We start from the raw sequence: 140,258 nt of genomic DNA on the forward strand, positions 1-140,258 counted from the left end.
TGTGACAAAGTAGGCCCTCAGTTAATACCTTTGGAAAGAATATTGGTAAATATGTCAATTTTCCCAAAATTAATGTACATATCTAATGCAATTCTAATTAGATAACAAGAAAGTTTTGATTTGGAGGGGAAATTGAATAAAATAATCTTAAAGTTAGATAGAAGAATAAATGCTTTAGAATGGCAAATTAAAATGTGAAAAGGAAAAACAAAGCGACCTGTCTTACTAGATATCAGAATGTACTATAAAACTACTGCAATTAAATCAATTTGGTATTGGCATGGGAATAGATAAATGTATCAGTAGAATAAAATAGAGAACTCAGAAATAGACCAAGTGTCTGTATGAGAATTTACTATATGATACAGTTATTTCAATTCCATGAAAAAGGATGGATTATTTAATAAATGATGCCAAGACAACTTCCATCTGGAAGAAAATAAAACTGAACTTCTAGTTTATACCACATACAAATATAAACTCCATGTAGATTAAGGACATGTGTAAAATATAAGACAATAACAATCTTGAAATTTTAGGAGACTATATGTTCAATATAGGAGCAGGCAGGTACAGGGGAGGGGGAATTTGGTAAAACAAGACTAGAATCCAGAAGCTATAAAAGAAAATATAGACATATTTCACCTTGTAACAATTTAAAAAAAAAACTTTTGTATGACAATAGATAAAATAAGTCAACAGACAAACAAGAGATTGGGGGGAAATTCATAATGTACAGGATAAATGGATAATTAAAAACAACAATAAACAAAAAGTTTTATGAGTAGATGAGAGGGAAACAAATAACCCAATAGAAAAATGGGCAAAAGTTATTAGAAGGCATTTCACAAAATAGCATATTTAAATGGTCAGCATGCATAGGAAAAGAAGCTCAAAATTATTAGTATTCAAAGAGATGCAAATTTAAGTACAGTGAGACATTATTTTATACCTTTCAAACTAGCAAAAATTAAATGGGCAATTTCCATTGCTGGCATCGAGGCATGTAAAATAGTTTTTACAATGCTGGTAGAATTATAAATTTCTACAGCCCTTTATATTCTGGCAACATCGTTTGAAATTGAAAATATGTGTTCCCTTTGACCCATCAATCCCTTTGTTATATCCCATAGAAATGAAAACACCAGTACTTAAGGAAATAGATTTAGATATATATACACTGTGGAGGGGTTATCAGTAGGAGGAGCGGTGGTATCAGAATTGTTTTTTTGTACTGGTTATTCTATTCCCACATCCCTACCCCAGAAAAAAAGCTAGAAACTGAAACCCATTAATAGAGATCAGTGGTGTACTAGTTGAAACCAGTACTGTATTTAAAAATTTCCAGCTCTGGATGGAAAACCCCTGGTTTACAGCTTTTGAAGATTCCTGTCATATAAATATCCCCACCATGCCCAACTTCAATCTACCAGATTGCTGTCAGTGAATGCTAGGCTGGGAAGGGATGTGAACAATCTGCTCTAGAAATCTAGGAGCTCCAGCACAACCACACCTTGAATAAGTTATAGCACAGCCATACTTTGGACTATTACACAGCCATCAAAAAGAGTAAGATGGTTCTTTAAAAGTTCACTTGGCAGATTTCCATGAGGTATTGTTGAGGAAGAAAAGCAAAAGGTACAAAAGTATATGATGGGGGCAATCTAGTAACCACAATGTTGCTCATGTGATTGTATATCAATGATACTTTAACAACAATGACAATGAAATATATATACATATATATATATATTTATATATAAATATATATTTGAACCAGTAAACTTAAAAAAGTATATCAGGTGACATAATTATATTTTTATAAAACATATTGATAAAAAAGCTATCAGATGTTTATGCATGCATTCTATTTGTATATAGTTATATGAATAGGAGAAGAAGGGGAGAGGAGAGTCAAGGAAACATAATAAGCAAAAAGGGCACTTTTATACAATATTTCTGTGTGTATAAAAGTAAAATTCTTTTTAATTAAAAAAAATAGATATCTAAAGCCTCTGATACATGCCTAGTTCTGTACCAGGTGCTTGGGAATATAGGAATATGTGAGACATGGTTTCATTCCAACATCTAGTTGAAAATAAAAAATCAAATAGTCACAGGGCAATTTATTATCTCCTGTTAGGTATGAGATAAGTGCCACAAAGGAGGTATAGCTGAGACAAGGGTGGGTGAGAAAAATCCCACAGGAGAGAGAGCTTTTTTTCTTTAAGCCCCCAAGACCCTCCTTGGCCCCAGTTTGCTGCCATCTCTGGATCTCCTTCACCTTCTCACAGTGGGCCCTGGCGACCAGCCTGCTTTTGTCTCCCTGGGGAGGTGCCTTTGCCAGACTCCCAATTTCCTCTTTCTCACTGCTCCCAAAGACAAATACATTTTATTTCAAAGCTTTTGCTGCTTTACTGCTACTGACTGCCTGCTAGTCGCTATGGAAACAGACATGGAAAACCATAACCACGCCAACTGGGGAAGCTACGCAGTTAAGAATCATACAGATGTCATCAGGTTGGGTTCCCCTGCCCGGCTCCTTTCTATAGTGAGAACTGGAAGCACTTTTATTCTCTCTCCCAGTCTCTCCCAGAGCCTCTCTCACCATGGGTGGCCAACTATTCATCAATCAAGACCTTCTGTGAGTTGCCATCAGCTTTACGTTGGGAAGGGTTCTTCCACCTCAGAGTTCTGCTCTCCCAAGCCTCTGTTTTACTGGGTTTTGGCCTCTGTATAACACATCAACAAATTGGCCAGAAAGGTAATCTTCAAATCTCCAACCCAAGGATCAGCTAAATCCAGTAATTCCCAGTTGGCCCCAATACCCTTTGTCTTCAGGAAGCTCTGGCCCCTGATGAATTCTCTACCCAGAGAAGTCTCTGAACCAGTCAAAGACCCTCATCACCACCGATACTGCCACCTCCCCAGACACCGCACTCTCCTGCTGCCAACTGGCCCCCTTTTGTCCTGCTCCTCTGTTCTAGTGGTATAGTCTTAGAAAAACATGGTCAGGACACTGGTGAGCACCCTCCACCTGAGAGAGGCTGGCTTTTGCTGATATCATTGTCATCTCTTATTCAAACGTAGCTTTAAGAACTTACTATGCTTAATATCTTTGATTGCACCCACATTTTACATTCATCCAGCTTGTCAGAGAATTTACATAAAGTTCTGAATCACACAAGAAAATGGCCAGGCCTATTTACACAGGAAAAAGAGGTTGGGTTTTATTATAATGTCTGCCTAATGTCAACTCCAGCGGAGTCAAGCCAAGCTGGAAAACAGAAAAACAGAGTTAGGAATCATAACAGTCAGGTGAATGTCCACTGAGGCCAACTGAACAAGAAGACAGGTAGAGTGTGACCAGAGACGGCAGCAGCAGGACACAAAGAAATCCTAGGAAACTGTGGTGAGTCAAGGGTGAGCCTTCAGCCTGGGCTTGTCCTGAGTTTGGCTGCCAAGTTTCAGTAGCTGAAAACAGGTGCAAGACCACACAGTTGTTGGGTGATATTCCCAGACAAACCCCAACTGCTGCTGCCTAGAGTAAGTATGAGTTATTTCATTTTAACCTTCATTGTTTTCCTGATTACAAAAGTAACACATACTCATTGTAAGAAATCAAAAGTTACAGAAATATATAAGGCAGAAATTAAAATCCTATCCTTCAGAGATAACCACTTTTAAGTTAAGGTATATTTAATCAGATTGCATTCTCTGCATTTATGAACATTTAATATATATGTCCATATAAGTAAAGTTTTTACAAAATTAGTGTCATAAAATCATGGCCAGATTTAGAACTTAATCAATCCTAAGCCTGGAAATGGTTATGGAGTCACCCTCCCTAATCAAGTTTCATTCAAAATAAAAATATGGAAATACTGAACAGTAAAATAAGCATATGCAAGTCAAAGCTCTGATTTTTTTCCTTTAATTACTATTTCAGTACTGTAAAAAATATATTTATTCTTTCAGAGCCAATTTTGTTTGTTGGCTTTTGGGGCATCCCAAGCATATGGCTGGTTTGCAAATTAAGTTATCTATACTATGTATAATACACAATGTCTTGCAAAAAAAATGTTTTCACATAAGATATATCTTGGGCATCTGTCCATGTCACTCTCTAAACATTATTGTGACTGGCAGGTGTGGGCTCCTCTCCAGAGAAAAACAGAAATCCTTCTAATGCTGGTGCCTGTAGCCCAGGGTTAGGATCTTAGAGGAATTTCATGGCTTTAATACATTTAAGACAGGAGTGTTACAACCACTGACAAGGAAATTACCTCCAGATTCAGAATTAAGTTCACAGGCAACTGAACTGTCTTCAAACCTTTATAGAAAGAGATCAGATATAAATAAGCAAATTGACTCATTCATTTATTTACAGCTAATTCAACTTAAGAGCAGTGAATATCCTTATCACAATTAAGGGTGAAGGTAAAAAACAGAGAAAATTGCGTTAATACAAGTTTTTCCTTTATGTTATCAGTGACAGAGAATTTAGAGATGGACATGTCTTAAGTTGGTTATTTATTACTTAAATATGATACTTTTGTTACTGATTTCTAATTTTGATTGCATTGTGGACAGAGCATGTCATTTATATGCTATCAGTTCTTCAGCATCTTATTGGATCCTGCTGTGGCTTAGAATGTGGTCATTGTAAATATTCCACATGCATGTGAAAAAAACATATATTAATACTGCAATTTTGTCCATCATCCTGGATGAAAGAAGAAATCATAAAACTAAAGCCCATATTCCTATTTGAAATTAGCACTGAGAGACAGGACTCTAAAAATAAAAAATCCTGAAATCTGCCTGGTTGAAACCCTCAAAAAAAAATTTTTTTTAATTATAAATGGTTTTTAAGACTTTCAAGTAGAATAAAGATACCAAAGTTGAAAGTAGTAATTCCCTGATACCTCCTCTAAGTCTTAATCCCAGAGGGTGGAAGTGGGGCATTATTAACAGTTTTATGTATTTCCTTCCAGACTTTGCCTATGTATATATAAGAATATGTAAATACATATTATATGGCCAACCTTAAAAGGAAATGCCATCTAGAAATGGAATTTTACTCTATGCACACTGTTATGCACTTTGTTTTTCTCACTTAACAAATTCAGTTATCTTTTTGTATTAGCACATTTATAACCTCTCCATTCTTTTTCACAGCTGTGCAGTATCCCATAGTAAAGCTGTTTCATAATTTATTTAACAAGCCCCTATTGATGGACACGTGGGTTATTTCCCATTTCTATTATAGACAACGCTACTATGTGCAACCTCATTCACACATAATATTGCTGCTGCTCAGCCCAGTGCTTTCTCAAGACCAACTGCTCCTCTGTCTGTGTACCTCTCCAAAAGTTCTCTTCATCCTTCTTTGCTGCAGACTTGAGGATTCAACCTCCTTCCCTTTCCTTGGAGACTGCCACACCACCACCATGCTGGCTCAGGAGAGGAATGTAGTCTCACCAGCAGCATGTAGCCCTGGTTTGCCTAGTGCTCCTGATAACCAGCATACAGGCCTTTTGGGCTTCAAGTGTTTTCTGCCACCACTCCAAGAAGCAAATGGAATAACAAGTAAAGCAAATATAGGGTGGCACAAAGCTTACAAAGTTTTTACTTTAATAGTCCCTGACTCTGGTTTCTATGCATGGGGTGCCTTTCTATCCAAAGTTTGCCAAACCTATTTCTGATCCCCTAGTTAGGGAAAATCCTATTGATTCTTTTTTCCGTAGTATTCCTTCCCATGCCTGAAAATGCCTCCTTATTTCAAGAGAGCACTTTATGGCTCTGAGGACCATAGACTGGGTTTCCAATTCAACAGGTCACTGTCTTGTCAGTGTGGTCACCCCTGAGCCTTTGCTTCAATCATAGTTTATGATTTCTATGCAACATCAGTAGATGAGCTGCAATGTTCCATGACTAATAAGCAGCCTGAAAATGTCAGAACTTTGAGTACTAAACCCAGCTAATCCTGAGTCACATATAACCTCCTGGTACCAAAAATGTAAGGCCAGCAGAATGCATAATTTCCCAAACCCTGCAGAGATTGGGTGACAGGGGCCACACAAAGAAGGGGCAGATTTCATGAGAGAATTCAATCCTGATGTGAATTTGGGGTATCAGTGCCTCATGGGTCGGTACATCTGTGGACATCTGCTGTTTTGTCATTTGTTCTGCTGAACTGGAGACACCCAGAATTCCCCAGGCTGATCCCTTGACTTTCACACCTGTCTACATCTGAATTTTTCATTTGTGATCTAAGCCAGCAGCACTCTAAGGACCTCTAGAAAATCAGGCAAGGCATTTCTAGGCTGTGCTCTCCAAAATAAAAACAAAGCATATTTTCTTGCTCCAAACTACCCAGGAAAGGTTTGTTTCTGCTCTGGTCACAAGAATACAAAGTGAGAATTTTGTGGAAGAGTTTAGAAAGAGAATACTTCGGTAAAGACCATCTGAGACTCCAACATGAAAAACTGGATTCTGAGGGAATCTTGGAATGGATGGCTTGCATTTGCCCCATATTAAGACCTCAGACTGAAGCCTGCTTCAAGGGTGAAAAGAAGAGGGAAAAGGCAGATTTGGTAAGTGGTTTGGAGAGGGCAGGGGTGGACGCTGCACAGAATGGCTAGCTGAGATTTTTAAAATGCAAAGAATGTTCTCAGATTCATTTAATGTAATGCATTTTTTTTTAATGCTGGCACTTATTTTTGCTTTGGTAGCTAAGTGCTTGGGATGGAGGAGCTGGGGGAAGAAATGATGAAGAGTGGGGCACTGCTGACGAAGGCCCAAGCCAAGACTAGGTGAACAGTAGGGACAACTCCTGAAATTTTAGAAGGATATGTCCAACTATCACCTAAACTAGCACTGCTACCACATCAGGTACATCTTTTTGCCCTAGGAATGGCCTTGTATCGGGAAATTAGAGGCAGTCAGTATTGGGCAGGAGATGGCCCGGGGGAACTGACCCCGCCGTAGGAGCTGGCCTTCACGGAGGATGTAACACCACAAGGACAGTGGGCAGGTGTTTCAACACTCAGTACTAATTCTGAAAATAGCATTAAGACAACCAGGGCAGGAGGAGAAGACATTCATGCAGATATATTTAGATAAACCAAGTGCCTACCATGAATAAATAATAATTATTAATAATGGGTTAATAAATAGGGGTAATCAGAATTAATTGAATTGTTGAGTATCTATTAGATGCTGGACACAATTATAAGCATTTTATATTAACTGATTTAACACAAACCAATGAGATAGGTACTATTATTATCCCCACTTCACAAACAAGAAATCTGAGGTATGGAGAAACTAAGCAACTTCCCTAACAGTAATAGAGTTAGATTCAAACCCAGGCAGTCTTGCTTCAGAGCCCACACTCCTAACCACTCTACTCTACTGCCTCTTGAGATGAACAGAGCTCTGGTCAAATGAAGCTTTCCATCCATAGAGAAGACATACATACATTAAGTCATTTCAGTGCAAGGTCATAAACATTACAGTGGAGTCACAGTGTATATATGGGTTGAGCAAGGAGCGTCCAAGTATCTTTAGGGATGTTGGGGAAATGTTAACTAGGACAAGGCAGCAGTACAAATGGGGTGCACAAAAGCCCAGATGTATGAGAGAGGCTGATGTGTTCAAGGAATGGCCAGTACCATTGTTCTGAATGGCACGATTTAAGATGCTCGGGGAAGAACAGTGTGATGCCCTCACACAGGTATAAGGGGATCAGATCCACGGTGTACCTGGTATTGCAAGCCATAGTTTAGTTGTAAATTTAGGGCTTTAGAATGTATTTGTCTCGAATTTTGTTGTTGTTGATAGTTTGGTTTCCCTGTCAACAATGAATTTGGAAGTGGCATGCTCAGATTTGCGAGTTGGCAAGATAGCTCAGGCTCAGTGTGAAAGATGGATTGAAGAAGGACAAACTAAAGGCAGAGATCAGTTTGGAAGCTGTTTCAAGAGACTTTGCAAGGGGTGATTAGAGCCTGTGCTGGGGTACAGCAAGAGGGATGGAAAGGATTTTTTAGCATACAAATATGTATTTTTCAGTTGTGTAAACCAGCGAGGAAAACACAGCTTAGAAAATGGGCTAAATATAGAAATAGGCAGTTAACAAAAGAAGAATCCAAATGGTCCCCCCAAAAATGTATGAAGATATTCAACATAAAAAATAATGGAATGCAAACTAAACTAATGAGAAACCATTTTCACCCTTCAGATTAACAAAAACAAAAAAGGATGACAATATCAAATATTGGAGCAGACACAAGGAAAACAGTGCTCTCATACATTGCTAGTGGGAATGTAAATTACTTCAGCCATTTATGGAAAGCAATTTGGCAGCATACAATAAACTTGGCAATACAAATAGCCCATGACCCAATAATTTCCCTTCTGATTATATAACCCATAGAAATTCTTGCACATGGACACAAAGAAACATGTACAGAAATGTTTGTGACAGCATTGTTTGGTAAATAAATAGGCAAATAAAATGTGGCATATGAACTGCACATGTAAATAAAATATATGTGCATGCATATCTTTAAAAAACATACACGAAATAATCCTATATACTCTGTGTGACTAAATATATGTGTATGTAAAAAATAAGGAATCTGAATTACAGAGAAGTTGTGGACTTGAAAACCACAATAGTGGGGAGGTGGGGAATTAAATTAGGGGTGTCAATTAAAAAGGACTCAGCCACTGATGCAACGTTTTATTATAAAAACAAAAAGACCAGAAAAGAGAAGAAGTAACTGGACAAAATGTTAACAGTTGTGAGTTCAGAGGGAGGAATATGTGTTTGTAATATTATTCTTTGTATTCATCTATATCTTTTATAGTTCTAAAAAGAATTGTGTGTGTGCATGTGTACATGCAGACACACACTTGTATTTTAGAAAGAGAAGAAAGGATACACCTGATATTTAGGGTACAAAAGTCACTGCAGGTGAGGGCTGAGAATGACATAGGGGAAGGGTTAGTAGGACTCTCAGGCTCCTGGCTAGGGTGGCAGGTGAAGACAGATGATGACACCATTTACTGAGATATGAAATATAGGAGGACAGAGCATCATATGTGAGGTTTGGGAAGGAAGATAATGGGTTATGTTTAAGACATGCAGCATTTGAGAACCCGGCAACAAATGTTTGTGCTACAAAATCCCCCATAACATAACTTAATGGCTTCCACATTGCCCAAAACAAGTAGGTAGGAGCAGGAGTGTCAGTGTCAAGGTCCTAAGTTAGAGAAATGAAGGCAAAATGAGCAGTTAGAAGCTAACGGAAATAATGGCAGATATCTGTCAAGGTCTTCATTGAAAGCAATTCATGTAACACTTAGCATAACTTTTCATCTAAAAATCACTGGTCCTTTTCTGAAGTTATAGACAGACAGACAGAGATGTGTTTTTTTGTAAAAGTAATATATGTACCGGTAACATGTAAATTCTACAAATAGGGGAATATCTCGCTCGAGAGGTAACCACTGTTACGAGCTTTTTACATGATCAAGTTGGACGCTTAAAAGAACCAACAGCCAATGTCTAGCAAAAATATAAAATGCACACAACCTTTGATCCAGCAATTCCCCTTCCAATGTATCTTAGAGATATATTTCTTTGCTCACAAAATTGGATGTATAAAAGTACTCATTGAGGCATTATCAGTAGTATAAGGCTGAAAGGGAACTAACTAGTACAGCAACTGGGGACTAGTTAAGTGAGTTATAGTGCAGCCATATAGCAGAATACTATGCTGCAGTTAGGATGTCACTTAGAAAGTATGGCAGCCTTCCAGAGGTAGTCTTGGTCTATACATGCAAATAACCTTTTTTATTTATACAAGCAATAACATATCAGATGTATATACTGTAGCATACACTGTTTTAACTTTTTCACTTAATATATCCTAACAATTATTTCATACCAATTTACATTGTTTACAAGTGTTGAGAGTTCAGCTAAAGTACCCCATAATATTGCTGCCTCACCATCCACTTTGTGTGTATAAGCAGACTGCAGGGGTCTTGAACTGACACTAGCCCTCCCGAGCACATACCTAGATGCAGTCAAAAGTAAATGTAAGTTCCTGACATGACTACAAAAGCCCCTGTGTAAAAAGTCTCCCCTGCCTCCCAGGGCTTTCCCCTTGTGTGCCTCTTAATAACACCCCCATGGAGCTTGCCAAAAACCAGATCTTTTTGGTTTGAATTGACCAATCAGGTCTTAGCCAGGGAACCCCAAAAGCACTCCACCACGGACCCAAATAAAGGCCTGTGCCCCAGGTCCTGCTGCTCTCTCTGCCTGCAGCTCTCTCTACCTGCAGCTTGCCTTGACCTCTCCATTTGGCCCCTCAAGGTGTGTGTGCCTTGTACTTTTTTCAGGACCTGTGGTCTTTCGTTGATGGTGAGCTCACCACCAGACACCCCAGTTTTACTTAACAAGTGTTAATTTAACAAAGTCATAACAACAAGTAACAATAGCAATAGCTAAACCTCATACTTATTATATGCCAGGCACTGTTTTAAGTGTTTTACTTGTATTAACTTATTTAAAACTCACAAATATTTACAAGTCAGGTACTGGCATCAATCTCTTTTACAGATGAGGACAGTAGCACAGAGCTGTTAGGCAACTTGCTCAAGGTCACAGATCTGTTTGGTGGCAGAGCTGGGATTTGAACCCAAACAGTAGGACCCTAGGGCCTGCACATTTAACCACAACATGTCCTGTATATCTAACTCAGACTTCTCAACTGCAGCATAGTATTCTACTGTGCGAATGTTCCATAATTTAACTAGACCCCTATTGCTGGACTAGTTAGTTCTCTTTCAGTCTATTGCTACTAGCAGTGCTGCAGTGATACCTTTATACATTCATCTTGGTGAACATAGAAGCACAAGTGACCCTTGATCAACATGGGTTTGAACTGTGTGGGTCCACTTATAGTCACATTTTTTTGAATAAATGTACTGGGAAATTTTTTGGAGATTTGTGACAATTTAAAAAAACACTTTCTTTTCTCTACCTTACTTTACTGTAAGGATACAGTACAGAATAGGTACAGCATATAAAGTATGTGTTAGTCAATTGTTCATGTTATCAATAAGGCTTCCAGTCAACAGTAAGCTATTAGGAATTAGCTATGCTTTGGGGGAGTCAAAAGTTACATGCTGATTTTCAACCCCTGGCTGTTCAAGGATCAACTGTATATTTCTAAGATGCAGTAAAGAAGAACTGCTGGATCAAAGGACATGTGCATTTTATATTTTGATAAATATCAGACAGTAATCCTTTTAATGCCCAGAGGTATTGATCATAGATAAAGTAGGACAGTTTCTTTAAATAAGAACCCCTGAGTGAGAACCCTACTAATTCCTTGTACACTCCTCTAGGCACCAAAATTACTCCATACTTCCTCCTCTTTTGGCTCCAAGAAATATTTGCTTTAAAAGAGCACAGTCTCATAGACCTGTAGAAAGAAACAAATGTTGGGGTATATATATCAAGGCATTTAGGTATTTGTGACATATGACTGGGCAAAAGTGATTTCAATTTGGTAAGTACATGTTATGCCATTTTTGTTCATTTTGTAAAAATAACATATTTACATGTATAATAATAATAATAATAAAAGACATCTAGAGCAACTCAAATAGGGGCTGCAGGCTTTTACTGCATGTCTACATCCTGTCTAAATCCTGCATGTCTAAATCCCACCACTCCCGGGATTTGGTGCTGAGAAGAGGAGGAAATTCTGGGCCTACATTCCCACATGGGAATTGTGACCTGGAGAGACATTTAGTAGGGAATGTGCCCTCTGGTTCTCCTGCAGTCCCACCTCTCTGGTACTAAGGTTGAATTCCAGGTGCCATTTACCATAATGCTTGTGCAAATACCACTATTTCCTAATTTGTAGGAATGTGGTGAAGATTAAATGGATCAGTAGTCATCAAGTGCTTAGAACAGTGCCTGACCCATAGTAAGGCCCAACAAGTGTTTGCCATCATTGTCATTGTTATTATTAAGAAATAAGTCTCTGAATCTTCTGCATACGTGGATGTTTTATTGCCCTTGTCTAGCTTGGATTAACACATAGTCTACAGGCACACACCTGATCATCTACATTTGCTCTCTTACAACACTAAACTATGTTTTCTACCTTTATCTTGTATCTACCTACCACTTCAGCATTTTATTAAAAATAATAATAATAAAGAGAGAAATGTGGTATCCACATATAAATCAAGTATAAAAACCAAATGAGTATTCATATTTGAACTGACTGTTTAGAGTTCATAATGCATGAGCAAAACCGAAAGTTTCTGTGATGACTGCCCTTGTACTGTTCACCATGTAACTTATTCATTGTGTAAGAATTTGTTCTACATGTAAGAACTTGTTTGTTATGCCTCAGAAGATTGGAGACTGACGAAAATTAGGCTTGGGGTGGATTAATGATTGTGCATTGAGCATTGACTCCCCTATACAGAATTTTATTGTCGTTAACAACCATTTGATCAATAAATATGAGAGATGCCCTCACAAAAAAAAAAAAAAAAAAAAAAAACGGGACAGACTTCCAATGGTAAAATAAATAAGTAACCGGGATGTAATGTATAGCATAAGGAATATAGTCAAGATATTGTAACAGCTTGGTAAGGTGATAGCTGGAACCTAGAATTATGTATATAAATGTTTTATCACTGTGTTGTACACTTGAAACTAATGTAATGTAATACTGTGCATCAACTACCCTTCAATAAAAAATAATTATTTAAAAAAAAAAAAAAAAAGAAATAAGTCTCTGATCCCAACTCAGTAAGTTAGGAAAATGGACCTGAGTCATGTATTTATATCACTTACCTTGCCCCTGTCAGCTTAAGTATAAGACCCGTCCCTCTTTGTACCTCTTGAAGTCAGACATCTAGAATTTTGTGTGAAATCTTTTGACTTTGAAATGTTGCCCCACATCTTTAAAAGACTCTTTAGAAGCTAAAAGAAGTACATCTTCTGGGAGCCATCTTATCATGCCTGGCATAGAGGGTTCAGTATTTTGGTGTTGTGGAAGCTTATAGCTTAAGGATAATGGTGGTCAGGGATGACACTGAAAGAGGCAGGTCAGGGCTGCATAAAGGCGTAGGGTCATGACAGGTGTGTTAAATACTGGGAAGAGCACTGCAAAGTTGTGAGATCAAATGTATTATTCACAACAGACTCTCTTCAGTTCCAGGGTGGTGGGGTTTTGTGCGATGGGTAGGCAGGACAAGTGATACAAGATCTTTCTACCTCTTTTACATCATTCTCCCTTCTCTTACCTAAGTCCCTAGATTACTGAGGACAAGGCAGAACCTGACAAGGCCACCTCAGCCACTCCTCCCCATCTTGAAGCTATTATAGCACAGGAGGGGCAAAGGCACTGGAGAGATAGTCTGCCTTCTACAAGTCTCCCCAACTCTTGGAGGGTGTGACCTTTAAAGGGCATAAGGAGAGCTCAAGTTCTGTGTCCTCACCCTCACCACCAGCAGAAATGACCAAAGGAAGCCCACTTTTTTCCCTCCAAGCAGTTTCTGCTGTTCAGCACCATTGATACACACAAACATAAAATATGAATACAGATTACAGCAATGACTTTCAAATATTTCCAACACTGCCCACAGTAAGAGGCCACAGAAATACCTTTTGTATCAGTGCCATATAAAAGATATATATATATATATATATATATACAACAAAAGAAGTAGAAGTTTTGCAAAACAACCCATAACCATATACTATGTGCAGGGCACCAATATTCTCTATTCCATTCTCTCTCTTTTTTTCGGTGTGGTCTATGACCCATGACATCAATTTCAAAACCTTCTAATGGGTCACTAACCAAGTGCTAAAAACACCCGATTACAGGCTAGAATCCCTAAAACCAGTATTTCCCAAACAGTCTCTTGTATTTCAGATGTACAAGTAATATCTAGTAAACAAGATGACTCTAGAAGAAACATGGGGATGTTTTTTTCTAGCTATTATTTAGTTATTTATTAGTTTTTACAGTCAGCTCCTATTTGGAAAGTTGTCATTTTCCAATCAAAACTGGTTTTTCCACTTACAGAAATTAAAGTTTTCCTCTAAGTAAATGTATTTAAGTTTAAAAAGTGATTTAAAGAAAGATATTACATAATAATCATGTAAGAAATATTCAGGTGTGTCAGAAATCACAAAAATGTTACTCACATTCTAAAGTGTGGGAAATACTAGCATGCACCCTTCCAAAAGAAACTTATTTTCCTTAATATTAAAACTGCTTTTGCAGTCTTTTACTAATTACTCCCAGGAAGTTTAAGTTACATTACATTTGGCTTTTCTCCAGCAGCCCCTTAAAACCAAGTCAGTGCTTTTTCCAAGCACTAATTGGGCATTTCTGAGATCAGCATCCATTTACAGTGTGATTTATCTAGAGATGCTGGAGCTCACCCAGTCGTCCCCGGCTTCAGATCATCACGTGGTCTTTCCTTCTCTTTCAGACTTCCAAGTTAATTATTATTTCCTGTTTCTCTGAGTCTGTTCCTTATCTCCATTCCCAGGTCACCTTCCTCCCTCCCCTCCACATACATTCTGTAGGTTGACAGGCAGGCAGTTCAGCAGCAAACCCATCTTTGTCTCTTGGCCTGCCCGAGTGCCCTCCAACAACAGTCTTGGATTCATTCCAGAATGTAGCCATCTTAGAGCAAAAGTATATAATCAGAGTTACTTTTAGAGGTCTCTGCTCTTTAGTTACCTTCTTCTTCATTACTTACTGACCTTTTGTTCTCTTAATCTCTGCCCAAGGTACTGTGTGAGCCAATCTGCCCAAATTGTTTTCTTTCTCACTGCTTGGGATCTCTGGCTTCAGTTACATCATCACTCCTCTCTGGATTCCCACTGGTTGAGCTTGATGCTTTCAGCAAATCTGATCTGTTGTTCAAGTAAACATTGTTTCTGCTACTGCCCCATCCCTTCCCATCAAGGCCAGAGTCAGTGCTCCTATTGTCTTTAACAGCTCAGGGTGCTAAAAACTGGGCTGAGCTGTACCTCATAGAAGTTTCACGCACAGAAGCCACTCTACTCCTGTGGTCTTGCTTCCTCATCCCCGTGCCCAGAAATCTCAACGTAGCCTTTTATGGTCATCCAGCCTTCATTTTTCCAAATTCTTTTTTCAATCCTGGCTGAAGCTTTATCTGAAGTCTAATTAAGACTTGTCTACTTTATTCATCATCCTCTCCCCCCAGGCCCACCCCAGTTTTTCTCTTCCCCTTGTCTCCTCACATGCACACATGTGAGCTCTTTAACATCTTCCACCTAGGATATAGCTTCCTGGCCATCTATTTCTGGCCCACTACACATTAACAGTTGACATGCACATTTGGTGTATATATACACATTCAAAGTGGGAGAAGGGGTATAAACACAAAATAGACTGTCCAACACTATTGGGGGGCGGAGAAGAGCTTTAGAGGATCCCAGCAGTTCTAGTTAGTATGTTGAGCATATTTCACCTTGCAACCCAAATCTCTATCATTTTCAACACATCTTAAACAAACAAGAACCTTGGTGCTTATTGAGGATTTAGATAACTACTTCCCTCTTAAGAAGAGATTTTTTAAATTGTGTTTTCATTATGATTCCATCTCCATTTATTGATCAAGGGATTTCTTGCCTCACTTAACTCCATAATCTGTTGTTCAGATTAAGAAAATGTGAAAACTATTGTTTGGTAGCATGAGTATAGACTTTTAAAGTGATACCTTGGAGGCTGGATGATTCAAATACTACAATCCAAGAAAAGCAACTAATTGGTCATGCAGAACGTGTTTTTATGCATCACTCTTTTATGGACTGAGCATGCAATGAAACGAATCAGATTGTTTTGTAGATGTGCTGTTTAGAAGCAGGAATTCAGTAGTATAGAAACATCCAACAGAATGCACTAATACAAGAGGCAAGAAATAATACATGTAAAAAGCCCTCAATAAACAAACATATAACTCACTATTCATTCAACACATTTTGAGCATCTATTATGTGCTTTTTTATATAAGAAAACAATGCTAGGCATAGAAACTTCTCAGTTATTAGGAGCAAATAAGTACACTTATTTTAGAATTTCCTTTCTTGCATCACTACTACTTAGTGTGCAGTATATATATGCTTTTTGGGTGAATGATAGACCTATATGCTCACTATTTACCTTCTACCCTCCACTTTGCCACCTTCTTGGCCACTTATTCTTCATTCTTTCTCTTGGGAGCTAATTGGGAAAGAAAGGAGGTGAACTTGAGGTCAATCAGACATGCTTAGCTACCAAAGCAGTTAAGTCTCAGTCCAGTAAGCATTAAAGAGCTGTCTAAATTCTTTTGTGTCATTCAAGATTTTGTTCCATCCAACTGATTGAACAGGCCTGCCAATTAAAGCTTGGACATTCATGAGACTGATACTTTGGTTAATAGGTATAACAGTATCTGACCTGTCTGGATTTTGTAGTAAGTGTGAGTCTGTCCAAAAGAACCAAGGAAAGGGAACACTCATTTGCACAGTACTTATTACACTGCTTATCTCTTTTATGGTTTACAATTACCCAGAAAAGTAGAATACCCAGTTTATAGATGTGGAAACTGAGGCTCAGAGATACTCTCTCTGACCAGTCTCTCAGTTTGTAAGACTCCCGAAGGAATGGTGACAACATTTGGGCACTTTAGCCTAAGACGTTTAAAAAAAAGCCGTAAATTAACAGCTGGGGATTTCAGAGGCACAATTGTGACACAGGAAGCCCAACTGTTGACCATCCTCACTCAAGGCAGAGCTGCTGGGCTCGGGTTAGCTTTTGCAAATCTTGCTCCTCGCCCTTCACTAGGAGGGTGTCGGCAGCTGCCGCAGCCCCTGCGGCGACCAGCACTTTCTTGCCCCCGCGCGCGGACGGAGGCCGAGGCTGCGAGGACAACGCTGCCACCCTCTAACAACCACCCCGCGCACGTGACGGGGAGGTGTGCAGTTTTCCTTCCCCTCCCCCTTCCCGAAACCCTGCTTTCTCCTGAAAGGCAGAGGCTTTCTATTGCGCCGCTACTGGAATGACTGCAGTGTTAGCCAATCAACGCGACCCTTCAAGTAATTCCCGCCCCCTGCTGGTCCTCAGGTTCCTTCCCGCTCACACAGGAGTCACTTCCGAAGAGAGAACCGCCATGAAGAGGGAAGGGGGTGCCGCCCAACTGTGCTCCGACAGCCTTCCTGAGTCCCAGCAGCAAGACGGCAACCACGCATCCAACTTCTCCAGCCACAGCTCATGCCGCCGTCGCCAGCGGCGCCGACATGACAAGGCGCTGCATGCCCGCTAGGCCAGGTTTCCCCTCATCCCCAGCCCCGGGGTCGTCGCCCCCGCGCTGCCATCTGAGACCCGGTAGTACCGCCCCTGCTGCAGCGGGAAAAAGAACAAAGAGTCCTGGGGACAGGTACCGTGCAGAGGGCTTGAGAAGGGGCCGGGTCGTGGGGGCAAGGGTATGAGGGAAGACTGCGGACGCCCGCTCTTCTACTTCCCGCCATCCTCAGCGAGCTGAGGCCTCTGTTCCGGGGCTTGGCAAACCCCCGCCCCGCATCCGCGCTGGGGCTTCTGGGAGGTCGAGTTTCCTTTTCTGTAGTTGGGACGCAGCTCGCACTCTAGTGACCAGAGCTTGGATGGCTAGGGAGAACCCGCGGTAGGAAGAACGTGCATTTTGTCCTTTACGATAGCCAGACCCGGGGCCCTAACTACATAATGCATATGTAGGTGGTTTTCTATACATGGTCAGTTCTACAGATCCTAATGGTTTAATGCTATAAACCTTTTCTAAATAGTAGGTGAAATTATGTCTAAAAGTGATGAGGAAAACCCTTCCACGAGTTTATAGTCCGGCACACATAAGTAAATGAAAATGCAGATTTGAAACGTGGTATGTTTCCTCCTTCAGTGACTTTACACCTCTCCAAGAGGCCGGTTTTTTGTAAAGATTTTGTGGGAACTATGTAATGAGATGGGGAGTTTCACCAAATGACATCCTCTGACAATAAAACACGTTTAAATTCTCTACGCACTTGGTACTGTCTTTTTTATTTTAGGTTTAAAAGTTTGTAACATAAGTTTAACAGTACATTTATGTCCTCATATTGTGGTACAGGCTCACAATCCCTTATCTTACATTCTGAAAACCAGAAATATATGAAAACCAAAGGTTTTCAATAAGTTTGGCAGCACATCTTACTTGGCAGCCAAACCTGACTAGAACTAACAGAAGGTTATAATATGGTTTTTATCCCATTAAGTGTGAGTATTCTTAAGTCTTGCCGGAGAAATACTGTGTTTGCTTACAGGGTGCAGTTTCAGACTCCACTGGAGGCTTTATATAATGCATCCAAGTTACCCCCTTTTCCAAATCCAGTAACTTCAGAATTCTAAAACACATTTGGCCCAAAAGTTTCAGATAAGGTTTTGTGAGCTGTTGTAATTTTTTATATAGTTATAAATAAGTTAATGGACATTTCTGTGCATATGTACATAGGAAACTATTCCTTCTTGAAAGTTACATTCATGGTTATTTTACAGACTTGTATGTTTTACTCAAAATCATTTTTCTCTCATGTATTAATCAGAAGGCCTGGGTTCTGTTATTTTAGGAGAAGCAGTAATAATGTTAGTAATTACCTTCTCTCTCCTCAACCAATAACTGAAGGGCTTCATCCTTCTCCCCCTGGCAGATTCTCTAGCATTTCTTTCTTTACTTTCTCGTGAAGTTAATTTGCCTGATATAATTTATTTTATGAAAGCAAATGCATAGATTGTTCCTTAACCTGTTACTCATTTGTTTCATAACCACTTAGCTTTTCTACCAGTATGTCAACATTGTGGACTCTGTAAACATTAAAGGTGGGCTTTAGCTTTCTAATGTGACTAGTAAAGAGTACAAGATACAGAAGAAGCTTGAACTTCAAAGGAATTGGATTGTTCAGGTTTTCTCTGAGCATTCCAACTTCATAGTGGAGAAATAAGTGTTTAGGAAGTAGTGGTTTATTGCTTCTCTTGCAGTAAAATGAATAATTTTAGCAAAATTTTCCATAAAGTTAACTTTGTGCTCTACATATAACAATATCCTCCTTGGTACAGCTGACAATTTTAAATACATGAACAAGTCAGAGAACAAATTCTGGTAATACAGTCCTGTTCTACTTTGTGTCCACCATAGGATACACAAATCCTTAAAAATTAAAACAATTTGGTTTTTGTTACTCTTGTTAACTTTATTCCTTTTGTCTGTTTTGTTTGTGTTTTTCCCAGGCAATGCATTACTTTTGTAAATATCTTAGATAAAAATTAAGCTTTTGAAACAACTACTTATTTTCTTGTGAAGACTCATTCCAATTTCTGATGTTACTTAGATTAACATCTTACTGTAGTGTATAAAGAGGATAGTGTTAACTTAGTACTTGATCCTTTCTACTTTTTCCCTAGCACACTCTTTAACTGCCTCCCCAGATTAGCTAAATCAGCCGTATTACCATTATACCATGCCATTATGCTTGTTATGAGTCTGTGCAAGTTTGACTCCGTTTTTAAGATCTTTGTGCATTCAGCAAATATTTGTTGAGCATTATTTTGTACCAGTCAATCACTGGAGATACAAAGGAATAGAATCCCCTCAAGATCTTTTATTCTACCATGTAGCAGTGAGCTCTTCAGTCCTAGGAAACACTCTACCAGTTACCTGGGTTCACACTCCAATCTTACCATTTTAGCACTATAGATGATGTAAATCTCAGTTGTGCTTTTATAAATATACAGGAAGTGGTGAATTATATTTGTAATTTTTTATTACCAGCTTAGCAAAGCATTTATTGCCATTAACAGAACTTGATTAAACCAGATAGTGAAGTCCAGCCTATGTTCTGTAAATCTACTAGTATTCTCCATTTAAACTGAACTATTGAGATTTTAACTTTTGCTTATGTGATACCATATTAGTATGCTTTTATTTTCAGGAAGCAGTCAATTATAGATTTCTTCAAACCAGCTTCAAAACAAGGTATGTATTAATGTATTTTTTGCAGGATCTTTCAGGGAGGGAGATAGATACAATTTTAAAAATCTAAACTCTTAGTAATTAGATTAAACAGTGTTGAGGTTGAAAATGTAAAGATGTGTATTTTACAAAGAAAAATAAGTTCTAAACATCGTTAAATATTTTGCTGATATGCTTTCTTACATTTAAAATATTCCAGTCAATAATGTTCATAATGCATACTATTTTGATTATCTAATACAGTAACATTTCATAAATACAGCCATATGGAGCTTACTTGATAAAGTAAAAGGGAGCTTTATGAAAGTAAGGCTTTTAACAAAACGTCTTAATTTCTCACCCTCCAGTAAAATGTGTATTATCTATTGATTTAGAAATTTTTGTGGTGGCTTAGTATTTTAAATACTAATTTAAATAAGTATACAAAATGTAATAATTGTCTTATTTTAATAACTTGCAATATGTGTGTGTTTTAATTGGCCGTTTAGACAGACTTATGTTGGATTCTCCACAAAAATCAAACATCAAATATGGAGGAAGTGGATTGTCCATCACTGGGACAGAGCACTTTGAAAGGAAACCATCCTCACAAAAAAAATCTAAACCCAAAAGGGTGCCATCAGAAAAGAACACTATTCTAGAGGCTTTCATGAAAGGTGTCAAAGAGCATCATAAAGATTGTGGTGTACATGAATCACGTCGGCCTTGTGTGTCGCTAGCCACCAAATATCCAAAGGCTGTTGCAAAAGTCTGTGATTCTCCTTCATATTGTTTGTCAAAACCAATGAAGGCACTAAAGAAGAATCATCAATCTCCAGAAAGAAGGAAATCATTTTTCACCCATGAAAATAGCAAGGAGAAGAATGATAGAGATCAAGGCAAGATCAGTGCAGATTCCAAAAAGCAGGCCACAGTGACAGAGACTGACATCTTCAAGAACAGCTCCAGAAGTCTTAGCAGCAGGAGCAGCCTATCCAGGCACCATCCAGGAGAAAGTCCACTGGGAGCTAAGTTCCGGTCGTCCCTAGCTTCTTACCGCAGAGAAAGAGAACTAAAGAAGTTAAGAAGGGAGCAAATGGAGCAGAGGATCAACTCAGAAAATTCTTTATCAGAAGCAAGCAATCTTCCCTTAAAATCCTCTAGTATAGAAAGACAATATAAACCAAGGCAGGAACAAAGTAAACAAAATGATGTTACACCTGGGAAGAGTAATCTTTCAAACCTGGTATGAGCAATAATTACTGAATTAGCTTGGCTATTGCTTTATCATATTTAGAGTATTAAATATAAAAATATTAATTGTTAACATTGGTATCATTTGTTAAGGAAATACTGATACATAGTTTGAGTAGAAGCTTGTTTCAGGAGGTTTCCTCCAACTCTGGAACTTGGTTAACAGTGTTTCTTGCCCTTAATTTTTTCAGATGAGGAACAAACATCTTTCTTAATCAGGAAAGTAGACATTTTTTTAAAGCAAATAGAGACATTTAAAAATTAGCCTGTGCTGAAGGGAGATACTTGAGGAATGGAGAGAGTCACTAGTTTAGATGATATGTAAATCTTATGATTGAGTATTGGGGAGGGGGGGTTCTTAGAAACTTAGAAAATGACAATGACTTAGAAATTGTCCAAATGCATCTCACCCTCATCAGATTTCTCTTAATAGACCGAAATCAGATTAGCATGAAAGCTGTCCCTCTCCCCTGGAAGGTGAAGTTGTTAAGTACATCTGTTTCAAAGAGCTTCTGTACATAGCGAATAAAGGAAGATCAGCTATAAGAAAGTTCTATGTTGATAGGTGTTAAGAGATTTTAAAATGAGGTAAACCAAAAATAAACCAAACTATGCCATTCTGGGAGTGAATAGAGATTTTCGCCTTGTTTATTGCCAGAAAATATATTTACAAACTCTAGCATTCCTTTGCAAGTTGAGTTTGGTGCCTTTACAGTGAGATTTGCTAATGATCAATAGAGGTTGGTAGCATTTGGTCCATTTTTATAGGATTTCAGTGTTTGGTGATGCATCAGTACTTAAACAGAAGTATTGAAGTAAGTTGTATTCATCTGATTGGAAAATATTAGGCTTACTGTTTTTCTTTTCAAAATAGTACAGTGCCCTAATATCTCTTAAGTTTGTATTATGAAAGCTGACTTATGACATTTCTACATTTTTATGATACAAATGGCCATTTTTATAAAACTTAAAATTTAAAATAATTGAAATATAGGTGACTGCTTTATTCAGTCTAGAAATCTATTTAAATGTTATGAAGAAAAGTTCACGTTCTTTACTGCTCACAACTCCTAATTAATTTTTTCTCATTTTGCTAATAGGAAAATGGACATCTCTCAAGAAAAAGATCCTGTTCTGATTCGTGGGAACCTGCTTCAGGTAAAATCAAAATAAATGAATTTTTAAGTAAATTTGCATCTTAATAGCACTTACTTTAAGCAAATTTGTTTAAGTATGCACTTTCCTTCTTCAAGGTAAATTAAGTATCTCAGATTAGTTAAGAATTTGGTAAAATTATATTCAAAAGGAATAGTCCTTGGATTGTCTTGACTCTTCTGCATTCTTCAAGAGTTCTTAACAATTGAAGTGTTGTATTGGTGTCCCGTGTTCTTCTGAATCTTGGCTACATTAAGAACCTATATCTTGCAATTGTAGACTCTCTGAGGTCTTGGTATTATAGATGCTTTGTTGTAAGATTGAAACTGTTCTGATCCAAAGACAGTGTTCCTAATATTTCAAATACAAAGATCCCTTTTTAATACCAAATTTCAAGGGCACATACATGATACTAGTTTGTACTTTCAGTATCTATTTGTTGAGATAATACATAACAGCTGCTGTTAACTCAGTAATTCTTAATGTATCTTTATCTTTTTTTTTTAACCAGAAAATAGAACAGTATAAAATTCAAACAGTGTAGAAATTTATAACACCAAAAATGAAAAGAAGTCCCCCAGAAATAACTGCTAATTGTCAGGTGTATCAGATTTTGTTTTTTTTCTGCTGTGGACTTTGCAAATTTCCACACTCAGTAAGATACAGTGGACTTAGTGATACTAGCCAATATTTATTCAGCATTTACTATATGCAATGCTCTGTTCTATGTGTTTATGTAATTCATTTGATCCACACATACTTATAAGGTGGTTACTTTCGGAGACAAGAAAACAATAAGAGACAGATAGTTCTAATTCTTCTTCAGGTTTCATGTAAAACTATTTTTTATATATTCTAGAAGTGCATTGCGTTTTGACCAAGTGATTTCAAGTGTTAAAATCAGTCTTCAACCACAGCTGAAACTATAGTTTACCATCATAGAAGGAACTCATGAAGTATCATAGAAGGATACAGGAGTACATTTGAAGTTTCATGTGTGTTCTAAACTTATTTTTAAAAATTAATGTACTTTGTACAAAAATTTGTATGTGTTCTATAAATTTATTTAATTTGTACTGTATTTTTTATTTTAGTGGTAAAATTTTAGTGAATTTTGACATTACAGTAAAAGAACAGTAATTACTCAGCCATGAGATTGCTTCTACACTCGCTGTATTAGACATTTGTAATACTAAATAAATGATCACTTTATGCTGCAGTGAATAGAACAAAATATTTTTAGGCTAGCTCTGGCAGTGTAGGAGGCTGCTGGTTGTGGTGTTGCCAGCAGGCTCTTCAGCTTTTTCTCTGATAATTACTAAGAAAAAAATTTTACTTAGTTCATGGGTTTGTGTATTTCATCAGTGGTGAATGAAGTAGTTTCATTTATACAGTCCCACATACTGAAGTGTCTGAACATTGCTTGAAAAAGATCCTTTCTACGTATTTTCAGAAACAGACTAAAGATGGTTGCCCTCACTTTTTTATTGCTAATATTTTTGCATGTTATTTCATAATCCTCACTAATAATTACAGTATTGTATTTTTAATAAACATACACTTAAACTTCAGTTGACTGTTACCAGAATTTAAAGGACCTAAGGGAATTTTTCACCCTAGGTAACATGAAGAATGCTTATCTTTAATAGTGAATAAATGTTAATAATCCAAATGTTATATCTTGTTCATATTACTGCTATCACACTTATCAATTGTGATGTTGATGTACATAATCACATATTCATTAATTACATGTAAGTTTGGGGATTTTAGAAAGATTGGTAGACTAGGCATTTGGCTCTTTGGTTTTCAGAGCCCTGGCCTTTGGCTGAATCCGAGGTCCAACTTAATATTTCCCTGGTTTATTCCATAATTTATTAGTGACCAATCCCCTATCAGTAAACATTTAGGTTCTTCCTTTTTTCTTTTTACAAACTCAATCCCTGTCCTGAGTATTTTATGTACTATATATATATATACTGCATGTATTTATTTTATAAAATATACTTCTATATTTTATATACATTAATAGATGCTTGAAATGCCATAAGACAGTCTACAGGTAGTACAAAGGTTTCAAAAAGAATCATGAAAGTTTTTTTTTTTTTTGGTGTTTTTATATTATTTATGGCATATGTATATACTTTACATAAAACATGAATACAGTCAAGTATCAGTGATTAAGTGAAACTCAAGGAATCATGAAAGTTTTGCAGTTAATCTACTGCCCTATAGAGATTGCAAAAGGGGAAGCTATCTGCAGTACCTCACCCTCTAATTCTTAATGTTAAAAGCTCTTAATCCGATTTTTCCTGAATTTTGTCTACAGTTTTTCTGTCCTCCTAGGTAAGTCTAATTTCTGAACAAAGCAGGAAATTTTCCTCATTATTAGGTATATATAAATTGTCTAACATCTCTAGGAAAATGGAACAATACTCAAACTGGCAGCTCTGTGGCTATCTTTTCTGTAACCCCCAAACCTAATATAGTCTGCATAAGTCTCCAAATCTTCTCTTTTTCTTAGTTATTTGATATCTCATCTTGTACTATATAAGGGACCCCTGTCCTTTCCCCAGACAAACATTTAACCCTAGAATGATTTCTTCAAGTAATAGGAGATAACTGTAGAATAGAGATAGAGGCATTTATTTATTGATTGTTCACTTTTATAAATTGAATTTCCCAGCTTATGTATTGATCAAGCTATCCAAATAATTGCTTAAATCTTTAGAGATTTTGTTTTTGTTTTTTAAATTAAAATGTTGAGTATTTTGGGATATCCATTTGCAGAAAGAAACTTGATTTACGGAAGTTTGAGGAAACTGATTATATAAATAACTGATGATAAAAATTTTTGATGAGTAATGAATTTTAAGAGTGAATTAATGAAACACATTATTAAACAGAAAATTTCAAAAACTGGTTAACTCAAATATACATTATTCAAGTGCTTCCGGTTGGAGCTCCTAACACACAGACAACTTGTATTAGTTTCCCAGGCCAGCCATAACAAAGCACCAAAACCTAGGTGGCTTAAAAACAACAGCAATTTACTAGCTCTTGGTTCTGGAAGCTAGAAATCCAAAATTAAGGTTATCAGCAAGGCCATGTTCTCTCTAATAGCTTGAGGGGAGAATCCTTACTTGCCTCTTCTAGTTTCTGGTGTTTGCCTACAATCCTTGTCAGCCCTTGACTTGTAGATACATCACTCCCGTCATGTAGCATTTCCTCCCTTTGTGTCTTCACACCATCTTCCCTCTACATGTTCATCTGCTTGTCCAAATTTCACTTTCTTATAAGGACACCAGTTATATTGGATTAGGATCCACCCTGATGACCTCATTTTAACTTGATTACCCTGTAAAAACACTATTTCTAACTAAGGTCACATTCTGAGGTTCTGGGAGTTAGGACGTCACCATATCATTTTGGGAGCCACAGTACAACTGTTAGCACAGCTGAAGACTAGAGGGATACATGGTAAAGAATGAACAAATACTAGGCAGAAAGATGGGTGAATTTTTTATAACAGAAATTGAAATCTATCTGCCTTCAATTATCATATACATGTTTTAGACATGTAAATTAAGATGTAGAAGTATTACATTTCTGGAACCGGGTAGTTTTTGGTTTAAGAAAGAGTGTGTGCACTCTGAGGGAAAGTGCCTTCGGAATCTTCCTTGATATAAATATGCACTTTTCATGTTTTGGAGAGTGACACCTTTAATTCTGTTTATGTAGTAAACTTTAAAGAGCTTTGGAATGAAAATGAGCATTTGTCATTGGCTTTAAATTTGGATACCAGTATTTATCAGTGTTATGTAGTATTGGTAGTATTAACTCTTTTTCCTCATTCCATTATGTGCTGAATAATCTCAGCCTAACATTGTAGAATTTAAGCATTTTGTTATGGTGTTCTAAATTCTTGTTGAATAAACTTTATTTACTAAGGTGGAAAAGTATACTTTTTACTAATCTGGAAAATTAAATTTTAGCAGGGTCTAAGCAGAGTAAATTCCCTGACAAAAGAAAAAGGAATTCCGTGGATTCAGATCTGAAAAGCACAAGAGAATCTATAATACCAAAAGCAAAAGAGTCCTCCCTTGAGAAGCATTCTGACGTACCACATCAGAGAGAGAAATTTATAAAACATATTGCACTGAAGACACCTGGCGGTGTATTGCGCTTGGAAGACATATCCAAGGAACCGAATGAAGAAGCTGATTGCTCCTCTGCAGGCTTGGCACCTTCAAATTCTGGCCACCATTCTTCCAGGAATAGTGACCAAATCCATGTGGCAAGTACCAAAGAGACTAAGATGCAGAAACCCCATTTATCTTTCCCTCAGGAAAAGTCTGCAGTTAAAAAAGCTAGTAACCTTCAGAAAAATAAAACCGCTAGTCCTGTGGCATCAAAGGAGACAAAACTTGTACCTTTACTTTCCCATGCTCCAAGTGCTGATTCCTCTTGGGTACCATTAAATGCTAAAAATTGCACTCTTCCAGTTCCTAAAAAAGATAAAGAGCGTTCCTCATCTAAAGAATGTTCTGGGCATTCTACAGAGTCCTCCAAACACAAAGAACATAAAACAAAGACCGATAAGGCTGATTCTAATGTATCTTCAGGGAAAATTTCTGGGGGATCTTTGCATTCAGAAAATGGCACTTCTACAAAGTCTCCCCCAGCTGCTTTGGAAGTTGTGCCATGTATCCCAAGCCCTCCAGCACCTTCAGATAAAGAGAGTTCAGGAAATTCCAATGCAGGTAGCAATGCACTGAAAAGAAAACTAAGGGGTGATTTTGATAGTGATGAAGAAAGTTTAGGTTACAACCTAGAAAGTGATGAGGAAGAGGAAACATTTAAATCACTGGAAGAAATAATGGCTTTGAACTTCAATCAGACTCCAGCAACTACAGGAAAGCCTCCTACTCTTACCAAGGGGCTTAGATCTCAGTCATCAGACTATACAGTAAGTAATTCTATGACATTTATCTTTACTTTAAGAGGGAAAAATGGATTGATTAGCGAAAGGGGGGATAAATTGTTAGAAGTGAATTTAAAATTCAGTATTTGTTATGACTCATAATTGGGCTGAAACTAGTAAAGTTCTTGTATGATTAATGGGTTTCTCATATCTTTAGTTTTATTACTGTAAATCAGTGGTCTCCAAACTTTTTGATCACACACACTTCTCTATTAGTAAAAAATTTTTGAGCATGTACCCCAATATATTTGTATAACTTAATAGATTATAGACATGTACCACTATAATACTGTATACTTTCTAAAGCATATGCAAAAAAAATTTTTAAGGAAGAAGAATGAAGTATTTTCCTGTAGAAGTTATATAGAAGTTACTATAGACTAAGTTCTACTGGAGTTTCTATAGAAGTTCCATATAAATAGAAGTTCTATTATTTTCTTCCTGCACCCCAATGGATCACCTTGCACACCCCCTGCTTTGGAGACCACTGCTGTAAATGAAGGTAGAGTGTAGAAATGTTGTTAATTGTGGTGTGCAGTTTTATTTATAAAGTGCTTCATTCTATCTTGGGAATAAGCTGAATTAAATTTTAATATGTCTGTAAAATTTGGTGGGGAAGGTGTTAATGTTCCGTGGTAACACCTAAGAATCAGTAGTTCGATTCCACTAAAATAGAATTTAAAAATAAAGACAGGGTAGCCATGGAGGCTTTGGGTGTTTGCATTCAATCCTAAGGCTAGCAGGGTTTTCTAAGTAGTGCTTTTCTTAATAGATGGTAAAATCAAATTGCCTGCAGTGCAAAATAGTAGATTTAAAGCATGATGGTGAAAATTCTCTTTTAAGAAAGGTATCCTCCTGGCCCAGGTTATTGAAATAGAAAATATTGTTTAGTACTCTGAGTAACTTGGAACTTAAAACTTAATATCCCATTTCTACTAAGATATGTTATAAAGTATTCCTAAATTATCTTCTTGTTTTAGGAACATTTTCATAGTGGAACTTATACCAATACTTTAGAGCGTCTAGTCAAAGAGATGGAAGACACACAAAGGTTAGTCAGTGCCATGACTCCTTTAATAAATGTAGCATACTGCTTGTTTGTGTAGCTCTGACTTTTAGTTTACCTTAAAAAATCACGAGAAGTCAGTGTGCATTTTGTGCTAATACAGTTATAACAGTTTTGTTGTCAACTGTGTTAAAAACAATGTGTTCTTGTTCATAGGCTGGGTCAGAAAATCCAGGTATACTGCACTAATTAAATAATATAATAATATAAATTCCTTTCTGCTCACCACAACTGATAGCTGGAATTCTTGATCAAAAGCATGGGTAGAAATTTTTTTTTATTTTTGATGGTGGTGATAATATAACAAAATATACCATTTTAATAATTTTTAAATGTACAGTTGACTGGCATTAAGTACATTGACATTTTGCTACCATCACTACCATCCCTCTCTAGAACTTTTTTTCATCTTCCCTAACTGAAATTCCATACCTATAGCCCCCTGTTCTTTGTTTCCCCCAGCCTTCAGCAGTTACATTCTACTTTCCATCTCTATAAAATTGACTGCTCTAGATATTTATATTGATGGGATCATTTTTGCCCTTGTATGATTGGGTTATTTCACTTAGTAGAATGTCTTAGCAGGTTTGTCCATGTTGTAGCATGTGTCTGAATTTTCTTCCTTTTTAAGGCTGAATAATAATTTCATTGTATGCATATGCCAATTTTGTTTATCCATTCATCTGTCAATGGACATTTGAGTTGCTTCTACATTTTGGCTGTTGTAAATATTGCTGCTATGAACATGGGTGTATAAATATCTCTTCAGTTCTTTCTGTTCTTTTGATTATATACCCAGAAGCAGAATTGCTAGATCATGTGGTAAATCTATGCATAATTTTTTGAGGAACTGCCATACTGTTTTCCATAGTTGCTGCACCATTTTACATTCCCACCAGCAGTGCAAAAGGGTTCTACTTGTTCCACATCCTCACCAACTCTTGATATTTCCTGATGTTCTGCCAATAACTATCCTAATGAATATGAAGTGGCATCTCATTATGGTTTTAATCTGCATTTCCCTAGTGACTAATGATGTTGAGCAACTTTTCACATCCTTATTGGCTATTTGTATAGCTTTTTGGGAGGAAAGTCTAATTCAGTTCCTTTGCCCACTTTTTAATCAGGTTGTTTGGGGTTTTTGTTGTTCTCACAGGGACAATTTTTTTTAAGTGGTTTGCCCGCCTAGTCCAGGTTTTGAAACCAGCATAACCAGACATGGCATTTCTATATCAAGTTACTCTATTGAGGAAGAAGTTTAGAATTATGACTAACATTCCCCCTACACACATAAAATTTTGAGGATCATAATGGCCCTAATGAAATTCATATGACTAGTTGCAAACTGGTTTTGCTAATGAGAGGAAAAAAATGTATTCCTTATTAGTTCACGAAATATCCTTGAAATGTGTCCAGAGAATGTCATTGAAAACATCTAGTTGAAGTTGTTACATATGTGTCTCAAAGATAAACAAATAACTAACCATAGGAATCACAGACAGTTAGGTCAGAAGTGTTCCGCTTTCTGAATTTAGTTAAAGAAATTGTCTCTATTGAAAAGTTCTTTAAATGTTTCATAAATTCCTGTGACTTGTGATGTCAAATCTGAAGTTGCTTATTTAAAGTTGAACATTGCAGACCAAAGGCTAGCTTGATCTGATGATTGACTCTTTCCTGTGGTGATAGAGCAGTACATCTGCTGGTCATTTACTGTTGTATTGTACTCATTTACTATGGGGATGGAGCTGGGAATAAAAACCTTAGTGAAAATAACCTAACCTTGGTGAGCAATTTAAGCAAGGACCTCAAGACTATACTCTCTGGCTTTGAATCCCAGCTCCTTCATTGTGAACTTAAGCAAGTTACCTTTTCTAACATTTGTTTTCTTGTGTATAAAATTTGTGATAATAAACTACCACATTGGGTTGTTGGGAGGGTTAAAAGAGTTAACACTGTCCCTGGTACAGTGCCTGACACATGCTAAATGCTCAGTGTTAAGTGTGGTGATATGAGGATGACAATGATAAGGACTGCTGCTGCTAGAAAGCCTAGTTAACATTTCTCAGGTTGTTGGTCTACTAGAAGTCAAATGAGCATTAAAGATTAGAGGGAATAATCAAATTAATGATGTTTACTCTTTGCCAATGTTCCTTCCCCTTTCTCTAAATGATATAGACATTATTCTTGGAATCCTAGCTATAAAGAAATATTCAAGTCTTTTATGCAATGGAACGCTATTCTAATACCATACCAGTAGAACCAGTAGAATGGGTAAAAGCCTCAGACCTAAAATAAGTTTTCTGTGTTTAAATGAAAATAGTATATTAATGCTAGTATAGTAATACAATATAATGACCCTGTATTGTACATCATGGTATATTTGGGAGACAGGAGTTGACCTATAGTGTAACAAGTGTCATATATTTAACAAGGTACTTAATAGGAGTTTTCCTTGGTGCTGCTTTTAAACATAAATTAAATATTCTTTTATTTTTAGGATAAACCATTTACTATAACATTCTTTCAAATCTTAGGCTAGATGAACTGCAGAAGCAACTACAAGAAGACATAAGGCAGGGCCGAGGCATTAAGTCCCCAATCAGAACTGGAGATCAAGACAGTACAGATGATGAGGCTGGCCTTTTAGAAGAGCACAGGTAAACAGCATTTTTCCCTACTAAGTTTATACATTTTTAAATTTTGTTTTTACAAAATAAATAGGCCATGGTGGTTATTTACTTGGTGAATGATCTATGATAGGGTTCCTAATCCATCTGATGCATTTGAAAAGCAAATGTTAAGGCCAGTTTACAAGTTTTGTCTTGTCTTCTGGTTATTGTTCTTTTCACACAGACTCATTTAGTGGCTTTGGACTATTAGCAAAAACGTGGGAAGAACAAAAATAAATAAATACATAACAGTACTAATCTGAGGTTAACACTGGTCCTAAGAAAAGTTTTCTTTATACTCAACCTTTAAATACAAAACCACATGTAGTAATTATTTGGTATTCAGTAACTTTTTTTTTTCCCCAGGGAATTTCTAAAGAAATTTGCAATTACAACTGATGCAATTCCTGATCATCATCCAGGTGAAGAAATATTTAATTTCCTCAATTCCGGAAAAATTTTTAATCAGTATACCTTGGATTTAAGAGACTCTGGTTTTATTGGACAAAGTGCTGTAGAAAAGCTTATTCTTAAGTAAGTAGAAAAATAGACATTTTACTTTTTCCTATGTAAAAATTGCTCTAAAAATTGCTGACTGATGTAATCTTCCAAAAGGGTAATTTCTATTATGATCTATCCAGTTTCCTAATCCTCTTATTTATTACTATTCCTCTTTATGTTTTATATTTAATTGCAGGAAGCAGTGTAATATAGTTGATTGGCACATCACATGTCTATTAGGATTAAGATCAGTATATAATAACAGCAACTGAAAATAACAGGCTGTAATAAGAAGTCTATTTCTTACATGAAACAAGTTCAGAGGTAGAAAGTTCAAGACTGGTATTACAGTCTTCTCCACCATCCTTAGCACCTGGCTGCTTCAGGTGCTACTGTAATGCCAGCCTTTTCATTCAAATTCCCAGAAATCCCACACTTTACTATTTAGGGTTAGTTGGGTAGAGCTTAGTCAACTTTGCCACACCTAGCTACAAGGAAGGCTGGGAAGTAATTTTTATTTCAGGCGGTCAGGGTGTCCAGTTAAAAATCAGGAGTTCAGTTACCAAGAGGAAAGGCAAGAATAGATGTTGGGGTGGGCAACTAGCAGTCTCTACCACAATGCCCATACTGGTCTGATTTCTCTCAGTGCGTAGTATATCAGATCCAGAGAGATCCCATAAATTCTGGAGATGATTTTATGGAAGTACAAACCCAAACTGGCAAAAGTAGATGATGTCCTGCAATTTGATAGGCTCCTTCTCAACACTGCCAGCTAATACAGATTTGTCCACTGGATAAATCTGGAGCCATGCTAACAGATTACATCAGCTTTAGGCCATCAGTTGAGTTTCTTTTATGAGTAACTCATCTATATTGGGGTAGAGTCCACCTCCATGCACTGAGGATGGTTTGCTTGCTCATTTCCCTGATAAATGTCAGATGTAGTAGTAGTAGAAGTTTCTTGCCATAAAGGTAATAGTCATGTTGATTTCACTTTAATTTTTCAGATCTGGAAAAACAGATCAGATTTTTTTGACCACACAAGGCTTCCTTACCTCTGCTTATCACTATGTCCAGTGTCCTGTACCTGTGTTAAAGTGGCTATTTCGGGTAAGAGAAATACTTGGGGAGCAGAAGTTGCCTCCTAATACTTCCCAATCAAAAACAAATGCTTAAAATACAATCTTATTTGTACATTACTAGAGAGAAACTTATTCTAGCATACCAAACTCCTGATTTCAGTTGGTTAGGAGGCAAAGAACGTTAAAAAAAATTATAAAGGAAATGCTAATGCATAGTGTACAGGATAGTAATGTTAGTTGTGCCTGGCACATTTCATCACACTGGTCAGTCACTGTTACAGTTAATTGTAGAAAAGGTCTTCTAATGCTTACATACTGATATGTTCTATTTTGTTTTACCTTTTTTCCTCCCATTTTTGTGATGTACCTGCATACATTTTTAGGATTTGACTATATACTAATATTTTCCCATTCTTTTTTTTTAATGAAAATCCAACTGAATGTTTCTATTCCCCATTCAAGTTTAACTGTTAGATTTATTTAAATAATTCTCTTAGTTTTTGTATTATCTACATGGTAACTATATAAATATCATTGGTATCAAATAATTATAACTATTATATGGGAAATGAGAAGTGGGGAAAAACATAAGAGTTTCCACTGAGGGCTTTAAGATAGCATTTCAGAGAATCTCATATTTAGTAAGAACTAGATATTCTAGTATAGTCCTTCATTTTCTTTTTTTCCATAAAGCTGGCATTTCTGAGTGCTGACTACACTAGCAATTAGAGAAAACAGCAGTGAAAAAATCAATTTTTCTGAGCTCATGAAACCCACATTCTAGTATAGAGGAGACAAGACAGGAAACGTATTTGTGTATGTACATTTATAGATAAGTTAAAAGATAAGTGCTATGAAGAAATAGTAGGCTAAGGACCAGAGTAGGAAAGTAAGTTTGCATATTTATATATCACACACACACACACACACACTAAAGTTAATGAAGGCCTTACTGGTAAGGTGAGGTCTGAGTAAAGATCAGAAGAAAGTAATCTTGGGATGAAAGTGATCAAAGAATGAGCCTTGCCACCATATGGGAGAAGAACATTCTAGGCAGAGAGTATAATAGGTAGGGTAGATTATGGGGCAGGAGCATTTGCTTCCAGTGGTTTGGAGCTCAATAACTGGACCCCAGTAAAAAAAAAAAAAAAAAATTTAATAGTCCTAATTAATCAAAATTTGCCTCCCTATGGTTTTTATATAGTGGTATTCATTGTCTTTTCTGTGGCTTCCCAGAATATGTCTCATCTGCCTAACAACTGTTCTTGACCCTCATCTTTTCCCACACTAAACATGCTCTAGTCACTAAATTTGCAGTCCCTTTACTGATCATCTTTCAGTATGACCTTTAGCTTGTCAGTGTCACTTCTAAAGTGGTTCCCCCACTCCTCAAAACTGGATGTATGCTCCAGATAAGATCTTACCTACCAGCAGTTTCCAGCAGAACTCTCACTCATCTACCCCGCCCACATATTTCTATTTATTACAATTAAAAACTTCATTTGCTATCATTCCAGGGCTTCATTATTCTCTAGTTATGTAATACATCTTTTCTTAAACTTACAAGTAAGACTTTACATTTATCTGTGTTATTTTTCATCTTGTTGATGTGGGTCCATCAGCTTTTAAAGCCCTAATGATGACATAGAAACCTATCTTCATGTAAGCATTTTTTATACTCTTCATATTTATTAGCCAAACTAAAATCATTCATTGAACACTATAAAATAATCTCATTTCTCCTTTCCAATTCCAACTCTGTTTTTCATGATGGAGAAACTCACCAAATTATAAGCATTTTTAGAAAGTATGTCAAAATTTAATGCTGTAGTCCTAATATTTTGTAAATTTAACTGTTAAAATGTAATTGAAGTGTTTACATCTTCCTGATTTTATCTAAATGTAGTAGACCAACAACCTGATAATGTTAACTAGGCTTTCTAGCAGCAGTAATCATTATCAAAACACCTAACACTTACTGAACACTTAGTACATACATGACAGGCACTGGACCAGGGGCTTTATGTGTTAACTCTTCTAACCCTCACAACAACCCAATGTGGTAGTTTATTATTGCAAACTTCATACAGGAGGAAACAGACATTAGAAAAGCTCACAATGTGAGGAGCTGGGATTCAAAGCTAGAGAGCCTAGTTTTGAAGTCCTTGCTTAAATTGCTCTCCAAGGTTAGGTTATTTTCACTACAGTTCTTATTTTTGGCTCCACTCCACAATAAATGACCAGTAGATGTACTCTTCTATCACTACAGGAAAGAGTCGGTCATCAGATAAAACTAGCACCTCTGCCTTTGGTCTGCACATTGTTGTTTTTTTAAATTTTTTCAAAGAGAAGTCACATCTGATTGTGAAAAGTTTAAGTAAAATGGAGAAGAGTAAAAACAGAAGGCTGAATCCCAATTCCCAGGGGCTGTTAAATTTTAGTATTTTCTAGATTGTTCTCTGTGTGTACATAGATTGCTGTGTAACAATGTAAACAGAATTGTGCTGTTTTATAACTTCATTTCAGATAACAAATTGAATATTTTCTTCATATAGATGTCATGCTTTTTAATGCCTTTATAATATTTCTCTGAAATCCTGTACAATGATTTATTTAACCCAGTCTCAGTTGATAGACATAGATCATTATACACACTTTTTTACACACTTATATAAGTTATCTCAGAGTACTGTTATCCCACCTGAGAATCCATCAACCCCCTCAAATAGATTGTTATCTAAAACTTACCCAGTGTCCAACATGCCTTTGAGTAGTGCTGCCCCCTAGTGTCAGAACATAACACATAGCAAAGACATTTTTCACTTAGGTAGATTTTGAAATCCATATGCCTGATTGAAACCCCTTATATTTTAGATTTAAATTTATCATAATCATAATCCATGGCTCCAAAGCAAAAGAGAAAGAGAAATGCAGTTTCTTCTATAAAACTGTTTAAAATTACTTTGAATATACTATATAGTTCTTCTAATGTTTTTGAATTTGATATTTTCCTCCTAAAAAATTGTTTGGTATAATTATATTAATTATATGCCTCTGAATATAAATTTTTATGTAAAAAGGCTATATTGTATAAGGACAGCAACTTTGCATAAATATCACCAAATTACTTAAAAATATTTACCAAATTACATTTACACTGGGCATACTGTCTCTTTCATAGTACTTTTGTGAACACTGGGTATTACTGATATTCTTAACCTTTACCAGTCTTGAAGTCTTGTCCTTTTTCTTTGTATTACTTTGATTACTAGTAATTACTGTTGAACATCTTTTAAAAAGTATATTGATGTATTAATTTGCATATTTGTAGTTTGTCAAATATTTTTACTCGTATGTGGTTTGATTTGTGTCTTTGATGTAATCAACCTAGCAGCCTTTTCCTTTACTGTTTTGGAATTTCGTGGTATGATCTAGAAGGCATTTTTTGGTAGTTTCAAATGTTATATTTATCTAACTATGAATGAAAGTTATAAAAACAAGCAGCATGTTAGAATGGAAAGAGCCCTGACTTTGGAATCGGACCTAGATTTAAATTCCAACTCCTCGTGTATTATGTTGGGTGTTTTAATCTGAGTCTGTAATGTAAAGTTTGCTTATATGTATAATATATGACTACTTCCTAAGGTTATTTTAAGTATTGAATGAAGTACACATAAAACACCTTTATATGTGCCTAGCAAATAGTAAATGCTCATATGTTTTCTTTCTTCTCTCTTTAAACTGTCATTTATCTACTTTTGACAGATGATGTCAGTCCATACAGACTATATTGTGTCCATGCAGATTTTAAGTACACTGATGGAAATAACAATTAGAAATGGTGAGTATATAAGTTTACTGTGATTAACAGTGTGAAATATTGGTTGCTATGAACATGATTTATTTCATATTGCTAAACATTAGATATTTGGAAATATAGAATAAAAAATAGTTTTGTGATGTAAAGTTTTTAATAATGAAATAAAACTCTAATGAAAAATGGGTGTTTTTCTAGTTGCCTTGAGAAAAAGAGTATAAGATCTTGTGAGTGGAAGCCCTTAATATTTACCGACTTATGGATTACTGTGATAGATAAGTGGAAATACTTGTAAATTCCTTTATTTTTTTAGTCAGTTAACTTTACTTAACTTTTTGGTGAACAGCAGTATTGTACTGGTTATACACTGAGGAGATTGAAAGTATCCAATGAAAAAGTGTGATAGTTGCTTTCTCACCTTTGAGATCCCTTACAATGAAACAAGCATTGTGATTTAACCTATTTCAGTTGTTTTGAGGATTGGGACTCTTCTATATAGGCACTGAAGATGGTAGAATCTTCCCAGGTTAGCAATAACATTGGTATTTCCAGTCTTTTCAAAATTCTCTTGAGGTAACACCCTTTTTTCCTTGGCTCATAGATATTTTGCTCATAAATGTCATTCACTTATATTTGAAAATCTATAATTCCTGTATAATCATTCTAAATAACTATATTGTTAGCATATCATTACCAGCTGTCATTTCTATAAAATCATTGTAATAATCCATGTTAGATATGCAGAGTATCACCTTGCAACTATGGGTTTATGAACCCAGGATTTAAGATAAAATATTTTCTTCTGTTAACTAGATACCTTCAGTGATTCACCAGTTTGGCCCTGGACCCCATCATTGTCTGATATAGCAGCTGTGTTTCTCAATATGGGAATTGATTTTAAATCTTTGTTTCCTCTGGAGAATCTTCAGCCAGACTTTAATGAAGACAATCTAGTGTAAGTTTTCTTTTTAAAATTAACTCCAAAAACATTCTTTTAAATAATTTATAACAACAATTGATATTCGTTCCATAAGTTCAGTATCCATTCTTGATTTTTTTTAAATCTCTCGAAGTTGAAATGGATCTTGAATTAGATATATTCTTAAACATCTGTCTTAAATCTAAAAGTTATCCTGTTTAACAGGAAAAAATAGAAACATTAAAAAATTTTAAAATAGTATAAGACTGCTCATTGTTATTTAATGCTGTTTTGGAGGTAGTGGCCAAACCAATTAGATAAGAGAAAAAAATAAGAAATAGCAAAAATAATGGGAATTGAGTTGGTGAAAGATTTGTTATTCACAGAAGAAGTGATTTAATGTATACATAGAAGCCTAAGAGTCAACTGAAAAACTCTGACAAACAAGAGAATTTGGTACGGAGGATACCAGGGAACAACATTAATAAAGAGAAATTAGTAATTTTCAGATATATGAACTATATCAGGTTAAAAGATAACAGCAGAAGAAAAGACTTCATTTACAATACTAAGAAAAATATATGAAATACTTAGACATAAACTTAAATGGAAGTGCGTGTGTATGTAAACAGTACTAAGGGACAAAAAAGTAGACCTAAATACTTGAAGGGCGTACCATGCTTTCAGAGAAGAAAATTCAACACCATAAATATATTCAAGCTAAGGTACACTATAAGTTTAATGAGATCCTAATAAGAAATTCCAATTGGATTGTGTGTGTGTGTGTTGGGGAGGAGAGAACTATATAAGTGATTCTAAAGTCATAAGGAAAAATTAATATCCAGGAAGGTTTTGGGAAGGAAGAGTTAGGAGGGAGGACTGGCTTCAACAGATAATAGTATGGAATAGGTCCAGGGATACAAAGCTCCATGAGTGGAACAAAATAAGTCCAAAATAGGATCAAATACGTATAGGTAATTAGTAAATGCTAAAGGTAATTATTCCAAAAAATGAGGAAAGAGTGGGCTATTCGGTATCTGTTGTTATCCAGTATTTGGAAAACTGGGTAGCCATTTGGAAAACAAATTTCATCCATACCTCAAACTGATTGATAGATCAAAGATTTAAAAAATGTATACAATGAAAACTATAAAAGTAACAGAAGAAACTAGCAGATTTTTGTTTATAATCCCAGAAGAGGGAAAAATGGTTTTATGTATGAAATGATACTCTAAAAGACATCAAAGGGAAGATTAACTATTTGACCACATTTTTTTTTAAGAACTCCATGACAGTGATAACTAAACAAAATCAAAAGAAAAACCTCAAAATGGAGCAGGGGGGTGGAATATATATATATAGAGAGAGAGAGCGTGTGTTCTGGTCACATACAAAGGCTTGATCTCAAATTAATAAGAAAGAGATCAATAACCTATTAGAAAAATGGATAAAGGAAATGAATAGACTGACCAGAAGAGGAAATAAGAACAGTTTCTTTTTTAATTAATTAATTAATTAATTTTACATGAAGAACATTATGTTTACTAGGCTCTCCCCTACCCCAAGTACCCCCTGCAAACCCCATTACAGTCACTGTCCATCAGTATAGTAAGATGTTGTGGAATCATTACTTGTCTTCTCTGTGTTGTACAGCCCTCCCCTTCCCCCCCCACATTATACATGCTAATCATAATACCCCCTTTCTTCTTCCTCTCCCTTATCCCTACCTACCCTCCCATTCTCCCCAGTCTCTTTCCCTTTGATAACTGTTAGTCCATTCTTGGGTTCTGTGATTCTGCTGCTGTTTTGTTCCTTCAGATTTTCCTTTGTTCTTATACTCCACAGATGAGTGAAATCATTTGGTATTTGTCTTTCTCCGCTTGGCGTATTTCACTGAGCATAATACCCTCTAGCTCCATCCATGTTGTTGCAAATGGTAGGATTTGTTTTCTTCTTATGGCTGAATAATATTCCATTGTGTGTATGTACCACATCTTCTTTATCCATTCATCTACTGATGGACACTTAGGTTGCTTCCATTTCTTAGCTATTGTAAATAGTGTTGCGATAAACATAGGGGTGCATCTGTCTTTTTCAAACTGGAGTGCTGCATTCTTAGGGTAAATTCCTAGAAGTGGAATTCCTGGGTCAAATGGTAAGTCTATTTTGAGCATTTTGAGGAACCTCCATACTGCTTTTCACAATGGTTGAACTAATTTACATTCCCACCAGCAGTGTAGGAGGGTTCCCCTTTCTCCACATCCTCGCCAACATTTGTTGTTTGTCTTTTGGATGGCAGCCATCCTTACTGGTGTGAGGTGATATCTCATTGTGGTTTTAATTTGCATTTCCCTGATAACTAGCGATGTGGAGCATCTTTTCATGTGTCTGTTGGCCATCTGAATTTCTTCTTTGGAGAAGTGTCTGTTGAGCTCCTCTGCCCATTTTTTCATTGGATCATTTGCTTTTTGTTTGTTGAGGTGTGTGAGCTCTTTATATATTTTGGATGTCAAGCCTTTATCGGATCTGTCATTTATGAATATATTCTCCCATACTGTAGGGTACCTTTTTGTTCTATTGATGGTGTCCTTTGCTGTACAGAAGCTTTTCAGCTTGATATAGTCCCACTTGTTCATTTTTGCTTTTGTTTTCCGTGCCTGGGGAGATATATTCATGAATAAGTCGCTAATGTTTATGTCCAAGAGATTTTTGCCTATGTTTTCTTCTAAGAGTTTTATGGTTTCATGACTTACATTCAGGTCTTTGATCCATTTTGAATTTACTTTTGTGTATGGGGTTAGACAGTGATCCAGTTTCATTCTCTTACATGTAGCTGTCCAGTTTTGCCATCACCATCTGTTGAAGAGACTGTCATTTCCCCATTGTATGTCCATGGCTCCTTTATCGAATATTAATTGACCATATATGTTTGGGTTAATGTCTGGAGTCTCTAATCTGTTCCACTGGTCTGTGGCTCTGTTCTTGTGCCAGTACCAAATTGTCCTGATTACTTTGTAGTAGAGCTTGAAGTTGGTGAGTGAGATCCCCCCCACTTTATTCTTCTTTCTCAGGATTGCTTTGGCTATTCGGGGTCTTTGGTGTTTCCATATGAATTTTTGAACTATTTGTTCCAGTTTGTTGAAGAATGTTATTGGTAATTTGATAGGGATTGCATCAAATCTGTATATTGCTTTGGGCAGGATGGCCTTTTTGACTATATTAATTCTTCCTAGCCAAGAGCATGGGATGAGTTTCCATTTGTTAGTGTCCTCTTTAATTTCTCTTAAGAGTGTCTTGTAGTTTTCAGGGTATAGGTCTTTCACTTCTTTGTTAGGTTTATTCCTAGGTATTTTATTCTTTTTGATGCAATTGTGAATGGAATTGTTTTCCTGATTTCTCTTTCTATTGGTTCATTGTTAGTGTATAGGAAAGCCACAGATTTCTGTGTGTTAATTTTGTATCCTGCAACTTTGCTGTATTCCAGTATCAGTTCTAGTAGTTTTGGAGTGGAGTCTTTAGGATTTTTTATGTACGATATGTCATCTGCAAATAGTGACAGTTTAACTTCTTCTTTACCAATCTGGATTCCTTGTATTTCTTTGTTTTGTCTAATTGCTGTGGCTAGGACCTCCAGTACTATGTTAAATAACAGTGGGGAGAGTGAGCATCCCTGTCTAGTTCCCGATCTCATAGGAAAAGCTTTCAGCTTCTCGCGTTCAGTATGATGTTGGCTGTGGGTTTATCATATATGGCCTTTATTATGTTGAGGTACTTGCCCTCTATACCCATTTTGCTGAGAGTTTTTATCATGAATGGATGTTGAATTTTGTCGAATGCTTTTTCAGTATCTATGGAGATGATCATGTGGTTTTTGTCTTTCTTTTTGTTTATGTGGTGGATGATGTCAATGGATTTTCGAATGTTGTACCATCCTTGCATCCCTGGGATGAATCTCACTTGGTCATGGTGTATGATCCTTTTGATGTATTTTTGAATTCGGTTTGCTAATATTTTATTGAGTATTTTTGCATCTACATTCATCAGGGATATTTGTCTGTAATTTTAGAACAGTTTTTAAAACTGTTGAGAATATACCCGTCTTCCTGTCTGAGAAAAATGCAAATTCTTGTTACTTGCTGTATCCAGAACCAAACTCTGACCTCTCCTTTTCTCTTTCCACTGCATGTTGCTCAGATGTAATTGTGTCTGAAAATATGTTGGAGAGCAAATTTTCAGATAAAGACCATACTCCATCACTTTAAATAATGAAAATAATGCTTTCCCAGGCTCATCCGAAAACCCCAACCATTTCCCCAAAACAATACTAAAATACTCAAACATCTATATTTTTAAAGTTAAAATACCAACTGTTTAATTATTTAGTGAACTCAGTAGTGTAGTAATTTTGTATGTGGCATGCAACAGATGTGAATTTTTCTTTCTTCACTATAGTGAGCAAGTACTATAGTGAAATGAAGATACATAATGATGGCAGTAAGACATAATGCATGCAAATAATATTTAGCAAAATAGTCTTATTTTATAAGTAACTTACCATCTGAAGAGTAGCCTCAGTCAGGTTTGGTGACTAGAGCAGGAGGTGGTGGCTGTAGTCACTGTTGCTATTGGTAGTAATTGGTAGCAGAGATGAACACAGGTAAACAAGAGGGAGCTGCCAAGGAATCAGTGAAACAGAATGAAATGCCTTTTTAAACAGAAAGCTGCAAGACTGAGTACTATTGAAAAATGACCACAGCTCACTCTTTTCTCACTAGGATTCACATGCAACTTACGTGTTTTTGCTGGTGTGTAAGAATATTTGAAGGTTATCAGAGGAAATATGCAGATAGGTAGAGTAGAATATTAACGGATACTACAACAGTCCTTTTCTTGACCATTGTTTCACTAGATACACAGACTTAAACTTTGAGTCCTAACCTCTTTCTATTCTATATCACATCAATTCTCACATCCCTGGGTTCCTCTTCCTTCCTCACAGCTATTCAGTCCTTTTCATTCCCAATGTTGGTCTAATTAAGATCCTCTTTTTATTCCTAGACTGGTTAAAATCTCCTTTCCCCCAGGGCTTTCCACCTCCAAGATATTTATTCTTTTCACTGTTGGAGGATACCTTTTGTGAAAGCATACCCTTGAACCTATTTCTCCCCTATTCTCAAACCTTTTCACCTCGAATTTAAGACTCTACAGTTGGATTCTGACCTGTTTTCTGTTTTGCTCTCCCGTTTGTTCTAAGCAAAATTGATCTGCTTGCTGTTGTGCCACATTAGCCACTGTTGCATTGGCTCTTCCTCTTGCTGATCCCTCACGTGTTTACTCACCAAAATAATACCTGTCTCACTTGTAAAGTAGTGTTTTTAAGAGCAAACAACAGTCCCGTATGTTCAGGGGTGGGTAAAATAAACCACAGTACATTACTAAAGTCATCACAACTACTGACATACTGCTTACTATGTGGCAGTTCTAAGGGCTTCACATATTGTACTTCAATTCATAGTCAACTATGAGATAGTATATTCATTCCCATTTTACAAGTGAGTCAGGCACAGAAAAGTTAGGTAACTTTCCTGACATTGTACGGTTAGGAAGGGACATAGTACTACCAAGCAGATTTTTAAAAAATAAAGTTCTTCACATATAGTTACAGAAGCATCTCCAAGATAAATTAAGTGAAAGAGTGGTATACAACAGTATATAGTATGCTCCCATTTTTATCAGGGGGCAGTATACATATTTATTTGTATAAACATAAAATGCCTGTGGAAGGGAGGACTGAAACTAGGAGTGATGTAGGGAGGAGAAATGGGTAGCTGAAGGAGTAGACTGGGAGGATAGTTCTTCACAGCATACTGTGCCTTGATACCTTTTGAGTTTTTTTAACCATGTGAAGTTAATATTTATTTTAAAAAATTGTTTTATATTATCTGTCTTTTGAAGGCCAAATGCATGTGTCTTCTCTTCTATGAACCTTCACTGATTGCCTCAGCCAAAATTGAGGTGCTTAAAATTGTTTCTTTATATTTTTGCCTCCTCATGGAGTCTTTAAATATTTATATATGAGTTCTTAATCAAAGCTACCTTCTACATAGCTCTCTGGCACCAAGAGCAACAAGTATAGTACCTTATAAGAAGTAGCTGTTAAAGGGAAAATGAATGCACAGAGATAGAAATCAGATTAGTTTTTACCTGGAGTAGGAGAAAGCAGGTTGACTTGAATCTGCCATGAAGGGACTTTGACAGAGAATGGAAATGTTCTCTCTTGATTCAGATGGTGTTGCATAGTATATACAGTTATCAGAACTTAAAATGGGGATACATTCCTTTTACTGTATGCAAAGTAGACCTCAAAAACCTTTTTGTTAAGTATTAAAATAATTATTTTGTGCCTAATTTCATTCACATTGTTCTATTCACTTTTCAGTAGTTCTGAAACACAGATGACATCAGGTGGAAAAGGAAGTAAAGTTTCATCTTATAAGCCAATTTTTTCAACTCTTCCTGAAACCAACATTTTAAATGTGGTTAAGGTAGGAAAAAACTTTTTCTGTGTCTTTATGACAGAGCTGAAACCATTTACTTTTGCGGTCAGTGTTTTTAAAATAAAATCACTAGTATTTTACCAGGTGATTGCCAGTCTCTGAAATGTCTCAGCAATTATCTTTATGTTAAAGGTTGTTTTTGCTGTTTTTATTTTTATTTTAATATTAGGAATGAAAGGGAACTTTGGTCAGAGTTATATAATTAAAATAACTCTAGGAATACCTTTACCCAGAAGCTTTCAGAAACCAGTGTTTTTTGAAACAAGTAGCTTTTTAGAATTAAATGTCTGAAGAAACAAATTATTACTTACAATATAACTTAGTGGTCAAGAATTAATAACTTACTTTTACTGGTTGGATCATAAAGAAGAAAATCTTGAAAAATGGTGAAGAAAATACTTATCACCTGATTCAACTATTAACATGAGTATTCTTGCCTTCTTTGTTCTATATAGTTGATGTTCTGTTTTCTGTATAGCTCTCTTCTGCATTTTTTGTCAAAAAGTTTTTATAGTTTAAACTCTAAGTTGTCTTGTCTCTGCATTTGTGTCAAAGTTTCTAGGCTTGTGTACATCTATACATCCAGAAGGTTACCAGGATCATGAAATAATGTTGCTGATTTTAATGCTATTTAAAATGAGTTTGGAGAAACAATTGAAACAGATTCCTCTAGTGGACTTTCAAAGCCTCCTGATAAACCTGATGAAAAACATCAGAAACTGGAACACAAAGGTAACATTAATTAAAACTTCAGTACTGTTCTTTTGGGGTGGTGGTGGTTTTTTCGTATAGCACCACAATTTAGCTTTCATAGTGCATGCAGAATTAATAGTTTCTATGCTCAGTTAAGATCTGTAGCAGATGAAAAATAAACTGAAGAAGAGTCTTTGCTGAAACTATATTGTTTGACTGAATTCATAATAAAAAAATTTATAACTAAATCTTTTCTAAAACTACAGTTATCCATTCAACAAAAAAATGTGTTTATTGGAGATATACTGTTAGCCAAGCATTAATATAGGTGCTAGAGATACAGCTGTGAAAAAGACAAAGCCCTGGCTCTCCTGGCAGTTTTATCCTAGTCAGAGGGTTAGATTATAAACAAAGTAAATATAGATTATAATATCATGCCAAGTTGTCATAGGTGCTACAGATTAAAGCGGCACCTGCTTATAGAGAGTAGTAAGGTGGGGCTGCTCTGTTGTTTTAGATGAGGCAGTCAGGGAAGGCCTTGCTGAAATGATCTTTGAGCAGAAACCTAAATGAACTATGGAGTGAGTCACACATAAAACACGAATTTCAGTTGAATTTCTGCAGCCATAGGGAGGGTAAATGTGTAATTCTGTTAAGTTTCTTTTAATTATTTTTTTCAACCTTTTGTTGGTAGAAAATTTCAAACCTGTGCGTAAGTAGAAGAGTGTAATGAACCCTTAAGCCCCTATTATCCAGCTTCAACAATTATCAGGACATAATCTTGTCTCATCAGTTACCCTCATCCCATACTTACTTCCCTTATGCAAGGATTATTTTGAAGCAATTCTGTTAGACTTTAAATACTGGAATAGTTGAGGATCCCTCATGGATTCTAGACTCCTTGCTATTTTGTTAAAGAACTGCTCTTTTTGTAATAATGTTTGCATAAGGGTAAGAAGGGATGTGGAATGATCTGTTGGCTATTTAATTCCACTGACTTATTTGAAAAGTCTTATTCATTCTTTGTTTTCAGGTCCCTGAGCTCTGTCTGGCCCTAAATGGACTCTCCAGTCATCCCCACAACCTTCTGTGGTTGGTACAGCTGGTCCCTAATTGGACATCACATGGAAGGTATTGAAAAGTGAGAATTAAGCATTAAGAACATTTTTATTTATACTAGTGAAATGCTTTTGGGTCTTTTATTTCCTGTCATCATTCCTTGAATGTTAGATCAGAGTCTGTTATTTCATATTCATCTGTGGGAAAAGGCATTGACAGCACAATTCTGATACTTAAAACTCAGATCATTTTGTAATATTCTTGATTTTTAGTTCTGGCTTATCTGCTAACAGTATAGATGGTATATATCTTGAAAATGAATGAATTAGCATTTTTTGCTTTAGGGGATCAAATAAATTTTCTATTAGTAAATCAACAAAGATAAAGGTTCCTCATGATTTGCCAGAAGCTTCAGGCAACTCTTAACGAATGTACACATATTTTACATGAAAATTTTACTTTCTATCAAAGTTCATATGTTCTCTGCAACACTCTTGAAACACTAGCTATGTTTCCAATTAGAAGAACTAGAGAATTCCTATTGGCTCACTCATTTGCTTCTCAAACAATAGTGATTAAAATGCATTTTAAGTATGTTAAAATTCTATTTCCAGGCAACTGAGACAGTGCCTCAGCCTAGTGATTATTTCAAAGCTTTTAGATGAGAAACATGAAGATATCCCTAATGCCAGTAATCTGCAGGTAAAAGTAACATTTTTATTTTCTTTTAGTAAATGAGAGAGGTTGTAAGGTATAAGGAAAACGGATGGATCCTAATCAGAAGTCCTGAGGTTAGATCTTAACTCTCAGGTATAATCTTTAGAATGATGTTTAACTGATGATACCCAGTTTTTTCATCTGTGAAATGGAGATAGTATCACACCCTCTACAGCATGGGTTGGTTGTGGGCAGTTAGATGAATTAATATATAAAAACTACTGGGAATATCAATGTGCTATATAAATATGATATTATTAAATTATTTCATCATATCAAGATTAGCAATTTATTACAAGCTTAGAAATTGCAGAAATATTGTATATTAATTGCATCTTAAATCTATTGTAATATTAAATAGTATTTAAATTGCAGAACTTAAATGTAGTTGCCCTCCAGTACTTGCTCAATAATGAATATATTGCATATATGTGAGAATGTTCAAACATGTCCTATGGAAGCTCTCCTCTGAGAAGTCCAGAAGGCTTTTTATAGACATTAAAAGCACTAATGGGGCTATCCATACTTGGATTTGAAAATTCAACATAGAACCTAATCTCAATGTGTTCTTGTTTGAACAGCACTTAAGAATGAATTAGAGACGCCGCCCTTAAAAACATAATCTAGTGGATTGAAACAAAATAAACCATCCATTGTGGTACACTGTAGAAAGAACAGTGGTGGAAGTATGCACCAGTTGAGTGGGACTGATTTTTAAAGGGACATCTGGTTTCTGCATTAGCAAGTTGAAGTAGATTTAATTCCAGATATATGGGGACCACTCCTGAGCCACCGGACAAATAGCGCTCAGTCCTTTCAGTGATATTTACTACCATCAAAAGAGAATTCTTTTCAGAATTCAGTGACATCTACCTATAGGAAGATTCAACTTGGCTTACTATCAAGTAATTTCACAGAGAAAATTCTCCCTTTGACCTCTATTATAATGCCATTTGGTCTCCTGCTCAAGCTTTATCCTCAATTATACATATTAAATCTTTTGATTAAAACCCCTTTTAAGCAATTGAGTACTTTAAAGGAGAAGTGTATATCACTGGATTATAAAGAAAGCTAAAGGGGTAAAATTAGAGAAGGCAAATGAACAGAGGACACTGGAAAAAAAGTAGTCTAAGAAAGAGCAGCTGTATTGTTTAATATTGCCCATTTTCTCCTCTTTCTTTTGATAGGTATCAGTCCTACATCGCTATCTTGTACAAATGAAGCCTTCTGATTTGTTGAAGAAAATGGTCTTGAAGAAAAGGGCTGAACAACCAAATGGCACTATTGATGACAGTCTTTATTTGGATCTTGAAAAGCAGGTATCCAAGGCTAGATTATATCAAAAGAGTACATATGAGCATAACTGATGCCACCTTCCACCGACAGACTGATAGCATAGGTATTTCTGGATTTGGAGACTTACATACATTCTAGCAAACACCGTTTTAAAGTGAATGATTTTTTTAAAATTTATTGCTATCATGAAATTCTTCAGTAAACTTGAGATTTGATGTAAAAGTGTGGTTGGTAATTTAATACTGGGAGTATTTTTTGTAGCCCTTTACTAGGGCAGTGATGAGGTGGTAAAAGAAATGCACTTGAGTTAGAAATCAGAAAGCCTAAGTTAAATGCTTGTTTTTTTCCTACTTAGCAGCCTGGTTAATTTTAGCCAATCCTTAATCCTTCCTGGGCAAGTTAGAAATCAAACAGCCTAGATTAAATGCTTGGCTTTTCCTACTTAGCAGCTTGGTTAACTTTAGCAAATCCTTAATCCTTCCTGGGCCAGTTTCCTAATGAATAAACTGGTATGTCATCTATGCTAGCTAATGCATGGGTTTTCATTCTATTCATTTCTCTACCAGGCATATTACCTGACCTACATTCTTCTTCATTTAGTTGGTGAAGTTAGTTGTTCTCATTCTTTTTCTTCTGGACAACGGGTAGGTAGTTTTTAATATTACTTTTTGTTTTTTTAACAAATGTTATTATTGGTGGAATGAATGAACATTCTTTATCTAGGAAAAAACTAAAGAAATGTTAACCTTGGATTTGCTATAGAAATCCCAGAGTATATTGGAAAGAGATAAGTAATAGTAACCTTGCAATCATACCATTGACAGGAATTATGTGTCTACAGATGTTAATTTTGTTCATTGGACTGGAGCTTAACCATCATTAACTTAACAACTTTGTAATACATTAATAAGATATCAAGGTTACCAAATACCAAGCGGCCCAGCTCTTGACTTCTTCCCATCTCTTCTCCCATTTTACTTCCTTTTTTTCTTGAGAAATAATATTTGCTTTCAAAATTAAACAGATGGTAAGTCAGACTACTTCAGGGTAAACTCCTAGAATTTACTTCTTTCAGTGATATAAAATATCTAGAGTAAACTAAATTTTACAAATTTTAATTATTTTAAAATAGCTGTTACCACATTTTCCTCCCCAAAAGTATCCATTTACATTCTCACCTTAGAATAGTCAACCTTAGAATATATATATAACAGTAACTGTTTCAGACTATACACTTAGAAAACTTAAGACACTTAATTTTTCAAGGAACTACTTTTAAAGCTTGTTTTCTTCATAGAGATAAAAATAGGTTAGCTGTTATTTGAATATTCCATTAGAGAATGTGTTTAAAAGAAGGACTCTTTAAATTTCTGGTCATTGCATCATGGTTTGAGCTCTAGGCTAGGATTAGTTTTCATTTATGTGCCTTACTACATAGCAAAACAGCTCTTATTTTTGTGTATATTTTTTTCATTAACTGGTAATAAACCGTAACAGTCTTATTGTTGTAGCAGTTACTACTTTCACTGATATAACTGCTATTATGTTGGATGGTTAACATTAGAAATTGCTAACTTGAGAATTACTGAGTTTTAAGTGATTGTTAGTTGCATAATCTCTGTTAATTTGTAGTGCTTCCAAGTCGTTTTTCTCCCTTACATTTGTTTTGCACAGAAACACTTCGTGCACCTCTGTGGAGCTTTGGAAAAGCATGTTAAGTGTGATATTAGGGAAGATGCAAGACTGTTTTATAGAACTAAGGTACGTGTATGTTTTTCTTATGTATTTTTTGTTTGTTTGTTTTACCTTGGTTATGTTAATATTTGAGAAAAAGAAACATACAGGCCTCTCTTTAAAAAAGAAGAACATGTTAAGTTAGAAATAGGACTTTCCCCTATAATAACAGGAAACAGTTTCTAAGTACTGCTAGGTTAGATTGAAAGTGAAAGGGAAAAAAGATCTCAAAGGAAGTGTATTTTTCAATTTACTATACTTACTATTCTAAAACTCCTGACACTTCTAAGGAGAAAAATTCCTCCAGTACTAATGAAACTTAGTTTTTTCCCATTGTACAAATGAAGACCTTTCTGCTTAAGTTGACTTAATGGATTAAAGCAGTGTTAAAATAAATATAAAAGTTTTAAAACAGTGGTTATAAATATTGTAATGGTTGAAACTTGTTTTGTTGATAGAGAAGGATTAGGTTAGCTGTTATTCTTTGAATATTTCATTAGAGAATGTGTTAAAGGAAGGATTCTTCAAATCTCTTGAGTTCTGCATCACCCAGTCTGAGCTTTAGGATGAGAATGATTCAGCAGTAAGCCTGCTTTTTTACTTTTTAGCTTTAGATGCATTCAAAGACAGTAGAAAAGCCGAATATATAAGTATGTAGTTTAGTAAAGCAATTTTAGTATAAATAAAATTATTTGACATATTTTCCTGAAACATAAAATTAAGCAATGTTTTTTTTAAAACTTTCTCTTCTAAGAACTTTTTATTCCAAATGATCTTTTACTTTTGCAGTGTAAAGCTGATTCCTTTTTACCACGTATGTTTGGATAGTCACTGAATGTTAAGTTTCAGCTTTGTAATTTTATGTCTTAATTACCTATGAAAGTTAGTTATTTCAACGTTGCCCATTTGGATTCAGTATCATATTTATTTTAGTAGATTTAAGTTAAATACAAAAATGAGCAACTAATGAAGTTGTATCGGATTGCAAATTTTCAAATATGTGTGGGAGATAGCTCTTTGCCTTAGAATAGAAACCATAGCTTCGGGACTGCATTCTTTTGAACATTGACTAGAGTTACTGGCCCTTAGAACTTGGTTGTAATGGTTGCTGCTGACAGATATGCTAAAAGGGGACCACCCAAGGTTTAGTTTCTTAGAGCCAAGGGCCAAGCATAGATGGGTGCCAGGGCTTCTCTTATTTAAAGTAGAGGGTAACAAAGAGGTCTATGAAAATTGCGTCAGGAGATGGTCCTGCTGAAATTAATGAGTCACATGCCTCTCCATTGGCCTCTAGTAGAAAGGGTGGTGATTGTTTTGGAGAAACTGAATCTGCTGAACTCCAAATGGAGAAAAAAGCAGACCTTGCAATTTACCTTATAAACTTAACAGCAGCTATAAAATTTCTGACTTGTTTAAAACATTTTTCTTAAGCAATTATGTTCAAGAACTAATTGAGAATCTCTAGTGTGGTAGGAAAGTAAGCTTCTCACAGACTTGATAAACCCCAAAATGTAGGAATATATCAGGTATTTAAAGAGGATTCAGAGTACTTTGCAAAAAAACTAGAAAGGCATAACAGCTGATTATGGGTCTTCTGATAATACGGAAAGGAACAAATGACAACCATTTAGTGTGGCCTTGGTCTTTCAAATAGAAGCTGGGAAGGCAGGCAGCAGTCTAAGTACTGGGCCCTGCAGTGAAGCCCCCCCTTCACCTTCTCTGTCTGGGTGTTCTAAAGCCAGCAAGTTGAAACTGTAAGTGTCCCAACATCCAAAAGACAACGACAAATGTTGGCGAGGATGTGGAGAAAGGGGAACCCTCCTACACTGCTGGTGGGAATGTAAACTAGTTCAACCATTGTGGAAAGCAGTATGGAGGGTCCTCAAAAAACTCAAAATAAAAATACCATTTGACCCAGGAATTCCACTCCTAGGAATTTACCCTAAGAATGCAGCAGCCCAGTTTGAAAAAGACATATGCACTCCTATGTTTATTGCAACACTATTTTACAATAGCCAAGAAATGGAAGCAACCTAAGTGTCCATCAGTAGATGAATGGATAAAGAAGATGTGGTACATATACACAATGGATTATTCAGCCATAGCAGAAAACAAATCCTTCTGTTTGCAACAACGTTCATGGAGCTAGAGGGGATTATGCTCAGTGAAATAAGCCAGGCAGACAAAGACAAGTATCAAGTGATTTCACTTGCCTGTGGAGTATAAGAACAAAGCAAAAACTAAAGGAACAAAACAGCAGCAGACTCACAGAACCCAAGAATGGACTAACAATTACCAAGGGGAAAGGGACTGGGGAGAGTGGGTGGGAAGGGAGAGATAAGGAGGAAAATGGGGCATTACAATTAGCACACATCATGTTGGGGGGGTCATGGGGAAGGCAGTATAGCACAGAGAAGACAAGTAATGATTCTATAGCATCTTAGTACACTGATGGACAGTGACTGTAATGGGGTATATGGGGGGGACTTGATAATAGGGGGAGTCTAGTAACCATAATGTTCAAGTAATTGTACATTAATATCAAAATTTAAAAATTTTAAAAAAAGAAAAAAAATGTAAGTGTCTTGAAGGTAGGGAATTTTTTCTGGATGATCTTTGGTATCTAGTGGGAAAATGGAGTCCTGAGCATTCAGTTTTAGATTATTATATTGATCAAGAGAGGTCCTCTTCATCAATCTGACTTGAAAGCCTGTCTAGAAGATAAGTAGTTTCTCTTGACAAAAACCAAATTGAGTTATTGATGTAGGCTTACCACAGCTATCAGATATTTTGTATCAAGCGTTAAATTGATTTTAAGTTGAAGATGTTTTGATCTGATCTCTTTTCCCCTTTTTGGTATTTCTTAAGGTAAAAGACTTGGTTGCCAGGATACATGGAAAATGGCAGGAAATAATCCAGAACTGTCGGCCTACTCAGGTTTTGTGCTATTAAACAGTTTTATTTATTCTTAATAGTTTTACTAAGTGGTATTTCTTCATACTGTTCGAGAAAAGCAAGACAGAACTCTTGCTTCTATATATCTTAAGACAAACTGAAAACTCCAGTATAATAGTTCATGTGTGTTTTTTTAGTTTTTGCTTTATATTAATTTATTTCTAGAGGTGTTTGAGCCCATTTAAAAATGTTGTTACATTGCATCAAATGGAGGTTATTTCATAAGGAGCATTTTTCTTAACAGCTTTTTTGAGGTAAAATTCAAACACCATACATTCCACCCACTGAACGTGTACAGTGGTTTTTAGTGTGTATACAGAGTTGTGCAACTATCACCACAGTCTAATTTAGCATATTTTTGTCACTCCAAAAAGAATCCCATACCCATTAGCAGTTGCAACCCCCCATTCCCTAGCCAAGTGCACTCCCATTCCTACTCCCCCCAGGCCCTAAGCAACCACTAATCTACTTTTGTCTGTGTAGATCTGTCTGTTCTTTACATTTCATATAAATGAAATGATAATACTATGTGGTTTTTTATGACTGGCTTTTTCACGTAACATAAGGCTACAAGCATATATGTCCTTTCTATTGCCAAGTAACATTCCATTGTATAGATGATCCTGCTACATTTTATTTTTCTACCTATTAGATGGACATTTGAGGTATTTCTGATTTCTGGCTATTATGAATAATGTCTCTATGAATATTTGTGCACAGGTTTTTGTATGAACATGTTTTCAAATGAAAACATCTTGAGCATATACTTGGGAATGGAATTGCTGGGTCACTTGGTAATTCCCTAATGACTAATGATGGAGCCTCTTTGCATGTGCTTATTAGCCATTCACATAGCTTCTTTGAAGAAATGTATATTCAAATCCTTTGCCCTTGTTCTAATTAGGTTTTTATCTTTTTATTATTGAATTGTAAGAATTTTCCATATATTCTGAGTGCAAGTCCCTTATTAGGTACATGGTTTGCAAATATGTTCTCCCATTCTGTGTGTTATCTTTTCATCATCTTGATGGTATCATTTGTAGAACAAAAGTTTTTAATTGTAATGAAGTCCAGTTTTATCTTTTGTCCCTTACGCTTTTGATGTTATATCTCAGGGGACTTTGTTTAAGAAGGGCATTGTCATTAAATTTGTTGTTCTGCTTGTTTACAAATCTACTGATATGGGATTGTCTAAGATAATGCTTCTCAAACTTTAATGGGCATAGGCATCAACTAGGGACTTGAGGAAATGCAGATTTTGTTTCAGTAAGTCTGGAATGGACCTGAGATACACTACATTTCTTACAGGTTCTCAGATGGGCAGCAGTGTTGCTGGTCCACAGACCAAACTTTCAGTAGATAGGCTCTAGAAGTTGCTTATATTTCATATCAAAGTAATAGGAACACTGAAGATTAGGAAAAGCAATCTCACTATTTTATGTGATTTTGACTCTTATTGGTGTCCTTCATAAGATATGCATCTTATGAAGATCATAAGATGATCTTCCCTTTCAGAGAAGTTTTTGAGAAATCTTAAACTAATGTTTTATAGTTGTTATTTTAGTTTCTAACCTCAAAACATTTGTTTTTTCCTTGGGCATGTCATCTTTCTTTGATGATGTGGCATTAAAACAAAACTTTGTTAATCTGCTTAACATTTTACTTAAACTTCTTAAATATGATCCACATGTGTGTGTCAGAGAGAAAAACTTATACGTTGTACTTGTATACTTTTTAAAATTGTTAGACCACAAAAGGTGAATTTTGATTGCTATGAATTTTTAGAGAAATGTACAATATAAGGATTTTATTGCTTTTATTATCAAAGCCCATTGTCTGGTAGTTTTATAAGGATTAATTAATAATCTGATTTTCCTTTATCCTATTTTTTCCCCCTTCTCTTTTCTAGGGGCAGCTTCATGACTTCTGGGTACCAGATTCTTAACAGGAGTTGCAGCAGCAAAAATATGAACCAAGAGAAATTCACTAAGAAAGAACCTTTCCTAGAGGAATAGAAAAGATTACTGCAGAATCCAGTGAAATGCTAAGAAAATGTCCTGCAAATTGCCATTTGAATATCTAGAATGAAGCTGGTAATGAAGAAATTGCCATTTCTGAAGCAGATATGAAATGTGATCTGCTTAATTAAGGCAACTTGCCTTTTAAAAGAGCAAAATCCTATAACAAGAGGGGATGGGTAGAAGCAGCTAATAGTTGCATGTCTAACCTGCCCCTGTTCATTTCTTTTGTTAAATTGTAAGCTAGGTGTTTTTTTTTTGGATTTTTAGCCTGGGATAATCACAGGAAATATGTAAGGAAGGGTTTGGACCAACCTGAGTTGGACTTGGAAACCAAGAGCAAGTTCCAGTTGGTTTTAATTTTCCCTCTTGGTTATTTGCGAACTTAAAGGGAAAGCTCAGAACTGAATTTAGTAACAAAAAGAATAAATATCTTCTGTAACTCCTATAAACCACACGAAGCTTTCAATCCATGCATTTTCCTTCATTATTCAAGATTATAAATCTGTGAGGTTTTTAAAATACATTTCAACAGTTGAGAAACAGAAGTTTGGTATATAATCAGATCCCCTTCATGGGAAGAGGTTAAGCTATAAAATAGTGGCTCTATTTTTATGCCAAAACATTCATATGTAGTTTGTTTTGGATCTCTTTTAAGTGTTTTTTTTTTTTTTTCTTAAATACTGGTTAAATCTTAGAATCTTGGCTAAATCTTAGAATTCTGGCCCTTGGTAGCCATATTACGGAAGTCTATATTGTAAAAGCTTAAAGATCTGGACAAGTTTCCAAAAATCCTACTTTCATGAGTATATAAGCTTGGCAGAGACCTGGATGTTGTTTATTTTGGGGGACGCTACATGTGCGTATGTGTACACACGTGTGTACTTGTTTTCTAAAGTTGTTGCACTTGAAAACCACAGCTGCTCTAGATTCTTAAACACTGGAAAGTCATTCTTTGGTTTAAATGGTGGAGGGTTAGTAGCAGTGCACATGCTGGTCTTAGCCCAAGGGCCCTCTGAAGCCTTTGTTAGTAACAGACACTTACTAGCTAACTGAAAAATTCTTTTGTTGACTGAGTGTCCCTTGTAGGAGCGTTTGTTTCCTGAAAGAGAATGCGACCTTTTTTTTTCTTTCACTTACTTGGGTAACACTGCTCTCCTGAGCACTCTGATGTCTCCTAGTGAGTGGAGGGAGAAACGGGGGGTAGGGAATTGGACCTAATGTTTCCGATTTAAGAGGGGAGAAAATAAATTTTGAAAAATAGCTACCTCTAAATTGAGTCTTAGGACTTAAAAGCATTTTATCTTAAATATACCATTTAAAATACTACCGGTAACTTTTGAGTCCATGTTAAGCATTGAGCAGTTAGAGGTTTTACAGGGAAGACTAAGTAATCCAGTTCCCAGGAACCCCAGCTGAATGAGGCTTCAAGAGTCAGACCAACAAAAGTTTTATTCTGTATTGAGTTTACTGGTGAGAATATTATTATCTTGATACTACCTCTCAAGGGTATTGTTAGAAAATGCCACTTAACAGTTAATGAGATAGATACAAAGAGTTATATTTGACAGATGCTTGAAACTCTGGCATCTATCTGCCCAACAGCGGGGGCTTTCTCTCTCTGTAATTTAATACTTTGTAGATACATTATTTGTGTGTAATTGTATAGTGTTCATATTTTTCTCATTTTGCATTGTGTAAAGTGTACAAAATCTTAAAGTATAAAATACAGCTTATATTGCTTGTAATTACAGCTTGTAAATATTTTCTAGTTGTGTATATTGATGGGACAAGTGGGTTTATTCAGGTTTTTTTTTAAGTGACCCTTTTATATTACAGTTTCAACCGATAACTGCCCATCAAATTTAAAACCACTTTGATACATTTTTATTTAGCAGTTCCAGTAAGAAAAGTCTCTACTTTTAATCGTCTTTCTCCATTAGAGAAAAATAATTTATCTGTCCCTTTAAAGTAGATGGCCAGACATCAGTTTGGGCCTTTGTACTGATGACTCTGGTAGATGTCTTCTGTCTCCAGGTCACATTCCAGTCAGTATTTGCGTTCGGGTTCTCATAAAAAGTTTGTGGTTCTCTTTTAGCACAGGTAGCCCGTGGTTTCTCTCCCAAGTCAAGTATTATCCTTCTCCCTCTTAAGTCCCCATGCTTTGTCTCCCTCCTGCTGCTGTTGCCCAGTGAATGGGACAGTAGAAGGGGAGAAAAGGTTTATTGCACAGAAAATGTCAGGCCACTTTTGGGACTAGGCAAACAAAGCTTGCACTGGGTGGTGGTGTGTTTGGCAGTTTCACTGTGCCAAGAATCACTTTGTCTGATCTCCTGGATATGTATGTCAAACTTACTACCCTATTGCAAGCTGAAAATTAAGGTACTTGGGTTTATGCTTTTGTGTGTAACTATTTGCCTTTTCTAAACTGCTTTTCTTGTTATCCAAAAATATTATTCTGTTAGTTATATCATGTTAAGTGAAGAGGCTCTCCGTGCACAAAATGCATCTATGTAGCAGTAAAGAAACAGCATTTGTATATTTTCTGTCTCCTGATGGCAATGGTGCCTTTGTCACCTTTCGGAAGGTTGGCATTTTGTTTTTGTTTTGAAGTACAAATAAGTAGTAACTTGCTTTTGACTTCACAAAAATCTCCCCAGATGTAAAGATAGAAAATGGTGTGTTTTCAGCCAGGCTCAGTTGGAGCATTTGCTTTTTTATTTCTATCAAAATAAGTATAGTTGGTGGGGACTGGCCAGTGATAATGTGTGGAGTCTGTAAACCAAGAGTAATTTTTAAATGGAAAAAAAAAATAAAAATTGAAGAAGTGACCTATTAACAAGTGACTGAATTGGAGAATTGGGGAGGATGTCCTGGTTTGTCTCTAAGGAGGCAAGATTAGGGTACAGGTGGCTGGACATGTAGAGCATGAGCTGTGGTTATGCTTACTCATTAACAGTGTTGGAGCACCTCATTATCTGTGCATTTGTTTCTCTGAGCAGTCCTGCCAGCCAGTTAATCCACCAGCTCTTAGGCAGTTTACAAGTAAATGCAGATTTCCTTTATCTTCCTTTTTTTTTTAAGATCTTATATTACATCTTGTTTAAAGTCCTATGAATGTATGTGTGTGTTATTAAAATTGCTTTTTCTCAGTTTGAACATGTGTTTGGTAATATTTGTTCAGGAGTGGGAATGGTTAAGTGCTTGGAATGTCCTGTTTCTTCCCCTGCCCTATCTCCTAGTTTTGAAACTGATTTCTTCCTTTCTTCTTTAGATTATCCAGCCAAATTTTTAGCTTGATATTTCCTGTTGCTAGAATACATAAAGCCATAGTTGTATATAGATGCAAACATAGCTGTATACAGTAAAAATTTGCTGTATACTTTGCTGTCAGGAATTTAGTACTCTCATTCTTACATTACCTTACTAACTAGGTTCATTCAACAACTAGTGAGTACCTGCTGCATACTATGCACTCTTTTTAGGATGCAGTGAACAGCACATACAGCTCTCATGAATCTTACCTTCTGATATCCAGCTGAAAATTATTTCTGTTATTGATCAAAGAGGACTGGAAAAGAATACCTGTGGCCCTGCTCCCTTGTTCTAGAGTCCAGAGCCAAGAAAGGTGAAGCCATACAATGCAGTGGCAAGGTTCAGGACCATCTGCAAACTTCCAGGCAGAGCTCCAGATACATCAGCTGGAGGGGGACATAGGTTGATGCTTTCTCATAGAACTGTTCTTATGAACTCATAGAAGGGCTAGGCATGGTGATCAGAGGCCTCAGGTTCCAGAACCACAGCAGTATTTATTCCTTCCAACAGGATTAAGAGGAAACCACGTGTGAGCATTTTTCTGTGATAGTGGGCTGGAGGGGTTGGGTGAGTGACAGCCCAGGCAAAAGCAGAGACATGGCCTTAAAGCCTTAATGGGAGGCAGGCAGCACAGCCTTGTATAAGTTAAGGAAGGGCCTTGACCTTGCCTTTAGTTCTGACCTCAGATCCCAGATTCACCAAAGCAGCCATTTGATCTTTGCTAAGCTAATCTCTCTGTGCCTTAGTTTCTTCATATATTAAAAGGAATAATAACAGTGTCTATCTCAGTATTTGTGAGGACTAAATGGTCTAATGCATAAAAAGTACATAGCAAGATGCCTGGCTTATAGCAAAACTTAATAAATGCTAGCTGTTAAGTCATTTAGCTCTGATTACAGGCCTTCCTCAGATGACAAAATTGAGCCTAAGGTACTTGGGGGTTCTGTGGTACCTGAGCAAACCATATCTTAAAATTGTGCTGGTGTGCTCTATTCCTCCTGAAAGAGAGCTCCAGAGACTTCTCTGTCCTGCTCTGCTTATAAAAAATGTGACTTTTTTTAAATAACACAACAAGCTAAAGGCAAGAAGGGGTGGGTGGGGATTTTCCAGCATTTGCGGACATGTCCTGATACTCCCTTTTCCTTGCTAACCGTTTCCCAGGCTGGAGTCAAGAGAGGGCAAACCAGAAGGCCCAGCTTTGGGTCTGATCCCAAGACGACTGACTGGGAGGAAAATTTAACAGGCAAAACAGGCTTCTGAGGCCCAGTGGAACAGTGAGACTACAGCTGTGCGGCACTGGTGACGGTCCCTGAAGAAGCACCTCAGCTGTATATGTGGCCAAAATAAAGACCACATCACCTAAAGAGAGAGTGCTGGGCAAACCAGAGGTGGAGATGGCAAAGCAGGAACAGAAACACTGCCACAGTTAACAGGAAGCAGGACAACTTGACTAGGCCAGAGTTCTCTTGCTTCAGGGAACCTCTGCTCAAGTTACAGGAGTTCATACCTACCCCCTTCACCTAAGATTCCTGCTACAGTGAGTAACTGCTTTGTGCAAAGCCTGGAGCCAGACACTCGTGTATAGGTGGCTAAGAACAACTAGCACTACTCAGCCACTCTCACTGTGGAGCTGGGAGAATAACTTAGCAAAAACAAAACCCACATTTCCAATTGCTGTGAAGTACACTGAAGGTTTTCCAGTGGGACCTTTCACAGCCACCCTGTGAAGCAGCTAGGGTAAGGACTTAGAGATGAGTAACAACCTGCTCAAAGAGTGCCATGCCTGTATCCCAGGACACATTCATGGCCAGGCTAGGAGTCACTTCTTGGTTTGATTTCAAGTCTTCAGTCAGTATTCACCTCATTCATAGTTTATCAGCTTTATTTGCAGAAAGGAGTATTGTCAATGAGAGGCTTCCTGTGGAAAGCTCCTTTAATTGCTATCACATCTGATCATTTCATTGGGTTCAGAGATTGAAGTAGGAGGATAGCAAAGAGAAAGGGGTTGTGTTCTGAATCTATATTATTGGAGGTACTGAAATAACTGCCCAGCTGCAGTTTAGCAAGTGCCATGCTGGAACCCAGCATTATTGTGATTTACATATACTGTTCATTTGAGAATGTGTGAGGTTCTGAGGCTTTATCAGAGCACCTTTGAGGAGAAAGTCTGGCCTCAATTTAGTGTAGGTGAGTAGGATGCTGAACGTGCCACCAGATCCCTTGGGCCTACTTGTCCCCACCTGTGGTATCTGAGTCAGCTCTGTGAGAACCCAAGTAGCTGTGCCCCTTAGCCCACTGGGCCCCGGAGTTTACTCTCGCTCCTGTCTGGTACTATGGGGCTAACAATCTTCCTGCCCTCGCTCCACTGTCACCCCAACCCACCTTCCCACAAGGACTGCGTATTTCTGTTTCTCAGCCATGTCTTTTCTGGTGTTCCCAGCGTGGACTTCTTAATCTATCAGCTCTTTCAGGACTTGTTCTATGGTCTTTTCCAAACTACTTGGCTGACATTTCCCTTCTATTTCCCACTAGGAACCCTCCCATCGTATCAAATCAAAGTCACTTAACTCTTAAATGCCCCTTCTGTACTGCCTACTCCCCAACACTGTGCACAACCTTGCACATTGCCCCCTTTGATAATTCTCCTCAGGCTTACCCTGACCCCTCTTTTCTAAGGCTTTTCTAGTCCTGACTGTCCTTTCTGAAAATACAAGAATGAATTTCAAGGCAAGTTACTTAACCTCTTAGAATCCACTTTCCCATCTATAAAATGGGGTTATTAATTCCTCAGGATGGAATGAGGGTACAGTTAAAAAATGAATCTGAACACTTTGTAAAAGTGTGTATACACTTTAAGCATTTCTCCCCAGCCACCTCCCCCTCCACACACATACATAATGTTTTACAGAGTGCTAGAGGAGGTGGAAGTGTGATGTGGGCTCTGCTGTCTAGCAGTCTGCAGTCACACCCAGCAATTCAAACTACAAGATTGTATATGACAAAGTGCCAGTTTGGGGGAATTCATAAAAAAGGGAATGACATGTCTTTCCCAGGGTCCCTTTTGTTAAATGCCAGCTTGAATCTTGTTCATCCACTCTCAGGCCAGTTCCCATCTGCCAGTTACCCTGCCCCCTGCAGCTCCAGAACTCAGACTCCTAGGCACACGCAAGTCAGTTATCTGTGGCCCTCATCATTTTAATCCTGCTCTTGGGCCCATATCAGTGCTGCCGTGCATGAGGGAGGGAAGATCAGGCCAGGTCATGGCTGGAGCTCAGGTTTAATTCAAACCCTAGAGGGTCTGTAGTGGGTGGCCAGAAGGAGACATGGCCCAAGTTGAGGGGAAATTGGCAGGGCCAGAGATTGCATGGGAGGACCATCCTAGGTGAGTTAAAGGCGTTCAGGAGTTCATTCTGTGGGGGCTTCCTAGATTGCCACTGAGTACAGTGACTGAGCCTAGGATATTTGATTGCCTAGGGTGAGTTCACTGGAAAATCTAGAGTAAATATGATATTCAAGATAGGCTGCAAGGGAAGCCAGGTGTCTTGAGTGATCCAGAGCCTAAGGAGGTGAACTCCAGTAATATCTAAGACTTGGTTGAATGGACAAGTGCAAATGGTTGTGGCTTATTTATCCAGAAAAAACATTTTCTGTATGTACTTCTAGTCAAGCTATTACTTTATCTTTCCAGGCCTGATCCCCTTCACCCACTCAGACCTTAAGCTGAAGGACCAGGAGTCTGGAGGCCCTTGAGCTAGGAATCAAGACCCTGTTCTGTTAGAGGTGCCCCCAACACTTGTTTGCCACCTAGTGTGGCCCTCCCCGTCCTTGGCAGAGAAGAGAAGAGTTGGCAGGAGTACAAGAAGTGAGATCCGGGTTAGGGGACAGCCCAGGGGGCCCCGGAGAGCTAAGCCCCCAGAGAACAGGTTTGCCATCCCCAATAGCAGGCAAGTTGGAGGGGGTCCTAGGGCTGGAGAGAAGAGCAGGTAGGCTTTAAGACCGTCGAGGGCGCGCCAAGTGGTGCGGCCACCACTAGGGGGCAATGCCGGGTACGCGGCCCTTAGGGATAGAGAAGCCAAATACTGGAGGGCTGTATATGAGTGTTGGCCTCAGACCTGCTCTATTAAGGTTGGGGGTGCGGAGGAAGAGAGTGGCGCCCTTGGCAGCACCCCATCCTACCGGCCCCGCCTCCCTGGTCCCGCCTTCCAGCCCACCTCCGCCCCCGGCTCCGCCTCCACCTCCGCCCCGCCTCCGGCCGCGGCCCCTTCCTCCCGCAGCTGGTGCTGTGGGGCCGCGGAGCCCTCTCTATGGCCGGGGATCCGAGCGCAAAGGTGAGAGGCAGGGAATGCGGGCGGCGGCGGGGCCTTGGCAGGGGGGCTTAGGCCAGGCCAGGCCTTCCACACATCCAGCCCACCCTCCAAGATTGATTGGCCAGGCCTTTCTCACCGCCAAGTCCCCAGGTCCCGCATAAAGGTTCTAGAGGGGCGCGGACCAGGCCTCGGGCCGCTATGGGCGCAGACCCGCCACCGCGGAATCGGGGACCGGCGCGGGGCGGGGGCCGCGTGGCGAACAATGTTCCCGAGATCTGGGTCATGTCTCTCGGCGTCGGGCAGAATCAAAGGAGAGCTTGTCCTCGAACTGCGGCAGCAGGAGAGACTGAGGTTAGACCTAAGGAGAGAAGAGAACAGCAACTGTCCGGCGTGGTGGAGGGAGGGGGTGGCGGGGGAGGGGCTCTCTGGCCGGAGAGGCGGACATCCTACCAGGTAGCGGGAGATACTGCCACACATCTGGGATGAAGGTCGAGAGCCTGCTGATCCTACATTGATAATGTTTGGGGGACGGGGGGGGTCTCCCTCAGTGCCCTCCACTCTGCACCCTGGATCTAATAGTAGGAAGCTTCAGGGGGCTGACCCTGTGAAGGAACCCAAACTGTGGAACTGGGGGGTAGAGTAAGTGTGGGGTATGGACTTGAGACCTTGAAGCCTCTAAGCCACTGAGGAAGGGCGGCTGCTACTCCCCCCATTTAGCCCCGCCCTCTTTCCCAACAGGTTAAATGGGGGCTGAGGTCAGGCCTAACTCCCATATCTAGAACTGCAATATACATAGAAGTAGAGCAGTGCTAAAGTAGGTGTTCCATCCCATCATTCCTTTGCTAAAGCTAGGGACCTCCCTCCTTGTGCCTGGGTTAGGTACCCCTTCCTTCCCTTGAAGAGTGGCCTTGACCCATGCGTGCATCCCAGGCGCAGATGCCCCCCCCACCATCATTTTACACACACACACACACACACACACACACACACACACACACACTTGGAATTTGGTCTTAAAATTGGGACTCTCAGCAAGGGAGATGGGGTTCTGCTCTACACCTCACCCTCAGTGGGCACTGGCAGCCTCCAAGCCTGCTGTGAGAACTGGACCCCTGTAGGTACATACGCTTGTCTCTGGGAAGATGTAATTGTGTTTGAGTACTGTGTGAACACACATATACTTGACTGTTCTATGAGCATGATGAACATGCCTGACCCACCGTATCATTGGATTTGCTTGCATGTCCCTACACATATGTGTGCATGCTCAGGAACCTCCTGTGAAAAGCTATATAGTCCTTCATATGCACATGTGTGTGGATTTATAACACTCCTTGCCAGTCTCTGAGGCTATGTGACCTGCTGAATGATGGGGCTTGTGAATATAACCTTACTTGTGAATCTGTATGAACACATGGCAAGTCCTTTATGTGTGCACAAACCTCTCTGTGAATGTGTGTGTGCATGACTCTCTTGTGAGTACATGTGTTTGCAGCCCTCCTGTGAACGCATGCGTGTACACTTGCCTGCATGCACATCACCCTCCTCTTGACACGAGTGACTCTTGCGTAAACCTGTGTAAATGTGCCACACACAACACTGAGCAGGCCCTCTGACCCAGGGTGTGTTCCTCCTGCCCAATCCTAGGGAATGACCCTCCCAACCATAGGGTTCCTTCTGTTTCTTCACTAAGCAAACAAGAGGCCCCAAATGTAAACAGGTGTGCCTCCACAGTGAGGGGTGGGGCAAGGGCAGTCTGCCTGGGGTCTCCTGCTGCCCCAGTCCCCAAAAGAATTGCTGGCATCCTTTCTGTGGTCCAGGGACCCTTTTCTCTCCACTCATAATCCATTTTCCCCCTCTGGGCTCTGTCCACTATAGTGCTGACCTTTACCTCTTGAATGAATGCTCCAGATTCCTGTTTCACTCTGGCCAGCTCCTGATCCCTCCCCTCTCCTCAAGGCCACATTGTTAATATTTGACCTGGAAGGGACAGGAGAGGACAGTGGCCCCTCTGGCCCTGTCTGTGGGCATCTGATGAGATTGGGTGGATCAGGCTTCTTCCACACCTAACCCAGCCCAGTCCAGGAAGCCTTCAGGAGCCACCTCAGATACGAGGCCTGTTATAAGGGTCAGAGGAGGCCTGCCACCCACTCCCACCCCAACTTGGCTTGAGGGAGAGTCCAGGTGTGGTGAATAGCCTCCAAGATGTGTCAGGGGAGTTGGCTAAGAGCTCAGGGATTGTTCACCTTTTCCATGTTGTTTGCATCTCAATTAACTGGTCTTGCACACTAGTGCCTCCTGCACAGACAGGACACCTGTGCAACCAGTGGGGCTCATACTCCCTGCTATGCCTGTGAGTGCTTGTTTGCCAGTAGGGGCATGTGCAGATGCCTAGCAAGAGGGTGTAGTACAGACTCACGCAGGCAGGGCAGAGATGTGCACCCTCTTTGAGATGAATGCTGAAGAGAAGTGTCTAAAGAGAAATTCCAGAGGGAGCTTTCAGGCCAGAGAAAAGAAACAAAGGGAAAACAGGACAAAATAAACAAAGGCCCATTAAACATCTCCGCATAAGGCACCCCCGCAGGCAGGAGGGGCAGCTGCTGCCTTGTCATGTCTCACTGCTGGGAAGAGAGGCATTCTCTCCAAGAACCCCAGCTCCACTCAGACTGAGGCCTACATAAGCCTCTGACTTGGTCAGAGGAGGACTATGACCTTGGGTTTGGGTTGGGGGATGTCCCCTTATAAGGAGGGGGAGTTCCACCCAACTTCCTGAATCAGAGCTGAGAAATCGGTAAATCTGTTGCGACCTGGGAGTTCTAAGGAGTTTGGGCCACCTCCCATAAGTTCAACTTAAAGTGTGAAGGAAATGCCATCCACCTCCACCTGAACACAGATCAAAGGACTTTTTTTTCCTGTTTTTTTTTTTCGTTTAGGAAACAGACCTCACAGAACCAGGACTAGCCCAGCTGTTCGGGCAGGGTGATCCCATCAGTGATCTACAACCTCTCTATGACCCCACAACTCCCTTTCCCCATGGAGTTTATTTGATGCATAAAGGCAGTGTGTAATCCTTTCCTCTCTCTGACCTCTTACGTGGGATTCCATGGCCACACAACCCTGTGATTCCATGTCTCCCCGATTCCAAGACCCTCCCTGGCCCCATGACCTCTGACCTAAGTGGCCTCCCTGGACCTTGACCCCTGTAACTGTTCTTCCCATCATCCCCCGTCTCTCTGGTCCTGGCTTCCTTTGGGGGTCTTGTTTGTCTGGGCATCCCCAGGAAGATGTTGGGGAGGTTCTGGCTCCTCCTCCTGAGCTTCCTAACAGCAACTGCAGTTCCTGGACCCTCGCCACAGAGACCATCCAGAGAACTAGATGCCACTCCGCGGATGACCATCCCCTATGAAGGTTAGATTCCCCCAACTTCAAAAGGCAGCAGGAGCCAGGGCTACTGGTGGGGAGGCAACCCCAGAGCTGGGCTCATAGCTCCCACTCTCCCCAGAGCTCTCCAGGACTCGGCACTTCAAGAGCCAAGCCCAGAACTACTCAACACTGCTGCTAGAGGAAGCCTCGGCAAGGCTGCTGGTGGGAGCCCGAGGAGCCCTGTTCTCTCTCAATGCCCGTGACATAGGAGATGGGGGTCACAAAGAGGTTAGCCCTTGGAACCTGGACCACCCAGAAGATCTCCAGTTTCATCCAGCTCCCCCAAATCTCAGCTTCCTGCCAGCCTTCCATAGCCCCCTGCAGACAGCACTGCCCTCCCAGCCTGGGTCTCCATTACAATCCAGTGGTCCTCCTGAAACTTACCTGCACCCAACTTCCCCTGTTCCCTGGGGTCCTATCACCTGGTCCCACAGGTAATATGGAAAGGCAAGAAAGAGTATTGGGCTCAATGCATCAACCCGTCTCCTTCTAACTTTCTCTAGATCCACTGGGAGGCCTCCCCAGAGATGCAAAGCAAATGTCATCAAAAAGGCAAAAACAACCAGGTATGTGGGCTGCCCTATCCCAAGCTCCTTTCCTTTTACTCAATTGGGAATGCTGGGGTTGGTGGGGGCACAGATAGAACGATACAAATCAGCCAGTCAGTTGCAGCAACCACAGTAAACACTAAATACTGCTGGAGTGGCAGGCCCTGGCACAGCCCTTCCAGTTCAGACATCTGGTGACCTATTAGCTTGGCCTGCAATGGCATCTTAATCTCCTCTGGGCTCCCAAATAATAATCGTGATGACAATAAGTAATCTCTGGTAAGTGCTGACTTATCTATTACCTCACCTAATTCTAAAATAACCCTATAAAATGGTATTATCTTCCATTTTTACAGAGGAGAAAAATGAGGTTTGGTTAAGGAATAGCTCAAGTACCCAGTATTCCATGGAGGAGTGTCAGTGAAGTGTCAGCCCTTTCTGGCTAAAGAACAGGGTTTCTGCAAGGGTCCCATGTCTGGCTATGTAACGTTCATCTGCAGAGCTTTTTGAAAAAAACATTCCCAAGGTCCACTAGCCCAGGGATTCCTAATTCAGTGGGTCTGGGGTGGTGTTGGGATGGCTGTATTTAAAGAGGCACCTCTAGGAGATTTCATCAAAGGCTGTTTCTTGATGTAGCTTGGGTAGAAAGTGAGTCTAGTGAGGCAGGTGGAGCCCAGGTCATGGAAAGCCATGAATGGCCAACTGAGAGTTTGGGTTTTGTTCTGTGACAGTGGGCACCCTCACCAATTGATACTTAAGAATCTCTCAGTCTTTACTCTGCACATGAATCTCCAAGCTATGTCATGGGTGCAGGTGCTAACTCAGTAGGTCTGGGGAAAGGCCTGAGATTCTACAGTTCTAACTCCCAGGTAAAGCAGATGCTGCTGGCCTCCAGAGCACACTTCGGGTACAAGGCTTTAGGAGGACACTTTCCAAAGTATGTTCTGAGGAACACTAATTGTTACAGAGGAATTTGATGGTCGGATGAGTTTGGGAAACGCTGCATGTTCAATCCCACAATGCACTGTAATACCCATAAGGCTCTGAGAACTCCCCAGAAAGGTGGATTTTACCTGTGGTTTCCAATTTATGTGATCACAGAATTCCTCTCTGGCCCCTGGCAGTAGGTGGACTAAAATAGAGTGAGTCTGAAAGCAGAAAAGGCAGTGGGGAGGTCAGGGGCATCGTGGGGGTCAGAGGAGGGAGGCCTGAGCAGGCGGGTGGAGAGGGAGAGGGATGAGACAAAGGCCTGCATGGATTCAAACCCAGGTAACAGGCAGAAGGAGGAATCATTAACAGGGCAAAGAAGTCGAGGGCAGCAGCTCAAAGCATCGGACAGGCAGAGTCCAGTGTGGCTGGGGTAGGGTGAGTGAGGCTGGATGAAGGGGCAGGGCCCTATCAAGCAGGGCCTGGAGCATGAGGGGGCCTATGACCAAGCCCCTGGTGAGCCTCTGAAGGAGTTTTAAATACAGCAGTGACACAATCTGGTTTACATTTTTTAAATATGCCTTGGAAAGTGGGTTGCACGAGAGTACTGACCAGTAGAGCATCTCCGGAAGGAAATCAGACACTGGTGACAGCAGTCCCCTTTGAAGGCAGCAGGGATAAAGGAGCTGCCCTGTGTACAACATACCTTTGTACCTTTTCAGTTTTATACTGTGTCCATGTATTTCTCATTCATTGAATAAGTACCATTTTTATAAGGAATGGCAGAGGGTTGGGAGAGCTGACAGGTTGTCGCTGCAGTTGTCTGGGATATAGGTAGTAATGGTCATTTGGACCAGGGTGGTGGAGGTGGAGGGGAAGTGGACCACGCCAAGAGACATTGAGGACAAAGATTTAATCGTGGAAGAGGGATTCAATGGGGTGAGAGAGTGGGAAGCAGCAAGGATGACTCCTGGATTCTGGACTCATAGGATGGGAGGAGGAAGTGAGGTGGGAAAGATTGGATGAAGAGGTTTAGGAGGGAGGAAGAGGTTAGAGAGGAGGGAATGAATTTGGTTTTTGACAAGGTGAGTTTGATCTGTGGAATATCAGGTGGAGAGAAGGCCAGAGCCTGGGGATAGGTCTGATGGTGTCACCCCAAAGGGACTGTGTGTGCCAGGATTGGGAGACACAGCTGAGGGGGAGATTCTGAGAGAAGCATCTCAGGGTGGTGAGAGCCCTGGAAGCCCCTGAACTGGGGGGCAGGGGGTAAGAGAAGCTGGCAGTGTGTGTCAGGTAATCCAAGAGATGAGAGAAGAAGGGTCATGTGTCTAGGAGGCCAAAGGCAGAGAGTTCCAGCACATATTCTGTGTTTTGAGCAGTGAGAAGATCCACCAGGATCTTGGAAAAAACTGTTTGTCCTGTGGGTGGGGGCAAGAGCTGGATGACAAAGCTGGACTAATAAAAGAGGCCTCTAAGCGGTCCAGGGACTCACTGCCCTCCCACTCCTGGCCCACAGACGGAGTGCTTCAACCATGTGCGATTCCTCCAGCGGCTCAATGCCACCCACCTCTATGCATGCGGGACTCATGCCTTCCAGCCCCTCTGTGCAGCCATTGTGAGTATGTCTGCCCAGCCCTGATACCTGGTTCCTGCCCCCAGACTGGTCTGACTTTGGGCCACAACCCTGCCTGTCCTCCAGACCACTGACTTCTGGCCCTCATTCCCCAAGGATGCCGAGGCCTTCACCTTGCCAACCAGCTTCGAGGAGGGAAAGGAGAAGTGTCCTTACGACCCAGCCCGTGGCTTCACAGGCCTTGTCATCGGTGAGCGCACCCTCCTCCCACCCTTGCCTCTCATCCAGCAGGCTGTGGGACATGGATCTCAGCGCTAGGACTTGCCACCCATGTGTGTTGTGTGCCTTATTGGATGAAATATGTCTCTCATGCCCGGCATGTCCCTGCTGCAGATGGAGGCCTCTATACAGCCACAAGGTATGAATTTCGGAGTGTTCCTGACATCCGCCGGAGCCGCCACCCGCACTCCCTGAGGACTGAGGAGGCACCAATACACTGGCTCAATGGTTAGGAGGATGGGACACAGGACGCTGGGGGGCAGGGGACATTCTTCATCTTTGCTTCCTTGGGCAGTTGAACATCCCATCCCCAAATCCCCAGGTGAGCTTCTCTGCCTGTATGTCACTGAGGGCCGGGCAGTAGGGGGTCCCCCAGGCTATCTCAGAAGCTACCTTAGCTGCCCAACCCACAGATGCTGAGTTTGTGTTCTCCGTCCTGGTGCGGGAGAGCAAGGCCAGCGCAGTGGGTGACGATGACAAGGTTTACTACTTCTTTACGGAGCGTGGTGCTGAGGAGGGCTCTGGCAGCTTTGCTCAGAGCCGCAGCAGCCACCGTGTGGCTCGAGTGGCCCGTGTGTGCAAGGTGAGTAGGACTGAGGTTGGGGCAAAGGTGTAGAAACTGAACCTCTGACCTTGGCCCCTGACTCCATGCACCTACCTCCAGGGAGACTTGGGAGGGAAGAAGATTCTGCAGAAAAAGTGGACCTCCTTCTTAAAGGCGCGTCTCATCTGCCACATTCCACAGTATGAGACACTACGAGGTGTCTGCAGCCTGGACGCTGGCACCTCAGCCCACACGCACTTCTATGCGGCCTTCATGCTGACCACACAGTGGTCAGTGCAGGGACAGCGGGGAGGCAAGGAACTGGGGAGAACATACGGGCTGGAGGAGAGGTCGATGAGGATGAGATAGGATCCATTGTTGGGAGGGCTGGCCGTAGAAAGAGAATTTCAGACCTATCCAGCTAGCCTGGGGCCAGAGGCCACAGCAGCCTCTGACCCTCGGGAGAGACCCTGTGGGCCTGGAGCTGGGATTGGCCATGGTAACAGTGGGCTCCAGGCTGGGCAGCGGGGCAGGCTCCACTCATTGTGACTCAAACCCCTCCCCTGTCCCATCCTAGGAAGACTCTAGAGGCCTCAGCCGTCTGCCGCTATGACCTAGCTGAGGTGCAGGCTGTCTTCGCAGGCCCCTACATGGAATACCAGGATGGTGCCCGGCGCTGGGGCCGCTATGAGGGCGGGGTACCAGAGCCCCGGCCTGGCTCGGTGAGTGCCCAGGGCTGGGGTCAGTGCTGAGTTCACAGGACCCCTGGGAGAGGAGAAAGGGTCTAGCCTTGCAGGGAGGACAGGCAGGTGGTGGAGTCCTGAGGTTCACCACCTGTGCCCCACCCCAGTGCATCACAGATTCACTGCGCACCCGAGGCTACAACTCATCCCAGGACTTGCCATCCCTGGTCCTGGACTTTGTGAAGTTGCACCCACTGATGGCTCGGCCTGTGGTGCCCACACGTGGAAGACCCCTGATGCTCAAGCGCAACGTGCGCTACACACACCTCACAGGGACGTCTGTCACCACGCCTGCTGGACCCACCTATGACCTGCTCTTTCTGGGCACAGGTGCTTCTGACCCCTGGTCTGATCCCTCTGCTGATGCTGACCCAAATCCTTGATACCTACTGACCTCTAGCCCCCTGGCTGACTCTTGATCACAAAACCCATTGTGACCATTGATGTTGATTCTTCAGTGAACACTTACTCCTCATCCCTGGTGACCACTGGCAGCTCTTGGTGACTGCTGACTCCTGTCACTAACCACAGTGACATTTGATACTGATCACTAATGCTTCTGAACCCAGTAATTCCTGCCATGACTAGCTGGAGTTACTAATGTCATGAGGGCCCCCTGCTTCTGGCTGAATCCTTGTCCCCGACCTCCTGACTCCCACACTGCTCCCATTAGTCTATTGCAGGGGGCCAAAACAAACTCCATCATAGGGGTCTCACCCTCTGCCCTTTCCATACCAGCTGACGGCTGGATCCACAAGGCTGTGGTCCTGGGCTCTGGCATGCACATTATCGAAGAGATGCAAGTGTTCAAGCAGCCCCAGTCTGTGGAAAATCTGGTCATCTCTCCAATGCTGGTAGCCTCTGACTTATGACCCTTAATATAGCCTTGCCAAGAATGGGGAAGAGAGAGTAGTGGCTGTGCGTGTAAGTGGGAGTGGGATGTTGCCAACTAGCTGTCCTCTCTGGCTCCCAGCATAGCCTCTATGTGGGAGCCTCTAGTGGAGTCATCCAGCTACCGCTGTCCAGCTGTTCCCGCTACCACTCCTGCTACGACTGCATCCTGGCCCGGGACCCCTACTGCGGCTGGAACCCCAGCACTCATGCCTGTGTGGCAGCCACTGTAGCCAACAGGTCTCAGGGTAGCAGGCGGGAGGTGTTCAGGGGTGTGAGGGTTCCATGTGTCCAGGGGATCAGGGCCTGAGGGGAAGAGGGCGACAGGCAGCCATCAGGGGAGTGGAGGCCAGTTGGCAACAGCCCTACTGACTCTTCCACTTGGGGAAGCTGAAGCCCAGTTTTCCTTGTTCATGAGTCCTGATCTTCTCTCTCCAGAACAGCACTGGTACAGGACATAGAGAGAGGAAACCGAGGCTGTGAGAGTAACAGGGACACAGGTAAGTGACACTCATGGATATGTAGTGGGCCTGGCTACAAAGCCTGTCCTCTTCACCATTTACTGCTCCTGCATGTGTGTATCTGAATAGTTGGCTGTGTGCTTTTGGTGAGGATGATCCAGCACAGAGTCTGGCACAGAGAAAGTGCTCAACAAACATTTGTTGCCCAAAAGAAGTATATAAATGAGGAAACAGGCTCAAGACGTGAAGGTTCTTGTCTCTTCTGGAGCTTATAGCCAAGTACTTATGTTTTGGACAGGGTCGAGGAGGAGACAAATGATCACACAAATAATTCATTATGATTATTTGCATTGTTTCTTGTTACAAAAGGAATAATTACAACTATGACAAGGGTTTGAAGGGTAATGGATACTTCCCCAAGGAAGAGCAGATGACTGAGCAGGTATCAGAAAGAAGTTCACAATCACAGCTAACATGTGCCAAGTACTTCCTGTGTGCCAGGCACTGACAAAGCACACGATCCTCACAGCATTCCCGTGAAAGAGGTGAAGGGGGTCCATTGCCATCATCCCCATGAGGGGCACAGGGGGGATACATAATTGCCCAAAGTTAATCAGCCATTAAGCAGTAGGGTCAGAATTAGAACCTGACCCCAAGCAGTTTGACAGGAGTTTGACTCAGAATCTTGGTAATGACTAGATACAAAACGAGGGGGAGAAAGAGCAAGGAAGGCTCCCAGTTTTCTGACTTATGCATCTGAGTAGCTAGTGGTGCCATTCAAGGTGATGACAATTCAAGGAAAAGACCTGGTGTCGTTTGGGAGGGAGGCTTTGACCTTAGTTTGTGTGACATGCTGTGGAGGCCTCACATGGAGATACCCAGCATGTGGAAAATACTCAAGTCTTATGGTCAGGAGAGAACTCTGTGCTGGAGGTGGAGATTAGGAATCACTGGCAGATGGCAGGAACTGAAACACAGGGAAGGGCCAGGATGAACCTTAAATGGGAGCAAGAGCCCGTAGAGCTTGGTCATTTGTCACCACGATTTGAGATCTTATGCTTGGTACTGGAGAAATAACAGTGAACCATCTGGCTTGCCATCTCCAATACTCTCCCTGGGGTAGGCAGGCACTGACCATTCCTCCTATCCCCCCTCCCTCCAGGACCACCACCACCACTGAAGACCCGCTCTGTGCTCCGTGGTGATGATGTCCTCCTGCCCTGTGACCAGCCATCCAACCTGGCTCGGGCCTTGTGGCTGCTCAATGGAAGCATGGGCCTGAGTGACGGGCAGGATGGCTACCGCATGGGTGTGGATGGACTACTGGTGACAGACACACAGCCTGAGCACAGTGGCAACTATGGCTGCTATGCTGAGGAGAATGGCCTCCGCACCCTGCTGGCCTCCTACAGCCTCAGGGTCCGGCCAGCCACTCCTGCCCCAGCCCCACAAGCCCCTGCCTTGCCTGGAGCACAGCTGGCTCCTGATGTGAGGCTGCTCTATGTGCTAGCCATTGCTGCACTCGGTGGCCTCTGCTTCATCCTGGCTTCTTCCCTCCTCTATGTGGCCTGTCTTCGGGGAGGCAGACGAGGGCATCGACGGAAGTACTCTCTGGGTAGGGCTGGCCGGGCAGGAGGGGGCTCCGCTGTGCAGCTGCAGACAGTTTCAGGCCAGTGTCCTGGAGAGGAAGATGAGGGTGACGACGGGGAGGGGGCTGGGGGCTTGGAGGGCAGCTGCCTCCAGATCATCCCCCGGGAGGGAGCCCCAGCCCCACCACCCCCACCACCCCCACCGCCACCGGCTGAGCTGACCAATGGGCTGGTGGCACTGCCCAGCCGGCTGCGCAGGATGAATGGAAACAGCTATGTGCTCCTGAGGCAGAGCAACAGCAGTGGGCCAGCAGGGCCCTGCTCCTTCACCGAGGAGCTCAGCCGCATCCTAGAGAAGAGGAAACACACGCAGCTTGTAGAGCACCTGGATGAGAGCTCTGTCTGAGCCCAGCTGCCTGGGACAAAGGCTTTTCCAAGCCAGCCTCTCTGTCCCAGGCTGGGCCACTGCCTCCCCAACCGCCACCCTACCTTCAACCCCACCAACTCGAGACCCTTCTCCCAATTTTTTGAGGTCACTGTAGGGCTGGCTGGCCAGAGTCAGGCCCAGCCAAAGCCCCTCCCTTAGTCTCCACAGACCCATCTGTGAGCAGCCCAGGCCAACCGGTGCTCCTCAGAGGTAATTGCTCCCTCAGGATCAGCCCCAGTTCCTATGCCCTTAACCTAAGCACTTGGGAAGAGAGAACACCATCCTCCTGCCCCATTTGTCTGCTCAAATCCTTCCTTTTTCTTCCAGGCAGGGAGGGCTCTGTGGGTCCAGATGGCCTCAACATCACCACCCTCTGCAGAGCTCAGTCTGCTGGATGGTCCTGAAACCAGATGCTCTGCCAGCCACCAGATCCGCCCGAGCCCTGCATACATTCACATGCACACATGGAGGAGCTATCAGCTGGGCTGCAAGGCCCCCGCCCCCACCTCCTGCTGCATTGTTTCATCCCTTCTGGACTTTGGGTGCCCTCCTAATTGCCACATCTCATCTAGTCCTCTCTCCTAGTCCCGGCCCCATGCAGTGACCTCTTTGGCAAGAACTTGGCAATAAGCCAGCCTGGGGAGGTAAGACTGTATCATTCCCCTCTTCTTCCTTAATGTGCAGCCCTTGTGAGTCAGCCTCCCCATCCCCATGGTCACTCTCAACAGTGACAGAGACAGAGCTCCAGGCATGTCCCCTCCTTATGCACACGTGCTTACATTTCAATTCACATGCATCTTCTGAGCCTCCCCTTGCTGCCTCAGACCTTTGTCTGTCAGTTTGGTTTGGTCCATGGACATTTCAAAGGGAGAGCCCTCTCTCATTTAGCTGTCCTCACAGACACTTCCCTAGGATGGGTGATCAACACTACACTCAATGAGCCAGCCTCCTTTTTGGGGACCAAGCATTTGCTACCCCTAGACCAGAGCAGGGGGAAGAAAGCTCTGATGTCTCACCTGGCACATGAAGCCCATTCTTGGAACTATGCAAAGGGCAGAGGCTGGGGGTTTGGATGCCTGGCTCCCACCCCTGTCCTACCTCACCGGGGCACTTTCAGGGTCGAGAGACTTCTAAAGTCTCTAGGACCATATGGGACAATCAAATCCTGACTGAGCTCCCCCATCCCCCTTGGGTGAGGATGACTGTTATTTTTGTAGCTGAGAACATGGAATCTCACGGATTTTTACTGCCCTTCACCCAACCTCTTCCACCTCCACCCCACAATGAATGTATTTATTGTGAGAATGGCTATACTTCAGAATGCCCCCACTCTCCACCACAGTGGGTGGAACAGGCATGTGACAGAGTGGGGAGCCTGGGCTCAGCTTTCCTCCCTACCCCCGGTTGGTTAATAAATAACCCTCTCTCCCCACAGCTGTAAGTGGTCTGCTTGGTCTAGGCAGGCCTTCCCCAGAGGAAGGCTTCTGAGCCTATGAAAATGGTATTGCAGGGTTGGCCCTACTCTCCATAAACTATGTGCAGAGGAAACCAGGATCCTGCTTTCATCCTGGCTGCACTGGGCAGATACAGAGACCTTTTCACTGTCCTCTAATGATAGTGATAAGGGCACGACAAACAAAATTAAAACAGTTAAAGAATTCATACAAAGCTTTCTAGGTTTTTACCTACTGGCTCTTTTCTTTAATATCCCCTCTTTTAGCTAAGCCTAGAAAATGCTCCCTGTTTATCAGCCCTCTTGTTCTTCCCCAAGAAGCTTGTCAGTACCTCTCCTCAACCCCACAAGGGGCATGAATTCGTTCTGTGCAAAGGCGCCTGTCTGGGCAAAGCAGTTGGGACCAAGGTGAGCATGTTACCAGGGACTTGGCCTGAGACTCACTCTCTCCAAGGGTCAGGCCCAGACTAATCACATGGCCTTTGATACTAACCACCCAGAGGGTTATTACACATTCTGCTTCTGGTTTTAGGATAATGAAAAATGGGGTTGTATTTTAAATATACACACAATTTGAAGTAAGACCTCTTGTGTGACCCTGGGCAAGTTTATTAATCTCAGTTCTCTAAATGTACACATTCACACAGATATAAAGTGTCTGGCCCAATGCCAGGCTCAGCAGACTATAAGGTGCTAGCTTTCTCTAGCTTAAAGGTTGCAGAAAAAGGACATCAGGTACTCTTCAGAAGCCAGCCTTGAAACTCCTGTGATTTGAGATCACAATTATAAATTTGGATTTCAGAAATGAGGACCCTCAAAATCCTTGAAGACTCAGATTTTCAGGGACCTCAACTGGATAAGAATTTGAAGACTCACAAAGTCACTGACCCTCACAGTGAGCACCAAAAAGGCAGCTTTATCCCAAGCAAAAGCTTTGGCCTTCAACTTCTTTGGTGGGCACCATCACCCTGCCTGGGCTTGGAATCCCCTGAACTACAAGAGGAATAACTTCCTCTACTGGAGAAAGGGTCCAAAGCCTAGGATTGGAGTTGGTAGAGCATCTCTTCACTGCGCTTGCACCTGGGCTGGGGCGGATCCTGGATCTCTCGGGGACGTAGCGCGCCCAACGTTGTCGGTTTGTTGGTGAAGGGGTGCCACTGGCCCTGGATGCTAGGGTTGTCAGTGTGGAAGGGCTTGCGGATGCGGATCACGTCTAAGCCCGACTGGTCCGCCAGCTTCTGTACGAGTGTCGCGATCTCCTCGACCGACTTGCAATGGATGCTCTCCTCGCGCAGTGCCCCGTTAACTGGCCAAAGGGAAGTGTAATAAGAGGAAGGCAGATCAGGTGTCAGACGAGAGGAGGGCGAGCCCACCCCCCACCCCCACCGTCAAAGCCGCCCTCCAGCCCTCGCCTGGCCCCACTCACGGTATTCAGCCACTACTCTGGGCACACTGCACGGCCTCGCGTTCACATATATTACGACCCCCGGGTTCCGGCGGGCGAAGTCGGTCACCTCCCTTTCCACGAACTCCCTGAGGCACACAAGAAAGGTGAGCACGACGACTCCTGACTCGAGGCGACCTCTGCCGGGTCGCACACCCGCGCCCTTCGCCCGGCTCACCTGGCGCCGCGGGACGAGGGCCCGTCGCGGCTGAGGCTAAAGCTGAGCCGCTGCAGCTGCTGCACGTAGCGACCCATGCCGTTGTGGAGAACACTGGTCAGGAAGCGGCTCGGGGTGCCGCGCGCCGTCATTGCTACAACTCCCAGGCCTTGGGGCTGAGCCCGAGGAGTGGGGGAGGACTGCCCGCCCCCCGCGAGCCTTCCGGTTCCGGGAACACCCGCTCCCCCCCACCCCCCGGGAGTTTTGCTTCCGAGGTCAGAGCGAGTGGCGCGCGCGAGTGACCCATGTTGCTGGCGAAAGGGGTGAGACCAGAGGGTGACGCGGGGTCAGAGTCAAGAGCGGCGGGGCTCCTGGTGGCGGAGCCGAAGGAAGGCACTGGGGCGGAGGCGGGGCGGGTGTCCCTTTGGCGCGGAGATTGGCGGGAGCCAACCAGGGGCGCCCAAGACGTCTTCAGGCCCCTCTGAGGGAAGGAGCGACGGAGAGGGCCTCTAGTTGGGGGCTTAGAGCAGAAGGTCTACAAAAAGGACAGACATCCGTGGAGATGAGGACGACGACGAGATTACGTGGAGGGGCTGTAGTGAAGAGATGCTCTAGAGAAGTCATTGGTGAGGGGCGGTGTGGAGGGTCGGAGTGGTGAGGCGGTCGGGGGATAAGTTGTAAAGGCCCTTAGAGGTAGGGAACGAGGTAGAGGGACACAGACGTGACAGGGCCATATAGGTGGACACAGCTGTGAGGCATAGAGGGGCTGAAGAGGATCCAGAGAGGTGTTTATGAAGGAGCAGTTGGATGAGAGAAAGACGCCACCTAGAGTCAGCTCTGTAAGGTGCTGTTGGAGGGTCCCTGGGGTCTGACCTCGTGAAAGCACCTCAGCCAGGCACAAGAAGTCATTTCAAGTAGTGACTTCCTCGATTTGACTAGGAATGTGGGTCCTCCTCCGGGGTGGGTACCCTCTCCGTATCCTGCTGCCCCTGCGTGGAGAGTGGATGGGTCGGAGGGGCCTGCCCCGGAGCTTAGTCCCAGGCTCTCCACGAAGACGGTATAGGAAGGAGGTTCTTCCAGCCTTGCAAATACCAGTTTTGCCTGTAACTGCAGCTGAAATCCGCCAATATTTGCGAGTGCATGGGATCCCCTTCCAGGATGGCCACAGCTGCCTGCGGGCACCGAGCCCCTTTGTGGGAACCTCACAGCTCAAGGATCAGACTGGCACTACCACTTCCTTCAGCCTCTTCATTGACAAGACCACAGGCCGCTTTCTCTGCATGACCAGCCTAGCAGAGGGGAGCTGGGAAGACTTCCAGGCCAGTGTGGAGGGGCGAGGGGATGGGGCCAGAGAGGGGGCCCTGCTTAGTGAGGCCCCAGAAGCCGAGGACAGTGAGGAGGTCCGGAGGATCTGGGACCGAGCGATACCTCTCTGGGAGCTGCCTGAGCCAGAGGAGGCCCAGGTGGCTCGTGTGATGTTTGGCCTTACCAAAGTGACAGATGACACACTCAAACGTTTCAGTGTGCGGTATCTGCGGCCTGCCCACAGCCTTGTCTTCCCTTGGTTTTCCCCTGGAGGTTTGGGATTACGAGGCCTGAAGCTACTAGGAGCTGAAGGCCAGGGGGATAGAGTGCACTATGTGGAGACCACTATTCCCCGGCCTGGTGTCTACCACAATCTGTTTGGATTACCACTGATCAGTCGTCGAGATGTTGAAGTGGTACTAACGAGTCGTGAGCTGGACAGCCTGGCCTTGAACCAATCCACAGGGCTGCCCACCCTTGCCCTACCCCGAGGAACGACCTGCTTACCCCCTGCCTTGCTCCCTTACCTTGAACAGTTTCGACGTATTGTGCTCTGGCTGGGGGATGACCTTCGGTCCTGGGAAGCTGCCAAGTTGTTTGGCCGAAAACTGAACCCCAAGCGATGCTCCCTGGTGCGGCCTGGGGACCAGCAGCCCCGCCCCCTGGAGGCCCTGAACCAAGGCTTAAATCTGTCTCGTATTCTGCGTACTGCCCTGCCTGCCTGGCACAAGTCTATCGTGTCTTTCCGGCAGCTTCGGGAAGAGGTGCTAGGAGAACTGTCAAATGTGGAGCAGGCAGCTGGTGTCCGCTGGAGCCGCTTCCCAGACCTCAATCGTCTCTTGAAGGGACATCGGAAGGGCGAGCTGACCGTCTTCACAGGTGACTCTTTGGGAAATTACTCCATGGGGTAGGAGGCAGAGGACCAGGAGACGAAAGCATTTGGATTTGAGCCAGGGTAAATGTTGGAGAGGAGGCTTTCCCTTCCCAACTTTGAAGCCCTGCTCTATATCTTGGTGTCAAAGATAGGATGTCCTCCCTCACCCAGGTCTGTGTTCAACTTCCCTGCAGGGCCAACAGGCAGTGGCAAGACAACATTCATCAGTGAGTATGCCCTAGATTTGTGTACCCAGGGGGTAAACACACTATGGGGTAGCTTTGAGATCAGCAACGTGAGACTGGCCCGGGTCATGCTAACACAGTTCGCTGTGGGGCGGCTGGAAGAGCAACTGGACAAATATGATGAATGGGCAGACCGCTTCGAGGACCTGCCCCTGTACTTCATGACTTTCCATGGGCAGCAGAGCATCAGGTGAGATTCCTAGGCCTGGGATTTTCAGAGAATGGGAGGGCAGGAGCGCACACCCCTGAGTGTTCAGGATGCCGGCTTTCCTACCTGGGATGGTCCTGAATTTATTGCCTCTTCCCTTTCCTAGGACTGTAATAGACACAATGCAACATGCAGTCTACGTCTATGACATCTGTCATGTGGTCATTGACAATCTGCAGTTCATGATGGGTCACGAGCAGCTGTCCACAGACAGGTGACATCTTCTTGTCTAGCTGGAACCCACTTGAACCCACATCTTCACAGGCAGCTGGCTTCTGGGCACACATACTTGTTTTCTGACGTGTGCCGGCACATACCACCCATGTGTATTTCTGTCTGTATAGAGGTGTGGGGTGTGGACAGGGACCTAAATGTGAGTCCTTGGGTAGAGTGAAGTAGGGTGGGGTTGTCCAAAAAATGCATATATTTTTTGTCCTTCTGCCTGTGTCCATAACCTCTTTGCTTAATTGGGGCGGGGGCAGGATTGCAGCTCAAGACTACATCGTTGGGGCCTTTCGGAAGTTTGCTACAGACAATAGCTGCCATGTGACACTGGTCATTCATCCCCGGAAGGAGGATGATGATAAGGAACTGCAAACAGCATCTATTTTTGGCTCAGCCAAAGTAAGTGGTCTTTAGAGGAGCCCAAGCTTTGGGAAATAGAAGGGTCAGATGTGACCAAGGACAGCTCTCACTCAGCCTTAAATCATCTTGACTGTCTTTCTGAAAGAGGTAGGAGACAGCTGCCTCTAGGGCCATCACATGAAGAATGTGCATGCTAGGAATACAATGGCTGATGATAGTTGGTCATTTACCCTCATCCTCTAGTAGCGAAAACAGTGAGATAGTCATTACAACTCAGTATAAGAGCTATGATAGGCAGCTCAGGTATTTGGGGAGCAAAAAGAAAAGACATCTGAGTCAGCCTAAGACATCTGGGAAGACTTCCTAGAAGAGGTGTCAACAAAGGTTGGGTTGAGTTTTGGCAAACAATACGTGCTAAATAATTCAATAAATGGGAGGGCCTTCTGGGCAGCAGGAACAGCCTGATCCTGGAGCTTCCAGTGGTAACACTTCATGCCTATTACATGCCAGGCCTGGGCTGGGCACAAGGAATCCAGGGTGAGGAGCACAAACTGTATGCCATGATGGGACAAACATGGAGCTGGGGAAGCAAAAAACACAGAAGTGGAAAGATGGTGGTGCCTTCTTCATTTACAGAGACCAAGAATGGTCTCAGATACAAAGTGTGACATTTAGACCGAGATGAATGATAAGCTGGGGTTGAGTGGGGTGGCAAGCTAGAGGACAAGTGTCATATGCAGCGGGTATAGCATGTACAAAATCTGGGACAGCAGCAAGGTTGCCAAGGAACTGAAAAACTCCAGTGGCCCCAGCACCATGATCAGTAGTTTGGAGTATTGCCATTCCTCTCTGCACCCTCGCCGCCCTCTTTTCTCTTCTTTCATAGGTTTCTCTGCTTCTTCCTCCTGCCCCCTCTTCCCCAGGCAAGCCAGGAAGCAGACAATGTTATGATCCTTCAGGACAGGAAGCTGGTAACTGGACCAGGGAAACGATATCTGCAGGTGTCCAAGAACCGCTTTGATGGAGACATAGGTGTCTTCCCACTTGAATTCAACAAGAGCTCTCTCACCTTCTCCATACCACCAAAGAGCAAGGCCCGGCTCAAGAAGATCAAGGATGACAATGACCTAGTGGCCAAAAAGCCCTCTTCTGGCAGAAAGGGGACTGTGCCTCCAAAGTCTGAGACTTGCTTGGGCCAGGTCCCCAACCCCTACCAGCCAGAACCCCCCAAGTCTTCAAGGTGAAGACAGCACAGAGCTGGACACTGACACAAGTGTTTCAAGACAGGACAGGCTGGGGCCTAGGCTTTCTTGGCCCTCTGCTAGGGCTGCATCTGTCCTGCAGTCCTGAGCTAGGGACCCTTCTCAGTCTGAGGGGCCTAGCCTAGGGCAGGGCTCCAGAGTGAGATAATTCAGTTTAGCAGATATTGGAAAACTATGTGCCAGGCTTCGTTCTAAGTCCAGGGAATACAGCACTGACAACAGATGAGGTCCCTGCTTCCATGGAGCCTGTAATCTGGTGGGAGACAAGACATGCAATGGACAAATGAACATAAAGCAAAATTTTAGATAGTGAAAAGTGTTTTAAAATAAAACCAGTAGTATGATAGTGCTAACAGCTAATTTAGTTTAAGGTCTGAAAAGGTATCTTGGAGCAGAGGACATTCAAGCTGAGGCCTAAAAAGCTAGGATTGAGCCATGTGAACATCCTGAGAAAGTGGGATCAAAGCAGAGGGAAAAGTAAATAGAGGCCGTGAGGTGGAAATGAACGAGTTCAAAAGTGGGATCAGGTCCCCTGAGCCTGGAGGGGAATAAGGGACTTTTTGCCAAAGTGCCAACCTGGGTTTTCAGAACCAAAGGGTGACCTCGTGTGTGCTAAGCTTCTGTGTTCCCTACTCTGGGGCCTGCCGTGAGGTGGCACTCACTACCACCAGATGCCAGGTGCTTGGCCCTGTAATAGCAGGTTCCTAGACATGGAAGCTTGGCCAGAGAGCCACAGGAGGAAGCTCTGAGTCCAGGGTGCCTACCATCTGGATGCTGACTGCATGGTATGCTGACAGAGACCACTGGAGTGGATGCAGTCAGGACTTTTGTAGAGCCTTTTCCACTTTTAATGAAAAAAATTTTCATTGCTTTTTTCTGTGCTTCTTTATTTGTCCACCAGGTGTCTCCCCAGTCTATAACTGGATTTCCTCTTTGAATTGAGTGGATGGGTCGATGGGTCCCCTCCCCCATGTCCAGTCTTTGAGCTGTGCACTCCCAAGGAAGCAGGGGCTTTAAAGGGCCTTACACACATGCACACACCCTTACCCCTCTTCTTGGCCTAGGAGAGACAGTATGGTGCTTCTTTATCCCTGTCTTCCCTGAGGATCTATCTACATGTGATCCCTGGCAGAGGTGTGGGTCACTGAGTCACATGCCAAGACTCTGCCTGACCAGCTGACCTCTGTGATATGAGCCACTCACCTCTCTCCATGTAGACTCAGGCTCAGCATGTTCTTACCTGACCTGCCATTCCATTTCCCTCCTCCTGTACCTTCTCCGTGTTTCTCTTACATTAATGTGCATTAGTTAGTTAAAAATGCAGAATCTAGGCCTTGCTCTCGCCCCCCAGTCATGATGCACACACAGACATTGCTAATTCTGGAGGTTTGAAGAGACAGATTTGAAGGAATTTTTAACAAGGCACGAAAGGAGAAAGAAAATAAATTATCCTAAGACCTCGTCAGAAATATTCTTAAATGATTACACTTTCCCATTTCCTTCCTCTGACATCCTGAAGTCCCATTTACCCTTCAGATTTGCCTATAAGAGGAGAATGCAAGATGTTCTGAGGGGGCTGGGGAGAAAAACTTTTCTAGGGGCTGGGGAGAGGGTTGCCTCAACTGAAGAGGGAGCTTCTGAGTCCCTGTGGAAGGGTCTGGGGTCTTTTGAGAATAGTGGCTACAACTGTCCCGGAACAGGCCCTGGAGCAAAGCTGTTCTCTTGGGGGAGGGAGAAGGTACCTCCTACAGGGCCTCCCTTCTTGGGGGTCTCTTCCAGACTGGCTGGAGCCAGGCCTCCTAATCCTTCAGTAATCATTCCCAGCCGTTGGCTGGTCTAGGCTTCATTAGGGTCTATGTAACATTGAACATCAGGCATGCTTTCCAGATGCACAACACCAGGTCATTCTTACCATAAAGACATGGTTTCCACTTTCTGGTCTTTCAGAGAATGCCTGGTGTGTTCTCAGAAAATCCTCTAGGTGTTCCCATTAGGGGACCTTTGTGAGATCTTTCTCAATTGGGGATAGAGGGATAGATACACTTGCCTGTTTGTCTTGCCCCACCCTCACAGACACTCCCACATAGCATAAACTAGAATGATTGGAGGGGGAGCTAATTCCTCACATCAAGATTAGCCCAAAGTATGTTCAGGAGGCCCTGAAACCTAAAAAGCAGTGGAGAATTGGGGCCTCTGTAAGGGCCCTGGGAGCCGCTGTCTCTGTACCCAACCAAAATGAATTGAGTCAAATTACCTGAACAAGGACCAGGTAATACTCTGCCTATGTCCAAATGGATGTTAAGAGTCTCCCTGAGAGCTCGGGAAGAGCATGGCCAAGTGGGGTCCAACTGGATGCGCAGCCCCGTCCGTCTTCAGATTCAGTGTCATACTTGGTTCTGAGGGGTCAGCTCTGGTCCTCCCACAGCTTCTTTACTATGGATAGGATTGAGAAGGGACTAAATTCACTGGACTCCAGCTGCTCAAGTAACTCAGGCTACAAATATGGCCCAGATACCTAAAGACATTAACAGTTATGTGCCTTTCACAGGCTGCCTTGGGTGCCCTGGAGGGAAGCAGCTCTAAGTGCCTCCTGGCAATACAGGCCAACTTCCTGTTTGTGCTTGTGGGTGGAACTTTATGAGTCTAAGGGAAGCCTGGCCATGCGTTGTGGGGGGCCAGAACGTTCTGGCAGGCCTGCTCACCCAGGGTAGACACCTACTACAGGGCATGGGGAGGTGCTGGTTCGTTCTGCTTGGGCAGCCCCCAACTCAAGGTGTGTTTGAGGAAAGGAGGAGTCTGTTTTGGTGAAACTCGAGCCGCCTTTGTCTGCTTCCCTGGGGTTTTCCCCGAGTCGGGAGGAGTGGGCTGAGAGTGGACCAGGTTTGGCGCCCTGAGGAGAAGGAAAGGTGGCAGTACAGCCTTACAGCTAGCTTGGTTAGGGCAGCCAGGTAGCTTAGCTCCCTGTCACGTGCCACTGGTCCCTTCTCCAGGTCGAAAGCCAAATCCAGTAAGCTGTTAAGTCGGAGAGCAGAGGGACAGCCCTGGGCTACGATCGACCTAAGGCAGGGCTGGGCACAGGGTCGGCTGTGGAGCGGGTGCTGGGCAGACCACTCCCCTGCGAGTCGGGGGCGCGGCCTCAGTCGCCCCGCCCCCTACGCCAGGCCCGGCCAGGCGGGCGCCCGGAGTCCGGATCCTGGAGCCGGGTTGGGAGCTGACAGACCTGAGGGGAAGAGGTGCTCGCGCTGAAACAGGAGCCAGACAGGGGCTGGAGCCGAGGCGAAGGTGGCGCGGGGTGAGTGCAGGGACCGCGGAGGTGTAGGGACTCCCGCCTCCCGCATATCCCCACTCCGGAGCCAACTTTCCCGGGCTGGGGAAGCTGCGGGTTGGGGTGAAGAGGGAGGTTCCCACTCTGAAGGGCGCAAGCCGGGGGTCTGAACAGGGAACCGAGACGGAAACTCACATCGACAGGCGCACACACGAGTGCACACAGACTTGGGACACACGAACATGGGACACACGAACACACGTGCACTCAGGAAAGGACGCGCCCAGTGGTTACCCTTACAGCCCCAGGAGCAGCGCCACTGGCCCGCGCGGACCCCCCAGCGGGCATGGCGCTTTGCTGTCGCGTACTTGACGGAGGTGGGAGAAAAGGGCTACCAGGTGACCGCCGACGGGGGCGGGCCGGGTGGGACGTCTCCGGAGGTTCCTGCTTCCCAGCCGCCCGCAGGTGAAGATTAAGACGTAAACAGGCGCCGAGCACGTGATCACCTCGCCGACAAGTGGGCTGAGCTCCACTCTTCCCGGCGTCAGGAGAAGGACCTCCCACCCCGGTCCAGGGCGAGTTTGCAAGGTCCCAGGCCAAGCTGTGTTCCGTTCTCCGCCTCGAAGAGGTGATAAGCCCTCCCCTAGAAATGGGAGCAGAACGCCTCCTGGAGTCGGAGTAGCACGGAAGGACGGGAGATTGTTGGGCTGGGGTGGAGTTACCTGGGCTTCTCCCCTTCTTATCCCGAACACATTCATAGTGCCCCCACCTCTGAAGGTATCGGAGGGGGGCGCTATTCTTGATAAAAGTGTACAGCAGGCCCCGCCGCATACCTCCAGCCTGCAGCTGCCTGAGCGCCTGTGGGCCCTGTTCTTACTACCAACCTTCTTGCAGAACTGGGAGCTCCTCGCAGTGTAGGAGCAGAAAGCCCACTCTTGCAAGAGTTGGGGTCTCCCTTCCACAGAGAATGCATGAACATAAACATCCTCTTAAAACCGGAGTAGGCCTTTCTCTCTCTTATAGAAGGCACGATGAGCTCCCAGGGAATGAGGGAATGGGCAGCGCCCCGGCCTCGCTCCCCGCACCGCCCCCATCCCCCATCCTTCACCCCCCCCACCCCTACACACATGCTGGGCCCAGCTGCTGCCTGAGCTTCTGGGCAGGCTGCCAGAACGGGGAGGTGGCTCCTGGTGCCCCTAGAGGCTGGGATCGGGGCAAGGCCAGGAGGGGGTCTCCATGGTAAAGGAGCTCAGTCTGTTCTTGTGAGGATGAGGGGCTGGAGTGAGCCTGAGAGTGGCTGGGCTATGTTTCCCTTTCCAGGGAAAAAGAAAGAAAAACAACCCTTTCCATAGAGCTAAAAATAGAGCTGAGAGCCGGCCAGGGCTGTGGCCTGGGAGGGGGGAGGATGCTCCTTCCTGGGGCAGAGGAGCTCTGGCAGGCCTTGGCCAGGGAGGGGGGCGGGGGAAGGTAGGGGGAGGCAGGGGGAGGCTGGCCTTGTTCAGGGGTGCAGGCATCAGCTGACCTGCCTAGGTAACAGAGACCCCTGCTGGAAAGTCTGTGGTAGAGTGTTTGTGAAATACGTGTATGTGTAAGAAGTTGTCTGACTGTGAATATGACTGTCAATATGTGAACGATGCTTAGAACCCTAGATGTACTTAAGATTGTAACTGGGTATGAAGGACTGCTAGTTGTCAAAGACTGTGCACAAGGTGTGGGACACAAGTGTCTAGTGTGAGTTGGCCTGAAAATTATGGAAAGAAGGAACATGGAACCACGTAATGGATGAGACTGATTGTTACTGCTTAGGACTGAATGTGGGAAAGGTCGTGTGGGTGTTCAAGATTGTGTTGTTCGCGAGAGAGTGGGAGTATTTGTGAATCTGCAAAGAGTGGAATGTGGTGGTGTGGCTGGTGTCTGGGCGGTAGGTTTGGACCGACTCACCCCAGTCACTGTTCTGAGGCCAGGGGGCTGCCTCTCTCCTAGCAATGACCTCTCTCTTAGCAAGTGACTGAGGGGAGGTTGGGGAGCACAGAGTGAAAGGGTATCTCGCCGGGACCCTCCTTACCCAGAACGACTCAGGAGACACGGGCCCACGCAAGAGACTTTATTATCTGAAAGAGAGAGTGGCTGCCCCAGAGGGGGTGGGGAGAGAGAGAGAGCAGCGGGACAGAGAGAGCAGAGAGAGGGAGAGAGAGCAGGGAGAGCAGGGGGACAGAGACAAAGAGAGCAGCGAGACAGGCAGACACACAGAGACAGAGAGAGACAGAGACAAAGAGGGCAGCAGAGAGACAGAGAGCGACACAGAGAGAGGGCAGCAGCGCGTTGCCTTTTATTGCGGCAGATCCGCTCGGCCTGTTGCTTTGGGGGAGGGTCGGGATGTTTAGAGATAAGGCGGGGTAAACCCACTCAAGCCCCAGGCAAGCCCAGACATAATTCTCACTGGCTTCTGTGTTTGGGACCATGGGGCAAATGAAGGATAAAGTACTATATTCTTACATCCCTCCCTTTTCTGTTTTATAAGTGGTAGAGGATTTGGGAATGGGTGAAGGTTAGTCTTCAGTAACTGCTTCCTGCTGATTCGGGGCGATGAAGTTCATTTTTGTATTGATGAGGGCAGTCCTCAGATGAGCCCTTGGTCTGCAGTGGTGATGGCATGTTCCAGGTTCAATAAGGATGATCATCTTTGGAGAGGGGTTGGTAATCCTGTAATATAAGCTGGTTAAAGGTTTGGTTAGAAATTTTTTGCATTTGGGCTGATTGCTATGTTTACATAGGGTGGCTGAATTAATAGCATTTTGGGGGACATATGTGTAGGCAGAAAAGCAACCTGCAGGGCAAAGGGAATCCTTGATGGTGCAATCTTTTGGACAGTCTGAAAGAGAAGAAAGGGCTGGCATTGGGAAGATAGGTCTGGTGAGAGAGTAAGTGTTGAGACCAGGGTTAACAATCCTGAAGCACGATGCATGGCGGTTGTAAGGGAGGTCTTAGGACTCCGTGCTGGCAGAAACTTCTTCAGTGATGAGTGGAAGTGGAGATGAGCAGCAGGAAATGTGGACAGTAAGAGGTTCCGTCAGGGTGGAGTAGGAACCTGTGGGAGATTTCTTGGGAGGGGAATAAGCTGAGACAAACGGCTTAAGGTGGGAGTTGTGTATCCAATGGGGAAGACCCTGGAGTTTGACTGCTGTTGGCGTGGAAAGGATTACTGTGTATGGTCCTTGCCATTTTGGGTTTAGGGATGGTGTTGCTTGGTGTTTGGAATGGGCATGGTTTGGAGAAGTTTTTTCCTGTCTATGTTAATGGCCTTGTAGTGCGGGGAGAGCTGAACTCCCAGGTATGTGACCTGAGCGGCAGACAGCTGAACTTTGGAGGGTGAAACTCGATAGCTGTGTTCTGAGAGAAAGTTTAAAAGGAGAATAGTATCCTGTTTAGACATTTGTAGGGAGGGACTGCATGGGAGATCATCTACATATTGAAGGAGGGTGGAGCTCGAGACAGTAAGGGATTTGAGGTCTTGTGTTAGAGCCTGTCCAAAAAGGTGGGAACTGTCTCTAAAGCCTTGGGGAAGGACTTAAGTGTTCTCTGAATATTAAAAATTAACATAAGGAATTTCCTGCCTTGATTTCTCTCTGGGATACTGGCGTCTTGGTCTGGGAGCATATCAAAAGGCTGCGTGCTCAGCTCCCAAGGTGGGCTGAGGTATTGTCTATATGCTAAAGAATCCTGCCTTTTACTATGCCGTCTACTGCTGGGTCTGCAGTTAGTTGCTCAGTTTGCAAAATTACCTCCTCAGATCTGAAGGAGGGAAGACAGCACATAGGCTTGGGCCTTTTAGCCTTTTAGTATGCTAAAGTAATCTTATACACGATTACAAATGATTAGCATAATAAACCATGTGCTACTCTTCTTTATCTGGGGAACATTAACTGATCTCACTGACGAATGTTCAACTGTTTTAGTGGGGGGGCTTCTTAGTAGGGGGGGTTCCTAGCATGTAGTTACATTGCTCTGACTGCAAATATCCTGCCTTGCTTTCTTCAGAGGCTCTCACCTTATTCTAAGCCTATGGTCCCTGTCTCATTCTCCCCTGTACAGATGGAGACTCTAGCTGCTGCTAGGGAAAGGGGGCGAGACCGCTCTGGCTGCTTCATGCTGAGAAGGGGGCGCAGTAAAGGGTGCAGCTAGGTCTCCATCACTGGTCAGTTGAGAGGGCCTTGGAAGGTTGACACTTCTATTCTGGTTTTCATTTCTATTACTATTTGCAGTTTTGTGGCTTCTAGGCAAGATAGAACAAATTGTTATTAGGTTAAGTAGCAACTGGAGTTGGATTTTCCATTCTGGAAGGACAAACTTGACGAGATTAAGAATGCATGGCTGAATATGAGAACTAGAAATATTAAGAGTGTAATTGAGAATCATAGCTAGGTATCATGGGGAAACTAGAATTCTGGATCGAGTTTACATCTCAATGACTAGTATTAGGATTTAGTATAGATAAGACTGCATTATTGAAACAATACTTTTCTCTAAATTCACCGTCATTTTTATTAGAAGTAGCCAGATTAAGAAAATAATTAACAGTTGGCTTGATTATTTGCATAAGTGCAGCAAGAAGAATAATTGATTACATGGGATCTTTTAAATGTGCTTTGCTGGAACTTTTTGTAAAGAATTTCAGATTGAACTTTTAAGGGCTTTTTGAGGCCAGAAGGCTAAGCCAGAATTGCCATCAGGTTGTGCCTGCAGTACCTGAAGATTTGGGTGAATTCTTCTCTTCCTGAGGTTCCTGCACCTGCCAGGAAGTGACCTTCCTTACTCACCTGGTAAGGCTGCTGGGAACTCTGTAAGCAAGGTACCAGGCTAGTTCTTCTAAGGGGCTTTGTTGGCTTTATAAAGTCAACCTTAGTTCCTTAAAGCTGTCTGTTCATAGTTACGTGTCTCTCAGGTATGACGTTCCAGTCAAAGCCTTGGTAATATAACCAGTGTTTTTAATTAGTCCTCTTACAAGGAAAGCAGATTCTTATTGAACTTGTGCAAATAAACATACTGCCTTGAAATATAAAAATAGTCACTGAGAGTTTTTAAATTCTGGAGGGATCAGGTAGAGAGAAAGATAAAGTTTCAATTCTGCTTATAAAGGCAGTCATTTACTAAACTGTTGTCAGCTTAAGAGAAAAGGTATAAAACACTTTATCAACATTTGAAACAAAAAGCCACAAAATCATCTTCCTTAGTTTACTTAATCCTGTAAAACTAATACCTGTTCTGCTGAAATCTAGTTTTTACTAGTTTAGGAGTAATAAAACTGAGTATAGATGACAAAAGACTTACGAATGACAATGGTTATAAAGATCTGATGAGAGCTTACTGTAAGACAGTTGTCATAGGGAAATTTGGATATTTTTGTAACACAAAACATTCAGTAACAAAGTTTAGCATCATTCTCTGTAATAGTGCCTTCCAGGTAATTAAGCAGGTAAATAAGCCAAATTAGCCAAATATTTTCCTCAATGAGAAAAAATTCCTCTGACATGTTCCAGGGGCCCTCTGGAAAATATCAGAGTGAACTAGAGGTAAAAAGCACCTTTTTGAATTTTATTTTGGGAAGTTGTTAAAAGTTTTAAGGCACTTGCTTAAATAGTTACTCACATTTGACAAAGCTACACTTCACTTTAAGCATTTTTCTTTGAAAGATTTAACAGATACCATCAACTTAAATGACTTTAGGTAAACTTAGGCAGCTGATAACCATAAGGACATGTCTATTCAGTTCAACTTAAATTAGCATAAAAAATGCCCAATTTTTACAAGCGCTTGTCTTTAAATAAATTTTTATTAATACCATCCTGAGGTAGAAAAATATCTTTCATTTACACACTTAGACACAAACATACAGATTGAGATGTAATGATACAGTGAGAGGACAGACAGAGTTCCTGGCATGAGCCAGGAGGGGACAAGAGAGCCCATGGTGGTGCATTGTCTAGGAGTTTTATAGGCAGTTGAGGATATTTGGGAACGTGAAAAAAGCTTAGAGGTGAGGACTTTAAGGTAAGTAGTAGGTGTTTAGGATTGCAGGGGAGACAGAGAGAAAGCTTGGTTCGGAGGTAGGAGAAAGCCTGGATATATGGGATCTCTTTCCATTTGCCCGTACGCTCATAGAAGTTGTATAAGCCTCAGAGAATTTTAGGATCTGAAGAGCCATTTGGAGGCCATTTAGACTGATTGTCCAAGGGATATTGTGGCCAGATCTCATTACAGTAGCGAACAAGCAGAAAAGGTTTGAGGTCTGGAGTGAGGTGAAGGGGCTTTAGATCATTGAGTAAGCACCCTAGCGGTGAATCTGCGGGAACGGAGGGGCCAGATCCCATGGTGAGAATGAGACCGGTCAGAAGTCACTGAGGTGTCCCTGAGCGATTGAGAAGGTTGCAGAGAAGACCAGGCACAGTTAGGGGGTCGTCACCACCTCTAACTGTGGGGTCAAGGCGAAAACGCCAGGGAGGCTCCGTACCTGGTACCAGGAGTTTTCGAGTCAAGTAGATACGTAGATAAAGGGAGACCGGGCCTCAGTGGATGAAGATTCTCACCATGGGGAGGCAGAGAAGGGTCAACTATGGGGATCAACTGTGACTCTGAAAGTCGTGGTTGGGGATGCCCCTGTCCCAGAGGAGCCCTTGGGGGTGCCAGACACTCAACGGTCACTTCCCAGGTTCCAAAGGGACATTTAAGTCGACCATGAAGGGGAGAATCACCAAATCGAAGGCCGGAGTTGGGCGAGAAGACAAGCGACCGGGGAAGTGGACAGTGAGCCCGTGGAGGAGGATCGGACAGTGAGGGTTTCCAGAGCAGCTCAGGTTCCCGGAGGAAGACCAAAGTCAATGGGAGAGCCTCATCCGAGTCACGGCACCAATGAAAGGCTATCTCGCCGCGACCCTCCTGACCCAGAACGACTCAGGAGACACGGGCCCACGCAAGAGACTTTATTATCTGAAAGAGAGAGTGGCTGCCCCAGAGGGGGGTGGGGAGAGAGAGCAGTGGGACAGAGAGAGCAGGGAGAGCAGGGGGACAGAGACAGAGACAAAGAGCAGGGAGACAGGCAGACAGAGAGCGACAGAGAGACAGAGAGGGCAGCAGCGTGGTGCCTTTTATTATGGCAGATCCGCTAGGCCTGTTGCTTTGGGGGAGGGTCGGGATGTTTAGGGATGTTTAGAGATAAGGCGGGGTAAACCCAGCCAAGCCCCACGCAAGCCCAAACATAATTTTCACTGGCTTCTGTTCTTGGGGCCATGGGGCAAATGGAGGATAAATTACTATATTCTTACACAGAGCCGCTCCCCGGGCCGGCCTGGGCTTGTGGGAGAGACGTAGAGAGTGGGGAGTAGGGTAGAGGCCCCCAAGATTGGAGGATGACTGAGACTGAGTGCGTTCTCCGAGTAGGCCGCCAGGTGGCACCGCCTCCGCAAATCCTAAGACCTCCTCCAACTGACGGGGGATGGGGCAGGCACCAACCCAGCCTTGGCCTCTGTGTTGAGCTGGGGCGAAGGGCCCCGGCAGCCAGGGATAGTGGGCAACAGCTGACCCTCGGCCTCCCGCTCTGACTCTGAGCCGGAGTGTCTTGGGGGAAGGTTTCGACTAGAGATGTGAAGGGGGAAGGGCGGCCGCAGCGGCGCCTGGCCCTTTGTGCGTGAACAATGACCAGCTGCCGCTAGTCCAGGGGCCCGGGTAGGCGTAGAGGGTGACCCGCCACAGCCGGGTCCTGAGCCGACCGAGTCCCCAGACACAGCCACCGGGCTTCGGAGGGAGGGATCCTGAGTCCGCTGTCCAGCCCCTACGTGGGCCCCGCCAAACACGCGTGACGCGGGGTGCTTGCGCGTGTCCGCGCCCCGGGGGCGGGGACGCGTCTCGGACCCCTCCTCCGCACGGCGCCGCCCACTCGGTCGGGCGGGGGCCGGCCCGGGTTGGGGGCGCCGCGGAGGCGGGGCCGGGTCGGGCTGGCTGCTTCGAGTGGCCGCGCGCGGGCTGGAGCCGGGCGGCGCGCTGTGGAGTGCTGGGGGCGGCCCGGGGCTGAGCATGGAGCAACGCGGCGGAGGTGAGGGGGGGCCGGGGCTGGGAGGCGATCTGGGGGCGCCCCCAACTTCTGCGCGGCGGAGGTCCAGTGGGAGGCGGCATTCCACAGCCGCCCCACTTAATGGAACCGGAGGTGGGGGGGAGTTGGAGTCTGGAGGCTGGGTTGGGGGCTCCCGGCTCCCTGTCGCGCGGAATGAGAACTCGTGATCCCAGACTTGGTCCGCTTGACTGGTCCCTGGAGTTTGGTGAGGGGGAGACTTTCCCCAACTCTTCAGCCTCAAAAGCAGGTCTGTGGGAGCTTCGATCTGGCCAGATCTTTCTCAGGCCCTGGCAGAACCCAGCCGCCAGCTCCCCCTAGCCCACTAAGTGTGTGCGGTGTCGGAGTGATTACTCAAGGAGTGCTCGGAGAGCCAGGGGCTCCCTTTCCCTCAGCCACAAACGCATTTCTCAAAATGGAGCCTCCACTTGCCCCTCCTTCTCTCTTGGGCTCCAAGAGCGGGAGCCGGGCTGGCTGGGCCTGGCTTTCCAGACTCCTGGCTCTGGCTCCCTGAGTGTCTTGGCTCTCAGGGCCCAGCGTTATGCCTCTCCTGTTTCGGGGGCCCCCGGCTCACAGGGCCTGCCTGTCTGTCTCCTTGTCTGATCCTGGGCCTCTCTGAGGCTTTGTCTCTCGTCTTTTGGGTCCCTTTCTCTGAGTCTGTCTCCTCCTCCCCCCGGTTTTCACTTATCATGCTCACTGAAGCGGGCAGATGCAGACAGAGGTGCCATTGCCTTCTGCCCCCAAGAAGCCCCTTCCCCACTGTTTTCGTCCTGCCCAGCAGTGGTCTGGGAGAGGGCCGACGAGGAAGTGTTCCATCCTCTTTGCTCAGGGCTGGCACTTGTAGGGTGGCCTCAGCCCTCACCCTTACTCTATGGACACTGCTCATCCCCACCCCCAGCTTCCAGCTCCCAGCTCCTTCTCCCGCAGTCTGGACACCTTCCTGGTTCTCAGGGTCTTTGACTTGATGGGGAAGGTGGTGGGTGGGCTTAATGGAATACAGGCAAGAAAGGAGAGGAGTAGATTAGGCAGATAATGTGTCTCCTCTCCCTACACTCCAGTGAATGAATGACTAAAACCAGGTTCCTACTCACTCAGCTGGCTCTGTGTGCCACCCAGGCTCCCAACCACTCTCGTGCATGCTCCTGCTCACATGCACACTCCTGTCCATGTCTGTGCACACTTTCCCATTCACACACACTCAAGTAAGGTACATGTGAGTTTACACCTAAACTCCTATATATGAATGGACATCTATCCAAATACACTCTCATATAGTCACACTCATACACCAGAAATTCACATACTACACATGCATTTGTAACTTCACATATTTTCTAAGAATAGCCCCCTATGTACACACTCTTGTAAGCTGTGCACATACAAATTTGCACATGTACTCATGTATAGATGGAATGTCTGATACATCTATCCAAACATAAATAGACTCACAGTGCCCTCATTCATGATGTTTTCACAGACATTTTCAAATGCACACACGGTGCTCATTTTCATGCTCCCCTGCACAGTCTCACACACACAAATAAGTACACGCACACACTCCTGCTACTATGCAATTCTCTGTCCACTTCTTGGCCCCCGCTCTGCATGATGACTTCAGCAGATGCCTGAGTCCTGGTCTTCAGCCTCAGGACTGGGGAGGGAGTTCCGGATGGAGACTTGATATCCCTTCCAGGAAGGAGCGAGGCCTAGAGAGGTGGAGCCCTCTTCCCTGGGCTCTAGGGAAGTGAGATCTTGGAGTAGCTGCCAGAGGTCGGGGGTGGGGCTTCTACCCTCATCTCGAGGTTACTCTGGGGAATGTTTAGCTGGACAGCTTCACAGAGATTGGCAGTGGGCCTGTGCAGGCATTTGAGGCCTGAGCGACTGGGTGTGGTGAGGCTAGGAGTTGTCATGGAAACAAGCATGTACTTTCATCCATCTCTTGGAGGCAGGAGACCCCAGAGGGCACCTGTGGGCTCCTAAGAACTCTGGGTTTCTTGTTTGGCCAGCTCTATCCTTGCCGCCTCTCTGTCTGGGAGAAACTGAGGCCTAGCTGAGGGAGACTGGGCACTGCTTGTCATGGCTCTTTGTTCCCTAATTACTATCTGAGTTGCTGACTGTGTCCCTGAGGTTGCCTCTGCCCAACTGCCCTCTAATGAGGCTACCTGTCCCAGGAGACCAGGGACCTGTGCTAGTAGCTGGTAGAGAGGGCTCCCAAGTCCTGGCCTGTATGGGGTATGCAGGTTTGAGCTGGAGCCTGGGTCTCTGCTGCCAAGGGCCCTACATAACCACCAAGCCTCCTTTCCCCTCACCATCCCTGCTTGGTAGACGCAGTCTTTAGTCCTGTCCAAACCAGAGTTGGGCAGTGGCCTGGGGCTCAGAACTGAGGCTCATGCCAGTTCTTGGAGGAGACTTGGCAGGCAGCAGGATTTGTCACTGGTATCAGAGGACTATCTGACCTGTGACAAGGGCTCAGGAGAGGGATTCAGGGCCTCGTACAGGGAGGGGGCTCAAGGTGGAGAGACTCTGACACCACTGCCCTGTTCATAGGTTCCCCTGGAGGCCCTTGGCCAGGCCTAAGCCTCTGTTGCCATGGCCATTGTGCAGACTCTGCCGGTGCCACTGGAGCCCACTCCTGAGGCCACCACTGCCCCACAAGCTCCAGCCATGGGTAGCGTGAGCAGCCTCATCTCAGGCCGGCCCTGCCCTGGGGGGCCGGCTCCTCCCCGCCACCATGGCCCCTCTGGGCCCACCTTCTTCCGCCAGCAGGATGGACTGCTGCGGGGTGGTTATGAGGCTCAGGAGCCGCTGTGCCCAGCTGTGCCCCCAAGGAAGGCCATCCCTGGCACCAGCTTCACATACATCAACGAGGACTTCCGGACAGAGTCACCCCCCAGTCCAAGCAGTGATATTGAGGATGCCCGAGAGCAGCGGGCACGCAATGCCCATCTCCGTGGTCCCCCACCCAAGCTCATCCCTGTCTCTGGAAAGCTGGAGAAGGTGAGAACCAGCCCTTTGGGGCCTGGGTGGAATCAGGCTCCCCCAGGAAAAGCTGGAATTTGGAGGCCTAACTAGGGGAAAGAATGTGGGCTCCAGATTCACCAGACCTGGGTTCTAATCCCAGCTCTGCCTCATTCTGGCTGTGTGACCTCAGAGAAGTCGCTTAACCTTTCTAAGCTAAAGTTTCTGTATCTGTAAAATGGAGGTAATAGGTCACCTGTCATAGGATTATTGTGAGAATTAAATAACATAAGTGTTTAGCCTAGTACCTGGCACATAATAATATATGCAATAAATGTTAGCTGCTTAAATGACTGTTGTTGTACAGCTATGTGTTTGACTTTGAGCAAGGCTTTTGACTTTACTGAGCCTCTATTGCTTCATCTGTAATATGGGAATAGTGATAACGTTTTGTTTTTGCTTAGATGGCTGTTATAATGTTAGAGATGAAACTTTTAAATTTCTTGATATTAAGCTGACATTCAGGAAGTCCTCAGCCAGTGGAAGCAATTATTATTAATGTATGGGACATGGGGGCCCCAGAGGGGAGGGCAGGGAGTGTGATAAGGGCTTTGGAAGATTGGGCAGCTCATCCCCAGTGTCACATGGCACCTCATTTCAGAACATGGAGAAAATCCTGATCCGTCCAACAGCCTTCAAGCCAGTGCTGCCCAAACCTCGAGGGGCGCCATCCCTACCTAGCTTCCCGGGTCCTCGGGCCGCCGGACTCGCTGGGAGCCAAGGCAGCTTAACACAGCTGTTTGGGGGCCCTGCCTCCTCCTCCTCTTCTTCCTCCTCCTCGGCTGCCGACAAACCCCTGACACTGAGTGGCTGGGCTAGTGGCTGCCCATCGGGGACGCTGTCTGACTCTGGCCGAAACTCACTATCCAGCCTGCCCACTTATAGCACCGGGGGTGCTGAGCCAGCCACCAGCTCCCCAGGCGGGCACCTACCTTCCCATGGCCCTGGGCGGGGGGCATTGCCTGGGCCAGTCCGAGGGGCCCCCACTGGGCCATCCCACTCGGACAGTGGCCGATCTTCCTCCAGCAAGAGCACAGGCTCCATGGGGGGCCGCATGGCTGGGGGGCTCTTGGGCAGCGGTCCCCGGGCCTCCCCGGACAGCAGCTCCTGTGGGGACCACTCCCCGCCCCCGCCCCCGCCCCCACCTTCCGACGAAGCCCTGCTGCACTGTGTCCTGGAAGGAAAGCTCCGCGACCGTGAGGCAGAGCTGCAGCAGCTGCGGGACAGTCTGGACGAGAGTGAGGTGACCCTGTGCCAGGTGTGGTCAGCAGTGATAATGGGGGTGGCATGGCAAGACGTCCAAAGGCTCTGGGAATCCAAAGAGCGTTTCTGATTGTGCTGGGGGGCAAGTGTTGGGCAGCTGCAGTTGTGACCCTGTCCCCACCCTAGCTGTCAAGCTTAACCTGTGGAGTGGTGAGGATTCAGACCCAGCACTGCCATGTACTGGCTTTTGGATCTAAGCAAGTTACTTAATCATACTGAGCTTCAGTTTCCTCATCTATAAATGGTATTTCTGGCTTCATAGTGTTATCATGAGGATGAAATAAGGCAAAGGGTGTAAAGTGCTTAGAATAAAGCTTGGAACCTAGGAAGTGCTACATAAATGCCTGCTGTTATTATTGTTGTTTCTATTATCATAAGTAGTCATTACTATTGTTAATCACAATATTGTCACTGTTGAGTGGAATCTCCCCTCCCTGAGCCCTGGCTGGTGGGTCACCAGAGCAGTTGGTGACTGGGGAGTTGGGGGCGTCTGAAGGTCGAGGTTTGGGGGGCTGTCAGGACCCAGGTCTGCCCTCTCACCCGCAGGTGTACGAGGACCGGCAGCGGCCCTGGCAGCAGGAGCGGGAGGTGCTGCGAGGAGACGGGGCAGCCCGGGCACAGCGGGCGCAGCAGCTGCTGCAGCTGCAGGTGTTTCAGCTGCAGCAGGAGAAGCGGCAGCTGCAGGATGACTTTGCACAGCTGCTGCAGGAACGGGAGCAGCTGGAGCGACGCTGTGCTGCCTTTGAGCGGGAGCAGCGGGAACTCGGGCCCCGGCTGGAGGAGACCAAGTGGGAGGTGGGTCGTATGGGGAACAGCCCAGGAAAGGGGCCTGGCCACCCGTCCCCCCCGACCTGCCAACCCCAGAGAACCACCCCATCCTCACCTCTGTAAAATAAGGACCCCCTTCAGTCTCCCTTACTGGGTGGGGGTCCCCTGTGCCTCCAGGTTGGATGTCCTCATTGGTCAGGCCTGTAGTGCCCATGTAGCCAGTGGCATTGTTATCCACTGTCTCCCTACCCATATGAGGAGAACAGTACTGGCTACCCACCAGGCACTGTTCTAAACATGTTCCTTAAGAGTGTGCCATCTAGTTCTCCTAACAATCCGGTGGAGTAGGTACTGATAATATCCCTATTTTCAAGATAAGGAATCTGAAGTCCAGAAAGCTGGAGCCCAAAATCACAACTATCAGTGGCATAGCTGGAATTGGAACCCAGGCAGTTTGGCTCTGATTTCTATGTCTTTAAGACACTATAGTACCTCTCAACTGGAGGCATGGGAACTGCCCTCAGTTGCTCCCACTCTTGCAAAACCTGCCACTATCCAGTCCCCAGGGCTCTGGTATGCTCTATGGTGGTTTAAAGACACCTTCTTTGAAGGACAAAGATCTGAGTCTGTATTCCAGTTTAGCTACTAAGTAGCTGTGTGACATTGGACATGTAACTAGGCTTTCCTCGGTGTCTCCATCTGTAAAATGGGTATAATGATCAAACTGCTCCCTGAATGCCCAGCCTGATGTCAGGGCCAGACCTCCTGGAAGAACCCTTCTCACCACATTTCCTGTCTCCATCTCATCCCCCAGGTGTGCCAGAAGTCGGGTGAAATCTCCCTGCTGAAGCAGCAACTGAAGGAGTCTCAGGCAGAGCTGGTGCAGAAGGGCAGTGAGCTGGTAGCCCTGAGAGTGGCACTTCGGGAGGCCCGGGCAGCGCTGCGGGTCAGTGAGGGCCGGGTGCGGGGCCTTCAGGAGGCTGCCCGAGCTCGGGAGCTGGAGCTGGAGGCCTGTTCCCAAGAGCTGCAGCGGCACTGCCAGGAAGCTGAGCGGCTACGGGAGAAAGCTGGGCAGTTGGACACCGAGGCAGCCGGCCTACGGGAACCCCCTGTGCCACCTGCCACTGCTGACCCATTCCTCCTGGCAGAGAGTGATGAGGCCAAGGTGCAGCGGGCAGCAGCTGGGGTCGGGGGCAGCCTGCGGGCCCAAGTGGAGAGGTTGCGGGTGGAACTCCAGCGGGAGCAGCGGAGAGGCGAGGAGCAGCGGGACAGCTTCGAGGGGGAGCGGCTAGCCTGGCAGGCAGAGAAGGAGCAGGTGATCCGCTACCAGAAGCAGCTGCAACACAACTACATCCAGATGTACCGGCGCAACCGACAGCTGGAACAGGAGCTGCAGCAGCTCAGCCTGGAGCTGGAGGCCCGGGAGCTGGCCGACCTGGGCCTGGCCGAGCCGGCCCCCTGCATCTGCCTGGAGGAGATCACTGCCACAGAGATCTAGGGCCCTTGGCATCCCAGCTCTTCAGGGAGCTTGAAGAGGCAGGTCCACTGAGGGCCCCAAAGTCTGAGGGCCCCAGAGCTACTCTGCTCCTGGGGTCCAGGCCTCTGGGCCTCTGCCAAGAACTTGAGACTGCCCCATGACTTAGATTTGCAAGATCAGACTCTTTGAAGCCCCGTGTTCACTGTCAACTAGAGGCTCTTACTTGACCCATTTCACTCCCCAGCTGCTGCCAGTGCCACTGTTTGACCCCACTCACTCCAGACACTCCCCAGTGTGCCCAGCCAGGGGGTTGGGAAGAGGAAGGGGTTTCCTCATCACATTCTTCCCTACCCCGAAGTCAGAGAGAGCCAGACAGCACCAGCTGCTCCAGATGTGCCTGCCCCCACCCCCTGCCCATGTTGGGGGACAAGGCTGGGACTGGGGTCTCATCCCCCAGTTCCAGCTCTGCAGCCTCTCTCCTGGGGTGGAGGCTGTAGTCAGACCAAAGGAAGAACTCAGAAGTGTCTTGTTTATTTGTGTTTGTGACCAAGTGGCCCCTCCCCACATCCAGGTTTATGGTCTCGTTTTCACTTGTATATTTTTCACACTGTAAATTTCTTGTACAAACCCAAAGAAAAAAATTAAATTTTCTTGTTTTTAAAAAAAGGTGAATATGCTGGGTAAAGATTATGGGAACTTGTTTGACGCCTACACTCTCTTTATTTGCTGGCTGTCCCCCTACCCTTCATAGAGATTTTAGGGAGAGAAAGGATGGTGGGGTAAGGACAAATCCACTAAAAACTCTGAGGTCCTAGTGGATCACAATATGAAATGGCCTCTCAGGGTTTGAGAAATTACAAAAGCCTTCCTGTCCCTTGGACAGAACATTGCTTGGAGCTAAGGGATGGACACAACGACCCTTTGAAGGCCCTATCTGAGAGTCCATGTCCCTCAGTGCTTGGGGGAATCAAAGGGGTGTCATGAGAAAGTGCCCACCAGTCCCAGGCTGTAGACCTTGGGTTTCTTGACTCCATTCCTGACTTGGGAGGTTGGGGACAGTGAGCAGGTGACACAGGCTGCCCAGTACCACCTTGTGCTTGATACCAAGTTTATCTGGAAAGGGCAGTCTTAGTGACAACTGTGGAGAGAAGAAAGTGGGGAGATGGGAGGCCCCAGGTGGACCTTTGGGAGTCAGCTAGACAAGCAGGAAGGTGAGGTTCCTGAGTCCTGAGAAGGTTAGTAGGCAAGGTCCAGGAGACAGCAGGAGAATTCTAGGGGTCAGTGGGAGAATGACGGGATAGGTGGGGAGGGTATGAGGCTAGTGTCAGGAGTCTGGAGCGCTGGAGAGGGGACTGGGCTCAGGTGGGGGCTCAGCTGGGTCCTGGTATCAGTGGGAGGGGGCTGGGTATTGGTGGGAAGGACATTAATGATTGGTTCAGGGAGCTAATGAGAAAAAACGAGTACCATCAGGGGGTCAGCAGGCTGGGGAATGGTAAGTAAGAAGGCTCGGATCACTGGGGGATGATGAGTCAGATGATAAGAGTAACAGGCCAGGCCCCGGGACTCTGACCACAAGCTCCATGGGCTCCCGAGCCTTGTTTCGATAAGCCCTGCGGATGGTGTCTACTGCTCGCTGGTGAGTCACCCGCTCCAGGCTCTCTCCATCCACAGCCACAAGCTCCAAGCCAGCCTGGGATGGAGGTGGGAGGATCACAACCCTCCCTCAGGTCACCCCCACCCGACCACACAACTTCTCACCTCCACCAGTGAGGACACTCCTCCCCATTTGGGTGGAGGGATGAACAATGGGACTTTTGTGCTTGGAGCCCTTGGGGGCAGGGTAAAACAGACAATAGCCCTTTGTCCCTTGGGGCTCGGGGGTGGAACAGGATGGGCCACACTCAGTCCCAGGCTGGCATGAGGGGACAGATTTTTCCCGGAGGCCTGCTCATCCTACCAGCCTGACCCCCTGCTCCCAAGCTGCCTCCCATGGCCTGGTCTAAACGTGTGGCTGGAAGATGAGCCAGCCGCTCCCCATGCTAGAATTCAGCCCTGGGCCTAGTGAGTGAGTCTCAGTGCTCTTCACCCACCTGAAGGGCCCCACAGAGGAAGGCAGCCCCCCCAGGGAAGATCTTTTCTATCTTCACCATAGGCTGCACCTTGGACTCAATGCCCCCTGAAATGCTGATGCCTGATGAGAAAGCAACAGTGGTGAGAGTGCAGCCACCCCCCCTAACCAGAGCTCCTGGGCCCTGCCCCCAAATCCAGGGCCCCCAGCTTCTCCCCAACCTCCAGATTCTGTCACGACTCAGTCTTCAACTGACTCCCGATGCCCTAGATCCCAACTTCCCGAATCTAGACCCTCCCAACTATACCTCAATATCCAGATTCTTTTCCTAAGCCCAGGATCCCATCACACCCCGAAACGAAGCCCACCGACCTCACCCAAACCCAGAAGCGCCCTGTCAGGTCTCTCGTACCCGGACTCACCCAAGGACTGCTTCATCTTGGACAGCGTGACTGTCTTCAGCTCCCCACTAGGGGCTTTTGCAGCTATCTCCTCAGTTCCATTCTCAAAGGGCCCTTGACTGCCCCCCCACTTAGCGTCTTGCCCCTCTAGAGGTTGTGGCGGGGGGGGCCTGCTCTTCCGAGGCCTGTGGTAGCACCCATTGGCTGTGCTGGGGGTGGCAATAGGTGCTGGGGATGGGGAACGCCTTCGTCCGGGGGACCTGCCTTGTCCCCGGCTGCAACTGCGGCTCTGGGCCCAGCCCTGGCTCTGACTTTGCAGAGGGTCCTCCGGGGTCAGGGGTTCTGTCAGCAGCCAGTTAGGCCTCAGGGGCCGGGGAGCAACGGGAGGGGGTGTGCAGGTGCTTCGGCGTCGGGGGAAGGCATCTACTGGCACATCTTGGAGAGGCAGGATCCCTTTATGAGGGTGGCAGGGGGCAGAGGCACCCAGGGAGACCTGGAGGGCCTCCAGTGGCTCCCTCAGCTCCCCATCATCTTCTTCCTCTGAGAAACCATTCACAGGCAGCAGGTAGAAGCCTCCACGGCTGTCTGGGGAAGAGAGCCAAGGTCAGGCTACCCTTTCCTTCCCAGCCCAGAGCGCTTGCCAGACCCCAGGCAGAGCCTTTCTGGCATAGGGCCTATGAGACCCAGGCCCTAAGCAGCAAGGGACATTGCTGGGGGTCTGCAGTAATAGTATTTTAATACTTTCTATTGTAATAGTTACAGTTTTATTGTAACGGGTCTAAGAAAAAACATGACTTGCATAGCAAACTGGTAATTACTTGGAGATTATTGCATAGAATGAAACTAGATTTAAAAAGTTAAGTGGGTTTAAAACCAATTATTAAGTAAAGAACAGTACAGGTGGTGAGCAGACATGATAAAAATGGCTCTGGTGGATGAGGGATTTCCTTCAGGGAACCGCACATACCTCTGCAAGCCATGACAGCCCCTGTGGAGGCAGGGATGGAAGGCCCATTCTCCTTTCCCCAATCTCCCAGGGCTGTGCCCCCTCCCCAGACTCTGGGACTTTGACTGACCAGGCACAGGGGTGATGAGGTGGCGCTTGGGTGGTGTGTCCTGCCGGGCTGGTCGTAAGGCAGGAGGCCGTACTAGTTGGAGAGAAGAGGTCAGAGGCAGGGATCTCCTATAGTCAGGCTCCCTGCTGGACACAGCTGAAGGCGCTCAGGCAATCTCTGTCATCTTTACTGCCAGCCCCCGCCCCCACCCCACGTGGGGCTAAGATCTGCAAGCAGCCCCCCAGCTGCTGACCTGCTCGGCTTCTGAGCACCTCAAAAGCCTCCAGCTCCACGGGCATCACCATGCTGTCGAAGCGGCCAAGGTCTGTGGGGGCAACCACACTCCTGGGGGAGGGCAAGAGATGGGGGGTGGGCAGGGACTCAGTTTCGGAGGTCCTGGGAGGGGCTTCAGCCCTGAGGAGGTCAGAGGAAGTATCAGAGGCCCCCTTCCTACCCCCAAGCCCTCCCCACCTGATGTCCCTCAGCAGCAGCAGCTTCGCAGGCCTGTCGAGAATGGCCAGCAGAGGCCTCACCAGGTCCTCCACGCCACCCTCATGCACATACTGCAGAGAGAGGCACCACAGGTCAGAGAGCAGCGGGGCTTCCAGGGCTAGGCAAGGGGGAGAATGTCTGGGCATGTAGGGGACATGCTTAGAATAGGTCCTCCCCACCCCCAGGTGGTCCACAGAATGGTCTTATCTTGGTGACTATGTGGAAGCCTGCAATAATAGTAAAAGACTTGTAATGGCAACTACAATAGCAGCTTTGGGACAGGCCCTTCTCTAAGCCTTTTACACATGGTCGTCATTTAGCAACACATTGAGAGATAACATTAATTATTCCTGTTTTGCAGATGAGGAAACTGAGGCTCAGAGAGAAGGACTTCGCCCAGGGTCACACAGATAAGGAAGTGTGAAGAGGGGTTGGAACCTGAGAAGTCTGGCTCTAGCCTGTCTGGTACCGGAAAAGGATGTGCAGGGAGTGGACTCTCCTCCCTACCCCCACGTTCCAGGCAGAAGGAAGGAATTTGAGCTAAACACTAGGCTGTGGACCTAGCTGGCCCAGCGTGTGTCTGCACACAGACCTACAAATTAGGCTTTGTTCAGGGCTGGAATGGGGACCCTGGGGAAGGGGTGGCCTTGCAGAAAGCCTCTCTAGTCTGTACTCGGGGGCGGTTGCGGGTGGTGGAGGTCCTTCTGCCTGGTACTGCCCGGATGCCACCAGCCACACCCCACCAACGCAAACTGGCAAATTGAACACTGGGAGCCAAGCCTGCTTGGACAGCCCCCTGGTGGCAAGAGGGAGACACGCACTGACTCAGGGCCGCACAGATCATCCCATACAGATGTAGACATAGAGATACAGCATGCCCTGGTGATCAGAGTGAGGCATTAAAAAATATCTGGAAATTAAGTATAAACTGTGTGGCCCTAAACAACACAAAGTTCCAAGGACTCACACATACACATATCAACCTTTTTGTCTGGAGGGAGATACACATAATTACACAGAACCAGTCACATATGTGCACACACTTCAAGTCCACAAACCTGCATTCAGCAACCACTAAGTATCAGGCCCTGTGCTGGGCAGTGGGGGCACAACGATGAAGACCTTGTTCCAGATCCTCAGGAACTCAATCTAGTGGGAACAAGGGGCAGAATGAGCCATGTGCCCCAGTGACTACAAACCACTGGCAAAGAGCCAGAGGGAGTCTCGGAGGAAGGAGGCAGGACCACAGTAGGCTTCATGGAAGGGGTGGTATTAACACTGACTCTGAAGATAAATGCAGGGAACAGCATGAAAGTTTGGAGGAAAGTGCTCTAAGGGTGATGTGGAATGATGGGTAGATAGAAGTTTAACTTGACTGTGGAGTACATGAAGGGTTTCCACATTGCGACTACAATGGGGGGTAGTGCCCCTAGAGTTATCTGATGCGTAACCTGTGTAAACCTGTGTGGTGACCAGGGGAAGATGGTGAGGTGGTGACTGTAGAAAAGCCAATGTTAGTGGGCTAGAGAGTCAAGTCAGGGAGTGTCTTGCATGTGAGGATAAGGAACTTGAACTCTATTCTGCCAAAGATAAGAGGCCACAGGGGAGTTGGGGGATTGAAGTGATCAGAGAGGTGGTTTATAATAGCTAATCTGGTGGCCACAGAGAGAGGGGGTGGGGAGGCTAGGCATTAATATGAGGTGGGGGCACACATCCGAGTCACTAGAGGAGCTTTACTAATCATTCCCACCAGGGTTCCATCCCAAAGGGTCTGTTCTCCTGGTGTGGGTGGGGCTTGGGTCAGGTTCGTGAGGCTGGTAGAGCTCTGCCGGCTCAGTGAGAGGCGGTCCTGGCTTGGGCAGGGTAGGAGGAGCCGCAGGATGACGGAGAAGGAGTCCACCAAAGAACAGGCACAAAGCGCCACCTAGTGTCAGAGGCCCAGAGTTGCAGGCTCACAACAGCACCACTCAGCTCTCAGTGCTGCAGGTGACACTGAGTTTAGACCAAAGGCCCTTAGCTGTCCCCCAAAATGCACTCCCATCTTCACTTCTTGGAAAAGGGATGCATAAATCACCACGTCTCAGTCTCCAGGTGAAACACAAGTGACTTACCCAGACACATGCACACTCACATAGATAGTCAACATAAACCCAGGTGCCCCACAGGCACACAAATGTATGCATCACAGACAGACAACACAGCTCCACCCTGACCAAGGTGATGGGACAGGGGGAACCACAAATGATTTCCTGAAACTCTCCAGCTTGCCCAGGTACTCAGGCTCACATGCACCCTGGCACAGATACATCACAGACAACCCATCACAGAGAACCTGGGACAGAGGGATAGGACAGGACCTTCCAATCCTCCTGGCAGGGATGACCTGTGCCTCCCCCAGCTTCCCCAACATTCAAGCCACAAAGACTTTCTCACTTCTAACCTGTACCCTTCCCTGGGCCCTCTGGTTTGTTGGAAGTGGCAGAGAACAGAGAACAAAAGTGTAGGTATCAAGGGAGGACAACTTGGGTAATGGGAGGGGGCCTGGCATGAGGCTGGCCTGTTGGCATGGAGGGGAAAGGCTGGGGTTTAGAGGAGAAAGGAGGCAGGTGACTGCAGGGACTCATGTCCCCCTACTCACTACCTGTCCAGCTCTTTCTCTCCTCAGTTTAAATATTACCTCCTCAAGGAGGCCCTCCCAGACCATACCATCTAAGCTGTGCCTCTTGGGTTATTTCCACATTTGCATGTATGACAGGGGTGACCTCTGCTTTTCCTGACCACTGGCCTCACAGCACTGAGCCTGGATACTGGTCAGCAGACAATGGCCTGAAAGAATGAGGGGCTAGGTGGCTGAGTGACCATGTGCTGGGGCCAGGGCCAGCTGGGGGCTCACCCGAGAGCAGTGGCGGGTGACAGCCAGGACCTCATCATCAGTCAGCAGCCTCTGGGCCAGGTCCTGGATAAGGGGCCGTCGGCTCTCCCAGGCCTGCACCCTCTCATCTGCATTGGGCAGTTGGCTGGAGGGACTCCCAAACTTAGCAGAGAGCAGGGCCCGGCCCCTCTCCTGGTCTGCAGGCAGGAGTGAAAATGTATGATGAAGGAGCCAGGGGCCATCAGGGGAGGAGTAGGGACTTCTCTAAATGGGAGTCACACCCCAGAAGAGACTCACTGAGAGGCCCAGGTGCTTCCCACAGAATCCCAGCCTAGCCTAGACACTCCCCACCATGGTCTCCCATAGTGATCTGCCCACCAATGGAGTGAGTGCCATTGCAGTCCCCAACACAGACCCCGATACCAGTCTGTTCCTTACTGTTGTCCTCGCTTAATGGGGATCCTCCTAAGCCCCTTGAACATGCACTCTCATACTAACCCATTCGTTTTCTAGCATAGGCTCCCTCACCTCCCCCAGATCTGTCTTTGGGAGTCCCAATTCAAGCACCCCAGTCCTCAAAAATGCACCCTAATTTCTGTCTGCAGCCTTATACTTCCCAGTTAGCTTAGTTCAATTTTTCTAGCTGCCCCCAGTATGCACCTCCCTATCTGCCTGACACCCCTGCTTGACCCCAACTGAGTTGAGCCCCAACATGCACCCTATCTGCACCTGTACTGTAAACCAGGCCTTGGTGAAGGGATGCATGAATTACCGCGTCTCAGTCTCCAGGTGACAAACTTCTGCACGGGCCCCACTCCCCCTGCTACAAAAAAGAAAGAGGCTCAGCTGCAAGCCCTGGGCTCCAATCTGAAAATGGGGATTAGGAGGCTCAGGACTGGCTGGAATGGAGAGTTCAGACTGGAAGGAGGTGAGACAGGGAGGCAACAGGCCAGGCCAAGAAGGTTTTGAAGACCATGCTGAAGCTAGGGACTTCCTTCATAGGCAATGGGGAGTCAGTGGAGGTTTTAGATCAAGAGATGGTTCGGTCTGAGCTCTGCCAATGGAGACTCCATCCAATTGGAAGCACATGTATAGATGGAAGAATCCCAAAGACAAGGGAGCACCTACCTTCAGGGGACAGAGAGGAAAAAGAGGAGCTGTTGAAGAAGAGAGAGGAACGGCCAGAAAGGTGGGAGGAGAACCAGGAGAGAGAGCAGGGCCTGGGGGGGGCTGTGGAAAGAGAGGTTGAGGGAGGATGGCTGGCCTGGCCTAATTTGAAGGAATTGTCCCCTACGAGGCTGTTACCTTAGCCCCCCAGGAGGGGCAGGGGCCAGATCCCCATCCTCTGGCTGTTTCTGCCTACCCCAAATCCACTCTCCTTTCTGGAAACAGACCCTGATTTCACCTGCAGTCGCCCATTCTCAGTGGTTGCATGTGAACCTGGCTGGCCTATGAAAGTTCTTTCTACAGGCACGCAGGGCTTTGTTGGTCATGTGATCCCAGCTGGGCCAATGAGAGCCTGGGACTTCAGCTGGAACTATTTAAGAAGCTGTCTTTCCCCTGGGTTGCTAAGCGACAGTGGCCATCTAACCTTGAAGTGGTCAAAACCTGCATGATAATGAAGCCAACCCAGGGAAAAGCAAAAACAAAAGATGAAGGGGGCAAGTCTCTGATGACACTGTTCAAACCTTTAGACACAGCGTGAATCAGTAGCTGAGTCTAGAAGAGCTTTTTAAAGAGAGTTTGAGTTGAGTTTCTGTCACATGCAACCCCACAAGTCTTAACTCATCCCAAGAGACTCAGTGCTTGGTCTGGTCTTTGAACCTCACCCGAGAGATGAAAGGCCTCCTGGGAAGGTCCTTAGGAAGCCCCTGACATGAGTAAAGCCTGTCTAGGCCTTTCCACCTGGGCCCTGATCTGAAAATGACCTTGCTCAAGGATGGTTCTAGAACTGGGTAGGGCTTGTGGAGCTCTGGCCAGGGAAGGTGAAGCCAAATACTCTAGGAAAGGAGAGTCCACCTCACTTAGCACCAAAAACACAGGGATCTGACCCAAACTCATCCCCAACCTTCTCTGCTGTGACTCTATAGTTTCCTTCTGTAAAATGGGGAGATGAGGCAGTATAACAATAACCGCTACATTTTCTAAGCACCTTTTGTGTGCCAGACAATGTACTAAGTGGTTTACCTATACCAATTCACTTATTCCTCATGATTCTTAAAGAAATACATATTTTCTCCCCTTTTACTCCTGAGGAAACTGAGAGCTCACAGGCTTAGAGTGTGACTGAGAGCTAGTAAAAGCTAATGTGGGGTTTAAGCTCAGAGCCGCTGGATGCCAAAGCAGACTTCCCCTCTGTCATCCCTGTGGCATCTATCCAGAACTTACCTTTCTCCAAGTCCAGGCGAGGGCGGGGCTTGGCCGGGCTCCCACTGTCCAGTGTCCGGGCCTCTCTCTGCCCATCCCCTGCCAGCCACCCCTGCCGCCCTCCCTTGAAGAAGAGGTTCATCAGTGTCTTGGATCGCTGCAGGGCCCCCTTTTCCCCAGGGATCCCCAACTTCTTCTTCCGTTGCTTCTTCTCCTCTGCAGATATGAGGGAGTACCCAGGGGGCTGGAGGGGTGGGCAGAAGGGAAGGCCAAGGGGCAGGGGTATGGAGAAGGGCAGGAGGGAGGGAGAGTGGGGGGCGGACAGGATCTGAAGATTTGTGGGGAGGTGGAGATGAGGATGGGGGTGGGTTCCTCCTCTAACTTTCCACCCATCGCCCACCCCACAGCCACAGCTATGTGAGGCATCTCCGTGAGGGCTGGAGTGGCTGGGTTAGGACTGGCTTGGGGCCCAGCTCTGACAAGAATTGGGGCAGGGACTGAGCGTGGGTTTGGGGACCCAGAACTAATGTAAAATGGGGCCCAGAGCAGGGTCTGAGTGTATTCTGGGGCTGGGGCTTGGGAGACTTGGGGGCTGAATCAAGACCTGGGGCAAAGGAAGGTTTGGAACCCAGGACAGGGTGTGAGGCAGGTTTTAGACTGAGGGCTTTGGAGAGAGCAGCAGCCACCCATACTCACGTACCCCACAAGGTCAGGTGGCTCTGAGAGCGTGTGATGGGGGGCCGGGGTCGGCTGAGGGCCAGCAGCAGAGCAGTCTTGGGGGACTCAGAGAGTGCAGAGTCAAGGCGGCGGGCAGATGGGGGTTCATCAGAGCGGATGGCTGTGTCCCTGAGGATGACGGTGGGCCTCACACTGCACCAGGTCTCCACGCGGCCCCCCACGTCAGGCTCTGTCTGCATGGCTGTGTCTGCCCACCCCCAGTCTGGGCCCCTACAGCTGGGCTCCTCAGGCCCCAGGCAGACATCCACATGATCTGAGGGCAGGGATCCTGAGCCCTCAGCAGAGCTGTATGGGGCACTGGAGGTGCAGGAGGAGGTACTGGAGCTGCTCTCAGAGGCCGGCATCAGCTGCTGCAGCATCCCGTTGCTCACTGCAGGGTAGTGGGGAAGGCTTCAGGGCCCCTGACCAGCATGACAGGCCATCCCCTGGGCTGGGGGTGGGGGCATATCAGGCAGCAGCCACCACTGGAAACACAGTGCCTGGGGAGCCAGCTGCTCAGCAGTCCTGCCACAGACTTGTTGAGAGACTTTAGGCAACTCACTTCTCCTCTGCCCACCCTCTGGGACTCCTAGGAGAGCCTAGAACTGAACCTCTCAGAGGGGAGCCCGTAAATGGCTCTGGGCAATGTAAAAGAGGAGATTTTGGTCTTCCTGCCCATTTATTCTTCAGAGACTCCGGCCCCACCCTCAGCCCTCAGCCCTTTCCCTCCAACCTTGGGGACCTGAGCCACTTACGTCGGTCCAGCCAACAGTACTCAGAAACCATCTCTTTGTAGGCAGGGTACCGACCAGTTTCCTGGGGAGGGCGTGGTGGGCATAGCAGGGCATGGGGGAGTGGGTGAGAAAGGAGGGTAAGAATCAGGGAGTTATGGGACAGGAGTAAACTTTTCAACCTGACTGCTCTCCTCCCAGTTCATCATGCTCTAGCCAAACGGGCCACTTAATTTCTGAACATGTCAAGTTCCTCTATACCTCAGGGCCTTTGCACTTTCTGTTCCTTCTGCCTGGATCCTCAGCTTTTAGTTCATCTTATGGCTGGCTCCTTCCCCCTCTTAAGCTGTCACTTCCTCAAACAGGCCTGCCCTGAGCCCCCTTGGCTAAAAAGAGCCTTCCCAAATTACCCCATCCCATCTCTCTGTTAATTTCCTTACAGCATTTGTCACAATCTGCATGTATCTGGGTTTTTTTGTCGGTCTCCCCCCGGTAGCAGAGACCTGTTTTGTTCACTATTGTAGCTCCAGTGCCTGGCATAGTGGCTGCCATGTGGTAGGTACTTAAATATATTGAATGAATGAATGAGAGACAGAGTGGGAGAGAGGAGGAGTGTTCAGGATAATCTGAGAGGAAGGAAGGGAGAGATGGCATACAGGAGAGGTGGGAAGCCATGGCGGTGGTAGCAAGGAATGGCAAAGGAGGCACTGACTGGTGAGACGGGTGAAAGCCTGGAGAAGGGAAGGGACTGGCACAGAGGCCAGGACTGGGCACTAGGGGACAGTGAGACATCACTCCCTCAGCAGCCACAGTGAGCAGGACATGATCCTCAGGCAAGTGTGAGAGCCACATGAATAATGAATCCAGGTGCCTCCCCTGAAAGCCAATCTCTGGCTTCAGCCTAACCCTCCTTGCCCTGTGCCCTGAGCATGCCCAGCACCTGGGGCCTGCCCAAAGCCCCAGCCACTACCCAACCATTCTGGACATTTTCCCCCTTCAACACTAGACTGCCACCACTCATATGAAGGGGCACTGCTGGAGGTGTCTGTGGAGCAGGACTGGAACCAGGCCCTGCTACTGACCAGCTGAGTAGTTGACTGGCTCCTGAGTTACTTTGCCTCTCTGAGCCTCAGTTTCTTCTCCTGTGAAATAGGGTTGAGAACATGCCTGCACAAATCCTCCAGTGGCTTTGGAAAAGTCATAAACTGCAGAGTGAGGGGCCCAATTAAGTATTAGAGAGATCTGGGAAGTCCTTCCTGTAGTCTGGCCTCTACCTGACTCCCACAGTCCTGCCTACCTTGATGGTCAACATGATGTGCGTTTGGCCCTTCAGCACCTCCACGGCCTGGCTGTGGCTGATGTCATCGAACCTGACACCATTGGCCGCCAGGACCTGGTCTCCCACCTTGATGCCGTTCTCCTCAGCCAGCCCACCATGGTCCACTCTGGGGTCAGACAGAAAACAGTCTGATAGGCTGCCTGGCCTGCCCTCTCTCACCCCATTCCAGATTCTCTTCACTTGGATACAGGGATACCTCTGTCAAACTCCTTGACCCTCCTCCTGGAGACCTCTGCACCTGTCTGCAGACCCTCCCCAGAGCCAGGCCCTTGCTTGGGCCAGGAGTCTGTGGGACCTCACTTGCTGACCATTCCCAGGCCCCAGCCCGTTTCCTTCCCTGCTGCCCTCACTTGGACACATAGATGCCCAGGCCAAACTCCTTGCCCCCACGGATGTTGAAGCCCAAACAGAAGTCATCAGAGGTTGTGTACAGGTGGACTATGCGCCGCACACCATCCTCTGAGCTGCTGTGGGATGGTGTCGAACTGCACTTCTCCACTACCAGCCGCCGATTGACCACATCCACCCTGGGACAACAGAGAGGAGCCTTCAGCCTGGGCCCCCACCCACCACCACCCATCCCTCTTCTCCCAGCAGCCTGACAACTGCTTGGGAAGGAGGGGTTGTCTTTGGGGCACTCCCCAGGCTGGAGACCTTCAGTGGGACATAGATTTCATCAAATCTGGGAAAACCATCCTAATCTCCTCTCTTTTTTTGAGCAGCTCCGATGTGCCAGGCTCCATTTCGAGTGTTCACAAGGTCACTGAGGGAGAAGTGCTCTTACTCTCCCCAGGCTTACAAAAGCAGTGTGGTGGGCAGGGCCACTGGTGCCTGGGATAGCAGAGCTGTTGGGAGGAAGCAGGGGAGGCAGGGAGACTGGCCTCGTCTCATTTCACAGTCAGGCCTTGAGATACCTGTGTTAGCAGCACCAGGGAGTGGGCAGACAGAAGCCAAACTAGCCAGGCCCCATACAGAGCCCTGTGCCCTCAGCCTCTCCTCCCATGGGCTTTGAGAGGTGTGCTGGGTGAGTGGGGTGGGGTAAGGCCAAGGCTGGGGCCAGGCACTCTCACCATGTGGTCTTCTCTTTGGAGAATTTGATGCCTGGCACACGGCCCATGCGCCTCACCATCATGTGTAGGCGGCTGCTGCCCGTCAGCACCTTCACGGCACTGCCCATGGTTGTGCTCTCCAGGCTCAGCCCATTCACCTCTGTGATCTTGTCCCCTACGCACAGACCAGCCTGCTCTGCACAAAGGGAAGGCAGTGGCTGGAGTGGGTCTCTTGGGAGAAGGTTCCCAGGATGAGGATGAGCCTCCGCCATCAGACAAGGCTCCCTCTGGTAGAACTTCTTCCATGAGATTGGGGGTCCCCAGTTAGGATCTGAGCATTCCCTATTTGACTAGGGACCTGTCCTTTAACCCAATGCACCCTGGAGGGACCCATCTCCTCACTGGATCAGGCCCTCCAAAATTGAGGATCCTTTCCTCCCATCCCTGACAAGAGCACTCCTGTACCCCCTGAAGTGAACGTTACATGTTAAGCCACGACTTCAGCCCTGGGGGCCCACTCACCTGCACTGCTCCCCTCCTCCACCTTGCTGACGAAGATGCCCAGCCCATGCTCAGAGCCGCCCCGCACACTGAAACCCAGCCTCCCTGCTGGACTCTTCTCCACCCGGACTGCATGGATGATGTCGCTCTCATCACTGTTGGCTGGGAAGGGGGGGGACACAGGCATGACTCCCATGCCCATTTTGGGCACAGAGGGTCCCTAGGTTCCCCAGTTTGGGGCCTGCAAAGACTGGGTTGCAGAGCACAGACACATGGGGCTCTAAACGAGGGTGGGGCAGCTAATTTCTGAGTTCCTTTTGGGACACTTTGAGACTATGGGTGAGTGTAGGAACCTGCAGGTCAGGACTCCATGCTAGAAGACTCCTTTATTATCTAGGTGTGTGTTTTCATGCTTACTAATGTTTATGAAGCTTCCCACAGGCCTGCAATAGGCAAATTCCTAAAAATCTTGCCATTCTGAAGGTCAGATGAATAGAAAAGAGGTTCAAGCTTCCAATGTATGGGCATAGTTGAGGAAGTCTGGGCTCTTCAGCTTGTAGCAGAAATGAGTATGTTAACTCTATCTTCAAGTAGCTGAAGAGCTATTCTGTGAAAGAAATTAGATTTTTTCTTTGTATTACCCAGAGGGCATAACCAAGGCCACATGGTAGAGTTAGATGGAAGCAGATTTGGTAAGAGAAAACTCCCTAAAACCTTAAGTTGTCAGACAATGGAATAAGCTTTCCAGGAGAGAGAGCAAGTTCCCCATCTTTGGAGGCATACAAGCTTACATTTGGTAAATCCCTATCTGGGAAATTGTGGAAGAGTCCCTGAGGCTCCTATCTTAGACTCTGAGATTCTGGAGGTAAGAGCTCTAGGAGTTTGTGCCCAGAGCCCAGGGAGGGCCTCTCCATCAGTGCTGGGCAAAGTCCGAAGAGAGGGTCCCCAGAGGCTGGAGCTGCCAGGGAAGGCTCCTTGGAGGGTAAAGAGGGGTATGGTCTGGATGAGTGGAGGGCAGGGAGCACACTGATGAGGGGATGGAGTGGGCAAAGGCTCAGAGGTGAGTCCTTGAGGAGGCCTTTGGTTAGAGAAAAGTGAGAGGACTGGAGGGGTAAGTTGGGTTCCAGGTGAGGAGGTGAGATTTCTTCTTGGGCAAGGCTTAGTCTAGAAGTGTTTGAGAGGAAGAAATCATACACACATGTGCGCACGCACACACACACACACGTTCACTTCTATTTGATCTAAGAGAACTCAGGTTACAGTAACCAGGGAACTTCTCTATCTACCTCCATGGCCTTAGCCCAGGCCACAGACTTCTCCCTCCAGAAACTCTGCAACCTCTTCACGATCTCCCCATTTCTGCTCTTGCTCCCTTTAATTCATTGTCTACACAGTGGCCAGGGTCAGCTTTTATTAGATTATGACTTTTCCCTGATTGAACACCTCAACAACTGCTCTTGCTTCTAGAAGGCACTCCATACACCCCCATGCCCAATAAAGCCTCCATGGGCTTTCCTCTGCCCCCTCTCTACCCTCACCTCTGGCTGCCCTCCACAGCCTCACTGATTTTTGGCCACACTGACCTCCTTCCTGCTCCTCTCCTGGGCCAATCCTTTCATTGTTCCCTCTGCCTGTAATTCTCTGCGTAAAGCCAGCTCTTGTTCTTCAGTCCCTCTTGGCTCAGATGCCACTTTCTAGGAGAAGCCTTCCTGGACTACCCAACTTAAAGAAGTCCCTTCCTCCACTCCCAAATAGTCCCTGTTAGAGATGTTCTCAAAGGGTGCACCCCAGCCAGCAGCACTAAAATGGGAGCTTACTAAAAATGTGAATTGTTGGGCTTTACCATAGATCCACTGAATCAGAAGTTCAGGGCATAGGGCCCAGCGATCTCTTTTAACAAGCCCTCAAGGCAATTTTGATGTATTATTAAATTTGAGAACCACTATTGTATCATATCATCCAGATTAGTGCTTTCAAGATTCTTACCACACTTTCTCACTATTTGCTTATTTGTGTATTTTTATTATCTGTCTCCTTACACTAGACTGTAACACAATCATGGTAGGGACTTTGTAATTCTTTTCGATCAATGTGTCTCCAATATGTTGCATAATGCTTGGTATTTGTTAAGTATTTTTTTAAATAAATAAAAATAAATAGATGAATGTGTGAATAACAAATGAGCTAGGAGAGTGAGGAAGAAAGAATTTGGATTAAAGATAATGCATTTTCTCTGGGACCAGTTGAGTTTGAGGACCTGATGGGAACGCATGGGGGTGATGTGGGTAGCAGTGTTCCCCTTCCCACTGTGCCTCCCCTACCTGTTATTTTAGGCCTTTGGAATGGTCTAAACAACAACATAAGGGAGGGGGTCCAGGCTGCAGATGAGTGCAGATGTTTGTGCTCAGACAGATGGGAGGATTCTGAGCTCAGTGGTTGCCAGCTCAGACAGGCTAGGGGCCAGCTGATCAGAGCAATGCCCCAGTCCTTCCATTGCTGGGGACTGCTGTTCTCCTGGCTGCACTGGGGCACTAGGATGAGGCAGAGGAAGAGAATCATGGGACTTCCAGAAAAAGAACTTTAGAGGGACAATGTATGTAGCCCTTGCATCATAGTCTGGCAGAATGTGTATGTGGATATATGAGGGGAGGTACAGCACAGTTCTTTTAAAACAACAGGTCTTACAAGGACAGTGCTCCCCTCTCCCCGTCCATGTCTTCTAGCAACTCTAGGGACTTGTGCTGCATGACCAGAATGACAGTAGGGACCCTCAGCAGTGTCCACCTGCTCACCTGAGGGTGAGGCCAAGAGTGGTGGATGAGGGGGTGAGTGTGTTGGGCCATTGGTGCAGGAAAGCCTGCTCCCTGAGCAACATTCTCCAGTCCTGCCTCAGCAGCCCTGGCAGGGCAATAGATATGCCCAGCTGGGTCAGATGGGAGGAGGAGCAGGGTCTGAAAAGTCCAGCCTGGGATTAGCCAGGGGAGCTCTGCTGACTGAAAGAGAAGAGGGAAGCTGAAGATATTTATCTGGTCCTGCCCATAGAAAACCCAGACCCAGGGGACTTCCTCCCCTGCTGGCATTCAAGATCCTGCCTTGCTCACTGGCTCTTTGTTGCCTCACATCTGTCACTGCAACCAGACTGCCTCCTACGTGCCTCCCTGCACCTCTCCACTGTGCTCCATGCTTTCCACTTCCAACCGTTGTCTCTGTACTCCACCCCACTGCCAGCTGTTCTCATTGCTCTGTCTTTACGCGCTGCTACCTTGTACATTTCTGAAAACTCCCCTGCAGGACTTGACCAGGGCTGGTATAGGATAGGTGTACAATGAAACTGCATTAAGCAAACACATAAGATCGATCAGGCAGCCCCCTCCTTCAGGCCCCAGCCTGGGGGCTCCCTCCCTGACCCTCAACCCCCTCTACTCCCCCTCTTCAGAACATTTGTAGCTCTATCTCCATTTCCTTCCTTTTGTACCTGAAACCTGTAATTCCTGCCCATCTGGGCACTGACTCCTCACAGCCCCGCACAGAGCTGGTCACACGATGGGCTGGTTGACAAGGATGTCCTCCTCCTCCTGCCAGCCCCATCTAACAAAGGCATACACAAGTGGGTTTGGAGAAAGGCAGAGTCCAGAGGGAAGGGGCAATTCAGTATGGTGCCTTTCTCATTTGGGGCCAGCATACCAGACACACCTTTCTCTGCCTCCATGCTCCTATCCCCTAACTCTGACCTCTCTACAATCCTGAAACTCTAAAGAATTGGTCTGAAGGTGAGAAAATGATAGATAAGGAAATGTATGGGTTTCCAGAGCTCCCCCCAGCAACCCCGTCCCACGCCAAAGATGCCCACCCATATTGGCTCTGATTCCTCCTACTTACTGCCAGCTGTCCCCTATCCCCACCCTCAGCTCCCAGTCCGGTGGCTGGCCCCTGCCCCCACCTTCGATGGGGGAGTTGATGAGGATGACACGGCCCATGGGTGAGGAGGCTCGGATTCCGCGGGGGGGCCCACTCAGCAGCCGCTGCTGCTTCCTCAGCAGGTGTCGCGTTGCGGAGCCTGAGTCGCTGCCCAGGTGGCCTCGGGAAGAGAGGGAGCTCAGAGAGCCGGAGCTTAGGTCTCCAAAGCCCGGTGGGTGGGAGCCCACTGTGAAACCGTGCGCCATGGTAGCTACACTGGGGCAGTGTCCTACAGGCCCAGAAGGAACCTGCTAGCCCTCAAGACAAGAGCCCCACATGCTCCTGGCTCCAGCAGCCTTCCATACAAGACTGGGATCTCAGAAACAGGGCGCCCCTCACCTCCACTGCTTCTCAGGAGTGGGCGCTCCAGGCCTGCGCAGGGAGAGCAGGGATTGGGGTGGTGGTGAATGCTGCCTTTGCTTCCCCACAGAACTTCCACCCTTCCCACTGACTTGAGCATCCTGCCCCCACCCCATGCCTTAGGCCCCTCACCTCTCCCACCCTTGGCCAGAGAACTGCCCAGTCCAGTCACCATCGTGGACTTTGGGAGCCATTTATACAACAAGGTGGGTGGGAACCTCATTCACTTCACCCCTCATTCCTGCTCTCAGAGAAGTCACCTACTTAGGTCCCTAGTCCTCAGTAGAGGCTGACAGTGGAGGTGGGTTTAGTGCAGGCCCTAGGGCTTCAAGCCGTGTGAGAGAAACAAGGGCCAGGATAGTTCACTGCACCACCTCTCCTGTGTTCAGTGGGTAGGGGACCAACTCCCGGGGCTCAAGCCGCCGGGGTAGTGCTTCAGGACCTGGACAGCTGCAGCCAAGGGCCCCAGAAATTCCTTGGCCCCTAGGGATCCTCGGGCCCAGGGCAGCTGTCCCCTCCATTCCTCCTCTCCTCCCACCTACAGAGGTTGCACGAACCTCTCCCAGGCTTGGGGGAAGACCTGCTGGGGAGAGCCCCACATCTCTCACAAAACCCGGGGCCACGTCCCCGGGAGCAGTTCTGGGACCCAGAACGCAGCACCCCACCCCTTGGATCGGTCTTCCTGGCCCCCACTTCTCGGGCTCGGGCCCCCTCACCTGCTCTCTCTTGGGGCAGCCGCCAAGCGAGCCCGCCCGCCGGCGAGAGCCTATGCTGCTGCTGGGGAACCCCGCCTCCGCTCCGCCGAAGCTGCGGGAATAGGGCTGGCCTGAGAATCCCGGGCTCCCGTTGGCTGGGAGGGCCGCCGGTCATTCCCTCCTCCTCCTCTCTCAGACGCCCTAGACAGCCGTTTGTCACCTGGGGTGGGCAGCTGGGTTCTACCCGCCCCAGTCCGAGTTCTGATGCCGCACCCCACGCCGCGAGCCTAGGACTTGGGTCACGCGTCGCCCCACTCCCGCAGGGTTCAGTGTAGAGGAGCTCGGAGCTGCTTCTTCTCCAGGCCGAGCCAACTAGGGGTCATGGAAGTGCCACCCATCCTCGGTCACCCCTGAAGCCTCAGGGAGAGAGCGTAACCTGGGCAAAGTCTGGCATGTGCCTGCGGTAGGCAGGTGAGTGGGCAGCACCTAGGTGTGTGGCAGGCTGCTCTGTAGGGTGACTGGGTGAGTTGTGAGTGTGTGTGTGTGTGGCTGAGTGTTGCCTTCCTCACACGCATCCTCCTCCTATGGTTAAAAAGTGTCTCCCTGGCCACCCAGCTTTGGAAAGGACACGGGGTGGGGCAGCTGGTCCCTGGATATTAGGGGGAGGAAGAATCTTTCTGATACACTAGCTTAATACAGGCAGGTACCTTGAAGCCTTCTGTCCCTTCACATCCCAGGGCAGCGACTGGAGCGAAGATCTGCTGTGCAGGGGTAGGGACTGGGGACTAAGGTAACTGGGTTACAGAGGAGTGTAAGGAGGGAACTGGGGAGGAGGAAAGGGCTGGGGACATAGAATGGGCACAGGCATGAGCGGGACGGGACTGCGAAGGGGTGCGAATGTCAAGGTGCTGCGAGAGGAGCTTGTGGGAACTGGGGAGGAGCCCAGAGGACCAAGTAGGCAGAGACCACAGCCAAGGTCCCCATCTAGTAAACAAGCCACGCGGTAATCCGAGTCTCTCCGGGCGCATCAACAGAGGATGGCCCCTCCACGCTGCCCGCCTTTGCCCTGGACACCTACACCCCTTGCAGCAGAGGCCGGGTGCCTCCGGAGTCCAGCCAGGGTCTGCCAGCAGAGTGCTGTGCCCGCGGCTCCGCCCTCCTCCTCTGGCTGTGGACAGGGCCAGAACTGATTCTCGAGTCCCGATTGGCTCTGGGCCCCAGGGCCAGGGATGAGGGTGTCGTCCCAAACGACACCCACCGCCCCCAGGCTCTGCCAATCCCTTGGCACGCCAGGAGGACGTCCAGGGGGAGCCCCCGCCCCTCCTGCTGGTCACCGCCACGCGTGACGTTACACTAGATGGATGGGAAGGCGGGGCCGATGCGCGGGAAGGAAGGCGGGTCTGAGATCTAAAGAGGCCAGGAGCCCGGGAAGGAGTGAGTACTCGCTGTCCCGGAGGGTTTTGGGGGTCAGGGAAGAAAGGGGTTGGGAGTCGGGGAGGGAAGCCTGCCTTGAAGTGTGCTCTCTGTCCTATCCGGTTCAATATCTTTGGCTCTAAGGAGGTCCATGGGGCAGGAGGGGAAGTTGGTTGGGGGAGGAATGTGAGGGTGGGGCCCTGTGAGGTCACACATTCAAGGATCTGCAACTGATGTGTATGGGGTTCTGTGTGTGCATGCATAACGGTCGTTGTGGGCTAGTGTATGCTGGGTGTGTCCACCATTTGTACGTATGTGTAGGGCCGGGTATGGTGTCTTTGTGTGTGGGTATATCAGTGTGAGTCTGTAAGAGAGGGGAGGGTGTGTCTGCTCTTGAGGGAGGAAGTGTGGTTGGAGAGGATTAGTCATGTTGTAGGATTTTACTCAGCACAGCCAGATGGCTCCTTCAGGTTTTGCTCTGTGCTGTGTGGAAGGGGCACTTACTGAATCCTGCTCCTTTCTGGAGGCGGGTGGTTCTGGGAGAGGTGGATGGGTGTCTGTGCTAGCCCTGCCCAGCTGGGGAACAAGAAGAACATTGGGCCATTCCATGTGGGCTGAGGATGTTGGGGCTGGAGAGGGGACTTGTGCATGCCCACGAGCACACACAGCTGGTTGGCATCACAAGTTCCCTGTTTGAGATCTAGAATAGATAAGCCCTAGGGTGCCCAGTGATCCCTTGCTGTCCTCTAATATTGCTTATGCCACCTTCCCAAACAGCCTTAGGGGTTTGTATCTAGATCTTAAGGCAGTTGGGGTGTGTGGGTGTGTAATGCATATAACATGTATTTTTGTGCGTAGAGAGGTCAAGAGTAGCTGCATGAGATTAGCTGCTGCTCATGTGCTATGTAAATCCTCAACCATGAAAATCTGCACCAGACCAGAGCACAAGATCTGTATTCTTGGATCGGCTCTCCCCCACTGCCTCCTCCAGGACATTTCATAGAAAACAGCTCTTACCCCCACCCTTGCTTTCCATCTGGAGTCACTTTTAGCTCTAGAAGGGATTGGCACTAGGCCCAGGGACCAGGGCAGGGCCCCCCAAGGCTCCCCCAGGTGAAGCACTTGTACCCTTTTCCTGGAGTCCTCTGACTCATCCATGCCCTGCAGAAAATGGGTGAGTTGCCCATAGATATCAACATCCAGGAACCTCGCTGGGACCAAAGCACTTTCCTAGGCAGAGCCCGGCACTTCTTCACTGTTACTGACCCCCGCAATCTGCTGCTGTCTGGGACACAGCTGGAAGCTTCCCGGAACATCGTGCAGAACTACAGGTGAACCTCTACCCCATCTGACCCTGTACCCCAGGGTCCTATTCCCTGCCATTAACAAAGTACTTTTTGCACTTGTATTCCCAAGCTTGAGAAAGACCCTGTCCCATTTCTCAACCCCCTCATCCCCTAACCCTATCTGCTGGAATCACAGGCTACTACTATAGTACAGAGCTTAAATTCAAAGGATTTTAGGATGTTTGGGTTGAGGAGGTGGCATATTTATCAGTGGGGGACTGCTCTATGCTTCAGAAATCCTTGATATGGACCTGTCCCATTGCTGGGCCACCCTCTGTGAGGATGGAAGGGTTCAAAGTTGAGTCCAAAGGAGGTTGGAGTGCATAACCCTCATCTCCAGGAGAAAAAACTCTTGCAATGCCCCCAGCCACTTTTGACTCATTGGAAACCACCATTACCCATGACCAAGCATTTGTGCAGGAACAGGAGGGCACCCCTCTGTGTGGCTAGAAGGAAAATAGACATAAGACCACCCCCTTCTGGGAAGACTTGATTCTCTCCCAGAGACAAGGAGCTCCTCTATTCTGAGATTGGGGGTCAATGCCTGGTCCTCTGCCCAGACTTCACCTGAGCTGGATGGGAAGGGCTTGGGAGGGCAGATTTGCCCCCTAGAATTGCCTCTCTGCTCCATGCCAACATTTGCAGGGCTGGTGTGATGATGCCAGGGCTCACTGAAGACCAGCTGTGGAGGGCCAAGTATGTGTATGATTCTGCCTTCCATCCGGACACAGGGGAGAAGGTGGTCCTGATTGGCCGCATGTCAGCCCAGGTGCCCATGAACATGACCATCACCGGCTGCATGCTCACCTTCTACAGGCAGGTCCTGTCCTGTGAGTCCCTCCCTGAGAGTTCTGTGCAAGCTAGAGTGTGGCCTGATGACTAGGTTCTTCCTCTCTGGGCCATTTTGGGCAGAAAATAGTGGGTGGGCGAGGGCATGTGTTAGAATCCCTTCTTTTCCTCAGAACTCAGCCCCAGGTTTCCTCCCACCCCAAAGACAGTGGTTTTGTTTGCATTAAGTGGAGAGGGTCAAGCAGGGGTCACCAAAGCAGGTTTTAGTGCCATCAACTGGGTCCCTCCTGAGGGTTTGGAAATAACTTTTGGAGTTTCGTTATTGGGGCTCAAGGATGAGGGACACAGTAGAGGGAGCAGAAAATGAATGTCTTTGTTCCCTCAGGAAGACACCAACTGTGGTGTTCTGGCAGTGGGTGAACCAGTCCTTCAATGCTGTCGTTAACTACTCCAACCGCAGTGGTGACGCGCCCATCACCATAGAGTAAGAGCTCATCCCCAGGGACTCTTCTCCCAGCCACCACTGCTGGCTCCTGTCACCCTGTTCCCAGAGAGCCTGTGCAGCTGGTGGCTCAGCACCCTCCTCTCAGCCTGCTCACTTTCCCACTTTCCGGGCCTGAGGGCATGAGGTCCTCTACTGTATGCTTGGGAGGACCCACTCCTCTTCAAGGCGAGGGTTGGGGCTTCCAACTCTACACTGGAGCAAGGGAGGTGTTTTTCTGCAATGAAGTTCTCTTCCCATGCCTCATAAACTGAGGATTTGGCATGTCCCTGAGAGAAGGGGTCACATTCTGGACTGTTCACCTCTTCCCTTGTGTCCTGGCTCTTCTACCCACAGGCAGCTGGGAACAGCTTATGTGAGTGCCACCACTGGGGCTGTGGCCACGGCCCTGGGACTCAAATCCCTCACCAAGGTAAATGCTCCCCCATTCCACTGCCCCCCGTTCACTCTTCATCTGGTTCCTTCTTCCCATCACTCCTCCACCTCAACCTCCAGGCTCCCCATAGCTCTCCCTAGAGCTCCTCAGCACTCCACAGCCCTAAGGGCCACTGAATAGCATCTTTCCTCCCTCAGCACCTGCCTACCCTGGTTGGCAGATTTGTGCCCTTTGCAGCTGTGGCAGCTGCCAACTGCATCAACATCCCCCTGATGAGGCAGAGGTGAGTGGCCCCAGCTCCAGCAGGTACGTGCCCACTGTGCACACAGGCACCATCCAGCCATGCAGATGAGCACAGAAGGGGGACTTTCCCCACAATGAGCTGCTGGGCTCAGTCTTAGTCTGATCCTGGGATCCAGGGGTGGGAGAACCAGCCTTTGAATTTAGGACATCTGAGGGGATCCCAGGGAACAGATGCCCTTGAGGGCACTGCACGTGGGATTTGGGACCTGTGATCTGATCCCCACCCCCTTCCTTCTCAGGGAGCTGCAGGTAGGCATCCCAGTAACTGATGAGGAGGGTCAGAGGCTTGGCCACTCGGTGACTGCAGCCAAGCAGGGAATCTTCCAGGTGGTGGTATCAAGAATCTGCATGGCGATTCCTGCCATGGGTGAGGCAGTGGCACTGGGTGGGACATGGGAGGTTCTAAGGGAAGGGGTGATGTTCTCCAGGTGTTTGGAGGACTCTGGGGGCTGTAATGCTTTGGGGAGAGTGCAAGGAGCTGTGAAGGGGGATCCCCTTCCCTATAGTATTTTCACCCTACTAAATCCCTCCCTCCCTGCCCTGCTTTCCCTCAGCCATCCCCCCCTTGATCATGGACACTCTAGAGAAGAAAGACTTCCTGAAGGTAGGTCATCCTCATCTCTCCCCTCACAGGAGTGGTGGTGGCTGGAAGCAAGAGTGACCAGTCCTCAACCAGCTTTCCAGCCTGGCCTGAGCCTAAGACTTGCCCCCATTTGCGCCACTCCTGCGTTCCCCATTCACCTTTATTCATTTGGCCTGAAGGAATGGGACTGCGGTTAAGGAACACTGCAGGAGCAGGAGAGGAGAATAAAAGAGAGGAAGGAGACAGTTTTTGTCCTGAAGGGAACAAGTGTCACACCAGAGGCCTCTGACACACACAGGGATGGACTACCACAGTCACATTTGATATGCTCATGATGTCACCTACTAACACACACAGGCTCATGCACACAAACAGGAGAAGCAAGGCACAGGAATATGACCTCTGGCTCATTCATTGAATCATTTATTCACAAATAGTAAGCACCAGCTAGGTCCACCAAAAGAACAGGATGGTGGTCCTTGTGGCTGTAGTGAATCAAGAAGGAATGCAGAGCAGGAAAGGGGTTAGATTCATGCCACTGGGAGGGAGAAAGTGAGTAAAGGGCTAGAGGAGGCTTCCTGAAGAAAGCAACTCCTGGAGGAAATGTGGGAACCAATTATGAGAGGGGAGAATGGCTGGTGGGGGATATGAGGGCTAAGGAAGATGGCAGGAAACAGGCGTGGCTGGAGTGTGGAGGATGATGATCTGGAGGTCCCAAGCCTGCTGTGGGCTTGAGAGAAAGAAAAGCCATGAATCAGAGTTTCAAAGTCAGGGCTGATGGGATAGAGTGGTGGAAGGCAAGAAGGGGTGGGGTAGGGGATAGGGACACATGCCACTCCATTGCCTCTTTCTCCCCACAGCACCGCCCCTGGCTGGGGGCACCCCTGCAGGTGGGACTGGTGGGCTTCTGGTAAGTGTGCAGAGAGTTAGCTAGGGTGTGTGGGAGTGCCCTTTCTATGGTGTGGGTGGGTATTGATTGCTTTTAAGATGTTTATATATAACACTCATTCATAAATTTAGCTGGTAGGGGTCTTGGACACCTGTAGAGCATACTATGTGTTGGGAGGTGATGGCTGTCCTTGAAGGTCATGAGTCTAGTTGAAGGGGTTCCAGTCTTTATCTCCAAGAGGAAACCATGGAAATATACATTTGATCCCATCTAGGAATTTCCCGCACGTTTAATTCCTGATGCTGTCACTCACTGGCTGCAGAGCTCCAGGTCACGGTACTAGAGGCTCTCGCTCAGCCAGAACCCAATGTCAGTGTTGACTTGAATCAGTCTCCACCCCTAGGGGCTGTCTCAGAGGTGGGGTGGGGTGCAGGGAGGGATCACTTAGGTCAAAGCTTCACAAAACTTTCCAACACTCTCCTTCCCCAGCCTGGTATTTGCCACCCCCCTGTGCTGTGCCCTGTTCCCCCAGAGAAGGTAAGTGCTGCCCTCAGACTTGGCTGGGGGGCTCTGGGCAGGTCCCCATGTCTCTGGCACCAGCTGACCTCAGGGTCCTTCAGTGTGTTCCAGGAGGAGGCCTGGCAGGCACTCAATTTATTCTAGGGTGGAGGAATGACAGTGACCTGGGCCTTTTGGCAGTTGGAGAAGATTCTCCAGCCTGGGAGGAGGAGAGGTGGTGATCTCTTTGCCTGGGGTTAGGTTCAGGGGGCACTCAGCCCACCTGTGCTGTTCTGTTGCAGCTCCATACATGTGAGTAGGCTGGAGCCAGAGCTGCGAGCTCAGATCCATGAGCAAAGCCCCAGCACTGAAGTGGTCTACTACAACAAGGGCCTCTGAGAGCGGGTCAGTTCCTGGCCCCCTCCTTCACCTCCTCAGGCTGCTGCTTTAATAGATCCTTGCCATCCCTGCCACTTGCCCGGCCTGGTATTGGGGAGAGGGCTCAGTGAGGGTGCGACCATTGAGACCAGCAATCCACTAGGTTGGGAGAGGTGCCCCCATAAGCTTTTTCTCTCCTCCCTGGTTTCAAAGAGCAGGATCACATAATCCCTTCTCCTGTGTGTGTCCACGTATATACATACCTGATGTGAATGTGTATGTATGTGCTGTCCTGAAAGCTCAGAGCAGACATGCTGTTGTGGCATGTCCTAATATCTGGCTTCCCCTCTTGGCCTCCTACCACCTGTCAGCTGGCCAGGCTACAGGACTTCTTTGCCTAAACAGTTCCACTGGCCAAGTCATTTCTGACAGTACCTTGCCCCATATGGACTCAGAAGGAGCCCCAGGATCTCAGAACAGAGACTGAGGACACTAGCAGGTCAAACTGGGCTGCATCCTTCAGATTTATGCTTCCTGACTCCCAAAGCTGACCCAGGAACTGGGCTGGCAGAGGAAGACATATCAGGATAAGGGAGGCAGGGAAGTTGTGCATCCCCTGGAATAGACCACTTCCTCTCCTCTTCTCTGTCAGAACAAAGGAGTGTCAGTATCCTGTACCATTCTTGCCATCTTTCCATCTCCCCCACAATGCGATGTGAGCATCTTTAGGCACAATCCTAGGAGTTCTTGGTCTGCTGTGACATCATAGCAATCCCAACCCCCTCCCCCAACCAAAAAGCCATGAAGGCAGAGCAAGCATTCCCCTTTAAAGCTCCCACCCACAGCTATGAGAAGGTGCTTAAACTCCACAGGTATGTGAGTGGGTGCAACTAGGACACCCTCAAGGACAACTAGGCCCTGAGTGTACAATCATAAGATGGAATTTTGTGTTCCATTGACCTTTGGTAGACATTCAGCAGAACCTTGACCTTAGTTAGCTCCTCTTTCTTGAGGTTTAGACCTGCTTTTACCCTGACTCCACCCTCAAGAGGAAGAAGGGCCCAGGCAACAACAGCTGTTCCAATGGGGAGGACCAATGGAATGTATAGTGGTGAACTCACAGAATGCAGAGTTGGACCTTGGCTCCAATTCCAAGGACAACTGGCTGAAGCAGTGGGTGTGGTGGATGAAGGCCTCAATGGAATAATCTAAGAGCACTTTCCTGTTCCCCTCAACCATCCCTCACCAGTGATGAAAGTTATGATGCCAGTGTTACTCAATAAACTGAAAACCTGCCTACTTCTTGACTGTCACTTGATTCCATGTCCTCAGTGCCCAGGAAGAGCCTCCTGCCTGTTGCCTTCCCTTCTCACCCCCCATTGTCCAGGTCTTGGTCTCTTCCCTCCCCTTCTTTAGGGAACCTCAGATCCCAGCAGATGGCGCTCTGAGATTAGAAAAATCAGTCTTCCATTGGTGCCCAAGTACTAGAGGGCATGTAGATAATTCCACTCAGTAGGTAGAGTCCTGGCTTCATTTTCTTATTGGTATGGGGGTTGATCACAAACCTACATAACAATTCAGGCTCTGGGCTTCTTGGTTCCCTTTAGGCATTTTGCATAGGGTAGTGGCCTCTGGAGAGAGGAAGGCTAGAGGGTTAAGGACTGTCCAGCTCCATCAGAAGTTGTTAGAGAACCAACACACCCTCCATCCCCACTACCTGCACCCCCATTGATACAACACAGTAACAAGCCTGAGGGACCATTTGCCATCCTTCCTCCCATCCCAGTGCTGTCCACACCTTCCCTGCTTATGTAACCCCACCCCTTTTTATTTTCTGGGGAAAATGAGGCCAAAAATTCACAACTATGTATAGCTGGTAAGAGCTACTATTAAACAGTTTATAGTTGTACCCCTCTTACCATAAGTCTTGGCTTTGGAAGATTCAAAAGAATAAACATGAATGAATTTGTAATAAAACCCATTCCCTACTCCCTGAAGGAAAGAGCACACATCTCCCTTTTTCATTCCAGAGCTCTCACCCTAGGAGGTGGGGAAAATTTTCAGGGCTGAATGGTCCCACAACAGCCTGAAGTGAACCTGTTACCTTGGCCTGGGCTCACTCACTACTTTGGGAAGTAAAAATTTACCTGTATGGGCAGTGGGGTCAACACACAGCAACTGCACACTTATCCTACTGTGGGACTCCAGGCTTAATAAAGCCAAATGCTTTAAGTCCATTATCTCTTTTGATCTTCATAATCATCCTATGAGGCCAGACATTATGTTCATTCTTAGCAAAGATATTAAGAAAGTCGCCTACTAGCTACACAACTAAGAGATGGTGGAGCAAGGATTCAAGCCAAGCTGTAACTCTGAAGCCACAGTGCTATGCTTCTTCCTCACCTGCTAGCCACCAGCCAAGCCTGAGGTCATTCTCTTAGCCCCTTTGACATTCCAGGACATCCCCTCCCTGGGCACAGTTTGTTTAGGGGCCAGCAAAACTAATAGGCCCACAAGTGTACACAGGCCTTTTCTAAAGCCACTGAGGAGTTTACAAGCATGACGGTTTTATAGCTGATGGAGTATAAGCAAAGACTACCATTCTTGATTAAATATGGGATGACATTTATACAACCAGTTTCGATTCCATCCTTTTCTGCCAATCTGGATCAGTGCCTCCCACCAAGTGCACTGTCACCCTAGGTTAACTCTTGAAGCCTCTTTCTGCAGTTACAGCTTTGGCCTTTGGTAATCCCCTTGAAAAGAGGCCTTGCACTTTTACTGGGAAAATCTATGTAAAATGAGCCAAGTTGGGGAGTGACAGTGCGGGAATCCCTAAAACAAAATCATTAAGAACATTTTATAACGATCATCTGTGCTCTGCAGATAACACAAAACCATGTCAGAGAGAAGACTGGTCAGGGCACCTGTGAGCCAGTTAGGAAGAACAGCTTTCCTGCCACCTTTCCTTCCTAATTCCACAGCAGCTTCTCTAAAGCAAAAAAGTTAGCTTTAGGCTAACTTCAAAGGCTCTCTAGGGGCAAATGCTAGTCAGGCATGTTTTCCAAAGTGTCTCCACATATTTGGAATTTTCCTCTGAAGTCAGCATTTGGGCAGGGGCCATATTTTTCTCACCTGAAAATAAGCTGGCCCATTTTTTGGGCCTCCCGTCTTCCTCCTAGTGCTAAGACTCCAGGAACCTTCCCTGGGAGCCAGAATCACTCCATATCTTGGCCTACCTCCTAGGCCTTCCTCCCGTCGTCTGGTCTCATATCCTCCACAGTCTCCACCCCTCCTATTATTAAGAAAGACTACAACTTTCCCATTCTCCCGGCCCACGTTCTCAGTAGAAATGGCTTGAGCCTTGGAGCCCTGGCTTAGCCTGGCCATAGAGAGGGTTCCAAGTGGGCATATCCTGCTCTTTTCTAGGGTTACTCGGACTAATGAAGCCAGCGTCTTAGGGGTTAGGTGGTTAAGGCGGCTTCAACTCCGACCCTATAGGCTCCCGCGTTTGGTACGCAGCCCAACCACTGAGAGTCAACCCTCATTTCTTCGCAGTCAAGCTTGTCAGTCTCAAGCCAGCCCCGCCCCGGAGACCTGTCAGTCATGGACGACCACGCCCACCAGACTAAAGTCATTCGGGAGCAGAGTTCCGCCTCCGCTGTGCCTCCTGGCAGTCAAAGTTAGGCTAGGCTCCGCCTCTGTTCCGTTTCCCGGGCAACGGCTTTAGCGCTGCAGGCCGGGAATACAGTTTATCTTCCCTTCCTGAGCATGGAACCTACTTCTCAGATCTGCTTAACGGGTGACCTGTCCTGGACCGCTGGATTCGCCAAATCCCCTCCCTCCTTTCCAGTTTCGAAGACTATGAGCGTCCCCAGCGCCCGCCCTTTGACTTCCTGCTCGAAATCCGCTAGGTTTTCGAGGAATGACGCAAGGCCTCTCGTGGATCCCAGGCCCCAATTTTTCCCGCGGCATACGAGGTTATTGGCCCTGCCTTTGGCGCCTCCCGCCTCCTCTCTTTCCACCCTAGCATCCCACAATTAGGAGACGTTTACTGAGCTCTGCTAAGAGGTTCTGTGAGCGGCGCTGGGTAGAAATGGCCTGTTGAGTGAACTGTCCCTATGTGCAGAGACACAGCCTGTGCCCAGCAGTCATTAAGGCACCTCTCCCCGTCTCTTTGTCAATCTCCCTACACGTTGCCGTGATCTCGGGTCCTGATGTAGGCGCAACCTTTTGCTAGGAATTGTAGTGCAATCTTGACCCAGTTGGATCATTCCCCACAAGGAAGCTTCCTGGGCTGATCCCTTCTCTCTTCCTATACAATATAAACACATCTTTTTCCTCAATGGCAATCCCATCTCAGACTGCCAGAGAGACAAGGCAGCCCCAGCTTCCTGCCACAGCCTCCTCCAGCTTCTTCCTTCCAATCTCCTCAGTTCATCGAGGTTTTGCAACTGAATAAGGGCAGGAGAATGTGGGAGAAACCTTGCATAGCTTGGGCTACACACACAAACCCCATCCTATATAGTCAGTAGGAAAATAACCCCTGCCTGTTAACAAGCAACAAGCAGCTCCTTCAAGGTACAATGCCACTTATGCAGCAAGACTTTGTTATGTTAATCTATATATTAACTAATTAAACATCTATGATATTTTCTGACTGAAGACCTCCCCTCCCCTATCACCAGCAAATCGTCAACTGACTTTTTTTTAATTAAAGTATCAGTGATATACAATCTTATGATGGTTTCAGATACACAACACAGTGGTTCCACATTCACTCATATTATCAAGTTCTCACTCCCTCCAATGTGGTCCCTGTCTATCATGCAGTAAGATGTTATACAGTCATTAATTGTAATCTCTGTGCTGAACTACCCTCCCCGTGACTTGCTTATATTGTGACTGTGAATTATCGTGCCCCTTAATCCCCTTCTCCCTCCCTCCCCACCTTCCTCAACCCCTCCCCATTGGTAACTGCTAGTCCCTTCTCCATGTCTATGAGTTTACTGCCAGTTTGTTCCTTCTGTTTTGCTTTGTTTTTATACTCCACAAATAAATAAAATCATGTGGTATTTGTTTTTCCTCTGCCTGGCTTATTTCACTGAGCATAATACCCTCTAGATCCATCCATGTTGTTGCAAATGGCAGTATTTATTTTCTTTTTATGGCTGAATAACATTCCATTGTGTATATGTACCACATCTTCTTTATACATTCATCTCTTGGTGGACACTTACGTTGCTTCCATATCCTGCCTCTTGTAAATAGTTCAGTGATAAACATAGGGGTGCATATGTCTTTTCGAATCAGGGACCTTGTTTTCTTCAGGTAAATTCCTAGGAGTGGAATTACTGGGTCAAATGGTATTTCTATTTTTAGTTTTTTGAGGAACCTCCATATTGCTTTCCACAATGGTTGCACCAATTTACATTACCACCAACAGTGTAGCAGGGTTCCCCTTTCTCTGCGTCCTTGCCAGCATTTGTTGTTTCTTGTCTTCTGGATAGTGGCCATCCAAACTGGTACAAGGTAATATCTCACTGTGGTTTTAATTTGCATTTCCCTGACGATTAGTGATGTGGAGCATTTTCTCATGTGCCTATTGGTCATCTGTATTTCTTCTTTGGAGAAGTGTCTGTTCAGGTCGTCCACTCTTTAATCAGGTTATTTGTTTTTTTGGGTGTTGAGACATATGAGTTCTTTATATATTTTGGATGTTAACCCCTTATTGGATAAATTGTTTACAAATATATTCTCTAATGCTTTAGGATGCCTTTTTGTTCTGCTGATAGTGTCCTTTGTTGTGCAAAAGCTTTTAGTTTGATGTAGTCCCACTTGTTCATTTTTTATTTTGTTTCCCTTGCCCAAGGAGGTGTGTTCAGGATAAAGTTGTTCATGTTTATATTCAAGAGATTTTTGCCTATGTTTTCTTCTAAGAGTTTTATGGTTTCATGACCTACATTCAGGTCTTTGATGCATTTTGAGTTTACTTTTTGTGTATGGAGTTAGACAATAATGCAGTTTCATCTCTTACACGTAGTTGTCCAGTTTTCCCAACTCCAGTTGTTGAAAAGGCTGTCTTTCCCCGTTGTATATTCATGGCTCCTTTGTCATATATTAATTGACCATATATGTGTGGGTTTATATCTGGGCTCTCTATTCTGTTCCATTGATATATGGGTGTGTTTTTGTGCCAGTACCAAATTGTTTTGATTACTGTGGCTTTGTAGTAGAGCTTGAAATCAGGGAGCATAATCCCCTTCATTTTGTTCTTTCTCAGGATTGCTTTGGCTGTTTGGGGTCTTTTGTGGTTCCAAATGAATTTTAGAACTATTTATTCTAGCTCATTGAAGAATGCTGTTGGTATTTTGACAGGGATTGCATTGAATCTGCAAATTGTTTTACACAGGATGGTCATTTTGAAAATATTAATTCTTCCTATCCATGAGCATGGGAAAGATTTCCATTTATTGGTATCTTTAATTTCTCTCATTAGTGTTTTGTAGTTTTCAGAGTAAAGGTCTTTCACCTCCTTGGTTAGGTTTATTCTTAGGTATTTTCTTCTTTTTGATGCAATTGTAAATGGAGTTGTTTTCCTGATTTCTCTTTCTGCTAATTCATTGTTAGTATACAGGAATGCAACAGATTTCTGTGATTTAACTTTGTTTGTATCCTGCAACTTTGTTGAATTCAGTTATTAGTTCTAATAGTTTTTGGTGGAGTCTTTGAGATTTTCTATGTATAATATCATGTTGTCTGCAAATAGTGACAGTTGAACTTCTTACCAATTTGGATGCCTTTTATCTCTTTGTGTTATCTGATTGCTGTGGCTAGGACCTCCAATACTATGTTGAATTAAAGTGGTGAGAGTGGGCATCCTTGTCTTGTTCTGATTTTAGAGGAAAAGCTTTCAGCTTTTTGCTATTAAGTATGATGCTGGCTATGGATTTGTCATATATGGCCTTTATTATGTTGAAATACATACCCTCTATACCCATTTTGTTAAGAGTTTTTATCATGAATGGATGATGAATTTTGTCAAATGCTTTTTCAGCATCTATTTAGATTATCATGTGATTTCTGTCCTTCTTTTTGTTTATGTGATAATATGATAGTGATTGATTTATGAATATTATACCATCTGTGCATCCTTGGAATAAATCCCACTTGGTCATGATGATCTTTCTGATGTATTTTTGAATTCGGTTTGCTAATATTTTGTTGAGTATTTTTGCATCTATGTTCTTCAGGGATATTGGTCTGTAATTTTCTTTTTTTGTGGTGTCTTTGCCTGGATTTGTTATTAGAGTGATGCTGGCCTCATAGAATGGGTTTGGAAGTATTCCCTCCTCTTCTACTTTTTGGAATACTTTAAGAATGATCAGTATTAGTTCTTCTTTAAATGTTTGATAAAATTCAGCTGTGAAGCTATCTGGGACAGCAGTTTTGTTTTTAGGTAGTTTTTTTTTTTACTTTCAGTTCAATTTCATTGCTGGTAATTGGTCTGTTCAGATTTTCTATTTCTTCCTTGGTCAGTCTTGGAAGTTGTATTTTTCTAGAGAGTTGTCCATTTCTTGAGTTGTCCAATTTATTGGCATAGAATTTTTCATTGTATTCTCTAATAATTATTTGAATTTCCATAGTATCTGTTGTGATTACTCCTTTTCATTTCTGATTCTGGTTATGTGTGTACTCTCTCTTTTTTTCTTGATAAGTCTGGTTAAAGTTTTTTTTGTTTATTTTCTCAAAGAACAAGCTTCTGGTTTCATTGATTCTTTCTATTGTTTTATTCTTCTCAATTTTATTTATTTCTGCTATGATCTTTACTATGTCCCTCCTTCTACTGACTTTGGGCTTCATTTGTTCTTCTTTCTATAGTTTCTTTAATTGTGAGTTTAGAGATTTATTTGGGATTACTCTTGTTTCTTGAGGTAAGCCTGTATTGCTATATACTTTCCTCTTAGAACTGCCTTCACTGCATCCCACAGGTTTTGGGCTGTTGAGCTGTTGTTTTCATTTGTCTCCATATATTGTTTGATCTCTGTTTTAATTTGGTCATTGATCTATGATTATCTAGAAGCATGTTGTTTAGCCTCCATGTGTTTGTAGGTTTTTTTTCTTTATATAATTTATTTCTATTTCCATACCATTGTCATCTGAGAAGCTGCTTGATTACAATTTCAATCTTTTTTAATTTACTGAGGCTCTTTTTGTGGCCTAGTATGTGATCTATTCTTGAAAATGTTCCATGTGCACTTGAGAAGAATGTGTATCCTACTGCTTTTGGGTGGACTGTTCCGTAGATATGTGTTAGGTCCATCTGTTCTAATGTGTTGTTCAGTGCCTCTGTTTCCTTACTTATTTTCTATCTTGTTGATCTGTCTTTTGGTGTGAGTGGTGTGTTAAAGTCTCCTAAAATGAATGTGTTGCAGTCTATTTCCCCCTTTAATGCTGTTAGTATTTGTTTTTCATATTTCTATGCTCCTATGTTGGAGACCGAGATATTTATAATGGTTATATCCTCTTGTTGGACTGACCCTTTTATCATTACATAATGTCCTTCTTTGTCTCTTGGACTTTGTTTTGAAATTGATTTCGTCTGATTAAAGTACTGATAAAAGTATTGTTACTCTTGCTTTTCTCTCTCTATTGTTTGCATGAACTATCTTTTTCCATCCCTTCACTTTAGTCTGTGTATGTCTTTGGATCTGCGATGAGTCTCTTGTAGGCAGAATAAAGATGGGCCTTGTTTTTTTAATCCATTCTGCCACTCCATGTCTTTTGATTGGTGCATTCAGTGTATTTACACTTAAGGTGATTATTGATAGATAAGTACTTATTGCCATTGTAGGCTTTAGATTTGTGGTCACCAAATGTTGAAGGATAGTTTTTCCTTACTATCTAATGGTCTATCTTAAATCACTAATTACTCTATTTCAAACACAATCTAGAGGTACTTCACCCCCCACTTCTTCTTCTTCCTCCTCCATACTTTATATATTAGGTGCCATATTCTGCACTTTTTGTGTATCCCTTAACTGATTTTATGAGTAGTTTATTTAATTGCATAGTTGCTTGGTAATTAATTGGTCTAATACCTTTACTGTGGTTTTATTTTCACTGGTGACAGCTATTTTAGTCTTAAGAACATTTCCATCTAGAGCAGTTACTTTAACATATCCTGTAGGGCTGGCTTAGTGATGGTGAATTCCTTCAATTTTTGTTTATCTGAAAATTATTTAATCCCTGATTCAAACTTAAATGATAATCTTGCTGGGTAGAGTATTCTTGGTTGGAGGTCCTTCTGTTCCATTACATTAAATATATCATGCCACTCCCTTCTAGCCTGTAAAGTTTTGACATCTGCTGATAGCCTGATGAGGTTTCCTTTACAAGTAATCTTTCTTCTCTCTTTGGCTGCTTTCAATACTCTCTTCTTGAATTGAACTTTTACTTCCCAGAAGGAGCACTTCTGGGTTGGGTTTTAAGTTATTTTGTGGAAAGCAACAGAAATGATTGGGGCTAACTTCAGTAAATAGGGGAAGAATTGAAAGGAATGTATTGGAAGGATTCTGGAGTATCTCTCAGAACCAGAGATGCAGCTAACTAACCTAGCCTTTGAAAAGGCAGGAAGCTGAGCAGCTATAGGGACCTCAGCAACTGGAGTTTATGGGCACCACCATTGAAGTAACAGCTTCAAGTAGCTCCAGTCTCTGATCATTCAAGTTTCAAAAATTGATACAACTTAGAACAGTTGTCTACCCTTGGGTCAAGTTGCAAGGACATTAGACATTATTACTTCATGTCCATCTCTGTGACTGGGTCTGTTTCCAAAGTAGGGCAATTGTTGTGAACTAAGAATCCCCCTGATTGGTATTTACTACAACGTGTATTATTATTGGTCCTGTACAGATGATTCTCTCCAGTTTAAATGAAACCCCTCCTGAGGGCAGGCACCATATCTTCATTATTTTTTCATTGTGATAAAAAACACACAACATAAAGTTTACCACCTTAACCATTTTTAAGTGCACAGTTCAGTAGTTAGTGTTAAGTACATTCACATTGTTGTGAAATAGATCTCCATAACTTTTTCATCTTGCACCTCTGAAACTCTATACCCATTAAACAGCAACTCATATCGTCACTTTTATATGACCACAGTACATATAATAGTGCTTGATTCACAGCAACTACTCAATATATGTTTGCTGAACAAATGAATGTGGAATCCCAAAGTGCCCTAAACCCCACTCATATGTTGATCCTAGGTAAGGTCACTAACATGGTGGTTCTCAATCTTAACTCCTCAACAAACCTAATTTCTTTCATTGTTTCTTTTTGTGACACATTCACACACACAAAAACAATGGCTTACAGCTTTAGTGATTTTTAGCCTGGAGGACAGAGAAAATATGCACTCCCAGGGAGGCATGTCAGAATCTTGGGGATAGTGTTGCTTGAACAATTCCTCAGGCAAAGTGAAGCTTGTTTCTATATTTGTCCCTGCATAAGATGGCCAACAAGAGGAGCTCAGCCCTCCCTCTCTGTCTCTACAGAAGCCCCAAATGCACGGCAGTGAAGGAGAGTATTTCACATGTAATCAGAGCCACAGTCTCCAACTTTGTTGTCTTTCTGCTTCCTTTCACACACCAGCAATTTTTCTCTTCAGCAGTTAGCTCCCTGTGGTGCTGACCTACCCTCTACCTCTGCAGCTTCTTGGGGCTGCTACTGAGCTGTCATCATTTAAGGCATGATAGAAAGGGGACACCTTCCCCTTATTCTTGTCCAATTCCTATTAAGTGATCCCACAACAGAGTTGCTTGGGCCTCTGGTGATATAATTTCATTTTCACGGGCTCTTTTCCAGGACACCAAGGCACAGGGGTGTGCACTGGGTGCTGGATAGTAGTGATGTAAGATTAAACATTATCCTGTAATAGACCTAGAAGTATTACTTTTCATGATACTCCAGCCTTCTGCTGAGTCTGGTTCATCTTGCTGGACTTGTTCTTCACTGCTAATGATTTCTTTCAAGGCCCCATTTCTGCAAACTAGTTTCCAATACTTGAACCCTAAGCTGTCAGACTCCTCTGAATTTATTCAGATAAATTCTTGTCCGAATTGTGGATAAGATTCAAGTCCTTTGCCTTTGGCCAAATCACATGACCTCCATTCAACTTTCCCAGACTTTCCAAGATCACTAAGGAGGCTTGTGTAAAAACAAAAACAAAAACAGGCAGATTCCCTGTAGTTAGGAAAATCTGTGGTTTCTGACCTGTGTACTGAGGCGCCATAAAGTGCCACAATGAACTCACAGGACTGCCACAGGACATTTTAAGTTTTCAAGGGAAACCCAACAATATTTGACTTCTGTTGGACACTGCACAAATTACTAGCTTGAGTTCACAGTTTCAAAATTAGATTGTGCTGCATTACTTTCAATATTTTTGCAAAACTGGATTTTTGATGGTTGCTGTGACAAACAGCAATAACTACACAAAAGTCAGTGTGGAACAGGAAATGAGGGCAGTATCCAAGCTGATGTAGAGCCCAACAGGAGCACACATCCCATTAAATTACAAAGGTTAAGAGTGGCAGAAAATTTTTTTCTTCCAATTTATGTGTATTAGCTTTTCAAACAGCTACAAACAGCTTATCAAGTTGTTTGGACTTAAGTACTTAAAGGGAACTGTTAGATATTTCTCCTGGCCTACAATACTGTGAAAAACTAAGGGTTCCATGAATGTAGAAAGTTTGGGAACCCCTGCTCTAAATGAATGAAGAAGGAATGAGGGAATATCACTGGTTTGTATTTGGGTATCAGACCTGCTCTCTGTAAACCCACCAGTTACTGTGCCTTTGAAGGAAATTTTATCTCACTGAATTCTCAATAATTCCTTGTGAGAAGTTCTAACCTTGTTTCAGGGATCCAGGTTGTTCATAATGTGGTCAAGAGTCCCAGTGGAATGAGGGTGGTAGTGCTAACTTAGAAGCTGCAGCTGTGCTGGCTGGGCCAACTCAGAAGATCAGAAGCAAAGGAGAGAGTGGAGGTTGAGGACAGTGGGTCCCCTCCTTGCCTGGATCTGCTCTGCATCTCTGGCTGGGCTGCACCAAGTAACCCACTCTCTTTGGTAAACTCTATCCCAAAGACCTGCCCCACAGTGTGCCTTCTGGAGGCCACAATGGGTCCCTTGGAAGGAGGGACATGTTACCTCCCTGCCCGAGGAACTATGGGGGCCTCTGAGCACCCCCATCTCAGAGAAGGGCAAGGTTGGCTGGGACCCATGCAGGTCTGCACTGCTCCCTCTAAGGTGACTGTTGGGCACCTTCCCAGCGCAAAGACAGCAGAGCCACCTGGTCCCTTAGCTCCCTGGTTCATACATTAAAGATGTGGAGGCGCCAGGACTGCGGTGCCACAAACATGAAGACAAATTTTTAATCCCAAGCAAGAAGATGCTGGGAGATGGGGGCCGCGGGAGAAAAATGAATTACGTTTTTATTATGTGTTTTATTATGCTATAATTGAACAGGATTAGGTGAGAATACAATACATTTCTGATGCGGCTGGAGGGGGACTGGGGGCAGGAGACTGGCTGACAGCGAACCGGAGGCTGCGAAGCCCCCAGAGAAGCTGGGGCTTCAGAATGCCGCAGGTCCCAGGGGAGGGCGGAGGAGCGGCGCCGACCGGCGGTGTGGGCCCAGCCCCTCTCTCTCTCACTCTCTTCCCTCCGGCAGTTTGGGCAAGGCTGGCGGAAGGGGAGGGAAGAGGACAGCGTTGGGAGGATTGAGTTAAGGACAGGTCCCTCTAGCACATGCTGGAGGAAGGGACGGGATGGGGGCTCACAAACCCGTTTCAGAAGAGAAACTGAGTCACAGAGGGGTAAGGGCTATGAAAAGACAAGGCGCTATGAAAACACTGGCGTCCTGGAGGCCTGTGAATTCATACTTGCTTCTAACATCTCCCCGCTCTACCCGTCAGGCAGAGGCCTTATAGGTCAGCAAACATGTCGGGGCGCCGAATTTGTGCCCGGTCTTCCAGACACTCCCTTTTCCCATAACCCGCCCAACTCTTCACCTCCGAAAAATCTATCTACGCAGTTCTTACCGGCCACCGAGCCCCCAGGAAGCTTCCTCGCTGTAAGGCGCCCAGGTGAGCCCCCGAGCCCTACACCTCCTGGAACCGCCCTCCTCCCCAGCGCTCGCCTCTCGGTCGGCTGCAGGCCCAGCTGCTTCATTAAGAGCCTCCGCCAGCTCCGCGCCTCACCTGCTGCAGCGCCGCTCGGCTCCGCCAGGGACCCGCTCCTGGCGGTGATGAAGAGGCCCATTAGCCGCTTCTACCTTTAGGGCAGACTGGGCCTCTCCCCCCACCTCACAATTAGGATATTAGAAACCGTCAACCAAGATTAATAGTTGCCCGGCTCCCGGGCAGGGAGAGGAGCCCAGATACCGCTGCAGCGCTGCTCGCTCCGCGCCGGCCCACCCGGTGCCGGCCGGGCACACCTACCGCCGCCAGCCTCCCTCCGCCTCCTTCTCCGCCCCCCGCCCTATACCTGGCTCTGTCTCCGACCTGGGCGTGCTCCAAAGCAAAGCGAGTAGGGAAAGGAGCACCCTCTCTAGGGGACATCCCCTACTTTCCCACGGGCTCAACTAAAGGACTTCTGATCTTAAATGACTGACCATCACTTACTCGGAGAGGTTTCCTTGATCCCCTCTCCCCTGTCAATTCTCTTATTTCTTATTTGCTCTCTGTCATATTTTTCAGTATACCTACCATATATGTGCTTTTACCTTTATTTGTGTGATTATATCATTGACGCCTGTGTCCCCCAACGGACTACGGGCTCCAGGCGGAAGGGACCATCATACTGTTCACCTGGGTTCTGGAGCACCTACACTAATTCTGTTGAATGAATGAATGAGCAACGGGTGTATTCTGTCTCTACTGAAACATCTGCTTCCTGTGCAAGCTCCTCCACCCCTTTCTTAAACACCCTCATAGTACCTGCATTCTTTTAATTAATATTATAATCGTTACTTATTATTTCCATGATTATCAGTTCAATGTCTTCTCCCCCTTAAGGTCATAAAAACTCCTGGAAGACAGGCAGGGGCTGGGGACACAGCTGCATCCTCAATGTCTGCCAGCCTGGAGCTCAGCATTTAGTCCCACAGATCATGTTGTTTGTGGCCCAGGAGACTTAGAGCTCTTTGAACCCATTCTTTTGAGGATTGCGTGGCCTAAAAAGACAAGTGACTTGCCTGAGGTAGCACAGGCACCTAGACGCAAAAATGACAACTTTTCGAACATGCTAGGATTTTTCTCTGAAGGTCCCATCATCTTGGACCCTAAGGAAGCCCATTCTGAACTCTGAGGTTTCTAAGCCTTGGGGAGTCTGTGGGGGTGTGTGATCTTTTCTTTTGTAGTATGTGGTGAGGAAGAAATAAGCCTTTCCCTCTCCCTCCAGGATAAGGGTTTAGGGGTCCAGGGACACCCTATACTGTGTCAACAGGGGCAAATTATTTTAACTCTCAGCTCTACTTTCTCTCCCTTGGATGTAAAACTAGGGGATCCCCCTCTCTCCTGCCCTGGAGGGATGGGAACTGTCTCTGGTCTCCCGCTCTCCCCACCACACCCCAGTAGCATCAGGGAAAAATAATTATTTGGGAGCAGAAAACGAAGGGTACTACAGAAAGAGGGCTAAGACGGACACAGTAGGGGTCTGAGCTCTTCTTTCACTTCATCACACACCGGTGTCACCCACTCTAGAACCAGTTTCTCCGGGAGGAAGGGGACAGGACCAGTTCGGGAATGGAGGTAAGATCGATACTTAGCTGGATTTTGATGACCACAGGCTTTCACCTTGCAGATAATGGGGTGAGCGGCGGTAAACTCTCACCGACAGGGCGGGCTCCCCCTGCCTTAATGAGATAATCAATACTTGTTCTCGGCTTAATTTCCATCTAATTGCTCTTTAACGACGCCAGATAATGGGCCGCCTCCTGTGAGGAGAGAGCTGGCTGGGAATCCAACCCACCTCGAACCCCCGCCCCTCCTCCCCCGGGCGGGGCGCCCTCGCGCAGGTGGGTTGGGGCGCACCCAGTGCCGGGGCGGGGCTGAAGCTCTTTGCACCGGCCTCCCCTCGCTGCGCCGCCACCAGCCTGCAGCGTTCTCGGCCCCGCAGGGGGCGTTCTGGGACTGGGATGCGGGATCCCTGCCGAAACACCGGGCTCTGGACTTGGGGTCACCCACCGGACTGGGCCACAGAACCTCGAGGGGCTCTTGCCCCCGGACAACGCCTCATCCTCCCTGCTACCAACTCCACCAAGCAAGTCGCAGCTGAGCCCATGGGCTGGGGTCAAGGGCCTCTGGACAATCCCTTTCCTCCTTTCCCTTCTCATCTCCATGCACTGCAGGGGCCAGTGCCTTAGGTAAACTGCTGTTCCTGCACCTGTAAGCGCTCCAACGGTACTTTCACCTGCAAAGGTCACCACAGACCACTCAGGCAAGAAGGGGACAGGGGCAAGAATGAGGAAGGCAGGGATGAGACCCCTAGGCCCC

General features: G+C 45.4%; 7 protein-coding genes across 29 annotated transcripts; 5 read left to right on the top strand and 2 right to left on the bottom strand.

Annotated features, from left to right (window-relative positions):
* The first annotated feature begins 16,733 nt into the window (after positions 1–16,733).
* On the top strand, positions 16,734–57,720 carry SLF2 (SMC5-SMC6 complex localization factor 2). 6 transcript variants are annotated; one of them, XM_036898681.2, is made up of 20 exons: positions 16,742–17,508; positions 20,066–20,109; positions 20,595–21,331; positions 22,440–22,497; positions 26,493–27,463; positions 28,459–28,529; positions 31,079–31,201; positions 31,580–31,747; positions 32,722–32,824; positions 36,562–36,637; positions 37,427–37,568; positions 43,975–44,077; positions 44,645–44,821; positions 45,816–45,913; positions 46,456–46,543; positions 47,746–47,877; positions 48,421–48,498; positions 49,529–49,615; positions 52,457–52,525; positions 54,453–57,720. In XM_036898681.2, the coding sequence occupies exons 1-20, from the start codon at positions 17,369–17,371 to the stop codon at positions 54,486–54,488; spliced, it is 3,501 nt and encodes a 1,166-aa protein (XP_036754576.1). In that variant the 5' UTR covers positions 16,742–17,368; the 3' UTR covers positions 54,489–57,720. The 6 variants fall into 6 exon arrangements, 5 of the variants coding, with proteins under 5 accessions (XP_036754576.1, XP_036754575.1, XP_057362203.1 ...); XM_036898680.2 differs by having other exon boundaries at positions 16,743–17,508; positions 26,490–27,463; XM_057506220.1 differs by having other exon boundaries at positions 16,750–17,508; positions 26,490–27,463; positions 43,972–44,077.
* Positions 57,721–60,405: 2,685 nt separating this feature from the next.
* On the top strand, positions 60,406–75,623 carry SEMA4G (semaphorin 4G). Of its 3 annotated transcripts, XM_036898728.2 has the most exons (17): positions 60,420–62,204; positions 65,117–65,591; positions 65,686–65,834; positions 66,110–66,172; positions 68,598–68,696; positions 68,811–68,904; positions 69,048–69,161; positions 69,347–69,516; positions 69,598–69,767; positions 70,055–70,199; positions 70,328–70,550; positions 70,959–71,074; positions 71,194–71,351; positions 71,550–71,611; positions 72,735–73,187; positions 73,757–73,793; positions 73,913–75,623. In XM_036898728.2, exons 2-17 carry the CDS (start codon positions 65,468–65,470, stop codon positions 74,190–74,192), a joined length of 2,457 nt encoding a protein of 818 aa, XP_036754623.2. In that variant the 5' UTR covers positions 60,420–62,204; positions 65,117–65,467; the 3' UTR covers positions 74,193–75,623. The 3 variants fall into 3 exon arrangements, with proteins under 3 accessions (XP_036754619.2, XP_036754623.2, XP_057362206.1); XM_036898724.2 differs by having other exon boundaries at positions 60,406–62,204; positions 72,735–73,798; positions 73,916–74,020; XM_057506223.1 differs by lacking the exon at positions 60,420–62,204 and adding an exon at positions 62,213–62,534 and having other exon boundaries at positions 72,735–73,798; positions 73,916–74,020.
* Positions 75,624–75,627: 4 nt separating this feature from the next.
* Positions 75,628–76,873, bottom strand: MRPL43 (mitochondrial ribosomal protein L43). Its single transcript, XM_036898740.2, is given in 4 exon segments — positions 75,628–76,132; positions 76,135–76,347; positions 76,468–76,574; positions 76,664–76,873. Coding segments are annotated over 4 exon segments (477 nt in total). The 5' UTR covers positions 76,795–76,873; the 3' UTR covers positions 75,628–76,106.
* A 19-nt stretch (positions 76,874–76,892) lies between these two features.
* On the top strand, positions 76,893–81,992 carry TWNK (twinkle mtDNA helicase). Of its 6 annotated transcripts, none has more exons than XM_036898731.2 (6): positions 76,893–76,965; positions 78,700–78,826; positions 79,016–79,256; positions 79,381–79,488; positions 79,757–79,898; positions 80,783–81,992. In XM_036898731.2, exons 1-6 carry the CDS (start codon positions 76,948–76,950, stop codon positions 81,101–81,103), a joined length of 957 nt encoding a protein of 318 aa, XP_036754626.2. In that variant the 5' UTR covers positions 76,893–76,947; the 3' UTR covers positions 81,104–81,992. The 6 variants fall into 6 exon arrangements, with proteins under 6 accessions (XP_036754626.2, XP_036754629.2, XP_036754628.2 ...); XM_036898733.2 differs by lacking the exon at positions 76,893–76,965 and adding an exon at positions 76,972–77,268 and having other exon boundaries at positions 78,700–78,902; XM_036898734.2 differs by lacking the exon at positions 78,700–78,826 and having other exon boundaries at positions 76,926–76,965.
* A 2,286-nt stretch (positions 81,993–84,278) lies between these two features.
* Positions 84,279–99,681, top strand: LZTS2 (leucine zipper tumor suppressor 2). 4 transcript variants are annotated; one of them, XM_036898738.2, is made up of 6 exons: positions 84,288–84,413; positions 84,590–84,763; positions 95,035–95,484; positions 96,107–96,763; positions 97,315–97,563; positions 98,351–99,681. In XM_036898738.2, exons 3-6 carry the CDS (start codon positions 95,077–95,079, stop codon positions 99,032–99,034), a joined length of 1,998 nt encoding a protein of 665 aa, XP_036754633.2. In that variant the 5' UTR covers positions 84,288–84,413; positions 84,590–84,763; positions 95,035–95,076; the 3' UTR covers positions 99,035–99,681. The 4 variants fall into 4 exon arrangements, with proteins under 4 accessions (XP_036754631.2, XP_036754633.2, XP_036754634.2 ...); XM_036898736.2 differs by lacking the exon at positions 84,590–84,763 and having other exon boundaries at positions 84,279–84,413; XM_036898739.2 differs by lacking the exons at positions 84,288–84,413; positions 84,590–84,763 and adding an exon at positions 84,824–85,014.
* Positions 99,682–99,812: 131 nt separating this feature from the next.
* PDZD7 (PDZ domain containing 7) lies at positions 99,813–118,839 on the bottom strand. The gene is given in 19 exon segments (XM_036898721.2): positions 99,813–100,472; positions 100,474–100,703; positions 101,104–101,204; positions 101,504–102,067; positions 102,559–102,630; positions 102,791–102,882; positions 103,009–103,100; positions 105,923–106,098; positions 106,674–106,724; positions 108,290–108,484; positions 108,969–109,376; positions 109,741–109,801; positions 111,014–111,161; positions 111,406–111,582; positions 112,126–112,300; positions 112,627–112,767; positions 116,546–116,934; positions 117,639–117,729; positions 118,325–118,839. Coding segments are annotated over 17 exon segments (3,087 nt in total). The 5' UTR covers positions 116,769–116,934; positions 117,639–117,729; positions 118,325–118,839; the 3' UTR covers positions 99,813–100,291.
* Positions 117,936–125,989, top strand: SFXN3 (sideroflexin 3). 8 transcript variants are annotated; one of them, XM_057506226.1, is made up of 12 exons: positions 118,912–119,051; positions 120,198–120,361; positions 121,022–121,196; positions 121,555–121,649; positions 122,004–122,079; positions 122,241–122,326; positions 122,586–122,713; positions 122,901–122,950; positions 123,790–123,839; positions 124,308–124,355; positions 124,619–124,721; positions 125,714–125,989. In XM_057506226.1, exons 2-11 carry the CDS (start codon positions 120,201–120,203, stop codon positions 124,713–124,715), a joined length of 966 nt encoding a protein of 321 aa, XP_057362209.1. In that variant the 5' UTR covers positions 118,912–119,051; positions 120,198–120,200; the 3' UTR covers positions 124,716–124,721; positions 125,714–125,989. The 8 variants fall into 8 exon arrangements, with proteins under 8 accessions (XP_057362208.1, XP_057362209.1, XP_057362207.1 ...); XM_057506225.1 differs by lacking the exon at positions 118,912–119,051 and adding an exon at positions 117,936–118,088 and having other exon boundaries at positions 124,619–125,989; XM_057506224.1 differs by having other exon boundaries at positions 124,619–125,989.
* Positions 125,990–140,258: the final 14,269 nt, after the last annotated feature.

Source organism: Manis pentadactyla, chromosome 8 (genome assembly GCF_030020395.1).
Source record: "Manis pentadactyla isolate mManPen7 chromosome 8, mManPen7.hap1, whole genome shotgun sequence".
Taxonomy (NCBI): Eukaryota; Metazoa; Chordata; class Mammalia; order Pholidota; family Manidae; genus Manis; species Manis pentadactyla.

Bases quoted from the DNA above. Each gene is read 5' to 3' on its own strand.
- SLF2 (XM_057506220.1), top strand. From the start codon at position 17,369: ATGACAAGGCGCTGCATGCCCGCTAGGCCAGGTTTCCCCTCATCCCCA. The intron at 32,825-36,561 runs GTAAGAGAAATA...TACTTTTGACAG, and splicing joins TGTTAAAGTGGCTATTTCGG to ATGATGTCAGTCCATACAGA. The intron at 44,078-44,644 runs GTAGGAAAAAAC...TTTGTGTCAAAG, and splicing joins ACATTTTAAATGTGGTTAAG to TTTCTAGGCTTGTGTACATC.
- SEMA4G (XM_036898724.2), top strand. From the start codon at position 65,468: ATGTTGGGGAGGTTCTGGCTCCTCCTCCTGAGCTTCCTAACAGCAACT. The intron at 65,592-65,685 runs GTTAGATTCCCC...CACTCTCCCCAG, and splicing joins GATGACCATCCCCTATGAAG to AGCTCTCCAGGACTCGGCAC. The intron at 70,200-70,327 runs GTGAGTGCCCAG...GCCCCACCCCAG, and splicing joins CAGAGCCCCGGCCTGGCTCG to TGCATCACAGATTCACTGCG.
- TWNK (XM_036898729.2), top strand. From the start codon at position 77,584: ATGTGGGTCCTCCTCCGGGGTGGGTACCCTCTCCGTATCCTGCTGCCC. The intron at 78,827-79,015 runs GTGACTCTTTGG...ACTTCCCTGCAG, and splicing joins CGAGCTGACCGTCTTCACAG to GGCCAACAGGCAGTGGCAAG. The intron at 79,489-79,756 runs GTGACATCTTCT...GGGCGGGGGCAG, and splicing joins GAGCAGCTGTCCACAGACAG to GATTGCAGCTCAAGACTACA.
- LZTS2 (XM_036898736.2), top strand. From the start codon at position 95,077: ATGGCCATTGTGCAGACTCTGCCGGTGCCACTGGAGCCCACTCCTGAG. The intron at 95,485-96,106 runs GTGAGAACCAGC...ACCTCATTTCAG, and splicing joins TCTCTGGAAAGCTGGAGAAG to AACATGGAGAAAATCCTGAT. The intron at 96,764-97,314 runs GTGTGGTCAGCA...TCTCACCCGCAG, and splicing joins GTGAGGTGACCCTGTGCCAG to GTGTACGAGGACCGGCAGCG.
- SFXN3 (XM_057506225.1), top strand. From the start codon at position 120,201: ATGGGTGAGTTGCCCATAGATATCAACATCCAGGAACCTCGCTGGGAC. The intron at 121,197-121,554 runs GTCCTGTCCTGT...TCCCTCAGGAAG, and splicing joins TGCTCACCTTCTACAGGCAG to ACACCAACTGTGGTGTTCTG. The intron at 122,080-122,240 runs GTAAATGCTCCC...TTCCTCCCTCAG, and splicing joins GACTCAAATCCCTCACCAAG to CACCTGCCTACCCTGGTTGG.